Source organism: Centruroides vittatus, unplaced genomic scaffold (assembly GCF_030686945.1).
Source record: "Centruroides vittatus isolate TY-2023 unplaced genomic scaffold, ASM3068694v2 contig_738, whole genome shotgun sequence".
Classification (NCBI taxonomy): Eukaryota; Metazoa; Arthropoda; class Arachnida; order Scorpiones; family Buthidae; genus Centruroides; species Centruroides vittatus.
In genome coordinates this window covers 3,436,199-3,556,647 of record NW_027122474.1, presented here as the reverse complement: position 1 = coordinate 3,556,647, position 120,449 = coordinate 3,436,199, and the positions used below count along the sequence as shown (strand labels likewise).

Here is a 120,449-nt window from a genome sequence, read left to right as displayed (position 1 = left end):
GAAGTTATAAATAAAATATTAAATATTTAAATTATATTTTTATTTAAGATAAACAAATACTTTATTGGTAAAAATTCATTCTCATGAACGAATCTATTATCTTCTATTTTCTTTAATTTTCTAACCAAAAAAAAAATTAAGAAAATATCTTAGAAAATTAAATATTTGTTAATTTTCTTTAAAAGATAAGAAATTAATTTAAGATTTTTTGGGGGGGGTTATTTTTGAATATTTCTCAATTCATAGACAACAATAAAAGAGAGAAAAAGTTTTATACTTTAATTTTCTTAAAAGCATCTTTCAAGCGAAAGATAAAGATAAAAATTGAAGTTATCAAGCTTTAATTATTTTATGTTTGGACAGCTTTTGTATAAGTTAAATGATTAATATATTTAAATAAACTTATCTAAAACATAATTATTAAAAATTAATTTGATAATTTAAAAATTTAAAGGGTAATAAATGCATTTCTGAGCTTAAAATCGTTCTTAAGGTTTGTAAATTTTAATTAATGTAAAAAATAAATGTCAAATTATAATCTTATAAACTATTTAAGCTAATATATTTTTCTATATTTTGTAGACGGATAAAGTGTATTTATTGTTTCGTCAGTCGGGTTGTCCGATTGTTTCTGATCTAACGATCAGACAACCTGACTGAGAAAACAATAAATTAATTCTATACAATTAATAGAAATAAATATATTAATATTCATTAAAAACTCTTAATAAAATACGTATTTTATATTCAATTAAAAATATATATTTTAAAAATTGTTTTAATATAGTTGAATAATCAATTTGTGGGGTTATTTTTTAAAAAAATCACCCTCTTAACTTGGGCAAAAAGGCACTTGACCCCTAGGATCGAGTAAAAAATATCACAAATTATAATCATGAAAGTAATTGAGATACCTTTACACCCTCTACTATGAAACCCCCTTCTCTGTCTTTGTATTGATGTGATACTATATTCTATAATATTAATATTAATTATAATAATAATATTATAATAAAATTCAAAGGAAATCTTGTTATATACTTTATATACTGTATTATTAAATTTATTATTTTTAAAGATAAAGGTAAGCTTAAATTAACTTTTATTTATGGCAAGGAAACCAAATTTTTTTTAAATAATTAAAAATTTCTTTACTAATCTTGTATATAATAAATCTTAAATTTGTGATTTGTTTAAATTTTAGTAGTTAATCTGTTTCGATTTAATTCATTTAATGAATGTTAAGTTTAGTTTATTTTGAATTTTCAAGTTTCCCAAGAGATTTAAAATTTAGTCTTTCATTAAATAAATCCTCTAAACAGTCGAACTATATTCATTTATTTTAATTGAACTCTATATACAGACGGATTTCGTTTAGTTCTTTTTGGTTGTCTTTACGGATAGACAAGCAGACGTCCTTTTTATTTACATTACAGTAATGCATAAAATGAATTGAATTTTAAAAATAAATTGACATACGGAACTGTAATTAGAGTACAATAAAAAATAAACAAAAAGTTTACATAATACTGTACATCCTTTACAATATACAGTAATTCAAACTTTCATAGAGTAATGTATTAACACTGATTAATAGAATATTGAAATACAGATCATATGTACTGTACAGTTAATTTGAATGAATGAACCTTACTGCAAATAGCTTGCATTACAAGCAGTTTGCAGTAAGATTCATTCAAGTATTATACAGTACAATTGCTTATGAATCAATCTTTATGAAATGGTAGTAAAAGTTTTATTTAAATACTATATTTTAACAGGAGAATTCAGGGAAAAAATTATTAAATGAAAGTCAATAAATATACAGAAGTGTGTGTCAGAAAGATTGGCTTTCATATCAGGCTCATTCATATTCTGTGAGTGATGTAGGTGAGACCGGGGCTAAATGAAACAGGGATAAGTTGAGGTTTAAAAAATGGCGCTTGAGAGTGGTATTGGCAGAATTTGCAACTGTTACAATTCTTCCTGTTCCAGCAGCTTCGATGGTTTCGAGTAAACGAGGTATTTTTTATAAGATAAAAATTATTGTTCCGCATTAACGCATACTGCAGTTGGTAACTTGACGATGTGATAATAATACTACTGTGATGCTTTAAAAGTCTACAGTCACGTTCCTGAAAGAAATAACAGCACGGCATATAGTGCACGCTGTGTGGGGCACAATATCCATTATTTCATCTTGTCAGGATTTATTATTAAACTACAGAAGAGAAAAGAAGCAGGAGATACAAAACCACTGAATGCTGGCTATAAATCGCCTAGTCAAGTGTTTAATGATGAAGAAGAGCAGCTGAAAGTATACCCAAAACGTTGCAGTGAAACAATGTTTGTAAATAAATGTATTATAACAACAATTCTGTTGCAACGATGAAGCAAATTGCATATTTGAACTGCTCTGGTACTTTTAGATACAAAACATGAATAATGAATGTTCAGTTTAATAGTTTATATTCGCTTCTAGCTGAAAATAAAACTTGACTAGATTTGCTTTTCCGTCTGTATATTCAATATAAAATTAAAAAAAAATATATATATATATATATAGATACAGTATATTTTTGAAAAGTGTTGTAACTCTCCCTGATATTTCCTTTCATCGCTGTTATATTTTTTATAAAATACAATCAGATATATTTATATAATTGTCTTTCTTCTTAAAATGTTTTGGAGATAAATTTAATGTGTTAAGTGTAAGTGAAGATTTATTTTATTTGAACCTCATCTGTTAGAGGGATTCCAAAACTATAGTAACAAAGCCTTATTCTATTTAACAATACGTCGAGTTTAGGAATAGGAGGTTTTCCTGTTCTGTTTATCACTTAAACGGGGATAAATGTTATTTTAGAACACTCCTATCTTGATCACTTAAACGAAATGGCCACTTAAGTGATGTGGTCACAAATATAATATTTGATTTATATTAAAAATTACAGCTTTACAAGGAAATTTCGGGGGTGGACACGAAAGCCAAGTTTTACTTTAATTTAAAAATTTTAAAATTCTTTTAAATAACATAAAATTAAAATTTATAAATTTATTATTATTTTTTAATATAATAAAATTACATTTAAGCCATTTTATTCCCAAAAAAAACATTGGAAAGAAAGGAAATCAATTATTCTCTTTAATGTAAATTAATGGAAATTAAGTACTAAAGGAAAAAAACTATTTTTTTTTAACTTTTTGAGGAAATGCTATTAATTTTTTAATTTATTTTTGTAATTACAGTTAAATAAGTTAATCTAATTTAACATGTAAATATGGATTTATTTTTTCTTAGTATTTATAAATTAATTTTTCTTCGTTTATCTTCGATTAAAGTCGACATTATCAATATAACGATATATTTATTGAGCTGATACAGGATGCTAATGATGATATCGATGTGTGATTATTGATATTGAACTACCCGATGCTATAACGAAGCAATTGCTTCATAAATCAATGCTTAAGTTTAATTTAATAATTAAATATAGATACTGTTAATAATCAATTTTTATTGATAAAATCGCTGGAAATATTCTCATATATTATTGATAATATCATTCAAAATAATCATATATTCTCTTTAAAATATTCAAATTAATCGTAACGTAGTTTATATATTTACATTTATATAGGCCTAATTATATTATATTATACATATATAATTTATTTTCAATTAAATTTAATAAATCTATCTATCTAATGAAAAATTAATTATATTAATTTTTTATTAACTTAAAATTTTAATTTATCTACTCATCGATAACTAATTAATTTAATTTAATGTTTAAATTAATAAATTTCTTAAAAGTATGTAAATTATAATTAAGATTAATATTTATTACTCAATTTAATATTAATATTTTTTTAAATCTTGATTTTTTTTTTATTCTTTGTACAGAAATGAATATAAAGTAACTTGTGTATTATTATTATTATTACTATTTTTAAAAATTTTTCTCTTGCAACAAGCTTTAGATAATTTAGAAATTTTCACAAATATCAATTAGAAACATCCCTCCATAGTCATAATTCAAAGTTCTTTTATAAAGTTTGTGCAAAGTTAGTTTCAATGAACTTCATTTATCATAACATACGCGCAGTTTCGTTATTAAGAAGTAATATATAACAAACACTGAAGCGGAAAATTAGTTAAATAAAAGTAAATTTTCTCTCAACATTAACTAAATTTGAAAGAAAGAACTCCTTCTCTCAATATTTCATCTTCTTCCAAAGTGAAATTCTGAGAAGTTGATTAAAACAATAAACTACCAACCCTTCAACATACAAAGATATCAAAAGGGTAATTATAGTTTAATGTTGCCTTTATCTTATTCATATCTTTGTAGTTTGTGTATCAATATTGAAGACTTCTTTCTCACTCTCACTCTTTCTCTTTATATTTATATATATATATATATATATATATATATATATATATATATATATAAGTGCATACGTCTTCTTCTTTCTGTAACTTTGATATCGTTGAGAGGAAAGGAATATATTTTTTCCACAGGATTTACGAGACAGGTGATCGTTGATCGTACGTCATGTCTCATCTGTCCAATCTGTCTTAAGAAAAATCGATAAACTAGGCAATGGTTGTCTAACTTGTCCTCTATCTACCTTTATTCAGCATTAGTTGTAGGATTTTAGACTTTAAAATGTCACATTTGTTCCATTGCATCAAGTGTTTACATGAGTTGGATGTTAAATGCATCGTATTTCTTTACTTAATAGTTCTTTACATGTTTCGTGAAATGTCACTTAAATAACACTCGATATTATATTTTAATGCCGTTTTTCGGTACTGTCTAATATATTTTTTAATTATATGATGTAAAAATTAAGATAAGATGAATGATTTTAAATGGAATAAATTCGAGCTTTATAAGTTCCAAAAAATTTTTTTGGTAAAAAGGAAAAAAAAATATTAAAATTTCATTTCATATTTTTTAGAGTGTAATGTACTTGATAAATCATGCAAATGGAGGCATTTTTTCGTGAATAAATATTCAGTATTATCTTATATTCTATTTTAAAATCCAAGAACACGTATTCTATTCCAGAGAGAGCTTTTCATACATATTCATGCATACGAGATAATATTACACGCACATAGTAAGTCTTTTAACCTAGAAAAATACCTTCTTTTTATGATATTTTGAATATTTTTATAAGGAAAAACAATATTCTAGACAATTAAATTTCTTAAATTTAAAGCATTAAGTATAAAAACTTTATATATTACTTATTAATAGTTATAAAAATCAGGAACGTATAGAATGCATTACCGGTTTGAGAGAGAGAGAGAGAGAGAGAAAGAGGGGGAAGAAAACCTCATGAAGAACATAATGAGGCTCGAAGGTATGGCAGATCTACCAGTTCTCGTAAACCAGCAGAAATGAGATCGTAAAAAAAGTTAACTCCTAACAGCTGTCTCATCTACCCTTCTCATAACTACACCATGCAAGCACTTGCACTACAGCATCTTGTTTAGTTATTTGTTTCAGTCCATACAACGAGATACTTTCATCTCTTGGATGAGGTTCGATGGAAAAAGAGAGCATCAACTAAATATTACGATGGCATCGTGTATCTATTGTTATCTTAACTCCTTTCATTTATGAGTTCTCATCTGCCAATTTTTATTAGACAATAATTTATGTCACTGCTTGTATCTATATTTATCAACTTCTGTTATATAAAATTATTATAAAGAATATTTTAAATTATAAATCAAATTCAATACCCTGTAAACGTTTGAACGTGTTTTAAATGTATATAAATAAGAAATAAAATTTTCAAAGCACTGGAAGGGTATAATGATTGTTTAATGATTAAAATTTTATATGTAATTACATAAATCGGGTCTATTTTTATATTTTACAATATTTTTAATTATTCTGATATGATAATATTTTTATAATCATTAACTGTTTATATGTAACAAGCAATATATAAATTTCCTTATTTAATTTTGGAAACAATTAATTTTCTAATTATCTAATATAAACAACTAATGAATATAAATACACAAATTATATACATTATATATACACATAAACACACGCAGACCCAAGCCATATTTATATTTTACTATTTGATAAACATTAAATTCAACAATTTCACTAATTGTTAACATTAATAACATTAATATTCATTAGTAACCAAAAGCCCTTTGTTTATATAAAGCTTATTGTTTAACATTCAGTTAATTTCAATGCTAATTACATAACATAATGCTGGAAATCTCAACAATATGCTTCACGTCACATATAGGTCAATAAAACTCACCTCTCCTCTCTAATAAAATCAAGATTTTTATATATTATAAAAATCTTGTTAAACAATAATATTCTTTCTATCGATTATTTAAAAAATAAGTAGGGGGTATATTTTTTATTTATTATTATTAACAAGTATCAAACTTCATAGTGGGTTGTAAAATAAAGTGAAATATCGATTAACTAGGAATGCCATTGTGGCAAACGAACTGAATGGTAATTGCAAGGCTACGGTAAAAGAACGTATAAAAAATACCTATAGTGTGAGTTTATGGGTTTTGGGAGTCAGACTTAATACCTGTCCGTCAGAAGAAAGGATTGGGCTATAAAAGAATGAAAGCAAATAAAGTTTACTGTCGTTAGTTTTACTATTTTTATGACATCCGTTGTGTAAGTCTTTTAGCATTCTTGTGAACTAAGTTCTTAATCTAGTTCTATATATATATATTTCTCTTTGTCATACCAAAGCTACACATAATGACAAGAAAATGACAAGAGAGACACTTTATGTGACGTTTCGATGAAGCGCAAACAAAGCAATACTTAGATATCTAACCATTGGGTTTTATATATCAATAATAATAGCTGTACTTCTAAGAAATTTTCTATTTATTAGACAGGTGTACATATTTTTAAAATTTTGTTACTTTAAAAATTTGGACATTTTTTGGGATTTATTAAGTAAAAATGCAAACGTTTAATACTTTTCTTATTTTTTAAATACATTATTTGAGTTATATTCGAATATTTATTGTTCAATGTGGTTAAATGCCCATAACTGAAGGATTAGTACACAAATAAGTGTACTAATTTTTCAATATTTAAATCTTTAAAAGCAAAAAAAAATATTTATATTCTATATATCTATATAAAGGGGTGTATTTCTTATTAGACAGAAGAGATTATCATGTTATAATTTGTCTACCTTGAAAAATATATTGTTCAAGAAATTTTAAATGCTTAAACAGATGCTCATTTAGCAATTTTGTTCTGTACATCAGCAAGTATAACTGTACTTCTAAATTTATTATTTATATATTGTCCTATATTATTTAATTGACAATTCTTCAAAAATATATTAATTAGACATTTTTAGAAGAGCATACAAAGTAATACATGGATATCTTAACTATTGAATCTAATAAATCAACAATAGCAGCTGCACTTCTAAGAAATCTTCTATTTATGAGCAGGTGTGAATACTTGAAACTTATCTATTTTTAAGAAAAAAAAAATTATGTATATATAATTTTTTGACTCTTTTTTTTTCCATAAATCTATATTCATTACATTATATCATCGAGTGGCAAAAAGAGAAAAGAAGGAAGGACGAACGTCTTGTTAATCATCTCTAAGTATTGGACTTAATACCCATCAATTTAATAATGTGAGAAATTAATAATTATGATATATACGTTTCTTTTGCATATTATTATATTTTTATACATGGATATTTTTTAAAATGGATGAAGCTGTCAAGAGTAGTTGCCACTCGGAATCGATCTTTGATATCGTAAGCAAGGTAGTGTGGGGTAATTGTCTCCTTGGATAAGGAGCAGACACAATCAGTCATAGACGCTATCAAGTTAGTCTTGCAATATGATGGATGTCTTACACTCGGCCCAGTAGATTCGACTGTGGGAATTCCAAGATATCAGTAAACTGTCTGAAAGAATTATACATATTTTCTTTTATTAAGCTGGTTCTTTACTTATAATCAGCGAGTGGAACATTTTAATAGCTCTTTTATTTGTTTGTAAAAAATATTTTTTATTTTTTTTCTTCTAAAAAATCGTGTAATTAAGCAATAAAATCGATTTTTTTAAATCACGGAAAACCACGTGGTAAAAAACGAGCGTAATTAACAATTTAAAGTAATAATCATGCAATCGACAAATTTAAAAACTAATGACGTAACAACGAAAAAATTATGTAATAGACAATAAAATTGAAATTTAAAAAAATCAGTTAATAAAATATAATAAATTAAATTAATAAAATAAAGCATTAAAATAAATATTTAATAATTGTGCAATAAAAAAATTAAAGAAAATTTATGCTGAGTTTCATAATACATATTTAAAAAATTGTTTTTTTTTTAAATTATTTATAATTAATTCAACAGCTCATAAAAATAAATTTTAATTTATCTTTATAAGAAAATTAAATTTGGAAACAAATCGATTTTGTATAAAATTATATTTGCACTTTATCCCAAAAATAATATAAAATAAATTCACAAAGGAATGAAAACTTAAATGCTAATTTATGTTTAAAAATATGACTTGAAAATTTATAATATTTTAAGTGCATTTATCATAATAAAATTCAATTTTATAAATATAATTATTACTTCAGCATGTAAAATGAGTAAAATTTTTCAGTTTTAATAATGACAAAAAATAAAATTTATTAAGAATTAAAAGAGAGAGAGAGAGAAAAAAAAAATAAAATTTAAAATTATAAAGTTGCAATGCATTTAAATAACTTCATTATGGTACATTATGTAAAAAAAAATGTAGCGCATTCGACGATGGTGACCTTGGAAATGACGTCAGCTCGCATGGCGTGCCATATGATAGACTGTAAACAATTATATCAGACAGCCTCTGGCCATTTGGTTGGAGCAGCATAGCCTGTCTTGTGTGACAGATGGTTCACGGTAGTAATCACGTCCTTTATTTCCAGCTAGCACGGTATACGACAGTATCAGTTGACAGATACATGCTATCCATCCCCGTCAACGACGCTACGTCTGATTCTATGCTCAATATTTTTACTAGAAACAAATTATACTAAACATAAAGAAATGTACGATTTTATATATATATATACTCTGTTTAGCTACAATTTTAAATTGTTAAAAATCGTATAAAATATTTTATAAAATGAATTAATTCATGTCATGTTGGTTAAAACTTAACTAATTGATACTTATTATATTAACGTTGAAAAGTGGTTTTTAAACGTCTATATACGTTCTTAATTGACGGAACAACAAAGTAATTAAATCAAACCAATAGAACACAGCTGCCTGTTGCTAAAAAATCCCGACAAAGCTAACCATTAATTCACAGACATCTGCTTACAATAATAATAATATGATTAAAAAAAAGTAACACAAGGCATTCATTTGCTATAAACAGAAAAAAAAAATTACAGTTTATGTTCTTTTAACAGACAGCAAAAGAAACTAATTGATTTTCTAAAGTCGTCGAAAAGAATGGGAGGTGTTGATCCAACTTAGAAGCTATAATACTCATTGTGTAAGGGTTGCAAAGTAAGATTTTTTTTCTCGACTCGTTTCGTATATAAAAATGATTTCTAACCGTCTATAAGAATGTTATCCCATGCTGTTCCTCATCATTGTCTTTACGTGCTTTCTTCTCATCTGATTTTTCTCTCGACAAAAGTGGTGGTGGCAACTAGAACCGAGCATATAGCGTGCAACGAACAAACGCCATTTACCGAAGCACCTGACATAGCTCCAGGCACATCTATCTGCCACTGTACTGTAATGAGCTGACCACATTATAACGTGCAACTTAGGTTAGCACGACGTTCCCACATCTTGTTAGGGGACGGGATGGAACCTCTCAGGTTCTGTGAGGGGTCGGATCTCATCCAACAGTTTATGGTGCCATGTATGTCTTGCCATACCTACCTGTTTCCCACGCTGACGGTGAATAGAATATTTTAAAATTATATATAAATAAATAAAATTACGTGGAAAGAATAAATAAAAATATGACTTAAATAATTTTCTTTTTCTTTTTTTTTTTAAATTATTTTTATTTATTTTTCCTTTCGCATAACTGACACGTGATAAATAGTTTTATTATTTCTTAGCATCGTGCTGGTTTAATTTGCATAAGTAACTAATGGATCAATTAAAATTTTATGTTTAAATTAACGATAAAGCGACTATTATTATTTATTTCTAAAATTCAAGGCCATACGAAGCTAAGAATTTTTAAGTTTTAATTTATTATTAGCTTCCAGTATAGCACTATAAAAATTATGCTGAGGTTAATATAGTCGTGTTTGTTAATTATATAAAGTCTTTATTAATCTTCATAAATTCTTAGAAGTAGACTTAGCTAAGAGGATGATTTTGTAAATATTTATAACCAATTATTCTCTGTTTTTTTGCCCTTAAGACGAAAAATGTAGCAGATTAAAAAGATGTACTAGGCCAACTTGTTAAGTAGAAAGAATAAATTCTTTCTTTTTTTTTTATGTCAGAATTACTTCTTCAATGCATTGTATAGATTCTTCTGTAGATGCTGTTAAATTTTATTGATATTTATCTATAATAATTCTATACTAAATTACATTTTATTTCATATACAAAAAATATAATTATATAATTAATCTACTTTATTTATTATGCAATAAAAAAAATTAACTAAAACTTTTGCGATTTAAATACAATTAAATATTTAATTTGATCAGATTTAAGTGTCAGAATTATAATTGAATACACAGTTTAGTATTCATATATTTAAAAAAAAAATATATATATATATATACAGTATAACTTTATATAGCTTTAATAACCATAAAATGAGTACATAAAAGGTTATTAATATTTAATAAAAATAATTTTTAAATCTGGAAACATTCAAATGAATATCCAAGAGCATAAAGAGAGGTCGTTTGTTATCAGTTAAGATTCTTTCCACTCGGATTGACTCTACTAGTTAAAGTCATGAGATTGAATTTTATAGAGAGTGGGCTGTCTCGTTGAAGATCGTAAAGGAAGGATTTGGGTCGGAAAACGATGAAAATATTGGTCTTATACTGTTATCTGTCCTCTTTAATTACTTTGCTGAAGATAGCTTGGATCTACTGTAGCTTATGTAATGAGAATTTCTTTCTTTCCTTCCTCCTGATTAACATAGCGAGATAAACGGATAATTCTTTACACTAAAGACTATGATAGGAGAATAAAAATATTTTTTTAAAAATAAGTATGTATATATATTTGTAAATGCGTATAGAGTAATGGAAATATAGATTTTAATCCTGATCGTCTCACAAATGATTTTATGAGGGAGTAAAATACCTTGCTTTAATTTGATCTTTTCTAGAAGAAATTGTATTCTCTTGTCTTCTATACTAAAAATAATAATAAAAAAAAAGGTAGTGGGTAATAAATGTGAATGAAGAAACTAAAAAACTTAATAAAACATCAATTTAAAACATCATTATTTTTTAATTATTAAATTTTCTCGCATAAAATCTATGTAAGTTACTGAGATACGGGATGAAAAGCATTTTAAAAAATTTATATAATCAATTTTTTAACTTTTACCATTATAAATATAAAATTATATATATATATATTTTCTAATTTAAATTTTTATATTTCTTCAATTTAAATGCATCTAAATACAGAAAATGTGCGATTTTGTAGTTTTTAAATTAGTAAAAAAATCATTTATATAATCAGAACCCTCAAAATTTATTTAAAAATAATTAATTAATTAATAAACAACGTACAACGTTTACAATACTCGATGTATATATTTAAATAATTATATAAATTATTTAGTTTAAGAACAAATTAAGGCATGACTGGGGTAGCCATTTTCGTGTCTTGAAAGGGTTTTTTTTGTACATTTACTACACGAAAATCATCATGGTTGGCGACTTGGCTTATATATCAATACGTGACCAACATCATCCAAAAAATATCAGAATGAAAATACGTTTCTATTTAATCTCAGAAGTGTTTGAAAAACTTTAAATCAATACTCGTCCATCATAGGTAAAGATATTTCAGAAAAGGACAAGTTGTTGGCTCTGACTCAGGAACTGATCTAACTCATATATCTCTTTACATTGAAAGGACTTAGTATCATCAGGATTTCTATTATATTCCATCTGTCGTTTATTTTAATATGTCTTCCACATATAATAGCAATTGTTGACAAATATATGATGCATTATCATGTGTGAGTATGCTCTTAAAAATAAATTTTTAAGAGGAGAAAAATATATATTTTAATAGTCAAATTTTTAAAGTTAAATGCTTATGTAGCTACTTTAAGTAAATGTTATATATCATCAATGTTAGAACCTTTTCTTCTTTAGGCTTTTAACATTCTATCTGTTGATAACGAAAATTCTAAAGCGTTCAATGTGTTGAAAATGACAAATGATCCCCACTTACAAGAATAATTTTAAAAGCTCTTTGAAAACTTTTAAACTTTATGAATATAAATGGATAGTGATTTATGTAAGTATTCATTCATAAATATTCAATTATTTTCTATTAAACCAATGTTATTTTTATAATTTAATTTTATGTTCAAATAATAATATGATCTAATTTCATTTTTCGTACATAAATCCTTTACGTTTATGGCTTATGTTTATGCTAAATATTTTAAAAATTTATGTAAAATGTACGGGAAAAAAAGCTCGTAAAATGTTTAAAATATTTTCATTTCATTAATTAACTATAATTAATTTAGAAAATTCATTAATTTTAACACGTATAGAGTTAACTTTTGTGGTTATTAATAATGTTTTCTTCTTTGTTTTCCCAATAAAAAATAAAACAAAAATTATGTTTTATAATATAAATATACAGAACACAATTAAAATAACTACGCAACGTAACTAATTTTGAATAAATTTATGACTCCGAGCCATCATTACGTCTAATTATTTGCTCTAATTTTATTATTCTAGTTTATGTAAGTATCAGTAACGTTGCTGATCTGTTAAATTTTACAAACTACAATTATTAAGATGAGATAAGTATGACAAATCCTTTTAGAAAATCTTTCTTTATTTTTATATATTAATCTGATTAAATGTATTAACATTTATACAACTGATTATGTATATATTCAACGATATTGACTCAACAGACAATATTATGCTAAGCTGATAAATGTGATTCTGCTGTTACAGGCGAGGAAAATATTTAAAATAAAAATAAAAATAAAAAAAAAGTTAATTTTAAATATTGTTGACAGTTGGTAAATTGGCATAAATTTCATTAAATTTCTCCACTACTTAGTTTTAAAATTGTTCCTATCGATTAGTTACGAAGCATGCTAACTCGAGTAAAGTAATGGTAAATGTGTTACTTGTTACAGTTAATGAAGCAAAATATATTAAAAATAACTGCTAAATTTAATTAATAATTTATAAATTATACTTTAAAATGTCTAATAATTATATTTATTTTTTTATGACTCATATTATTTATGTAGAATAAGGAAAATGCTACTTAAGTTTTCATTATAGAAGAGAGAATTAATTTTTTTTATAAAATAAAAAAATTATAATTAAATTTTTTTATATAAAAGAAATTTTTTTATTTATTTAAAGCTTAATATTAATTAAAATTAAGCTGGAAAAGTTTTAAAATTAAATATTTTGATGTAATTTAGTTATAAGATAATTGAATGAAAAATACTAATTTTATCCTACTCCACTTCGTTTTTTACATTTTAAATTATATTTATAAAGTAAAAACTATAAAATTAAATAAGAAGTTAAAGTAAAGCATTACAGTTAATTTACAATTTTTTAAAGAATTTTTTTCGTATCTCTTTTCTTTCTTTTTGGATCATCTTCGATTGAAAAATTTATTTTAAAAAAATATTAAATTTCATTTTATATAATATATTAATATATTAACGTAAACAGAATATAATAGTAATATTTAAAGCATAAAAATAGTTTTTAAACCCAATAAGAAACACTTAATGTATGGTTAAAAATAGGTTGAAAAGTAATCTTTCGTTTTTCCATCGTATAAAAAGTCCCAATTATTTTTAAAAAGTGATTATAAACTTTAATAATTATATTTATTTTATAATATTTAAACATTAATTAAGTTAATTATATTTAATTTTATTATCATGAATGGTAAAATTAATTGAAAACAAAGCTAATTTACTTTCGTTTGATGCTCAAGTTTACAAGAGCAAATATTATAAAAATAAATAAAGGAAATAAAAATACGTGTAATTGAGGAATTAAATACATTATACACTTAACTTTATATTGTGTAAATAATGCATTTTCATTAGAGTTTGTTACTTTTCGATTTACTTACATTTTATAAGTTACGAAAACTCTTGGAACAGATTTTCAAATAAACTATCCCATTAACAGCTTGACTGAATTATTCTACTTAGTCCCACTAGTAATTAACTGCTCTTAATTACAGTATTTCTATTTAAATTACCACTTACGTTAACTCTAATAAAATACCATGTTAAAGATATTCCCTTGATAACCTATGCTATTTACGTCCAAATAAAAATACTTAATAGCTTTACACCATTTATTTTACCTTGATTTAAATTTCTTGAATAATATATAAACATATTTAAATAAATAAAAAGAGAATTTAATTTAATTTTTATTTTTAAATATCCCTATCAAATTTTCACTGTAAAAAATTGTTTTATTTGCCTTTTTTTTTAAATAGATTTATGAGGTTATATATTTTATAGAGTTGGATTTTTGATTTTTTAAAGGGGTTTATTGTTGGTGTTGTTGTTGTTGTTTCTGGTATAACAGATGTATGTGGCTCGTGTGGTATACGTTGTATCACTAGGAGAGGAATTTTTTTCTATATTTCTTAGAGATAAAGTGGATGTGTTAGCATTTTATTATAAGAAACTATTGTAAGTTGGTTAAATAGCCAAGTAAATCATATAAACTAGTATCTTCTATTGGAATTGCTTTATTTAGGAGAAATCCCGATGATATATTGTTATTATTCGCTTTAGGAAGTGGTTATTTATTGATAGCAATTCTTGTACTTTTATTCTTTATCGTACATTATCTTTTATTATTAAAAATAAATAAAAAATTCTAAACCTTTCTTTAAAAACTTCTTATTACTTAATATTAAATATATTTATTCATTTATTATTTTTCAACACTAAAATTTGTGTAAATCATGTCAATTAAGTGCAATTTTAAAATAATATTCGCGATTCGCAATTATTATTTTTACTTCTTTTTGTAAACATAAATTTTATTAAATATACAAATTAACTCTTAAAATTATTAAATTTTATTTATATTAAATATTTAAATAAGAGTAATTTAAAATTAAAATACAGTCCAACCTCTAATAACGGCCATTTTTTAGGGGTTCTTTTTAACAAAAATGAATACAAAATAACCTGCAAACAGCGGAAACCTCCGAATAACGGCCATTATTTATGTTCTCGTTATTGGCCGTTGTTCACAGGTTTGGCTGTACTTTTAAAATTATATTACGCTTTCTTTATCAATTAAAAGAAATTTCTAACGTAAAAATTATTATAAAATAGAAAAAAATCGTACACGTGGGAAATGAAATTGATCAATTTATCAATTTCATTTTACACGTGTGCAAAAATTAACTTCTCAATTAATTTCTTTTTTTTATAATAAAATAAATAAAAATTAAAAATAAAATATAAAAAATACTAAATTCATATCATTAATATGGTATTAATATTCATTTTACTGTTACAACTATTATAAATATTATAAAAATATTAAAAATTTCCAGTAAATGGTGACTTAATGATATTTAAATGTGATAAAAATTGTAATTTTACGTAATTTTTATATCATTAAAATACGATTTAATAATATTTAAATTGAAATTTTAAAATTATTAAATGTTAAGTATATGTTTATTAATTTTTTATATGAATAATTTAAAAATGCCATTAATTTTTTTTTGTCATTATAAAAATAAATGTTAAACTTAATAATATCAGCTTTTAATTACCTTAAAGTTAAGTAAAATCAATTAATTTTTTTAAATGCAGATTAAACTGCAAAATAAGCCAAAATACAACATTTTTGATACTCGTAATTGTAAATTATTAATGAAAAATTTAATGTATTTATAGTAATTTTGTTGAAAGATTTTAATTTTCTTATGTAAAAGAAAATTAAAATAACTTTTCTTTAAGCTTTACTCTAGGATTAATTAATTACATTAATTACCAGAAGGAAAAGTTTTAATTCTATGCAACTATCATCGGATTTCTCGAACATTCTAAAATTTTAAAAGCTTTCATTCGTAGTAAATTAAATAACAATCATGCAACTTAAACTCTAATCGAATTACCTAATCCAATATTAAGAGAAATAGTTTAAAGCTAGAGAAAAGTTTATTTACTAAAGCAAAATATTCTGATTACGTTTCATAATAGAAAACACATTATCAACTATTTAAAATCCAATTAAAATATTTATAACTCCTCAATTTTCCATTAATATATATGTATATAAATATAGATTACTTCTATGTATATATATATATAATGAAGGAAAGATCATTTTAATAAGAGAAACTCATTAAAATCGTGTGTGGAATCTGGTAGCAAAGGAACGAAGAAGAAGAAGAAGAAGAAGAAGAGATCAACATCTATCAGAATCCATCTGGTTCTTAGTAGCCCAGACAAAAATGCTATTTCTACAGTAATTAAAATCCAGTTAATTGCTTTCTTTATCCTTAACGAAAGTATACTTTATCGTTCGTCCTTCACCTTTAACCCACAGCAAATCGAACCCCAGAGGCAGGCACGGTTTTCTAGAACGTGGGTAATTGGCTACCTGTAGTACGCATTGGGTCGGCAATAGCTACACGTGCACAAGAAGAATTACCTTTACTACCATCATCTTGTCTCTGTTCACTGAAGAGGAACAGCTAGAACATGCGGCGGAAACGTCCCAACAATCTAATTTGTGTTGTTAAACTATACATATACATCAAGCTGACGTGATCACGTAAAACAAACTGTTTTGATCGTTCCTATGATTATAATTGATTGAAATGTTCGTGAATATTTCACTCAGTTTTAAGAGATCCGCTGTTGATAGAATGATTAAAATTCAATTTTTTTGTTCACATATACATATATATATATATATATATTCTAACGTTTAATGTATACTTGTATAATGTTTAATGAATCTCGTTTATGATATATTAATTTAAAAACTTTGTTAACTTTAATAATATATTAATGTTAAAGTTTTGTTCGCGTAATTTTTCAAGTTGTAAACAAAACTTTAAAGTGAAACCAGTGTAAACAGAATGAAAATAAAGGTTATAAAATTATAAATAAATAAATATATATATATATATATATATTTTTTATCAAGTTTTTTTCCTATATTTTTTATCGATTTTTTATATGTAATAGTAGTTTCTTTATCTATCTTCCTTCTGTAAGGATTTTCCTGTTAAAAATAACACAAATCAATTTTTACTATCGTTAATAATTTATTAATAATAAACAACTAATTACAATTTTTTAACTAATTTAAATTTAAATGAAAATTTTCATTAAAATTTAAGCTTTCATCTTTATTTTTTTTACACCATTTTTTTAATTTTTTAATTTTTCGGAACGTCAAACGAGTGAGAAAAAAAGCTATAGAAAAAAATTATTCATTGACAAATCGCAATGTTACTTTTCTAGATCATATAGGTTAGTCAATTCGTGAAGTCATTTCTTACACCTTATCAGCAAGATCAGCCAATGGTTCCCTAAAGAGATTTGCTTTCTCTAGACCTGGCAATTCCAAGACCAAAGAAAAATCTAAAAAAAAAAAAAAAAAAAAAGGGAAACTAAACTAATGGTTCCATCATTACAGCGTGTTTGGAACAATGTGTGCTTGAGGCAGACCCCGTCGTATTGGTTAAACAATTGATAGTTGTTGCTCCCGTGCTTACCTCATAAAGGTGTATTGATAGAAAGCAGATCCATGTTGAGTTCTGGATAGTATGACGTACAAATTATAACTGAGTAAGCTACTTGAAGATATATAGTATAGTAATTATGCAATTAAAAGCAATCAAGTGTTTTTTTTTGTTCTTGGATAAAATGATAGATGCGGCTAAGATTCTTGATTTACCTTTATGATTACTGTTGGAAAAATCACTCCGTTCGAACGTATATCGTCATCTAATCGTTTGATCTATTTTAATCGTTATTAGAACATCTGTGCCTGATCTCTGTCTCAGATTTATTTTATTTATAAAGGCTGCTCCATCTATATTTATCACTATAGTCGAGTGATTTAATAGGTTGTTATCTTAATGGAGTAGCAAGTACTTTATTATATGAAAATTAAAGTTGTAGGCTACCTTCTGGTATAATTTTTACACGAGCAGAATAATCTATAACTAATTTTCTACGTTTGTTTCATAGACAATTATGTAAATTGAGAATCTTCAGGGTGAGAAGAAAAAAAAGGAAAAAAAAGGTTTTTTTTTCGTTCTTAGATCTTTACATTTTTCAAATTTAGAAATGATTTCTATCAAAATTCTTACTCTTTATTAATTAATTAATTTAATTTCAAATATTTTAAACTGATATATATATATATATATATATATATATATATAATAAAATGTCTTTTTATGAATTCGTCTTAAGAGAAATGATATACGAAAGAAAAAAAAAGAAAAGAAAAAAGGGAAAGTAGTAAAGTTGTAGGTTGTTCGAAACAACCTGGACTGTCATGTTCAGGTGACGTACTATAAATGGGAAGTATAGTGTGTCAATTTCACAGACTCAGCAAGGACATTTGAAGCTTGCTTGCTATTACTAGAACTTGACACGAACCTGCATAGAGACTCAAGCGCGTAATTAAACTTTTCTCCTTTGTTCACCTCTTCGCCGGCTGTTTGCTAATTTACTTCCAGCTGCCGAGAGATAGGTTTTTAACTGGACAAAGGTTTCTATGCCATTCGTGTTCTAGTACTTTAAAGACTGCTTTTCTATAGAACGAGATAATAGATGCAGACCTGCCTCTCATAATGTATGACGTGACAAAAATTTCGACTCGGAAAATTAAGGAATATATCTCGAGGACTTCTCTGTAATGATGTTAGCCTCTTAATCAAGCACTTAGAAATTTTATTCTTCAATATTTAAGCTTGAAAACATAACATTTTGACATATATGAATTGAAAAATGCAGAAGTTATCGTCATTTTTCATATTGATTTATACGAATTCTTGCGTAAATTGTTTTGTTTTTGTTTGTCGGAGAATATCGAAATTTATCTTTTAAATTAAGAAAAATTATTATTAATGTTTTTTTAATTATAAATATCTTAAAACTCCAAGTAAATTTAGTATTCCTTAGAGATAGTGAATGTCATTAATGTATAAAAAGGTCAACACCTGAATCAGCTGAACAAATGGCTGTTTCTTATTAGATTCTTACTAGCTTTCAGTTGGAACTATGCCTTTCAAGAAAATCCAATTAGATCAGGGGAAAAAAAGGACTATTAGATAAAGAATTTATCTTTTAGTCCCTTTTCTGATCTTCTGTAATTGTTCTTGAACAGTAATAGCCCGTGTTTCTGAATAAACTTATAACAATGGAAGTCAAAATTCTTAGAAATTCTTCCATCCACAGTATTGTTATTATCAGATTAAGAAACAAAGAAAAGGTTATATTAAAGTTTACAAAATATTTTACGCTTTATTGTTTCGGAAGATGAGAAAATTCGTGTTCAATCCGCGAAAATTTCTTCACTTAAATTAGTATTTTTTAAACCACTTTTTGATGGTAAAATTGCTTTGTCAATCTATTTGTCTGTTAACACGGATTTCTCTTGAATTGAATGACAGAAGGAGCTTCGATTTTTCAAGTTATAGACTCGAAAATCATCAAATTTTTTTTCATTTCGTTTCAAAAAAGCTGACACTTTAAATCACAACGTCACAACAGCATAAATCCAAATATTTAAACAAACTTCGGGTCACGTGTACACTTCATCACGTTATTGAACTACAGTTTTGTCACGTCACAATTAAACTAAATAACAATTATTGTAAGATTTACAGTAGAATTAATTGTAATTAAAAATCTTATTTACTCATAATTATAATTCAACTTTTAAACTTATTGATAATTTAACAAAAACGTTAACAAATATATAATAATAATAAATTATGAAAAAATAACAATTTTTTCTTAATTTTAACACAATATTTCACAAGCTATTTTCAATACAATGCATTAAATGTGATATAATTAATTATTAAAAATTATCATACAATGCCATATCATTATAATCAACTTGTATACAATAGCTAAATCTATAATAATGAATGTTTAATGGTAAAAAAAAAGGAAGCAAATGAATGAAGATCAAGTAGTGAATTGTTAGAGATAAAAATAAAACGATAACATCTATCAATATCACATCAACAAATTAACGCAATTAAAAAAGGTGTGTAAGTAGCGCGAGAACATTTTTGATGTGGTATTATTTAAATAATTACATTGTAAAATTTCATAAAAATGCCATTTTTAACATTAAACATAAGTAATAAGTTATTAAGAAAGGGGAGGAAAATACTTAAAGGTCGATAGGTTATGTGAAGGAGATAAGGGTGTTTATCAATGTAGATCAGTTACACAAGTTATTGGTATAGGTTATACGTTAAAGTCTGCTACATTTTTCTTTGATGAAAAGGTAGAAGAGAGAATAGAAAACATGTGATGGAATGTTGCTTCGATATAATGGAACTGATAAGTACTTTATGTTTATTGGCTTTTCTGAATTTTTAAAGATAAATCATTCTTGATGAAGTATTGTTTCGAAGAAGAAGTTCGTATAAATTAGTTTTGTGATTAATTTTTTTATATATATATTTTTATTTTTTTATTTTTTTCTATTGCTTAACAATACGTTAATTTAAAGTCTTTTTTCTTCTTCATCTTCTTCATATAAATTTTAATAATATATTATTTGTCCACTTAAATATATTCTTTTTCGATTAATAGTGGCTTAAATACAAAAAAAAAAAAAAATATATAAGTCTAATTTAGTTTATAATTTTTTTTATTATTTATAATCAATGAATTTTAAATATTAATTAAATACAATTAAAGTTAATAGGGGTATCTTAATTAAAATATTATTTTTTTAAGAATAATTTTTAAATACCTGTATAAAATATATTTTATTTTTAATTAAAAGAATATATTTTAAATATATTCAAGAATTTTAAATAAAAGAATAAGGGGGGGAATAAATAATAGAAACTGTTTTTTTAATATAAATTTAAACTGTTTTCTTGCATTTTTTAATACTTAAAATATATTTATTCAAACGTACTGTACTTTAAATTTAAAAAATATATTTTACGGGTTTTCTAAATAAAAATTTATTAAATTTAATTAAAACTTAAAAGATTTGTTCAGAAAAATACATTTAAAAAAATCACACATTTATTTTTATTTATTTAAAGTAGAAATCTGAAATTAGGAAACTCAATTTAAATATATCGTAATTAATTTCCTTTACTTTTAATATTATTAAAATAAAGGTATTTAAATTTTATTTAACATTTATTTGTTTTTTTTTAGAATTTTAATACATCAATTTTGATTTAAATGAAAATTATATTAAACAATCTTACGGGCTTTTTTAAAAAATTATTTTTTTAATATAAAATATAATAATTTTGCTATTAAAAAATTAATTATAATTATAATTTCTTCGCTATTTACTTTAATTTATTTTTTTTAAAAAGAAAAACATTATTTTAACGACTAACATTTTATTTTTTATTATCTTTTTTACACTTTTCCTTCAATACTTTACTTCTTTCATAGGTTATATACTCCATTCTTTAATAAGTTTCAGGTGAATTTTAGCTTTAAAGTGATTCAGTCATTTTTTACAAGTTGAATAAAACTATCTGCTCTTACATTTTCTTTCTTCTTTTTTAAGATACTGCACCAAATCGATTTTCTCTTACGTTTTTCTCTCTATTCTACTTCATCTTGGCATGAACATATTTCAACTGTTGCGAGTATTGCATCGAAAATTTTTGAAACTCACTTTTAGATTTTCAAATGATTTCTTTTATACTCGTGTAATGACTTATTATAAACTACTTATATAGGTCCTATCAAGAAGAAGAAAAATCTCTCTCTCTCTCTCTCTCTCTCTCTCTCTCTCTCTCTCTCCTCCATTCCATCTTACATCATCTTCAATTTCTGATATTATCAGGATAATAAATTCTTATCTAAACAACTATTTCGATTCTGTATCTCATTTATAAAATATATATATTTTTACTCCTCTTCTAGAAAGGGATTTTCTTTTATAGATTTTTCTATTGTAGTTGATATATATTTAGATTTTTATATTGTATTATCACGTTATTTGATATTCGAAAAGTTGAAAATATGCTTCTCAAATGCTTTATTACTTTCTCTTTTTTTAAAAGTAAATTTACCATTTTTCTTCTAAAAATATAATATAATTTTAAAATATTATCCATCAAATCTCTAAATAATCGTAATAATATCCAAAATTGTCATCAAAATGAGCGATTAAAAAGGAAAAATGTACTTCGTATACTGTATACTTAAGTTATATAAAATGAAATCATAATTTTTTTGTGTGTGTGTGTGTTTTAAACTAAGAAAATAATATAAAAATCAATAATTTTGATCACGAATATAACAGTAAGTATAAAAATTTCTATTATAGCAATATTTTTTTCCTAAGAGATCAAATAGTTTGAAACTATTTGCCACTTATCACCATCTGTTGGTCAACAAATCTATAAAAACGAGGATCTAAAATGATATTGCTAAGAAAATAAATCTTTCTTTGTCATATATCATTTCTTTATCGTTTATTTTAAAAACTATTTAACTGAGAAAAACAAATATCAAGTGTATATAATATTCCCACTGCCATATTTTCATTAAGAAAGTAAACATGTACAGTACTTATTATTATTATTATTATTTTTTGTCATTTATTTAACTATTTTCATTAGTGTGAGTGGTTTAGTAATATACTGATAGGTGAAAGATCACCTTACTTCTTCTATTTATAAATTACTCTTCATTTTGTATCATTTATATGCTATATTATAGCTCATTTATATTCTAGATTAGTGTCATATGTAGGAGTGTTGCTAGTATCGTTACTCGTTTATGTTATTTATATCTCATATTAATGTTATTTATTGATCATTTCCAAATTCAAATATTAGTATATTGCCTGTTTGTTGTTGCACTGTTTATAATAATAAAATGCTTTCGCAATTTTTTAATAGCAAAAATGAGTATTTTAAGAGATTATTTTGATGAAATAAATTGATTAATGGCTTAACTCTGTTGCCCGTTATCACGTCTGTACGGAATTTTTATAAGAAATTGTCATTTATTTTCTATATAAATGATTCTTTCTCTGTTCAATAGCTGCAACTTATAAAGTAAGTTTCAAGTATTTTATTACTGTTCCATAATTTTAAATGGTTATTGTTTTAAACGTTTACTTTTTTAGAAACGATAAAAATTTGTATATATTTGATATTAAATTTTAAAGATAAACTTTATATTGTTACTACAAAACTTCTATTATAATAATATATTATCATTTTGTTTTTATTATAATAAAATTTCCGTTTTACTTTGACGAAACAAAATGTCAGTCGTTCATTTCCTATTACATTGATGTAAAATACAGCAATTTTTGAAAGGATTTTAAACAAAATTCTATTATATTCAAGCTACATGTCATAAGTGAAATATTATTTCAATTTATCCATAAAAATAATGGATACTCGTATTAATATAACTAAAAAGAAATAAAGTAAATAAAATAAAGAAAACTTTCACGTTCTTATTTACATTAACTTTAATATTGATCAACAATAAAACACGATTCTTCTCTGTATTCTACATTAAAAATTCATTTCTAAAACTTGTACTATTGATTAACCTTTATTATTTCTAATAATTTATAACACTTTTATCTAAAAATATAGTAAATTACCTTTTAAACGTCTATTATAATCATTTTGAAAAAATCTAGAGCAACATGCACAGTTTCATTACCGTAAGTAAACCAGTAATAAAGCATAAGTGAAGGATCATCATACCAACATCAATTGATAAATTACACATAACTTTGAAGTATATATATATATACTGCAAACTTATGTGTAATTTATCAATATATCTATATCAAGTATAAAATATTCATCTTAAAAATTACATACTTACATCATTAATCATCATAATATATATCATAAAAATTAACTCGATTAAAACTCCATACATATGTAAAAATAATTGTAATACATATTTAAATTCAATTAAAGAATTTAAATTTAAAAAATATAATTTACAAATAAAAAATAAAACGTTTAAAAGTAGTGAAAAAATATATAAAACACGTGCTTTTGAAATCGACATTTTTTCTAATTCACGTGCTTTTTGAAATAGATTTTTTTTGTCTATTCGCGTGTTTTTTTTTAAATGGATTATTTTTCTAACTCACGTGTTATTGAAATTGATCATTTTTTTTTAAATTCTTTAATTTAATTTTTAAAAAATACAAAATTAAATTTTTTTATTTTATTTTATTTTTATTTTCAAGAAGTTCAACAAGGTATTAAATAGAAAACTGGATGCTTTAGAAAATAAGAAAATAATAAAAAAATATTTATTTTTATTATTTTTTTTACTTTCTTCTAGTCATTCTTTAGACGATACATCTCTTGATTTTTAATTAAAAAAAAAAACTTTATTTTTCTTCAACCTTTTCCACATTCAACAACTTAACTGCCACCATTGTAATACAAATGTGACATTAAACTGTGCAATGAAGAATTTTTACGGATGGATACGCCAAATTTAAGAAGTTGAGCGTATGAAGTATGAATGTTATATTAAACTCTGCACATCAGATACTTTAAACTTCACTCGTTCTTATTTAACTTAAATGCACTTAATAACCGTATGATGAACGTAGCCATGTAGAAATTTTTTACTTTAATTTTATTTCAACAGATAGAGAATTCTGTAACATCATATTAGAATTTAAATTAAGTAAAATTATTATTATTATTATTATTAATTTTCAAAAATATTTTTATAATAAATAATTAAAGAATTATTATTTTAAATATAGGGGGTGAACATAAAGGAAGAAGAGACATCTGGTGTTAAAATGAGAAAATAAAAAATTAAATATTTATTAATAATAGTCTGTTAACGAAAATTATTTTATAATGTTTCAAATCTCTGTAAAATTTATATGTTTTATGATTTTTAAGTGTTTAAGGTCGTTTAAAGGTTTAAAAAATTGGAGTAGTTTTTTTTTTTTTTTTTAAAATTATCCTTAAAAATTTATATATTTTTGAATAAAATTTACAATTTACTGTCAAAAATTTTAAGTGAGAAAATGTATGATGATAGAAATTATAATTTTTTTTAATGTAGACAACTCAAAATTTCTGACTTAGTCTTCATGTTGTCTGCGTATTTCAAATCCATGCAACTTTTATTTTTATTTTCAATAGAAAAATTCAATTCTATATATTCTTTTAAATAAATAAATAAATAAATAATTTATAATTTAAAGGCAATTTATTTACATAAATTATTTTATTTATGTATAAACCACAAAAATCTTCCCAAAAAATAGGAGTTCAATGTCTTTTCGTTAAGATCATTAATTTCATTCGTCTAAAGGTCTGTTAATGATTTTTAATGTAAAAATTTAAATTATTTTAATATTTTGTTACGTTTTTTTACACGAATTGATAATATAACATGCGCATGGATTGTAAATTACGTAAAGATTTCATCGTCTACTACGTTAACGATATAAATAAAATTTATTTTATAGTTTATACTACAGAAATTTTTATGTATACATAATTATCTTTATGTACAGATAATAAAAAATTCATAAAATAATTATAAAAATTCTGAATTTTTAATTATTTCTCTAATGATAAATCGAAGATTCATATAAAAACAATACAAACAATTCATTATATTATTTATCACAAATTTTATAAAGAAAAGCTTAAAATAAATTGATTCTGTACACTTTTATAAAAAATCACACACAATTTAATGAGTAAAAAAATATATATTAAGAAGAAAAGGAGATACTTCAAGATAGATTTCTCTTATCTATCAGAATCACACTACAGATTAGTCAATCTATTTTTAAACGACGATATCAATAACAACGATGAGAAAATATAAAAAACTCTCCTCACGTTATGATCTTTCTGTATATGTATGTATGTATATAAGGTTAAACTTTCCAACGAATCTTATCGTGTATAAAATTTAACAGAAGCTACAGTAGCCCGTGACGTCACGTGATGGACAGGTAGTGCTAACGACTAAACGATGGCCATAATTACGATACCCAATGCTACTGCAGGGACATCATCATCAAGCCATCGACTGCTGTAGAAAACAGATTGCTCACCAATTACGTCATTAGATGCGACGTAATACCACCGATAACGATTACTAATGGCTGAAGAAGGTTTCATGCAAGAATTTCTACACCGATATAAGGCTATGTATATGTATAAGAAGAAGGGAAAAAATATATTAAAAAAAATACTTTATAATCCAGTGAATTGATCAATTTGAATTTAAAAATAATCTCTAAAACAGAAGCGCCGTTAAGGGGAAAGGAAAGGAAAAAAAAAAAAACGTTTAACAATATTTAATATTGTTAAGATAAGTGTGATAAGAATATTATTTAACGAGAAAGAAGATAAATTGGAAATGTTTGCCCGATTTAAGTGTTATGTATAACTCTAACTGTCAAGATAGCACCATAAAATGTAGACGTGTTAATCCTACAGTAGCGTGCTTCAAGTACAACAACCTCCATGTGAATTCGCAGTGCGATTGTTGAATATTAAGTAAATTCTTCTCAATTATGGTGTTTATCAATCTTTCTCTCCATTATATTATTAATCGAGAAAAAATTCTTTAATATCGATATCAATTATTAGAAAAAAAAATGCTCATAAGTATTTATCCTGATGTCAGAAACACTCCAGTTATGTACAGGGATGCTGGAGGGCTGGGGAAAAATTTATCAGGAATTTAGATGTATTTTATCACAAAAATATCGATATAGTTTATAAATTATCATTAAAATATATTCAAAAATTAAATATTTAATCAAACGAAAGTTCTCTTACGCATGAATTAATATTAATTCATTAGTTTATAACAAACTAAACTGACGTTCCTGACATTAGTATATATGAATTGTGTCCAATTTTCCTCATCCTAAAGGCCTTGTTAGAATACATTCTCACTGAATTTCCCGGTAAGGGTGGTTTCGATACACGCAATCCTATATGTCTCCAGTAGAACTGTAGGTTGTGTCGATTTGCCTCAGGTAAAAGTAGAAACTAAAAAGAATAAAAAAAAAGAAAAACAAAAAATAAAGAAAAGATCTGGGCAGACAGGTTCGTTATGGACATCTTGGTAATCGTTCTCCTTACACGTCTACTGGCATCTATCCAATTCCCTGAACATGCAGCTCACACTCATGGTGCACAGTCCATCATGGTCTCTATAGACAATAGCTTATTATTTCACTCCTTTATTGTTAACATTACATAACCGTAGGCGGGATTGCAGAATGTCGTCTTTCGCTCTTCTGTTCTTAACAAAAAGCACTTTTTTTCTATTTTTATTTTTATTTTCTTTCTGTTTGAAAGATACTTGGAATGAATCCATGTGGTAGTAGTCACTTATCTGAATAACTAACTATTAGTGTAGGCGGGTTGAGCAGATTGGGTTATCACGCATCAATTTTCTCGATAGCACGATGCATAATCGTTTTTCGTGCTCTAAATTTGTTTCAAACGATTCAATAGTGAATAAAACTATCTTCTCTACATTCATATCTATATAATTTAGTCATATATGAGTCGAAAATTTGTCATTTTATCACTAAAATATGCATTCAATATATTTTACTTAAATAATATTTCCTCTTCTTTATTTACGAGCGAACTAGATTTATAAACTTATATGAATTAGTTATAAAATATAATAAAAATTATAAAATGATTTTATATAAATTACATTCCCAATATTAATTAAATTAGTTTCAAAATTTAAGATAAATCGCTACTAATCGGATTTTATCGATACGTATTCGAGAAAGGAATTAATATTTATATAATATATAATTAAATAAACTTTTAAATATATTTTATAAGTAAAAAAATTTAATTAAAATTATTTTTTATTAAAAATTGAAAATATTTTATTAAATTGTTAACATTTTAAAATACATTAAATTTATTAAAATAGAAATAAATAAATTTAAAAAAAAATTATATTTATTAATAAATAAATTTGAATAATTTTAAATGACCGACTTTCCTTTAAAAATCTATGAAGTAAATTAAATTTATGTAATTTATTTTAATTTTTAATAATATAAATCACGTAAAATAACAAAAATCGAACATATAAATGATTTATTCTGCAATACATTTACTTTAATACAAAATTTATTCCTTTAAATAAAAGAAGAAAAAAAATTCTTATTAACGCTTTAAAATTTCTAATACGTCACAATAGAAACATTATTTATCCATTATGACGTAACAACGATAAAGAGAAACGCGAAACAAAATTCAAATTTTTAAACAATAGAATACTAATCAATTTCATTTTTATTATTTTGTCTATTTCGTTTTGAAAAGAAAACACGTGGTTACGACGTAATAATTGAAAATAAAACAAAATCGTTAAAGAATAGATTCAAACCATTTCTATTACATTAAAAAAATCATTTTAAATTTTAAAAAATATCTATTATTATTATTATTATTATTATTATTATTATATAGGCCACGTGAGATATTCTACATCATTATAACTTTACCTTTTTATTTCTCTTACAAAAGATCAAATAAAATTCGAATCACTTATGTTGCAAGCATTAACTACTTTATCTAGAATTTAATAAAAGAAAAAGACAAGAGGAAGTGAAATTATAGAATATTGTACTTTAAAAAAAAAAAAAAAAAAATTAAGTAGAATCCTCAAGAGAATTTACTATAGTGGGAAATGATCTTAGGTAGCTTATATGTTTTCGTGTAATCTGTGTGTCTGGCGAAACGTTTATCGATTTTTCTGCACTTGATTCCATTTGGATAGCTAGGATCAAAGCTGTAGTTACGAAGCTTATATTTCACCAGAGAAATGAAACAAAGAAAATATTGACAGGGGGTGAGATATCGTATAATCCACGTAGTGTAAAAAAATTTCAACAGTTAGGACCAGTATACGAAAGTTAAATTGTACAACGAACGTATATATATATATATATTTTATAACTAATTTATAAAAAGAAGATATCATTTTATGTCCCTATTGGGAATATTCCCTTCTCTTCTGTATCGAAAAACTTTAATTTTTTTTTCCTTCTCCCCTTTTTTAAAAATTTATTAAATTGAAAGAGTCGTTTTAGGAAGTTGTTATTTTCTTTTCTAGAAATATATATATATAAAATTTTAAATTATTATAATTTTCTTTTCTAAATTTTTTTATAAGCATGCATTAATAATGGAATCTTGCTTCTACTATAGCTTATCTTAATGCTCATGCTCTACACCAGGAAGAAAAGGGGTAGTATGAATGCTATGCGGAACTTAATGCTGTTATTATTATTTACACTATTACTTTTAACATAAGCTGTGTAATTTTAAGATATCACAATACTTTCTGAAGGTGTATTTTTAACTAAAATAATTATCAAAATTAATTTTTTAAAGCGCCTACGATTGATAAAATAAACGATTCTAACTGAGAATGACGTTTTCTAAACTCTGAATGTGTTTCGTATAAATTTTTTACTTTATAAAATTATTTTCCACGTGTTTTAGTCTAAAACTGAGTTTTTTTCTCCAGCTTTTTTACTTTGTTTCTATTGCGTGAACCCATTCTTATGCTTATCACATTCAGAAAAATAACATCGTATGCCTGTCGAATTAAACTTGGAAGAGAATTTAAAATATAAAAATACTTAGAAACAAATTAAATTTGATTTAAATGTCATCAAAGAAGAATTTTTTAAACTGATCTTCCTCATTGATTTTGTTCGAAAGATTAAAATTTGAACTTTACTTGGATCGCATTTACTTAATGGTATAAATAGAAAATTCAAGAAAACAATTAAACTTGTTCAATAAATCGAACAGAAGTTTAAAGAGTGGCAGATAATTCATTGTAGAATAGTTGATATAACAGTAAAGAGATGTATCTGACAGGCAAACAATTCCAGCTCTTAACGTTTAAGGCTCTGCTCTTCCCTTTCTAATCAGCAACCACAGTTAATTTAAACTCTCGGTTAATTATTTCTGTCCTCTCGAAACAACTGAAAGACCTTGTATAGAAAGTATCAGAACATCTTCACGTGTCACTCGGGTCGTCGGTCGTCTAGATTGATCACATCGGACACTTTGAAGTTCCACAACCACACGCAAAGACAACATGGAGAATCTATATCTAGATGGGTCAGAGGCCTCTCCACTTCTGTCATCGGGTTCTTTGTCCATCGTTTATAACTTTCCCAATTTTTACCTTGCTTCGACTACTTTCTGTTTCCTTTTTTTATATCGTTTATACTTTAGATAAACTCTTTTTATAAAGTAGAAAAAAAAATATCCTTCTTGATAGATGATATAAGAAACAAAACTTTCTTTATAATAAAGTGAGAAATAATATTTTCACCTCACAACCCTTGTATAACTCGGGAAAAAAATGATAATAAAAAAATTCCGTTCATAACCTACACGTTATATATATATATTTTTTTTAATCTTTCGTTTGTTCAATGCTTGATGGAGTGAATGTGTTTCTTAGAAAATGCCTACAAAACCTTCCCCTTTCTATATTGATTTATACATATATAAGTTATACAACGATGTCAACAGTACAGCTTTTTCACTCTGTATCAACTCGAGTGTTAATAGTTTTATTTCCGTAACACATTGATTAATTTTTCTAATTTTTTTCTCCTTCAACTCAGAAAATAATGACAAAACGTGAAAAACCCGATGAATAGTGAACAAAGAGTTGTCAGTTGAAAATATTAGTAAGGTTCACGTGTGTCCTGTTATTTCCTTCTCTTACTGACAGGGCCACGTTGCCTAATTATTAACGTCTATTGCTTATGTGAGTGTTATAAAGCTTCTCCATTTATCATACACTGTTTACATATTGGGTGACTGTTAGGTTGTAGCACCTCATGTCCCAAGGTTCAACCAAGAGAAGACATGATGAATGGTTGCAGTTTTTTCTTATCCTTTAACAATACGCGACGACATACTAGGAAAACAACAAATAGAAGTGAGTCACAAAAGACAAAGTACTTTTTATTTAGTGAGAAATGCGATAACTTCCTCCCGACAATGTACTGACATTGTGTCGAGATGTTTTGATATGAAAGGTGCGAGTTATTAATCTAAGAAATGAATGCCTCTTGTAATAAATGTGTATAAAATATAGTCTCTTAAACCGAGGTATGTCGCTAAATCGAAAAATATTTGAACACCTTTCTTTTCTTAAGAAATTACGTTGTGTTTTTTTTTTACTACCACCTTTCCATTTTTTGGAGTTAAAATATTGCCTGGAGTGTCATCTTATATGTATAATTTACATTCATTCAATAAACTGTACTTACGATGAATATTATCATATTGCATGATCCCTTATATGTTAGAAGATAGGGTATATGCGGCTATAACTGACGTTTTCTATTAGTATCTGAAGGCTATAAAAGCGTTAATCGTTACTTTCTCCTTATTCATTACTGTACATAAGAAAAGAATTAATTCTTGAAAGTCGTGGGCAATGGATATCTGAGTCTACGTAACGTGCTATTCAGATATTACACAGTAGCTGAACGTCTTATAATCAGCATACGGTAGGACTTTCATAACAGGCAGTGGCCGATAGCCCATTGACCCCCCAGGCATAAAACTAGGGAGAGATACACATGCACATGTTCATTATCCTTGACCTTCGTCCTCCTCTACATCATCTAACAGCCATTCCGTGTCTCACGCCTAGACTACCTGCAACTCGCCACTCAGCGGGACATATCACGACTGACCCGGGCCCACTAAGGGTCACTCGGAGGAAACATTGTGATCCCAACGTACATTATTGCCATATGTCTAACACGAGTTACGTGTATAATATATACGATGTTCCTTCGGTTATTTTTTAGTTGGATAGATTAAATGAGAGAGAGAAAAGTGGCCTCTTACACAGCACATAATTCAGTTGTGAAGAATTAATTCCGTGACGTTATGGTGTGTTGAAGCGTTTATCTTCTCCACAAGATGAAGGTGTGTTTTGATTTAAGAAAAAGAAAAATAAAAAAAAATTGAATAAGAAAAATATTTGCCGACTCCACTCGATTTATCAGGTGGAAAATTATTTAAATATTTATCTTCTTCCTGCTTTGCCACGGGATCAAAGTTTCTGACATGCATGACCTTCCTCTTTTTTTCCCCTCTCGCATTATAAATTTATCGTGTTTACTTTTAAATCCCGGTTTTTTAATATAAAATTTTTCTTTAAAAATTATATATATTTTAAAATTTATTTATTTATTTTTATCTAAAATTAATTACTAATAAATAATTTTACTTATACTTACAAAGAAGTAATTCTATATTCCATTCGACATTTTCACTTTCCTATTCTTAAAAACTGCTTGTAAATTTGTATACTTATTTAGACGCTTTCGAATTAATTTATGCACGTAAATTTATGCAAAAATTCCATAATTAGAATAAAATTGTTGTTAAATTTATGCAAAAATTATTTCGACTTTATCATAATATCAGAATCGTGCTTAGAAAAAGTATACTGTATAAAGGGCCCAAAAGTCGACTAAAAGATCAATTTCTTATGCCACCCTTATGCAAAAACCAGGAATAAACCCGACTTTCAAAATTAAAATAGCTTAAATAACTTTAAAACGTAACTTTAACAATCGTTATACATGATGATAATTTATGTTTTAGGTTTTAATTTAAATTTACAATGATTAACTGACTTTTCGATTACCCTATGTGATAAAAATTAAAATAAATCTATCTTTTAAAGTTAGAATAATTGAAAATTTATTCAATTTTATACTCTATTATATATATATTTTTAAAAAAAACATAAAAAATAGACCTATATTATACATTATTTAACTCACATAGGACAAACATTCGTAAAACACGTTGATAATTTATATTTTAAACACTTAAAAATTTATTTAAAAAAATAAATAAAGGTTTATTCAAATGTAAAATTGACTTAATTTACTTTCACATAATTTACTTGTACATAATTTATGAAAATTCATATAATTTTTACTCAAAAGAATTCTTAATTTATGTTGTAGATTTAAAAATAAGGTACATAAATTGGATATAAAAGGAATTTCAAGTTAAAAGTTCGAAAATAAAAATAAATATTTTTAAATTCTGAAAAATTTTAATTTCAAATTATTATATATAAAAACATATAAAATTTAAATTAGTTAAATAAAATAATGAATTTTTCTTATTTAGTTACAAGTTTTAACAGAATTTTAATTATTCTAGAGTAAATTATATATATATATTTTTTAAACTGTTATATTTATTTATATATATATATATATATTTATATATATATTAAAAAATCATCAAAGTAATCTTAACTTTACTCAATTCCAAGAAGAATTTTGGATCTTTGACCTCTGAATTCCAAGAGCTAGCAACTGAGAAAGTTAAAGATTATAGATAAGCAAAAGTGGATTATGACGTGCAATATTCATCACTTTTTAATGCAAAGTTTGTTTATTCTAAACTTTAAAATTCTCTAGATTTATTTTTAAAGGTTAAATATATATATAAAATATTAAAAATTTAAATTGAAAATAATAATTCATCTTCTAAGTCATTATTTTTCGAAGATAAATAAGAGCAACTACACGAGACATTTATAATTTTAAACATAAAAAAATATATATTAATTATAAGATAATTTATTAATAACTTTTTTATTATTTAAAATCTTTTTTGTTTATAGATTTAAAGTAATTTTAATTTTTTATTAGATGAAATTCGAGAGAAAATGAAAGATTAAATTACATTATCTCATTAAATTTTCTCATACGTTAATTACAATCAATTGAATAAATTTAAAAGATAATAATAATAATCCAGTTAAAATTCTTCATAAAATTATTAGTTTTAATTTTATTTCATTTATTTTATACTTATTATCATTTATTTTTTTTTAATTTATAAAATTATTTTTAATAGTTTATTTTAAAATTTATTATTATTATTATTAATTATAATTTTATTATAGAATTTAATAACGCAATTATCTATCAATAATTTTAAAATATATATTTTATAAATTTTAAAAATAATTATGTAAAAATTTTAATAGAATTCTTTAAAATTAAGTATTTAAACATAAGTTAGAATTAATTATTTAATTTTTAATTTTACATTTAATTAGTTTAAATAATTATTAATAAATGTAAAATAATAATCTTTAATAATAAAATTTGTCAAATTAAAAGTTAATTATAATTTAATTTTTTTAATTTATTAATTAACTTATTTATTAAAATAATTCTTGTTAATTTGTATGTTAATTAATTAAATTATATTAGAAAAATTCTTTAATAATTTAATTAAATAAAGTTTAGAATTTTATAAAGTTTTTAAAGATTAATATTAAATTATTTTATATTCTTTATTATTTAATAAATTAAATATTAAAGTTTAATTTAATCTTTAATAAATTCAATATTATCTTTTGAAGATTTTAGTGTACAATTTTATTAAATTTGATGAATTAATTCATTCCAAATTAATAAATATTTACTTTTATAAATAATTATAATTTAAATATATTAATAATTATATAAATAATATATTTAGTCATTAAAATCTTTTAGAAAATAGCATTTTTATATATTACTCCTGGAGTGTGGCTTATGTGTAACAGTCTTTCAACACGCAAAATATCTTTATCCTTGATTTTCATAAACAAAACTCGTGTAAATTTTGATGAAATTCATGTTTAATGTTTCCTTTAACACTAAGTTAACACTTTAAAATATTTTTCTTTATGAGCAGTTGTTATTTATTTTTATATCTTTATCTTTTCTCTGGCTGACAAGTACGTTACACCTTTAAAAAATTTTTGACAGCAGAAAATCTTGATTAAATGTTGCTTCTAAGATTTTACAGATAGTTACGGCTTTACTTAATACAAATTTTAAGGAGTATACAGCTGTAAAAAGCTACTAACTTTTATTTTCTTTTATTTTATTTAGTATAAATTCACTTTAGTATAAATATATCTTACAGCTTTCATTGTACAATAACTTGATAAAGTTTCCTTTATAGTAAACAACTGAAACGAATTTCATACGTTTTTAAATAATAAAAACCTTCAAACAAATGTTTCCACTTCTAAAAAAAGCAAGTTTTTTAATGAAGAAAAACGTAGAAAAACTCGTACAAATCTTTATTATTACGCTATTAAATAAAATTGCTTTAATTTAATTTGGTTTAACGTTAAAAAAAAAGAATAAAATTGCTTCAAAAATCAATATTAAGGAATCAAAATTACAGTTTTTTAATATTATTTTTTAATAATCCTAATTGTTTCGATAGGGATTTTCTTGATATAAACAAACAGATGAGAGAAACTCATTAATTTAACTCTTAAGTCACATAGAAAGTTTGTAATTTCTTAAGAATTTTTTGAAAATATTTAATTAATTCTTTGTTTAATTTTCTGAAAATTTGTGAAATTATAAATTTTCTACAATTATTATTAATTTATTATTTTTTATTTTTTTAAAATTAAGGAATAAATTTGAATACATCCCAGCCAATTCAATGTGTTACAGAAGCTAATAATTCCCTAGATGCAAAGGACTTTACTGTTATAATGACATTGGAGGGTTGGTTACAAACTAAGTTAAGTATACTGATAATAAATTGTACAATATTAATTTCAAGTTAGAGTGAAAGAGCAAATGAAGTACTCCAAATTCTTCATAAGTATCATTAAAGTTAATTAAGATTTGATATCATTATAAATAAAACTTTCAACCATTCCAATGTATCTAATTAAAGTTCTTTATGACTATTTTTTTAATTGATATTTTTATAATTTTGGTTTTAAATTCGGAGTTAAAAGTTAAAAAAATTGTAAAATTCTTAAAAAATAAGAAATTTAAGGTAATATTAATCAAATATAATTGATTTTTTAGGGTGTGAGTTACGATTAGAAGAGAATTTCTAAGCTTTTCGAGCAAACAAAGTTGCTACATTTAGACAGCGTGTGATAAATCGTCGATAGAATAACGTTAGAAAAAAATTATATATACATATAAGCCTATAGAATATCAAATATTGGAAAAAATCTTGGTATTCCACAAGCTTGTATATCCTAGACATTGTTTTTCCAGCTGTTTTCATAATGTTGAAACCATATTTTGTTCCAGCTTTGTGTGACTTTTTTTTTGATTTAAGAAGCTTCGACCACAAACTCTTAAGACCTATTATTAGAATTTTTATCCGTACCATCTGAAAAAAAAACATTAAAAAATCACTAAAAATTGATTTTATATTTTAATTTTCTTTATTTAAAAAAAAAAACTCATTTTACTAGGTGTTAAGTAGACTTTCTTCGAGAAAATCGATGTGAAAAGTCAGGATTTTTACAAAGCTTCTTAACTTCGAATAAAAAAAAATAATAATAATAAAAAGTAAAATAACAAACAAAATTTTATTTTATGAACGTAAAATTTAAATTTTTTTCATAAAAAAAGGATAAACTTTTTTTTATTATTATATTTTATGCAAATAATTTTTTTTTCTGTAAGTTATACTTTTTCTAACGTTTCTGAAACATTTAAAATTAAATTTGTGTGTAAAAATTCAACATTTTAAAGCTTAATTATAATATAAAAAAACGCATTATATACAGTAAAACCTGTCTAAAACGGAATCTGAATAAAAAAGGAAACCTACCTAAACGGAAAAAAATTCTTTGGAACGGAAATATTTTCTACATTAAAGAAGAACCCGTTCAAAACGGAAACCTGCCAAATTGGAAAAATATTCATTACCGTGCGATTCCGGCTTACACAAGTTTTACTATATTATTACAAGCTGGAAACCTGTTTAACGCGGAAACGAAAGACCTTTTTTGAGCACCAATTGCATAACATAACCTGAGTAAAACGGATTTTTCCGTTTTACTCAGGTTATAAACACTAAATTAAGATTAAATATATCATATTTCAAGAAAATTTTTTCTATTTTTAAACGCGACCCTGTATAAAACGGAAACCTGAAAAAACAAAAGATTCTGCCCGTTCCGTTTTAGACAGGTTTTAAGAAACGAATCCAGAATAATAAAAAAAATCCAACTCTATTGAATTATATTATATTTAATATCATAAAGATATTAACTAATTAATGCTATTTAATTAATATTAATTTTAGAAAAAGACACTAAGTAGGTTACACATGTGAATCACCTTTAATCTATAGAATATTGCACTATCTAAATAGGTCTATATCATGTTTAATATTTTTGATATTTAATTATTAATGATACTAATCGACATATATAATTAATTAATTAACTAAAAAATCTTTAAAAATTTCTTTCGACATTACTTAAATCTGTATTCAAAACAAATTTAAATTTATATATATATATATACATACATATATAATTACTTTAATAAAATTCCTAATTAAATTTAAAGCAAAATATTATAATTAACGTTAATTAAAATTACTAAATTCAATTTTCTTTTCCAAATTATTGCATTTATTTAATAATTTAACTTGGAAAACTTTAATAGAAAACAAGAATGTGTATAATTTAATAATAAAGAAAATTTGATTGATTAGCTTTAAAAAAAAAATAGAATTTAAAAAAATAACCTTTTTTTTCGGTTTTACAAATTAATTTTTATAAATTAAATAATATTTTAACAAGACTCATTTCTAACTTTAAATTGGTTTACATTAAAATTAAAATTAAGGAAATTATATTTTGTATTCTTGTGCTCTTGCTCTTCTTTTCCTTCTCCTAAATTTAATTAAACTACACTCATTTTATGATTATTATTATTATTATTTTTTTTTATACACTCTTCTATGTCTGTTTTTACACATTTATTGCTACTAAATGATATATTTTTATCAGTAGAGAGCGTTAATTGATCTCAACTTCTGAGTTATTCAGCTCCATCAGATGACAATGTCAGAGATGCAGTGGAGTGAGCCAGATGGTACTAGAAAAGGTCCTGATTAGCTATCAGTGATGATTTTTTGACAGGTGTGTTGGAGATATAGTTAGAAGGAAGAAAAAATGCCCAAGGCAAAGAAACTATTCCCTTATTACCTTCTTCGCATGGGCTTATTGACCTCTTCTTTATTTTGTTACTACAAAGATTACATTAAATTAAGTAAAATAAGTAAAAACTAAATCGAATTTTTTAAATATATTATAGAACAATAAAATTGCTATTTTATCGTGTACATAAACAGGATCTTACATCTATCAAAAGTATTTAAAAATTGGGTAAAGAGTACAGTGCCATGTTGGAGTCATGGAAGTAATCATCGATTTAATGTTTATTTTCCAATGATTTCGATTAATTTACTGCAAAAAATATACATTTGTCACCATCAGCAGACTCGCTATTATTATTATACAAACTGTATTTAAAATAAAATAACAGGCCAACTTATGATCATCAAGTGATAAATGGCACCGGACACCTCTTCCACTCTGCATAATAATAAGCCATCTTGTAGGCCATTTTGAACTTGTTGAAAATTAGAACTTAGGGGTTATATATCACGGGCAACACGAATTTTTCTAAACTTTGCCTCAAGGCCTTTTAATTGTATGAAAGATCGTTTCGAGGAATGCAAAATAAAACTTTAAAAAATGTTATATATATATATATATATATATATGTGTGTGTGTGTGTAATAAAAAACTACGTAAACTCGTTGTAATAAGTTTACAGAATATAAATGAAACAATTTAAAGACGATAAGAAAATTACTAGCAGGTATTCCATTTAGTTTTCATTAATTATGTTATAGAAATTGTTTGGTGTAGCTGATAGGAGCCACGTCAATCCATGAGAGTAGCAAGAGATTGCATGAGCATCACACGTAAGTCAGAAGCCAGATATATCTCCGATACCGGTGTAAATCTGTCCAGCACTTATCTCTGATTATGCCTTGAGCTCCTCACGTTTATCCTCAGGGATGAGGCCTGCAGTACGGTAGCCAGAACCAGGGTGGTAAATTATAGTTAAACTCCTTGATCGGATCACTAGGAGTTGGGGCGAGGCTCAAGGGAGAATATCCTGATAGGTCCACCTCAGTGGCAGAGAACGGGTGTGGCCCACGGTTTGAGAAAACCGAATTACTCGAAGGGTAATTTTCTTTCTACAGGCTAATTTTCTTCTTGACCTTATTCTCATAACTAAGGTCGCCATTTTTTATTTTTTTACTTCTCAACATTTTTTTTTCTTAGTTAAGAGACAACATTGTCCAATTACCTAAATGTTGTGAGTTAAATTAAATTGCTCATGATCTTCGCGGTTACAAAATGGTGATTTACTTAAATAACTTGTTTTAGCAATCATTTTATAATGTTTTCGAACATTACATATTGAAATTGTATTATTACAAGCCATCTTAAACTATCTTTGCGAAGATTTTCCATGGTGCAATATGAGGACCTTCAGGAGGAAGCTTGGAAATCTTAAATTAATGAGACTTTCGACTTAAAAATCCTAATAATTAGATGGTTTTCGTTAATTAAAGGTAGAATTTTATATAAAAAAAAGTCGGTAGATATGCAAGAGAAGCAACAGAAAACTGTCAGATCAATAAAAAGCTTTAGTAAAATGATTATTAGACATGGTTGATATCTTGAGGCAGAATTCCGACATCAGAGCTTATTGTCCTTACAAAACCTGACAAAACTTTAGTCAACTAATTAGTTTCAAAGACCATCGGATAATGATCAATCTTTCCCGTCAATATAAATATAATTAGCTGAATTAAAAAAGTAACCTTGATTAAACTAAATAATAACATCCAACAACCTGTAACACTAAAAGTCCCGATTATCTAGGTTACATGAATTATATTGTCTAATTAATCTCTGGTTTTCTTAATTATTTCCAATTAATAATTATAGAAAATTAAGGTAAATGTTTCAAAAAATATAATGTTTAATATATGAAAATGATTTAAACATTAAAAAGTTTTGAAAAACCATGTTTCAAGTTGAGAGAAATTGTGATTTTTGCATAGATAGATAGAAGATCATAAGATTTATTATGAAGAAAATTACATAGAAATGTATTAATTAATTAATTAACTTTAAAATTTATTTAATTTTAAGCAAATTTTATTAAAACATTGAAGAAATTTTATTGAATAAAAGGAAAAATTCCAGCTATGTATGCTTAACGAGATAATTGGAAATGAGCTTAAAATAGAATTTTTGTGGATTTAATTTATAATTAAAATTATTTGAAGCATTGAAAATGTCTTTGAACTACATCTTGATCTATAGATTCATAAAGGTGACAATCAACCGAGCAGGTGTTGGGCTACTGACTCGGTCGTCTTGTACATGCATAGAAAGCAACGTTATACAGTGTCAAGGTCAGAGAAATCATGACAAGACGGTCACGCTACCAGCAATGGAATTTTAACCGCAGACAAGCGATAGGGTAAGACAGAGGGCTAAAAAAGGGTGAACGATTAGGGTGTGGTCTGATATGGGCGTAGCAACATCGAACATGGATACCCGCACCACTTCTTAATCTAAGTATTCAACCAGTGGTCGGTACATCATGATCTCTTAAACATTGATTAATGAAGAAGCAGAGGTGCGTCTGTGTCTACTATTGGTTCAACGACCAAGTCGAATCTTTTGACAACCAATGGCGTTTAATGTTTGGTCATCACATCAGTTTGATTTAAACTCGACACATTGTCACGCCTGTTGTTTATGTGCAGCGATGTAAACGGTCATCACATGCTGAGAAAAGGGTCTTGAATGTCGTAAAATGTCTTTTAAATGGGGATATTACTTTAGTGAAGAACTACAACCAAAGACCCTCTAAAGCAGTTTAAATGCCACTACCTAATATGACTTGATTTGTGGCTCCTATTCTTTCCGAAAATTATGAGATAGAATTTTCTTAGATAAATGTTAGTTATATACAGATAATAAAATACAATTTTTAAAGCCTTATATATATATATATACATTTTTAAATTTTCTCCATTAAAATATTACAAATTTAAATCTTCATTTTAAAAAATTGCATTAAACAAACCTTTGTTTAATTAAATATAATTAATTTAATACAAGAGAAATTCATTAGAGTAACCACAACCTGCTCACCCGATAAATTTATGCAATATTTTTAAAAAGAAAAGCGAGAAAAGAAAAAAAATAAGTGTATATAAATATAAACTTATGTACATATTTTTTCTTTAAAAAAATAAATAAAAAAGTGATCATAAAAAGGTGTTGTTCTCCCATAAAACTTTTTAAGTTCATTATCATCATATCGTAATTAAGGCAATGTAAAAGTGACATATAAAAACTGGTTTGTTAGACATGCATAAAGTACTACTTAAACCCTTATGTCAAGTAAAACTCTTGCCACAAGTAATATAAAAATTCCAGAAGTGTTTCATATTGCTAACTCGGTTTAATCAAAATGTCTGACTTCAATTCAGCTGACAGGAATTAAGTTTTTCTCGGTATTTGTCCAAGACAAGATACTTTTCTGGATATCCCTTCCATAAGCGCTCTAAACAAGATGCTGTCAAGAATATGTAATTTTGTTTCCTTCATAATTTTATCCTGACAACTCGCATTTTTCAATTTGTCTGATTAACTATATGAATGATAAATAAAATTAATAATAAGAATTTTAATATTCTAAAGTTTTCTATTAAAAAAACTCGTATATTTATTTATTTTTTTTTTCCTTTACTTAATTTATATTATTTTACTTTTTGCTACACGTGAAAATGTAAGAGAATTTTCTTTCTGTCTTTTTGCTTCTTATCACAATTTTGTAAATGGTTATAAGATTTTTTAAAATAGTTTTAAATTACTTTTCTTTTTTTTAAAATAAATTCATTCGTATATTTGAACTTTTCTTTATTAAATCTTACTCTAAGCAACGTTCTGCACGCATACACGTGTTATTTATACACAGCATCTTCATTTATCTTCAGCATCAACGTGGATAAGATATAAGTAAAAATCATGTTTTATGCTAGCTTATGTGCTGTAGTTCCGATGATGATGAACTTATCATTATTGTAAAATCATCAGAGATTATACAATAAAAATAATTCTATTGTAATGATTTATACAGAATAATTTACGTGTGCAGTACATCACCATAGAGATATTATCCACATTCAAACGCCACATTCACTGTGTAAGGGTGTTTTCGTCGTACAGATCATCCACGAGGATTATCCTACAATCAATAAAAATTGTGTAATAAGAATCATTCCTTGATGATGATGACAGAATAATTTCTATGTAAATCATCATCACATCAGCTTCGTTTATCATCCACATTCGAAAGTCTAAAGATCTATAGAAAAATCACATAAAAATGGCTTTATGTAGAGCTTTAGGCCTTTGAATGTAGATGATGATTCCTCGGAATCACATCAGAGAATCATTTATCTATTAAAAAGATCATTTACACTTTAAAGAAAATATTAATTTTTGTATAATTTGGGATATTTCTTACATTACGGGACACGGAACAAGCATTAAAAAAAGGAGGAGATTTAACTTCTTACATTTACAACCTCATTTACAACCAATTAAATTTTTACAAGATCATACAACCTCTAACAACATGGCACATGCTTAACGTGGCACAATTATAAACTCAAATTTAACAATTTATATTTCAACAAAGATAATTCAAATTTCTTTACAAAAATTCCCCGAAAAATTAAAAATTTAAATTTAAAAAAATTTTTATTTTTATTTATGTGATAATTATTAAGAAAAATGCTTTGTAAGTAGAGGGAAAAAAATTGTGTCGAAACTTTGTATCCAGTTCACAAAAACACCTTTAATTATTGTTTAATTCCTGGATACTTCACTGGGAATTGCTCTTGTCACAATACTAGAGTAGATACTGTGTACACAGATGCAATTGTTCATAAAAATTAACAGCAATATAAACTATCCACATCCTTCTGATCCTTCCGTTCTTTGATGTCACCGACGAACAATACGGGTTCCTATTTAAATATATATATATTTTTTATAAAAGCTTATTTATAAATAAATTTTACTTCTATGATCTCTAGAATTAAAAAAAAAGCAATAATTTAACGGATAATTGTCGAATTTTTTTTTAAATAAAAAAAGTAATAATCCATAACGAATTCTTTAAACTTTAGCTAATTTAATCAATGCTTTACATTGTTTCCATCCTCTCAACATCTGAATTTATTATCTTAATAGAGAAAATAATAAATAATTTAAAGATTTTAGACAATTTTACGTAAGATAAACTATTTATTTATTGAAAAAGAAACTTTTATTTTATATATTTTAAGTAAATTTATTTGATATAAATAATTCAAAAGTTGCTGAAAAATTTTACTTTGTAACACATTTATAACCACTTTATCTTACTTACGGAGTATTTATTAATTTTTGGGTGTATTTTTGTATATAAATTATACAAAATCACGTAAATATATTTACAAATTTATTAATTTATTAAAGTATTATAAGATAAAGTAAGAATAAATAAAGAAAAAAATTGTTTATATTAAGGAAAGCTTGTCATATTTTTAAGTTAAGTATTTTAGACTTATATATATATTTATATAGAAGTTATTAATTAATAAAAGTCACTTAACTGAATAAAGTTTGTAGCGTAATTAATTATCTTAAATGATGTTATTTATTAATGATGTAAAAGTATCTTTTATGAATTGTAAAGTTTACTACAACATTTTAAACATAAATCTGGCAGAAATGCCAAGTGTTACGTCTGTTTAATTAATTTAAAGTTTAAAAAAAAGAAGAAGAAAAGTGAAAATTGCCTTTTGTTAATTAGTCTGCCATTTTGGTAATTTACTTTTCTTCTTTTTCTTCTTCTTTGTTGTTGTTAACTGATAAGATATTAAACTTATCCCTTTAAATAAATAAAATTATCTTATTTGTCTTCTCCAAAATTACTTTTAAAAAATTATTAATATTAAATTTAGTTTCCATTAAATATTCTCTGCTTTTCCAGCTTTCTTATATAGAACTTCTATTCTCCATACATGTTTACACGTTGTTCACACATAAATCTAAAGCTGTATAATCTTAAAAAACAATTGTTAAAACGTAAAATAATTTTTAACACTTGTAAATAACTAATTTAAAGTTAATTTATCATATAAAATCTAGCCTAAAATATGTATGGATACATACTTTTACATAGATCTACACTTGTAAAGTTATATGTTTAAAGCTCATACACGAACATAAGATGATTCTTCATAATTCCAAAGAAAAAAATAAATTGTATTGAATAGTTTTCCTGAATATTATATAATTATAAAAATATATTTTTAATCTAAACCTATATAAAGTAAGTATAACCTGTATTAGATCTATATAACTCTACAGATTTATACATTAACTTACTAATATCTATGAAGGCCTAGAACTATCTACTCTTTAAATTCAAACTAATTCGTTAATACTTTTATATAAATTACACAATTATTTATAGATTTTTTCCCACTTGAACTTACATAAATACAATAAATTATTAAAAAATGGAGTTTAAAGTATACCTTATCTTAAAATACTCATTAACAACTTACATGTAAAGAAACGTAGTTTATATATCTGTAAGTAGCTTCTAACTTTATACAGTTTTCCAATTTAAAAAATAAAAGAGTTATAATCAACAATATATCAATTATAACTTATGTCTTCCTTCCTAAGTAAGATATTTTTTACTCTAAAAAGAATTTATTTTAACAACATAAAAATAAATTAAGATACAGAATATATAGGTATAACATTTCTAATTAAATACATAAAAATTATTTGTAAAACATAAAAATTATATATCAACCATATATCTTTCCATTCGGAGATCTTAATCTCTTAGATCACATAGAGATACAAGTATCCTGAGGATAACAGATATCATTAATTCGAAAAAACTACATTTCCCTTTTAACTACACCTGTTAGCATTTACAATTCTAGAATAATGAAATGCAACGAAGGTAGTAAATAAAGCATGAAACCAGTATTCGTCTTCCTAAAACCAGTTCGGGCATAGATTGGATAGTTGGCCAACACAGAGGAGGTCCGTCGTGTAACAGTAGCGCAAAGGGGGAAGGAGTGGTTAAGACAATACAAAACGAGACAGGCATGGGACCGCACTACGGTGGCATACACTCTATCCCCCTACTCTTACCTAACTCTCTGCTAGCCGTTGTCAATTAAAATTCCTCAGATAAATATCGGCTCTTAAAAAGGGACAGGGAATCCCTTCGGGGTAGGTAGATGCCTACACCGATATATGAGTTCGTGACAAATCATGAAGACTGAAATAACAGTGAGATGCGGTTGCTGAATACCAAGTCTATGGTTGCTTCGGGCTATGCTTCTGAGGCCATGACTTCCAGTAGCAGGGAGGTGGAGCATCCTCGGGCTGACATACATCCATGCCTCGAGCTTACTTACTGCTCGTACTTAGCTTACTACTATCGAAAAGAAAAACCTACCTACTACCTACTTATAACTGTTTCAAAGTTCATTTTTAAGGGTGGTTTGTTATACATATCCTACATATCTTACGGATTGCCAATGGTAAATACAAATTGTCATTAAATCCATACTACGTGATGTTTGATGATGGGAAACAGATAAAAAAGTTCGTGTTCGTTAGTAGCTAGTCTATAAGGGTGGAGTTCACTGCATTCAAACTGGCATCTTATCTATAACGTCTTTTTGGTTGAAGAAATACAAATAGCTCTACGCAGTAACGATGAAAGAAGAAGAAAAAAAGAATGCCGACAAAAATGTATAAAGAAACAAATTTGTAATGAAAGCAACACGACTTTTTTGATTTTTTCTCATGGAATTGGTTAAGTGTTTCAATTATAAATGTGTTTTAACTAAATTTATAACTTTCTACTCGTTCGTGATAAGGTTTGCAACGGGGTACACTCATCGCAGTAAATCTTATTAGTACATTGCAAAACGTGAAAATTGCAACAATACGCGTGAAAACTTAAACATAAATCACGTTATAAGTTATATTTTCCGAATTTTCAGCCAAAATTTCTATATATAAATTTACTTTTCTGTATATAACATTGACCGTGAGAATATGAAGAATGTAGTATAAGAAAGGCCGACCTCTACACGTCACGGACTTATCGATAGTCATGAGACCTATGACATGTGCGTGATCAACTTGAACGTGAATTTAAGTTCGTGCTAGCTTGTCATTGAAACAGACGTGTCAATTCTACTTCAATACAGTTACGTCGCGTGACGTAAATATGTTCAACGCATGGATTACTAGAAACGAGTCTGACTGGTATATCTTCCATACTGAAATATTTTCTACCTTTCGTGTTATATAATGTGAGAATAAGCTGATTTCTGTTGGAAAATTGCTCATTGTTATCAATGCATGCCTCAGGCCAGTACTATTTAATAGTAAGGTATCATTCTGTAAACTCTCCAGATAAAATCTAATTAGTTTGAGTATAACTTTCGATAAATAAGTGGACTTTATCCAAATATCATGTAATTTTATGGTTCTTCTAAGGGTATAATATCTGTCGAGACATTGAAATTTTTTCTACTCAATTACTTCTATTAATTATTGAACTCTTCATTTAAATTACATAACATGTTAGCTATGAACTTAAACAATTTTTTCCTAAAAAATTATATAGAATAATTCTAAAAATAATAATTTTTTAGATATATCTACCATTTAATTACTCGTTTATTTTATTTTTCTAAAAAATTTCTAGTTAAGTTTAATCTAAACAATTAAGTATAAAGTAATAGGCTATAATTTCTACCAAATATTAATTTAATTTAATTTTTTTATATCGAAAAATATCATTTGTAAATATTTATTATTTTTTAAATATATTTTAATGCTATACTTATTCGTTTATTTTAAAGAAAGTCGTTGTTTATCTACAAATAAAATAGTCTTAAAAAAAAAATAAGAATAAAAATTTACATATTTTCCGATCATTATATTTTAAATTTTTTAACGAAAAAACACTCTAGATAATTTATTTTTCTACAAAAGATTTTAATATAGAAAGAAAAATAAAAGATAAGAAAGAGAAAGTGATGCTGGAGAAAGGATAAGAAAGAGGAAGGATGTTGGAATTTGTAAAAGATCATCTTAAGAAAGTGGAAGAATCTAATCGGAAAAAAAACTCCTTCATTTTTTAAGAATATCTCTAGAAATATTTTTAAAAAATTAAATAAATAAATTGAAATTTTATTTTATTTTGACTTTTTTTTTCAAAGAGTTAAAACGAAAATGAAACTTTTCAATTTTGAAAATTGACGCTTTTCTATTTTCTTGTCGTTAGTCTTTTTTCATGTTTTATATTCCTTTTGGCCCATTTGACAAATTGAAGATATAAATCTTTGCCACGTGTGTGCCACTTATTGCTGACTTTCTACCACCTGATCCCAAGAGAAGTCTTTTAATACTTCTATACCCTACACATTTTATATTTTATTATTATAACTATTTATATGTTAATAAAAAGGTTCGAATGTTTTATTTATAAATAAATAAATAAATATAGTGTAGCCCATAATAAAATATTAATAAGACAAATGCTTAACTTATTCTCTTCCCGGAATTCGACTACAATATCCTTATTTATGAGATTAAGTCACATAAATAAGGAAGGAAAGATTGTTAAGTCTTTATTTAAGTCTCTGATCTGATTCGGATGTTTAAGAATATTTATTTTTATATAGGAGAGGAGAAAATATTTAAGATTTTTTAAGTTTAAGGATAATGTTTAGATTCTATTTTCTCTAATTAATATTTTAAAAATGCATTTAGAGGCATGGAAAGTCTCATTAGTACAGTCTAACTCGACAAGTTTGAGTGGTTCAAAATTACATTACTGCTCTATAATTGTCAAATTTTACGATTTATAAATTATATTATCGTCTTGCAATTTATATTTTTGAAATATTTACATACTTATAATGTAAATTATCCTCAACACGTAAGTAATTTACCGGGATGAAGCGTGTTGTGTTTGCATCTTCCATTAAACTTTCTATAATTTAATTAAATATCTATACTCAATTATTAGTTAAATAAAAATATTTTAGCTCTTAATATAGGGTAATTATAACCTATTAAACTGCTTAACTTTTGCTATATAACAGAAATTTCATAACTAATTTACAAGCTTAGTTATTCATGTTATGGTAATGATTCTCTACTTCTTACACACCATTTGCTAAGAATTGTTAAGCATTTATACTGTTATCCGAATTTAAGGATCATTTTTAGGGTTACTATATTATTTTTCTTTAGTAAACGTTTATTACAATTAAAAGAAAACCCTTTATTCTAGAAGAAAGCCTCGAAAGAAAGAGAGGATTATTGCCAAAGATCTAACGGATAAACAGAGAAAAAGGATTGTTATTTTGGATTAATTTTAGGTTACAATTTTTCTCGTATAAGTAAACTCATTGATTTTGATATCAATAAATGTTTAGATATAGAAAAAATTCAGTAATTTGTTCAGAAAAGTTTTAGTTTTGCTATAGGCCTGCTTTACTTTCTGATCCTCGTGTACTGTACAGTACAAATCTTAATTCTTCTACAACTTCCCGAAACTTGTAATAGGCAAAAGCGATTGATTTTTAAAATAAAACTTTATTAATTTAATAAATAAATTTTAAAATTAAAATAATTTATACTTATATAGGAAGCGTCATTCTCGTATGTACATTAAAAACATTATCGTTCTATATAAATTTTCTCCTAAAAACATTTAAAAAATCGGTTTTCTTTGTAGAAAATACTAAAAATTATAACTTTATTTAGAAAAAGTGAAAAAAATGAACGAGCAGCATCATTTTATTACATTAAAACACAGTTTCGCATTAAAAAATTACATTTTCTTTTAAAAATTCCCACCAAAATTATGATTTTCATTGAAAAATCCATCAAAAATCATCATTTTCTTCGAAAAAATTTGCCATTTTTTAATAAAAAAAAACATAGTACAATTTTTATATTAAAAAACAAATTTTTTTATGAAAAATTACGACACTTAGAGCCTATACTTAACGTAAAGTCATTAAAAAATTCTATTGTCGAGCATTTTATCTTAATAAACATCAATGTAATTATTTAATTATTATTATATTTGATATAAGTTTTAAAATATTCATAATGATAGAATGGAGAGGAAAAAAGGGAATGTAATTATTTAAACGTGTCAAAATTTAGGTATAATCAATTTAGAAATGTTTGAAAAGAAGCAAAGAATAAAGAAAAAGTAGTTATTATCACAAACCGTGAATTCTGTATCCATTTACTTTTAGATTTTCACTTCAATCCATTAACACATTTGGCACTAATATTATGCATATCAGCGACTGCACTGTAATTATTGTCACATTCGTTTCAATTTGACGTCCATCAGTGCTTACACAGTTAATTTTATGGAATATATTCTTTAAGAATAATTATTATTTTTACGCTTCTAACGTTTACAACGTATTCAATACGAAAATTGTAACATTCGTACCAAAGCTCCAATTCTTGTTTTAATAAAATGCTAAGTTGAATTGATTACCTTCGTGTTCTTCAACAAGAATACTGTCCAAAATAATTTCCTAATTATTATTATTATTTTCTTTGAAAAAATACTGGAAAAATCGATGTTTTCTTTGGTAAAACAGCAAAAAAAGAAAATCGTTTTCGTCATGGAACACCGTAAAAATTAACGTTTTGCATCTTAAAAAAAAAAAAAGGAAAACGAATCTTCCTCTTCTCCAGAAAAATTAGTAAAATAGCAAATTTTCTTCGAAAAAATTCAGGGAAAAAAGGCAATACTTTATCCAGAAAACACCAGAAAAATCAAACCAGAAAGTTTCTTCAGAAAAATCATCACTTTCTTAAGAAAAAATAATATAAATCATCATCATCATCCTAATCAAATTTTCTTGGCAATAGAACAGTGAAAATTTTTTGGAGCTTATAAATAATAATAATATTAAAAAAATCACAGAAGACTTTCTGGAAATATTAATTTTTAGATTTTAAAAATCATTATTTTCTTCAAAAAATAAATAAATAAAAATAAATCAAGAAAATGTTTAAAAAGAAAAACAAATAATTAACATTCTAATCAAAGAAAACTTTAAAAAAATAACGTTTAATTCAAAGAAAAGCAAAAATTTAACTTTTCTTCAAAGAAAACCTTGAAAAAATCAACATTTTCTTCAAAGAAAACCAAAAATTATCATTTTCTTAAAAAAATAAAGTAAAAATCCAACATCTACTTTAAAAAAATCAGCAAAAAACAGTATAATTTCATTATTCAATATGAAAAAAAACAACGGTTAAAAACAGAATTTTAAAAAATAATTTTCAATAAAACTCTTAATAATTTATATATAATTATTAAGATTTTTAGAAGTTATTAAAAATGAATTTAAAAGAAGCATGAACCAGATTCATTGAGTATAAACATCATAAAAACTAGATCAATATCATATTTAGAAATTATGGATCATTATTATTACTTTTTTCCAACTTTAACATTATATAAACAGGGCTATTATTCATCGCCAGTGACACCTTAAATCTACGTGAAAAATTTTTCTTTCGCTTAATATATATTATAAATATATATAATTTTTGTTTTTTTTTTATTATAAAATATTCATAAATTAAATTGATGGTAAATTATTATTTAAATTACTATATTATATAAAGTCATAAATAATAATTTCATCCCACGTAAGCTTAGCCTTAGTAATCCTCCATGTAATTCCTACGAGAAATTTCAAAAGAAATTTCGAATTTTAGAAATTTTTAGAAGAAAAGTTAGGGAATTTTTGAAAATAAGTTTTTAGAATTTGAAAGCAGAATTTTTTAAAATTATTTTTCAGGAATTTATTATTATTTTAACAAAAATTGTATACAAAATAACCTTCAAACAACGGACACTTCCGAAGAACGACCATGTGAGTAATTAAAGGATTTTTATGTATTACAAAGTAAAAAGTGTGGAGATTTTTAAAGAAAAATTAGAATTTTATTACTTAAATTATATAATAAACCTTTAAAATTGATATCATTTAGATGATAATAATTTTAAAATTTAATATTAAAGAATTAAATCCAGAAAAAAAAAATTAATAAATCTAAAAAGATACGAGAGAAAGAAATTAAAACTCTTTAGTAATTCTTATTTAAAAATCTGAAAATAATATAATTTTCAAAACATATTCTCAAAAAAAGGAAGGAAAAAAAAATGAAAGAAACTAATTGAAATTTTAAAATATTCATCACAAATTTTATTAGTTTTTTTTTGGAAGATACAAAGGAGGATAAAAAAGAAAAAAGAAATATGAGAAACTTGAAAAGATAGAAAAGGAAAAGAGAATTAACTGAAGGATTCGTTTTTATTGAAATTTCAATTATGTGAAAAAAGGCGAAAAAAATCAATAGACTTATTCCACTTAATGCCATCATCATTACGCAGACTTGCACAATACAAAGAACAGGAAAATTTAATCGAACCTTAAGAAAACTCTTCTCCTTCTTACTGATCTTCCAAAGATATATTGAGGATAATTTGCATATATAATTAGTTATACTTGGCTTTTTGTACCGTATAAAGAATATTTCCAAATATATATATTGGTTACAAATGTATTCCATATACAAGAAAATCTACGTCTTTCAACTGATCCTCTGAAGATCTGTTCGTATATTTGAGAATTTTTGAATGATTTAAGGATGTGTATTTACTTTAATAATTTAATAAATATATTCTATGATTTATGGTGAATGAAATGGTGCTAAATATACACAGGAATATTTAATTAAATCCCATAGAAAATCCTACTTCTTAATCGTATATTCGCTTATATAATTATGAATTGTTGTGGCGATAAAAAGGAGATTTTTAAAATATATTCGCTCTAAAAATGCAATAAATATAGTCTATGATCTATGATGAATAAAATAATATCGAATAACTTACTCCATCTTTTCTGCAAAGTGATTTTTATAGCTTTGTTTTATGGCACCTATCAAAAAATATATTGATTCAATGAGTAAAATTGATGCTAAAACGAAGATTTAAATAATTAAAATTAACAATTTTAATGTCAATTAAGTGATACCTTTGTGTTTTTAAGTCGATTAATGGTGTATCTTCATTAAAAATTGGCGTTTTTAGAATGATGTAAGGTCATCTTAATCATTACTTTGTCTGCTTTTTTTTTGGTTGAAAGAAGACAAAGCACAGATAGGGGGTCGGGAATACTTAAAAAGAAAAAGTTTCTGTAGGGGAGAATCTGTAGGGAACCGTTTATTGTTTCGAGCAGAAGCGAGGGTACCTTAATGGGTGTGGCGACAACAGAAGCTCCCACGAATCATTACTAATCTCCCTGTAAAAGAGAGCCCTTTATAGACATGATGCATTAACACCGTAATGTTACTGCCAAAGGCAATGTGTAGAGGCCTCAATTTATTAGGGCACGGACGGATTAACACTAAGGTCAAGATGGCGTTACTGCTATTATATATGTCTAACTACGGCCCCTATTTTCTTAGGGGTTTCTTTTCATTGCCGACGGGATATCGTCCTCTTTTTATCTCTCCAAACCTTACCAGTTTGATGTGTAGGACCTGTAAAAAGTAGCATTGTGTGCGATTTCTAAGGGGTGCTCTCATTAGGGGATGGTCTCAACAGGGAAAAGATCCATAACCTTTGTTTAATTGGTTCATTTTTTTCTAGTTTATTCGAATATTTCGTGTGAAATTCACGCAGAAGGTAGTCTACATAAACATCTACATGTATTAAAACAAGAAAAGATAACATTGGGATGATTCACGCAATTTCATTAAATTACTATCTACCGATTCACCTTCGATTATAGCTGTAGCTTCCGAAAAGGTAGTTTATTATCGAACCGCAACCTCATTAGCCCAAGGGCAATTTCTGAAATTGGTGCTTAGTTGATGCGGTACATCCAGACATCCAGACAACACCCAAAGTTTAGAGTGGTAGGCACGTGATCTGCCAGACACCAATCATCTGTGTTTTAGACTGATTTGACGTCGTGGGTACGATCATAATACAAAGTCTCCATAGGTTAACCGAAGTAGGGTGTGTCACATCACGACTTTACCTCGCACCATTAATGTGTTTCAAAATCTGACAGACGATTCGACCAATTATGTGTGGCTGATTCTTCTTTTCTCTCTTCAGCTACGCTTAGAATTATTGCCTTCTAAGGAGACTGCCCTCAAAAACTATCCGGCCATTGTACAGTTTTGTAATGTGTAGCTATTACACTGATTTGAGGATCAAAGTCAACGTCACTTAATAGCCTTGTCTTCTATTCCACAATTCATAACTCTTTCCTACGTGATCTTATTTTGTTTTTATACATCCAACCCTATATAATTTACACTAAACTTAGTAAAATTTACAAAAAAAATTCCCTCTTCTCTAGGGATTAAAAAATGAATCTTTCCTAGAAAAACACTACTGTAAACACTCTAAAAACACGCAAACATCCTTAAATTAATTGAGTTTAAACGTACCTAATTTATAAATTACTGTTTAAAATTAATTAATATATATATATAATTGTAAATAGGTTAAATATTTTTATAATATTCTTTACTCAATGCCATAATTCTAAGCCATAATTGTCTCATGTTTATATTTATCTGGGTTAATTAATAGTATATAAATTTTATACTCCCTATAGATTAATAATTTATAAAACTATAAAGATAAATTATGCTTAAAAATATATAAATTTTAATAACATTTCGTGTTACCTAAACAATTTATTCCTGTATAAAAACATTTTTAAAAAATTCACCTCGAACCTCGATGATGCTACTCGAGTGTTTAACACTAAAGTTGAGCATTATAATTTAATTTTCTAAATAAAATTTCATAAAAATTAAATAATTAAATAGTATTCAATTGAGTTTATATTATAGTACTTGACCTTTATAAAAATTTATGCGGGAAATTGTGCATGAAAACTTTACAGAACAATTATAGCATCTTGGGTATCCAAAATCGTGCGTGCTACAATTAATCGAACATCAAAAGTGCATTAGCGGTCTACCAACACATATACAACTAAGTTGGATAGAACATTCACTTCACATATCTAACATCCGATTGTATGATGACTTTCTAACAGCAATTTTTGTACTGTATGAATGATCGTGCACTTAACCATTAAAGATGCTTTCTCTTTTGATGTCTACCTCACGAAATTTTGCAATCAACCACATTTCATCCCTAACTAAAATATTAATTCCGCTTCATTTGCTTCCCTTATTCGATCCATACATTATTGTTTCCCAACCATCATTTACTCCTTCGTAATGTTTGATTTACTACAACTGATGTGTATATAATCATTTGTTTATTTATTTAATACATTTGGAGTGATGTTAAGTGCGTGTTTTGATGGTGTCTAGTTAAAAATTTTTTTTTAATATAAATTTAATTAATGCGTATACTTTATATAGAATTTTAATGGATAAAAAATATTAAGCATCTTTAGTCTATTATATTTTGCATAAAGAATGGAATAACCTGCAAGAATTTTAAAATTATGTTTAAAAAATCTCATATAATTTAATAAAAATATATTTTCCTCACGATTTAACTCAGTTTACATTTAATTATTACTGATATCTCGAGGCTACTCAGACTATATTTATGAAAAATTTGGGGTTTTTTTAAGTTAAAAAATTTACAAAAACTTAATATAATAATTATAGATACGTACAAAATATGAAAATAAACAACATCGGGGTAGTTAGAATGCTTACGATATGAGAATAATAGAATATTTTAACTCTAAAAGCAATTAATCATTCAGTTCAGTTGCCGTGTGTATTGTTTTTAAGCATGATTTTTTGTTGCTTGAGGTGTTGTATAAAGAAAAATACGAATGTAAAATATTTAGAAAGAATGCAAATATGATAATTATTCAAAAATGATTCAATTTTGATCATAGGCTATAACAAAATACATTCGAGTTTATTTAATTTAATGTATGCTCGCTGTCAAACTGTTAAGTAAGCTTTACAGTATACAATAGATAACGATTTACAATGGTAATTCTACGTTAGGAGTGCCACAATGAGTACCAACCGATAAGATATCAGTTCCCACAGTTTTATGATCTGAATAGTTATAGAGGTTGTGTAGTATAGACGTGATTTAGCAGTATCAGTAAATCTACACTGTCTATACACACATATATACACACACAGTAAAACGAGCGAAGGAGAACAGACAAACAGGAATAAAAAAAAAAATAATATTCTTTCAGAGATGACTAATATGATTTATGCACCTCTACAATACATTCGCAGCTAGTTATTGTTAAGGGGGGTGATTCGTTGATTATAGTGTTTGCATCTTCCACACTCATCTTCCATTCTGCAATGTTATCCCTCTTATGGGATATTGGTGATGTTTAACTACATCGTTTCTGTGGGAGAAATCTAATAATCGGGTTGTCCTATCAGCAACCCAAAACAGGCGGTGCGTAAGACAAGTGGCTAAGCTTGCTTGACTGCTCAAACTTTGCCTGATAAACACTTATCACTGGCGCCGTTCTTTGCCTTGTCTCATTGATGCTACGTAACAGTATATTTACGTTATCCTCAACGATAAATAATTTTTATGTATCGAACTTTAATCTGACGTAGTAAAAAAATAAATACCATGAAGTAATCTTTTCCTCCACCCAAATGTATTTAAGTGTATACAATACGTTGATTTGGGCGTGATGTTGGTGATAAATATAAGCGGTGTGTTTTCAAGTTGGATCAGAACTTCTCAAGGACATATCCTAAATTGGAGCAACCGGAGAATAAGGCTAAGAAAAAATAAGAAATGATCGTCTCTTGTGTTGTGATTGAGTAGGACTGTCAGATGATGGCTAGTGGTGATTATATGTTGATGTGAAATCTGCAATTCATCATTACATATAAGTCTATATGTAATGCCACAGATAAATCTAAGCTTAGTTACAGAACTTGGTGATGAATAATTCTTTTATGAAGAAAAGTATTAACGAAAAAAAATTCTCTATAAAGCTATTTTTATACGAATGTTATACGAGATTCATACTTTTCTACACATTTTTTAAAAAATGTCTAAGGTGAAGTTAGTTAAAATATATTTATTTTTAAGAATTTTAAATGCTATTTTATTATTTAATTTAAATAATTTTCATTTTAAATTATTTAGATTTGTAAAAAAGAAGTTCTTGTGTAATACTTCTAATCATTATAAAAAGCCTGTTTACAGCTTTTTTTTTTTAAATTAGTAATTATAAAAATAAATAAATGCAAAGAGATAATCTTTAATTAGATATTTTGTTTCGAATGTTATCAATTACATAATTATTATTAATTAATTAGTCACTTACAAATTACAATGCTAATTTCTAGCATAGGCTTAGTACATTTATAAGGTAAACTCCAGTTTTTAAATGTGCAAATCTTCTTCTAATATCTAAAATTTAATTAAATTTTACAGTATAAATAAGACAAGAATGCATTAAAAATATATCTACTTAGTTATTTTAAAAGAGAAATTATAGCCTATAATCAAGGAAGAAAGTAAAAAACTTATACATTTTGTAGATGCTTACCTTATAAAATTGGCAGAAAATAAAATTTTTTGGTTCATATTTTATAAAAAATTTCATATTTAATAATATATTTATAAACTACACGCTTGATAAAAATAAAAATTTAAATTAAAAACACCAAAGAATCCAACAAAATTCTTTCACAGCAAGTGGAAGATCATCTCACAACAAATCGAATAGTTAAATTACTTAAGACATAAGATATTAATACTTAGACGCTAATTTAACTTAAAATGAATATGATGATAGTTAAAGAGTACTTTGGTGATCAGCAGACAAATTTACTTCAATTTAAACAAATATAAAAGTACATATAAAAGCGAAGATAAAAGCAAATCTGAATAAAGCAGTGTGTATCGATCGAGCAGTCGTGCATTATTGATAAAACTGTTTCATCCCCCCACATCTGCAACAGTACTAGAGATACACCGAGTTTAGTGAATGAGAATTGTATTCCAGTTTGATATTTAAATAAATCTAGAAGAGTTAATTAAGAAATTCTAGATTTATGTACCATGTAAATTTTTCAAGAATGCGTACAGAAATCTTGTTTATAAGTAAATAAAGGCTGTAATAAACAAAGAAATTGTTAAAGTAAATAAAAATTTGAGAGTTTTTTTACCCAATTTACTGTAGAAAAGTGAATTTTTAAATTAAATTTTAGTAGAAAATCAACTGTTTTCTGTGTAACAAACCTACAACGTGCATTAGAAAATACTGGAGAGAAATATGTCATTTATATAATTTTCCTGCATTTGACACTTATCAGAGAAATTAACGAAACGTGATTTCGATTAAACAGAATAATTAAAATCAAAATTGTAGAAATAATTGCTTTAAATTGAAATTATTTGATGAATTTATCAGAAAAATTTCAAAGATTTTTATAACCTGAGGATAAATAAAATTGTTTTTTTTTTGGTTTCTTCTTTTCCTTTTTGCAATTTTTTAAAGTAAAAATTTGAAAAAATTATTAAAAATTCTTATCAATTCTTTCAATTATTACACATTTTAAAAGGTTTTTCTAATGATAGAGTGATTTTTTAAGAAGAAAATAATAAAAATTTAGATTTATTTCTGTATTTATTTTAAGGTATTAAAATGGCTTAAAATGATCGGAATTCTTTCAAGATTGTAAGATTTTCTTTTAAAATTTGATAATAAAATAATTTTTGAAACATATGCCTCTTAAGTTTCATATACAGAAACGTTTATAATGACTAGTGCATCATTGCATCATTTAACCTTTAAAATGATTAGAAATTAATCTTTATATAAGAAATTTAATATTATAAATACTTACTTTCACGAAGAACATTAAGATAAACAAAAAGCATTAAAATTGCTTTAAAATTATCAAAGATATAAACATTAAGTATAAGCTTCCCAACCTTAAAACAATTTCCATTAATCTTTAATGTAAAAGTAGATCGCGATTCACGAATTGGAAAGCTACAGATACATACCTTAAAATAATTCTGATAAAAATACAATTTTTACACAAACGATTTACTTCTTTTAATTAAAAACACAAAATTTCCTATTTAAAACATTATAAAAATTAATTATAAACACTTCTCTTAAATAATAATAATAATAATTATTATAAAAATTCATTTAACATATTTAATTGCACATATATAAACTAATACAAATGAATATAAATACTACTTACTAAGTAGATCTGTTCATGTTTTAAATGCATTCTACAGAATATATAATTAGATAAAATCACATTAAAACAATTTAAACAATGAAAATGTATTTAATTAATGAGCATTTACGTAAAAATGTATTGTGGAAGAGAGTTAAAATGATGAAGAGGAGCAAAGAAAAGACAAAATTTGTAGCGATGAAATCGTCAGTGACGTTTCGTGACCGGATTAATGAGATTTCTATTTGTCACGTGTACTAATTTTCACGATTGCTATTATTAATGAGGTGGGAAGATCGCCATATGCCTTGCATCTAATTTAAGAGAGCGACGAAAGGATATTAACACCTCTCATAAATTAAACACAAATTTAAACTACATACGATACAGATGATTACTTTACTAAATTCTAAAAATTATCCTCAATTTACAACTTAAAAAATAAATAAATAACTTATTAAATTATCGAAATTAAAGTAGATATTTATTCCCCCTTCCTCTTTTTTTCCTCTCTCTCTCTCTCTTGTTTAGTTGTAACAATAACTCACCACACCTTAAAACTGTGTATATCAGGTCATAAATCTTTGACAATATGTCATAACTTGATAACATTATGATAATTAGTATCATGTTTGTTTTAATGCCATACAAAGCTGTTATATATGTCATAAATTGGTCATAGTATTATAATTAATTTTTAAATACGTTTAAGTAAGTGCTTTACGTAAAAGATTGGCCTGTGTTTTAAAGAAGTGAGTGTTATTTAATAATAATATATAATTTTATTATAAATTTCTTTGCTCATTTTTTTTTCAATGAATTAACTGTAATTTATTGTGTCACCATCCAATAAATGGAGGAAACTTTAGACGTTAATAAGAAGTGAATTTTTAAAAGTACGTTTAGATTTTTTTTTTTTTTTTAAAGGTTAGTTTTAGGTTTTATTGGGTGAAATTTTAGATAAATTTTTAAGTATTTTTTTAGTTATATTTGTAAAGGAAAGTTTTACATATTTTTCGTTCAATTTTAGGTATTTTTTGAGATATTTTAAGCTTTTTTAAAGATAATTTTTAGACATTTTCAGATAAAATTTCAGATATACTTGGATAAAATCTTAGATAAAGTTTGTAAAAGTATTTTTAGAAAATTTAAACTTTTCTAGAGGTAAATTTCAGCATTTTTTGATAAAAGTTTAGATTTTTTAAGAAAAATTTTATGTTCTTTAAGGCTCTTAAGGTAACTTTTAGATACTTTTTGATAACATTTCAGATAAATCTTCAAGTGTTTTTAGAGAAATGTTAGTTAATTTCTATACACTATTTACCCAAGATTTAGATAATTTATATAACAAAAGTTTTTACATGAATTATTAATAATATTTAATTAAAAAACAAATTAAAAGTGTCTTTAAATAAAAAATTACTTTGTTTCATTAACAATACTAGAATAATGTTTTTTTTTTGTTTATAAATTATTCAATTTCTCTTGTTTACAAGTGAAAAAAACAAAAAATTTAAAATGCATTGAGTATTGTTGAAACAGAACAATTTATATGTATTATTGAAATTGAACCTTTTTTTTTTCTCGAATAAACATAAAATTTATTTCATTTTTTGCTTAGTTCGTTCGTATGTCTATCTGTAAACACAAATCTCAAACTACTGAATAACTAAATTTAACTTTTCAGGAAATGTACTAATTTTTTCCTCTCTCGTAATTAAGATCTTCATTATCTAATTATAAAATAAATTAATAATTAAAAATAATATATATTTATTAAAATCATTTTACTTTTAAGCAAATAATAATGCTTAATAACATACAAAATTACTGAAAATATCAGCGGTTTTTATGCTATAATTATTTATAAGACAAGCCTATGTTAATATTTTGGGAGTGGTAAGGGTGCATACGATTAGATTAGGGCATGATAATATTTTTTTAATTAAAAAACATATATATATATTGGGTGTGATCAGAATATTCAGAAGAAATTTTTATATAGAAGTTTTAATATTAAAAAAAATTTATAGGAAAAAAAAATAATAAGTTTAAATCTAAACTTAATAAGAAAAAGAAGGAAATTGTAACAGAGATTACTCTGATAAAAGTTTTTGATGAGACTTTACAAGAGTTAGAACATACAAACAGAATTCTAGAAACACAATTTAAGCCTGTATCGAATAGTACAAAATGGAATGGTTTCCATTAAACTTTTCTTTTTATTTAGTATTAAACTACAATTCGATAAAGTGTTTATCAGATTGAATTTTTTCTCTTCTAGATAATAATTTTCTATATATATATATATATATAGGGAGAAAGAGATAAGGGAATGAAGAGAGAAGAGAGAAGAAGAGAAAGAAGAAACAAAAGAATGCAGTTGATTATAAGTGATGATAGAATATACAGGGATATACAACGATTGAATAAAACATATTTTTGAAAATGTTACATGAAATTTAATCAGTAAAAAGTTGAAAAAAAAATGCAAAGTAATCATAAAGAAATAGGATGCAAATATCCTATCTTTTCATAATAATGATGAAGTAATGCCATCATGAAAATGTAGTTAAAAGACTAGAAAGAGAAGAGAAGGATTTAGAGGAAACCAAAGAAGATAGAAACTTAAAAACGTTAAAGTAAATATTTTATTTTATTTTATTTTTTTTCTATAATAAATTCCAAAGAAATAATAATATTTTGTATTATAGTATTAAATGAAATAAAATAATTTAATATTTACATTTATATAAATTAAAATATAATAATAGATTTAAATTTTAAATGCGTACACGCAGAGATAAATAAAAATATCTCATAATTAAATGCATAAAAATAATAAAAATGCTGTATTGTAGAGTATATATATATATATATATATTTTTTTTTTTTTTAAATTTTATAAAATATTTTTTTAATGTTTAAAATTTTATTAAACTTCATAATTAAAATAAGATGTATAATAAAATTACATTTAAATAAACGAGAGAATATAAGTTATAGTTCAGGAACTGAAACAACACGCAATGGCACTATTATTGTCATTTATTATTATTATTTTTTTAATTAAAGATTCTAGAACATATAAATTTTATTAATATTCAGATTAAGGATAAAAGAATTTAGTAATAAAAATCGAAAGTAAAAAAAAAACTTGTTGTTTGTTGAATTAAATCAGATTTTTCTTTACAGGTGATTTAATAAATTTTCTCTATAATTTATGTGTAATGATAAACTACTATAAAGTGTAGATGTTTTCAAATCCAGTCGGGTGGGTCACTCGCCTCTATTTGACGTGCCTATTATCTCAGATGGTGTTTCAAGTCCTCAGGGCTTTATGTCTCTCGACTTCTTTTTTTACTTTTCTCTATCAAAGTTTTGTCTTTTTAAAAATTGTTATTTTTTTTCCTTAGCAAGAATATAAGAGTAAACGAAGCGGTGTGACCAGGTGCGTGAGGTTTGTTAATGTATCTCGTGTCTACAGTTCATCCAGACCATGTGACTTATCCAGTTTCTGGATTGTATCTTCGACTTGCTTCGGGACAGGAAGGACACTCCTTTACCACTTCCTGTCGTACGTTCTTTGTTAATCAAAGGGCATGTGTCGGATATCACTCTCCCCTTTTTTGTAATTCACTTGTTGAGTTTTTTAAAATCATTAATTGAATAAAAGTAGAAAGAATGTATTGTTAATTACGTAAATTTTAACGTTTACGATCAGAAAAACTGAGTAATTTTGTTAAATTTCTTTAAAATTTTGAGTTTTTTTCTTTTTAACAGTTAACAGCTGTCTTCTTCTTCTTTTTTCTTTATAGAAATTTAGAAAAATAATGAAAATATCTGTGATGAAAATCTCATGTTTATCAGTACATTATTAAAGCATTTAAAAAAAGGATACAAAATAACAGCTGTTTATCCGATTTCAAAGTGGATTTTTTTTTCATAAAAGACATAAAGAAAATGCCTTTGGTATTTATGCTAATATCTATTGATCTTATTAAATGGATAATAGAAAAATTTTAAAAATCACATTCAGATATTGTTCATTCTTTGATATTTTTTTTGTATTTTTTATGGGGTTTTTTTAGAATTTTCTTTCGGTAATTACTCCAATCTGTCTTTTTTACTCTATTTTTTTCGTTAGACCGTTAAATTCACTGCTTACAATTCATTATTCCGTCATATGGCAAAGATGAAACGAAAGTTAAACAACACGGAAAAAGTTGATTCACTCATTTATATATCATTTTTTTATGTATTTTATTTTGACAAAAAAATATTTATAGTATTTATATATATATAATCAGATACAAAAGTACGGCACGCTTTTATTTTATACACAAGGCACTTTTTTTTTATAAAAAAAACCTGACTAGAGATGTGAGCTTAATGCACACCCCTCTGTTGGTTATGCATGACAACTTAAAACATTTATAATTATTTTTATAATTAATTCTAGCACATAAAATAATTACAGAATAAAAGATAAAGTGTGAAATTTTTAATTATTTAACACCATTTTCTTGTGTACTTCGGAAAAAAATTAATTAAAAAAATTATGTTCTTCTATGCAACCTCTTAAGTTTCTACAAATCATTAACAATAATAAATTTTATTATTGCTCGTACTATTTAATTTAAACAGTTATAAAATCAGATTTTAAGGCATTTAAAAGCCTTTAGAAGTTTACTTATATAGATTTAAACAGCATTTTATTATCACAATTAAAAAATTTAATAAGTTAAGATGTAATATTGCTTGTTTATGTAAATTGTTTTTAATTAATTGATGAGGTTAAAGTTGTTTTAAGCTGAATCATTTATATATAAATTCATTTTTTACACATCCATCACAATCACGCGACATTAAATTTATGGACAACACCTTTCTAGAGGGAGAGAGTAGAAAAAATTATTAATATTTTTAAACATTTTATAACAAAATTAATAAGAAATATATATATATATATAATAGACTAAACCCGCACTCCATGAACATTCGTATCAAAATTTATGTACAAAGTTTAACGTCTATAAAAACTACATTAAATTCCCCAAATACGTGGACCACAATACAGAAAAGATATTTACATTAAAAAAAAATAATAATAATAATAATAAAATGGTTAAAATTATGACCATTGTCTAACTTTATATTGTATATTTTTCCTTAATTCACTTATTGTTTCGTAGATTTAACAATGCTAACTCTATCTAAATTATATACACGGTAGTTCAAAAGTTATTTTGGAGCTACCCTGTATTTATTTATTTATTAACGTTTTAAAATATTTTGAATATATTTTTTTTTAATATTAAAATCCTTAAAATGAATTTTTTAATTTTTTATGAACCATTTTTATATTGTATGATAGCAAATCTAGTTATGATGTATTAATATATTATAAATATGTAATTAAAAAAACAGTTTGGTCTATAATTTAGTCTTAATTTTTCTTTAGGAATGTGTAAAAATGCGCTTCTAGCACTATATAAAACTATGTAAACTTTATACGTTTACATTCATTAAAAAAAAAAAAAGAAACCAAACTTATGCCTCTATTAATTCAAGGCACATGAGTATTCACCTTTATAATATTAAAATGAGTACATTTATATACACATACATAAAAGTTTTCTTTGAGTTATACATAGAAAAATTAATGTTAAAGTCGAATTAAAACGACGAAAGACTAATTAAAAATTGTTAGTAATTTAAAAAATACAGATGATGATCCCTTACTTATAATACAATTTGGCTTTTATTTATTTATTTTATTATTATATAAAACGTGGCACTGTTGAAAAAATTGTTCTCCTACATAAAATTAATGCACTTTTTTCGTGTCCTTAAGGCACTCTGGTCTTCAATCTTCAAAGTGTTTCGTCATCAGTTTTTTTTTCTTTCTTCTTCTTCTTCTTTTCTTGTGTTAAAAACACTCGAAATCACGTTCCTTGCGATAGTACAGGCGGTCCATAAAGAAACGTCATTGCTGATAATGAATTGTTGGACGATATTGTTCCTGTATGTCTATAACGTAGCATTACTTGATCCAACACTCCTAATAGTTGAACTGGATTATCTGAAGGTAACTTCGTAGTACCTATTGGTGACGAACGTAGAGGGGATGTTGACTGTGTTTTGCCTTCTATGTTGTCGTCTGTGCGTTTTGTTAGCGCTATACCGTTACTGTTCTGATAACACGGTTGACAATAACCGTGATTGAGCATACGAGCCGATACAGGGAAGGATTTTCCACACTGTGTGCATCTCTCCTGTGCTTCATCTATCATAAAGAAAGAGAGATACTTAAAATTAATCATTAAAACAGTAAAAAAAAATATATAAAATTATAGACACAAAAATAAATTTTAATTATTAGAACTATCTCAAGAATAAATATAATTTTTAAAAATAAAAAATATATATATATATACTGTATATATATATATATATAAAAAAATAAAAAAGAGAAATTACAAAATCTTGTAAGGCTTAAAATTGTGTGATTTTTATATAGTATTAGAAGGTAGTTTTAAGGATTTAAAAGTCTATCTCTCGAGGGAATATCGTGAAGTTTGTCAATTCAATCAGAGAAAGAGAGAATGAGATACGTTTCTGGACATTGTAGTAATCTCTTTTCAAACTAGATTGGTATCATATATGATTTGTAAGCTCAAAGTTTTGAATTCGAATCCCATAGGATACTTGATTTCGATAGCTGTTGAATTTTACAGAAATGGCTTAGTTCAGATAATATTTAAAAAAAAAAAAAAAAAAAAAAAAACAGAAGAAGAAATGTCAAATATACTCGACAAACTGTAAACTAGCAAATAGGATAAAATATCAACAAAATCTTATTTTATATTCTACTATTTAATGTTGATAAAATATTGTTCTATATTTTATAAAAATTTTCTAGAATTGTGTTTTTATTTTAATACACTTTATATAAATTAATTTATATATAAACAATTATTTTTCTACTCGAAATTATATATAAATTCTAGTAGAAAAATAATTGTTTCTTTTATTAGTTACGTTTGACCTTTCTTTAAAAATCAATCTCTTTGTTATCTGACAATTTCTTTTCTTTTACGAAATTAACAATCCTTTCCCCCCTCCTTCTCCTTCAATTTTTTTAACGAAATTGACATTTCGTTTTTATGAAATGGACATTTTTGAATTTTTTTAAAGTTAAAATTTTCAATTTTAGCCTATGAAATTGATCAGTTTTTATTTTTGGAATTTGAATTTTTATTTTTTTATTTTTTTGTTGAAAATCGATGAATTTTTTTTGTTAAATTTGGCAAACTTTTTAAATTTTTATTGACTTTTAAAAAAATAAATAACAGACATTTGTCAATTAGATTGTCTCCTGGTAAAATTTTTATCCAAATAAATTAATTAATTTCCAATTAATTTCTCTCTTAGTAAAATTCTAATTCAGAGGATTTTAATTTTAATTCTTAAATGTTTAAGAAAATTCAGCAATTACAATATTTCAATAATTACAAAAGTAAATGAAATAGTAGGAAAAAAAAATAAATGTAATTAATTAAATAATAAATTTAATAGAAATTTATAATTTTAAAAAAAGAAAATTAACGTAAAACTGATGGCATTTCAATTATCTCAATTTTGTTAGACTTTTCTATTCTAGAGTTATTTTAAATATATATATATATTTCCTTTAAGGATCTTTTTAGATTTATCTAGTGTATGAGGTCTGTAACCTAAATTTTATTCGAAAAAACAAATGTTAAATTCATCACTTAAATTAGCACAGGGGCCCTTTCCAGAAATCCGGTTACATTTCCTGATAAGACTATGGATTTTTATAAAATTTATTACATGTTGTAGCTTTCACAAAACTTTTAATTATTATTCCCATTAAATTTATTTAAAATTTCGAAACTTTTTTCATATAAAATAAAATATTAAATATAATAGTTCAAGGCATTAAAACTGACCAGTTTAATATACAAGTCGAGTATTAAATATAGTTAATGGCTAATTTCGAGTATGTGAAACTTAAAAAGGGGAGTTTTAGAAAACTCACGCGATCTTTTATGATTTTCTATATTTGTTAGCCTATTATATTTATTTTTTTATTTTTTAAATTCTTACTAAACATAAAATTTAATTCGATATTTTCGTGCAGAATTAACTGGACATTTCTTCATAATCAAGTCACGAAATGTTCCCTTAAGGGATTGGATTTATATATATAATATATATATATATATATATACGTACATATACGTATATATGTATAGATCTATTGTAAAGAAAAATTTAACTTTTGAGTACTTAAAATTTTATTACAAAAAAAAAAAATAAAGCGATTTTACAACATTTAAAGACCATTTTATTAATTATAAATTTTTCTTTTTTATATATTGTTTACATAAAAGGTATTTTTTTTAATATTAAAAATAGAATTTTTACTAAAGATTTTCTCAACAGGAAGGTCTTATAAAGACGGAAACTGTCCCACTTTCAGGAGCCATTTATGTGTCAGTTGAATATGGGGCTAAAGAGCAATTAATGTTTTTCTTTGTTTGCAAAAGGGAACGGTTTTCATACATATTAGCGGTAAACCTGTCACTAACGGCCTTCAGGGATGACAGTCGAAGCAGGTGAGCTTACTCCTCCCATTTTAATTGCTCCAATGTGAACACGATGGTGCAATGTTCCACGAGCATTTTTTCTTTTTTTTTTTAATATAAATCAAGCAAATAAAAAATATTGAAGCATTGTTCATAGCTTAATAAACCTGATTCTATAAACGGTTAATAAAGACATTATATTTTCAGGGAGTAGTACGTGAATATTCTATTGATTTTTTTTTTTCTTTCGTAATTTTAAATAATTAAACTTAATTTTTTTAAAAATATATATAGAAATTAAATTTAGTAAAATGCCCAGAAGTGATTGTCATAAAGCTTTTATTATATTTTTTATTAGTTCTTTATATATATATATTTTTTTTAAAAAAAATCACTTTTTTATTAATTAATATTTCAAAAATTATTTTCTTGACGTCTAAACTTTAAATTTATCTTCTATAATAATTATTTCTGGTTGATTCTACGAGTTAAAAATAATTGTAATCTAATATTTTCTTATTGTTAACTTCATTAGTGAAGTTTGTTATCGAAAAAAAGGCAAAAAAATTAATTAAAACTTTAATAAAATTACGATAATATGCAATTAGATATATCTAATAAAAATCTTAATTATTTTTTTTCTAATTTAGTATCGTAAATTTAAACCGAAATAATTGTTAAAAAGCAATAAAATTATATTAAGATAAAAAAATATATACTTTTTTTCGGTTAAAAAAAAAAGAAAAATGCATTATTTATTATCAAATTTAAAGAGAAAAATAAATTTGATGGTTGAACAATGTATTTATTTTTCTAAATAATAAAAATATTCTACATAAAATTAAATTATAAACGAAAATACGAAAAAAGTTCGCAAACTTTCATCAACTTTCATTTTTAAAAAAATATATGTATATAAAAAGCAATAAGAAAAATTCTATCTCGAGATAATTATGATATTAAACAATAAAAAAAGGGGAAAATATTATAATAATAAAAATAAAAATTGAATATCTTAAAAGAATATATTAAATCTATTAAGGTAAGTTAATCGATGGATTCTTACTTTCGTGAGTTTTTCGATGAGCACGTAAATTACACGCAAGAGCGAACCTCTTCTGACAGTAATCACAGGCATGGGGTTTGTCACCTGTAAAGACAAAATGAACACTTTTATATAAAATGACAGGCAAGACTCGATAAAAATATCCGTCAGCTTAGCTAAAATATTTATTATTCAATTGCTTTATGCAATGAACTATTAATCAACAGTGCAGACCATTTATTTGAAAACATTTCCCTTCGATCGAATTGAGTTGAATAATGCAATGAGCGATGATGATGTCAATTTAAATATTTAAGAGAAACACCAATTTCTGACGACATGATACAAGATAAACCTTCCATCTTATGATTAATTTATTATTTTATTTTTATTATTATTTCTTTTCTTTTCCTCTGGTGGAGAGTTGAGTGATGATGTTTAAAATAATAATAATAAAAAAATATATTTAAAAAAAATTAAGTTAGGAAATTACATACCTTAAAACATTTATTTAAAATGAAAATTTATTATGTGAAAATAAACATTTTTAAATTTGTTTTTCTCCCTTTTTAAAAGTAAATAATTATAATAATTTAAAAATCTTTATTAATTGTTTTAATATTGAAATCGATTATTTTAGCAATGAAATTGATAAATTTTTTAACAATGGAATTGATTGTTTTACCTAAGAAATTGATGACTTTTTAAACAATGGAACAGGTTTCGAAATGAAATTGATTATTTTTAAAAATCAATTTCATTTTTTAATTGTTTTTGAATCTGGTGTTTAGAAATAAAACTGATTGTTTAAAACTAATCAATTTCATTTTTTTAAAATTTAAAAATAATGAAATTGACGATTTTCTTTTCTTTTTTTTTTTGAAAATTGATTATTAGGATAAAACCGACTTAAAAAATTAAGAAATAAATAAATAACGAACAGATTTTAAAAGTAAAAAATGGTGATTTAAACATAATAAAGTTAATTATTATAATAAGAAAAATTAACGATTATTTAAATAGTTTATTTTTATAAAGTTCATGTGTAATGTGCGGAACGTGATGGCATTTTTTAATGGTCGCTTTGGAAAAAGTAGTAAAAACAGATCTGTAAACTTTAAAAACGTTTATAAAACGGAATTTATTTTCAGTTAGCATTCTTTTATTATCGAATGTATGATTAAACAAAAGAGGATAAATCTCTTCACTTCATTTAAAATAAAATTGTGCAAAAACTTTCGACCGTTTATTTTATAAAGTGGCAGTTTAGTTTCTCTAGATCTAATTTGTTTGCATGAAAAACTCGTAAGACCGTACGGTCGTTTGATTCCAAACGGTCCTTCGGGATCAAATTAACTTTATTCTATTCAGTACAGGAGCAATAATAAACTTATTTTCTACTAAACAATCATACTTAAAAACAATCAGGAAAAAATAAAAATACAGGCAAAAATCTTACAATTTTTGATGTGGCCTAAAGCTATAAAACAATTTTTTAATACATATTCTTACTATGCAAATTTTCTAAGTAGAAATTCGATTCTGTTATTATCAAAAGTGGCTATTTGATACAATCAATTAAATATTATCACGGCTGATTTGCATGAGACGATAAAAACCATCCATTATTTTGAATGACGATAGCTATAATGAAAAATAAAGTAGTTTAATGTACGCCTCTACCTTCCAATACATAAAAAAATACATGTAAAAAAAAGAAATTGATGGAGTAGAAGCAGTAACTAGTTATCTTTCACTGTTTCCAATAGACTTACTTTGCCTGTTATTTGCCTAAAATTGACATTGGCGTTAATACTAACAGACTCTAGTTATTTGTCACAAGTAGCTGCAAAGAGTTAATAGGGCGTTACGTATATACGTGACACTTGCGTGCATGTCACAAAAGTTATCGAAGCGTTTGTGTGACTGGCATGTGATGTGCAAAGACACTTCAGACGAATCGTAGAACATGGCACTAATAGGATAAGATGTCTGTAGGCGAGAGGTGTGGTCCTAAGTCACAGAGAGAAAGACACATACCGGTAAGACGACGAGACAACGGCCCTCTTACGTCTGGTATGTCGCATGTACTTTTTAAAAAAAGTACAATTTTCTTTCCTTAACCGGCACAGATCATCTTTTGTTTTGTCGTGTTTAGTATAGCATACACGTCATAGGCCTTATGATGTTTATGGATGAAGAAGATCAAAGCTCGAGATACAACTTTACATTAATTAGTCGAGGGAAATTTTCAAGAAAAAACACGCTTTTAAACGATGTAGGACGCTTCTTAATTATGTTTTAAAATAATTACATTCGAATACTTTATTATAATTAAGATTTATTCAAAAGGTTAGAAATTTTGTGAAAAAATTCGGATATCGAAACGACGTTTCTTACATAATTTCACGATGTTAAATTAACCTTAAGAACATAAGAGAGGCATTAATTTACGACAGAAAGTATTCAAATAAACGAATAAATATTAAAGTAATTTATTTATTAGTTAAGAAAAATTTATAGACAAACGTGAACATCGAATAACTTACAGAAATCTGTTAATCATTTCCTCTGTACAAAACAGAATGACAGTTGAATGTAACATCGTGAAAAGTAAATTGAAGAAAGGAATTCGTGCCATTAGTATGTATTAGCGTCATTTATATAGATCAACATTATTGATGCTGATTTCTTCTATTGTGAGCGACTAAATAGCTATAGCATATCAGAATCTTGATGAATTAGTAAGGTTAGTGTGGTATGCACCTGAAAAATTGATCAGTTTAGTTCTTTTTTTATACGGGGTAGAGACTGATGAGGAAACTTTGGACAATAATTTAAACACTCTGCAGATCATTTACGACGTTTAGATGTTGTTACTAAGCCTGTTTAAATGGATTTATGCTTCCAGACGGTGGCCTCACTAATAACAGGTAAAGGCTACCGTTGCTCTTCAACAAAACTATATTTATAACAATAATTTTTTTTTTTTGTAAAGAAGTTAGTAAAATTGAGCCAAAACTTTTTAAAATTTATAATATGTTACATAAACATCAATTTATTAAAATGATAATCTTAAAGATAAATTCTTAAAGGGAAGGAACAAGAAGGGAAGAAAAAAAAAAGGTAGAAATTCTTTAAGGAATTTTAACACTTTCCTTGCTTATTTTTATAAAAGTTTATGAATTTTTATAGATTATTAAACTATTAAATATTTAAAATTATGCGTCGAAATATATTTTTGAAAGATTTTTAAAATGTAAATCGAATTCAAATTTTTATACGGAGTTAGAATTTTGAATAACTAAAACAAGAATTTGGGTATTTTATCTAAGCTTTATTTATTATTGGGATAAAGTAGATTCAATAGAAATAAGGAGAAAAAAAAGGGGGGAATAGAAAACGTCGTTTATACTTCACACAATTAAATTCAGTGAAAGAAAATAAATAAATAAATCGATTCGAAGTATATAAATTGCCATATTAGATCCTGTTTCTTGACACTTTTCGATACTTTTCAATAGTTCTAAAACTAAATTATGTACTTAAATTGGATAAGGGGACAATAATTTAATTGTTTATGAATGAAAAGAGATAAATTATAAGTGGTTAAGAGACAATTATTCGGCGTGAGGATTCTACAAACATTGCTTAATACAAACAAACAGGAACGCAATGGCTCGGATGTGCATGACCCCTATGTAACGCCTCCGCCATGCCCGACACCTGCTGACCCGAAAGGTCGCGGGAACGCAGCGGGATGCGCGCACCTGCACAATATTGTCCGCCCTCGGAGTGATGTTGGCGATCCCACTCCCCTTTTGGCACATTTACATAAGGTAGTAAGCAATGAACTTATGAACGACACTCGTCACTCCTCCAACAGAAATAGAACATTTATTCTAGAAAAAAAAAAGTCCCAAAAAGTAGAATTTAAAACAAAATCGCGGGTGTTTTAGCCGATAGGAAAGCTATTTTAGTAGAATTGGGAAAACGCGAGGCGATGCGGCGCGTAATAAGAAGTTGCACTCAATAATCGCGTATTAATGAAGTTTTATCACTGTATACGGCTTTAAAATTTCAGTATAAAAAGCGTTTTATTTAATTATTGTATAAAGAAAAACTGAAGTCTTTCAGATTAGTGTGTTGAAGTGTATAATGCTTCACTTTTAAGATGGCGCTTCGCGTCGCGTAAGTACGCCGCGCAAACTGTATATTTATTAATAGCGCTCGCTCGTTACTCTTCTTATGACATATTTACATTAAGTAATAAATATAAGAATGACACGCATCACTCCTAAAACAGAATTAGATCATTTCATAGGCGTAATATAATTATATAGCCTCATTGATGTTCTTATGACATATCGTAAGATAGTAAGAAACGACATACTTTATTCGTGAAACACATCCCAAAATTTAACTAAAGATCTTTTAAAAAATATTTCTAATAGTTAATTACAGTATATAAAAGATTATATTCCAATTCAGTATAGATAGTAAAATAATTAGATTTATTTAAAATGTGCCGCGTCGCGTCGCGCAACGCAGCGCGCAGCTCTATGACATTTTTATTAATAACACTCGCCCATGGTCTAATATTGAGAATTTTACAGTGCAAACAAGATTACACGCGTTATAATTTTCTGCACATGATAAATATATATAAATTATTCTTTCTTTTTTTTTATTTTAGTTATCTAGAAAGTTTAACATGCAGAACATTTCCGGTCGCGAATATCTCGCGGCGCTTCCGCTGATGAAAATCTAATTTTTTTTTCTTCTTCTTCTTTATATTTAATTTTATTTTTATATTTTACTTTCAAGATTATTTATTAACTGAATAAATAAAACCTTAAAATGCAGTTATATCACTTATTATTTTAATAACGTATCAGAATCGTAGCAATTTATTAATTTCCTGTGCAAGAACAAGATTCATTTCCTGTGATTTATGTTGAAGATATTCAAATTATTTAATAAATTTTTATAAAATTAAATCTTAGATAATTATTTTAAATCTTTTTTAAACTTACTAAGCGAATTATTAAGCTTAAAGCAAGAAAATTAACAGTTTTCTTATCAGTAACGACGAAAATAGAGAAGCGTATAGAGAAGAATATCCGAAGGAAAAAAAAACCATTTAATATTTTTTGATTATCTTCTAAAAATATTTAAAAAATAAAATAATAATTTACTAGTCAAATGAATTTCCTAATCTCTTAACAAATATTTAGTTGATGGGGTAGAAATAGCTTACGTAAGAGCTTAACCTAGTGAGTCTAATGATGTAGAAAAGAAAGCTGTAAGCTGACAATTTATGAGAGTACTTTAACATATTGCAAATAAGCTGGGATTAAGAGAATTTAGACAAAGTTTTATAAATGAGTATAACAATCCGAGCAAACTGCCAATGATAAAGATTACATACAAAATCACTGTTAAACAGAGACACTCCCTTTAGTAGTTTTCTGCTCGATTATCAAGAAATCATTTGGAAATTATGTATCTTAAAACGATTTTAACGTTCGAAATCTTCATGAATTTAAAATCTCTAGAGTATATTTTGATATTCTTTACTATAAAATTTGTAATTATTTGTAAGAAAAATCCATAATTTTCGTGTATTAGTATCGACTTATGAAGTTTACAAGCCACGTGGGAGATTTATTTTGTAAGCTTTTATAATCGATTAAACCTAGAGAATATCATTGATAAATGGCAATTTAAAGAACAGATTTGAATACTTAATACTTAAAAATTATTCATATGTTAATTATAGACTACATTAAAAACAGTAAAACTTGTTATTACAACAGACGAGTGTCGTGTGGCTTTTGATAGAATAGAATGTCACAGATGGAAGGGTGGATAGTGTCATTACTAGGAGTAAGAGTAAATTAGAACTACCACCCAAATTCCATAACGCCCTAGAATAAGGTCAGACATTAAGCATAATGTACCGAAACATCTGTAGTTCCTTCATTTTAATAACATGAATATGTCTTACAGAATTTATAATTATGCAAGATGCAATTATAGACATCACGTTTTTCTGATTGTTTTTCGTTTTTTGAGATTTCTAGTTGAGTAAAACACGAGAAAAATTCAAGAAAAAAGAATGAGTTGAATAATCTCAGAGATTTTTTAACATTTAATACAATTTTACACGTCTTGAGTACTGAAATATGAAGGTTTTAAACACCTCTACACCCTTAAAAAGTTAAAATGGAGCCATGTTATAGCTTACTTAACATAAAATTTAATCAAAAATTATTTAAATTATGTAGTAAAATACAAATTTCTACACAGTTTTAGTCATTTAAAACATTTACTCCACTATGAAAAGTTAACGTGGTTTCATTTTAACTCCCTAAAAAAATCATTGACTGTATATAAAGGTTACAAAATACAATTTCGATGAACAAGAGATGAACTTCATCCATACATCATGCTAAATAAACTTTAATCGGTTGGCGGAATTTAATTTTATAGGTTTAGGATTTATCTTTACAGCACAGCACTACTCGAAAGTATCATTTGGAAATCCAGTAATTTTTATTTTATTTTATTGAAAGAGCAATACCATTAAAATTGGAATGAAAAACAATAATATATATAGTAGAAGAAGTTATTGGTGAATCAAACATAAAAAAATGTGTGTTTTCTTTTGTTTGGGGGCTCCTACTAGTGGAATTTTTATTAAAGAAAAACCCCATTTGAAGTACTTATTGATCATTTTTACTTTAGTAGTTTCTATGTCAGACAAAGAGATTAGGAACTGTATACTACTAGATTTAACTTAGCTGTGCCTAGTGATTTTACAACATCGAACATGAATGTTCTCAACACCACAATTTATTGCCAGAACGAAATGGCTATAATTACTATTTCCTATTGGGCTTACTTTTCGCTCTTTTCATTGTTCTGAATGATACTAGAGGAATCGTAACACCTATAATAGTTTCTTTTATAGTCCAAAATTACTATTCTCCTTGGTTTGGTTTAGTGAGACGTAACCTCAATACATTGCCAATAACTAAAATTTACTCATGAGTTTAGTAATAGTAGAATGAACAAGTAAAAATAATAAATGAAGTAATAAAAATTAAACAAGACTTAATCCCTCCTACTTGGATTTTGTTAACTAGATTCTAATTCGTTCGTTTGTAAAATAAATAATTATAATTAATGATTTAAAATTAAATTATATTATAGGCCTTTATGTATATTTTTAATTATTAAGAATGAATTTTAAAGATAATTATTAGTTAAAATAAAAATTAAGGAAATTGATTGACTCGTCAGTAAAGATGATTATCTTAATTTATTTTTATAAAATTCAATCAGTAGAGATTAATACAAATTAATTTTCTTGAATCTTTATCATCTAAACACATAATTCTTCTACTTAATTAAGTTTTAATTAAGTTATTTTTTAAAGTATACGTTAAAAATCTACGTTTCCAGCTGATTCGGTCATTAAAGAATAGCAAAAAGAAGAGAGAGACATTGAGGGTTTTCAGTGGCATTTTCGGCAGATCTACCACTTAAAATGTGCCCCTGCAATCTTTCCCTAGAGGGGAGAGAAACTCGTGATTTATTACAGTAGTTTCCTGACAACAACAGGGCACACCTGTCTGATTAGGGGCGAGCTACTGGCGGTACCTAATGAAGTTCCACAGTTCTCCGTCTATCACCCATCCCCCAAAAAACACGTCACAACAGTCCAGACCGATTGCTAGAACTGATAACGACAGGTTATACAGGCAACAATCCGAAAAAGTGAAGAGGGTGCACTAGAATCAAGCAAGTTGTCGCAATAACCTTGTAGTGGCAAAACAGCTGCGGGCGTTATTTGGTTCTTAATGCCTTTTTTTACGTTTGTAAGTGTAGTGAGTTGAATACAAAAATTGATGATTTGTTAGTAGTTTCGTCGTTAAATTAAAATTTACCGCCGTGTGATGGAAATGTGGCTTTATAAGCATGATTGCTCCCGTGTTGATGTGACAGGTTAATGCTTTTATCCATTGCTTTTTCTTAACGTTTGCTGACTTTTAATCTTATTAAAATGTAGAAAATAAATAGTTTAATATGTGAAAATGTGAAAATTAATCTGTTTATTTATTTATTTTTTTATACACATTAACTGGGATCTGAGTTATAAACCACTCTCTTAGCCTTTAATATATTCAACCACGTGTTAAGGTCATCATTTTCTAAATATATTTTAATTAATTTATACACATTTTTCACTATAAATTCGAATTTAAATAAATTCTTCTGCTTGTTTTCTTGACGTATATTTTATATCTTTTACCTCCTACTTTAAATTAATTAACACATTTATTTAAAAAAATAATTAATTATACATAATAAAAATAAATTAACTATTAAACAGTCAAAACAACTAAATTAGAGAGATAATAAAATATAAAATTGCATAAAATTTAGCTTAGAAAACAATTTTAAAAATCAGTTTTTACTCGAAATTAACTAAATTTTTATAAAATCGAAAATAATTTATTTAAAAATAATTGAAAAAATTATTAAATAAAAATCGATAATTAAGTTGAGTTTTAATTATATAAAAATTATTTATAATTTAAATTTATATTATATTAAATAATTTAGCGCAAAATATAAGCAAACTTCTCCTCTTACTGTTTACATTTTGTAACTTAATTAAAGTTACATTTTTTTACCAAAAAAAGGAGGTAAAAAAACTGGTATAATGGCATCTATTTGTCGACAAGATGGGATTTTCTCAGTCGTAGGGTGTTGTTAAGAGTCGAGAATTTTCCACCCAAAAACAACCCGTTACCCACCTGTACCCCGGGGTGAAGCATGCTGTAGGAGGTAGGAGGATTATGTTACACCCAATTTCCTCACCACTCCTAACATATAACGGCTCCTATCACTTAATATAACAGGAGATGGGCATACTTGAAGAAATGTTCTGTATTGCAAGAAAAACCGTTTTAAAGGATTAAAAAAAATAGTAATTTAATATAATTTAGAATCGTAGTGGATCGGAAACAAAGGGGAATTGTTTAAAGTGGGTGGAAGAACTTATAGAATCACACTCTAACGAAATTAAATGCATCGAAAATAAGTTAATTAAACTTTAATTATCAAGTTTAATTCTCATTAAAAAAAAAGATAATAAAAAAATACAGAATATGATACGATACCCCCAACAATTGTAATTTCTTATCATGCGTAACACATTAGAACATGATAAACTACAAAAGCGAAAACATTATCTACTGTAAGCTTTAAAAATTCCGCTTCAACTGCCTCTAATTATACGGATTACTTAGAAGAAAGTAGAAACTCGTTGCTACTGGCATTACGCAAGAGAGTTGCAAAAATGTGTTATCGACCTGTACTATTCTATCAGAAACATCCCGTGCTGTTCCATTAAACGAGACGAGATACCCACCCAACCTATTGGTGTATAAATCTAGTAGCTGAAAAGTGTCTGGCTACCGAAATGAAGGACCGCCCTAGAAGAACGTGATGAGGTCAACAGTGCTAATGGAGGAGGATTCTATCTCGAAATATGTAGGAAACAAAGGGAGGTGTGCAGTAACAAATGGGGAAGTCGAGGTGGTCCTATACTTATGGGGGTGTGTTACTTATATATATATTATAATATATATATATTTTTTCTGAAGAACGGATGTTACAAAATATGTTATTACTATCGATATAATAAAAAAAAAATTGAAGGAAGTAGCAAGAGGGGGGGAAGTTTATCGAAGTGTATTTTAGTTGTAATATTATTAAAAGAATTATGTGTTATAGATTTTTTATCGTATTTTTTTAAGCTAGAATTTTGTATGGGTGAGGTTTAAAATGTCGTAATTACTAAAAGAATGCGCGCATTGTTTAATTATTTAACAAAGTTTGTGTTGTATAAAAGTTTGTTTGGCCGTCTGCCCTTGAGAGGTTCTATTAAGTTGAGGGGTGGTATCGCTACCGTCCCTTGTGCACGGTAAAGAAATTGCACCTGTGCCCCGACTAGTCCCTCAATAATAGGTCCAGTTCTTTACTGAAAGTCAATTAGTAGACTTTACCAGAAGCATTGTCTTTCCTTTCACTGATTACCACTTAGTGTAATCACATACTCTTTTCCTAGATGCACGCTTTACTTTGACATCGATGACCATTTGTAAAAGTCACTCAGATTATTGTAAATGGAATATCATCATGTAAAGAATCATTCAAGTCATTTACTCTCATTCACTTCTGTTTTCTTAAGTGATTATGGGCGTGATTGGAATATTTAATTTAAAACATCGAATTTTTTTAACTTCTAACTAATTAAAACTTTTATTTTTTAAGAAAATTAATTAATATATTTATATATTATTAAAATAGTCCTTAAACGACGTTTTAATCGGCATATTTTTCTATTTAAAAAAAGAAAAAAAAGTATATAGGCATTTATCTGATGAAGTGAGGTTGGAAAAATATGACGTCGAGGAGATTTTTTTTGAATATTTTAACATTTTTATATCTAGCGATAAGATTTCTATAATTGGAAGAGAAGCGTACCGACAAACGTCCCTCCTAAAATGTAGCACCTTGTGTGTATATCAAGCAATCACCCTTCAAGGACGTTCAGGAGTAATAGCGAACTTGTCTTTACGACTCCTGTGTGACACGACTCGAAGATTTTGGTGATGTAGTCACTGCGTACATAAAAACAGAAGGACATTCTTTCACAGAAATCACACAGGTGTCCACGAAACGATGCCCGATAACGGTATATCAGATTGAAAAATATTTTATTAACTTATTCCTAGATGACAACCGATGGGCTGTAATAAATACCAGGCTGATGATGTATAATTTTTTTCCCTCTTTATTTATTTATTTTTTTAAAATAAGAAGTTAAGGAAAAATCCGATTAGATAGTAAGAAAAAAATATTTTAGTATAGGCCTACGAGATGATAAGGAGTTAGAAGAAGAGGGGGAAAGGGAAAAAATAAATAAATTGGACAAAAAGGGGAGGAATAATAATAATAGAAGAAAGACAAGGTTCGGTGGTATGATGTAGTTCGAGTAAGATTTGTTAGAAGTGAAGTAGTAAAGTATTGAATGGGAAGGTCTGTTAGATAATCGAAGAAACGACATCACTTTCCCTTCTAGTTAAGAGGATGGTCAAAGAAACTAGTAAAAGGAGAAGAAGAAGACGAAGAAGAAGAAGAAGAGGAGGAGGAGATGGAGACGAAAGAATAGAAATAAAAAAAGATACAAAGTTACTTCTGTTTAAAGGTTTAAAGTTGGATATTCTAATTCCGATTTCTTGTTTCTTTTCAGTTTTTATTAGAAAAATTCGTGTATTTTTTAAAGTTATTTTCGACTTCTCAGTTATAAAATGTGTAGTTTTTTACGCTCCTTTTTATTATTATTATTATTTTTTTCTGATAAAAAATTATAAAATTAAAGCTTCTTATGTCGATATTTATTATAAAACTTGTATTTTCTAAGCTCATTTTCTTGTTTTTTGAAATAAAAAATAGCTTTTTATGTTTATCTTTACATTATTATTTTTTTTATAAAGATAAATTCTATTTTATTATCAAAATATGTTTGTTGTTAAAAAAATTAAATTTTTAATATTTACTTTTAAATAAATAAAAAGAAAAATTTAAAAATATATAAATATTTGTTACAAAAATAATTAATTTTAAATATATTAAATATACCGGTTAATAAAATATTATTTTAATGCATAAAATTATATTTAAAAAAAAATTGTTTTTAATTAATTCGAAAGCGAAGCTGATGCAATTTATAAAAAAAAGAGAAGAAAAGAATTATTATTATAGCAAAATAGGGCAGACGTGACGATACATAATAATTAAAATAGGATTCGTAATAAATATCAGACACGTGCTGAAAGTCCTTCCCGCACGCGCCACTTACAGTAGAAATCCTTCATCGACTATATACCTTGTTGCATTGTCGTCCTTGTTATTCTACTTAAGCACAATCGTAACTAATAAAGGACATCTACTTTATAGAATATAGAGAACTACCGATATATAGTGTGATAAGTAACATTAATTAACATATAAATTTCGTTGGAGCAATTGAATTTTTTAAGGACATTTGACATTGTTAATAATGATTAATTTATAATTATTAATAGAAACAAATGTATGTAAAGGGGTGAGGAATATCTACCTTAATACACACACCTTAACTGCGTATATATAGTTGTGTGCTAAGAAATGTGGAAAGGCCTTGCAAAACTAGAGTAAGACATGAATGATAATAATACAAATTAATACAAAATTTCTTCGATTTATTAAGTGTGTTGTGGGTGGAGTTGATAGAAAAAAGATAAAACTTAATTACTTTGTATAGTTTATGTTTGATTAATTGTCAAAGTATGGGGAAATCTGTATTGTTTACTCATAGAAAAGTTGTATCGTGTTACCATATTTGTTATATACGTGTCTAATGGGGTGATATTAAATTACTTTTACATTTACTTATGATTAATGTTAAATTATGAATTATTGAAGATATAAACAGAGATTTTTACAAGATATTTCGGTTAGAAAATATTATAATTTAATACAAATTAAGGTTTTATAAGGGAGGAACTGAGTAGTGAAGTTACTCGGCTCCTCCCTTCTTCTCTATCTATTTCAATTCTGTGGAAGAATCTAAGAATGAATAAAGAAAATAATGCATTAATAGTAATTAAGAGAGTGTTATAATTTAGTAGGAATTAAGTTTTTATAAGGGAGGAACTGAATCTTTCGCTATTCAGTTCCTCCCTTCCTTCTCTACTCATTCGTTTTCTTCTTTAGATTCTTCCACAGAATCCAGCTGGGAAGAAGATAAATCATAAAGAAATTAATGCAGTATATTAAGAATTACTTTAATATAAGTATAATTTTTATTGTTGGAAAGCAATAGGAACGATAAATATTTTTGGGCGTGGTATTAGACTGTAGTTAGTTAACGATAAATAAGACGGATTTTAACGAAACAAGAAAACAATTTGCAGAAAAGATTATTGTAGAAGAAAGCAATGCATTAATACGATAAACAGTAAATGAACAGGAACAATCAATTCTGTAGAGAGCAATTACAGTAAAGCTGTTAATTAATAGAAAGCAAAGGAATGGTAGTTACAGAAACCTACATTAAAACCTGCAGATTATAAGAGAAAATTTACAATTTCAATTAAGAGAATTGTTAACAATTAAATAATTTGTAATAAAAATACGTTATAGCATAAAAATTTAAGTTTTTTTCTCCATAGAAATCAAGTAATTAGTTGTTAATTCCAATGTTAAACATTCGAAATTTTTCATTTAACTTAGATTTAAATTATTTAATTATATTTAAAACTAATGACAGACTCAAACAGTAAGGAACTTCTATAAATTCCTCTGCGTACAATGAGTTTAAACATAATTAAAAAATTATATTTTATTATTATTTAAAAATTAATTGAAATTAAAAATGAATTTATTGATTTATCTTTAACTTTATTTTATAGTTAAAGATTTTATATTAAAATATATAAACTACGATTTTAATTGCATTTTTATATTATAATATTTATCAAAATAATTATTTAAATTAATATCTTCGCAATATTTTAAAAATTTTACATGAAATTATGCTTAAAAATTAACATTTTAACTATTTTTTTTTATTTAAATAATTATGATATATTTTCAAGAGATTATTCATTAAAATTTTTTAGAATAATTTATAAAAATTATAGATTTAAATTTACTGTAAATATTTACAATATAAGTTCTTGTAAACACAAAATATTTTATTATTTTAATGGATAAATTATAGTTTGCCAGTGGTTATTTTCATTCTAAGTACATGTTGTTATTATTATTATTATTATTATTATTGTTGTTGTTGTTGTTGTTGTTGTTGTAATTTCTTTAAAAATAAAACTTTCTGAATCATTATCAAAACAAGAATAATGAAAATTACTTGTAGATCCCTTAAGGCACAACGTTCATCATCATCCAAAAACAATCCATCAACGATATTTAATACACGTCTCTTTAAAAATTAAGTTAATAAATTTACTCTTACTTGTAAAATTTATCATTTTTAAAAATATTCTGACGACGTTTTATTATAAATTTTTAATATTTTAGTAGTAAAACATTTTAAAATTTTGTTTTATAAATTGTGTATCTCTTTATCTTTAAACTTGGAAGCTCAAGAGCTGTGTGATTGTAAGAGGCAGACAATTTTTTAAAGACTTTTTTAAAAATTTCTCTACATCACTTTTGTATTAAAAAAGTTTAAAAAATAATATTTTAATAGAATTTCTGTTAAGATAAATAATTTTATATCTTTTCTGACAGTTTTTAAGGCGTAGAACATTCTTATAAAGAATGAAATATAAACTTTATAAATCTAAAACATATATATATATATATATATATATATATATAATTTATGCTTAAAACTGCTTTATAAGATAATATATAATATTAAACTATAAATAATTAATTAAATTTTAGATAAATTTAAATTTTATTTCAAAATTTTGTATTTTTGAAATTATAACCGTTAAAAACTTTTCGACGATTTAGATTAACTATCGACATACTTTAAATAAATTTTATAATTTTTCTTTTAATAAATAGGTCAACATAATTAAATTAACAACCTATAAAATTAACAAATTAATCTCATTTATTGAGTTTTTTTTCACCTAAATATCATTGATTTAATTACAATTAAGCTCAGAAAAATGATTTAAGTTTACGAATAAAAATTTTACAATTAATTTTTTTTAAAACAAATTAATTAAATTAAAACATCTTTTAATTGTAATTAGATTTTTTTTTCTTTTTTGAAGATTGATATTTTATAATTAGTCTATAACCCGCAGTTAATTATGATAAAATAGAATAGTTTTTTTTCCCCTAAAAGCCTTACTGTAAAAGCTAATTTTTTTAAAAATATAATTATTAAAAATTTTAAATTTAAATGATTTTTATGCTCTTATTTAATAATTAAAAAAAACATACCTGTATGAAGGAACAAGTGATTTTTGAGATTTGTCTGTTTACTGAATCCTCGATTGCAAATATGACATTTGTAAGGCCAAGAACCATTGTGAACATACATATGACTTTTAAGATCTCCTGGAGTAGGAAATGATTTAGAGCACAGACTGCACTTGTGAGGTTTTTCCTATAGGAAATTATTTAAAAAAATAAATAAATAAACGTATTTAATTATAATTTTTATAAAAAATAACTTATATATTAATACAGTTTGAAATTATTTGTAAAATATGCTCGTAATCGGCGTATAACGCGCACTTAAAGTAAGAGCGTTTTACGAAGTAAAATATGCATTATAAATAAAATAATATAACAATTTATGGTGTAAAAAATTTTTTTTTTATTTATGCAAAATATGAAAAATTGAAAAGATTTCACGCGAGAACGTCTAAAAAAATTTCGATTCAACCCATCAGAATTGGATAATAATCTTTAGAATCGACAATATATTCATAAAGATGTAAAGTCGCTTTTTTTACATTCAACAAAATATTCATTTATGCTAATATATTCTTCAATATTATACAGTTCCTAGTTATTTAAGAAAATTTTCTCTAAATGATTCTATTATAACTTATAATAGCTTTCTAATAACCTTAAAGTGTCTTTGATCCTAGCAATTTACTTTATCTAAACGCGTATACGCCTATTGAAGCATCAAAATGATACAAAGGATTCTTCAATATCTCCATTTTTTTTTAATAAAATAAATGATTAATTATAAAATAGCAATCTTCTCTGATAAATGATGAAGAAGTGAGGTAAGAAAAACAAATAAGTAAACGACTAAAGTGCATAAAATTGATTTTTTTTCCTACTTAATTAACCGTGTTAATAAAGTAATAAAATTTGAAAAAAAAATTTATTAGTTTTTGTTACAAAACTCGACAGGAATTTGGGATGTATATGATAAGTAGAATACTGTATGAGGACATAAAAATTTCACAAAGGCCTCCTCCCATCTCATCTCTAGATTATGCAAATTATATACGAAGACACAGAAGACAAGACCATTGCTATCTTGGCTTCAGGCTCTACTATTTCTAGAAAATATTTACATTTTTCTTTGGGTGCTTATCTTTGAGCTTCCGCAAGGTATGACAGTTATATATAAGTGTTATACATAAAAAAAAAAGGATGGTAGCCGAATAGAAATGTGGCGAAAGTGCATAATTACTATCCATTGCTAGAGAAACATCTCTACCTCGTTTTTTAAATATATATATACATATATATATATATTTCTTTTTTTTTCTTCTCATTTCCTATCAGTAGAAAGAAGAAAGCCTGCGGCTCAGTAAGGAACAATGAGTTGTACTTTGACAGGCGGAGACTCGGTCGTTTTGACTGTTACCTTACGTTTCATACGAAATTACTAGTCTCAACACTGCGAAAATAACGTGTTCTTGCATCATAGTCTCTGGTAGAAAGTATGAGAATCAAACTTACCCCGTAGTGAGATGGCTAATATCAGGTCTAGAGTCACGAACGATGTCTCATATTTTGTACATTTTAAGCAGATCAGTTTAGCACGCAAACTTACATTTATCGCAAGCATTTTCATTATACACTTCGGAAAATTACGTATAAAGGTTTTTGTTCTATAGTTATGGTACATTTCTAGCAACATTACTAACCACTGACTTATCATTAACATAATTTCTCAACCATTACCCCATGTTATTGCTTGCCTACTGTTTTGTTAATGTAAGTGATTATTGTGGAAAAATTCGAAACATATTGTCTTTTAATGGTTACTAACATTTAATGAAAGGTTCCTGTAAAAATTTTCTCTTGAAGAAATTAAATCTGATCGGTATCTACAGCTTCCTAGAAACGTATCGCGTCACCTTATCGATTCGTTACGCTTTAAAATCGAATTTCTGTTACGGCGGTAACAGATTTTTAACCCATTCGATTAAAAAAAAATTACGTCACACCTTAAGTATTATTGCGTAAGTGAAAGTAGAAAGTTATTATTGTTATTGTATAGATTTCACTATCGTTTGATTGTCCAACCGTTTCTTAGAATTGTTACTTTAATAGCCAAGGTTGAGTTAGTAAAAACGTGGTCAGATATAGCACAAAGTTGTTCTATGTCATGGCAATTAGGCAAGAAGGTCAGGTGCAAGTACCAGTAAGTCACGGAACAATTTAGCGTGTGAAAGAAGTCAAACAATACAAAATAGATGATATCATGTACTATGTTAAGTTAATAACACGGTTATTTAATAATATTACTAACGTTGTTAAACGTCTTAAATTTTTCTTTTATACTAATTAATGGATTATTATTAAGTGGTATATACGCTTTATCTTATAATTATAAATTTATGTATTGCATAATTGCATTTTTACGTCGTTAACGTGAATAAAAACTTCATTTTTTAAAATTAAACACTAAAAGCTTCACATGTATGCTCTGCAGGCGAAAATATTAAGTAAACTAATTAAGTTTTTACAGTATAAAACTTATATTTTTATGTTACGAGCTATATTATTTATGAATTTCATTAAAAAATGCTTTTATATAACGCAAATTGTGTACAGTAATTGCGCTTTACTGAATATACATTATGTATAAAAATGCAATTTTACTGTAGTATATAGAGTTGAAGAACGTTTAAACTTGTAATTTGAAGGTTTTATAACGTATAGAAATAGATTCTTGGGGTGTAATAGCATAGTTTCAAGCATACTTTCAAGCATAAGTTTCATATCTTTATATATAAATCAATATATTAATAATAAAAATAATGTATAAGTAGTATTATAGTATTTTAAAGGTTATTAAAAGATAATGTTACTTATAAATATCACTCTTTGATAGGAATATATTATTATAACATTACTTAACAACAGGGAGAAAACAAAAATAAAAATAATTCGGAAAAAAGTATTATATTGTTATATTCTAACATATACACAGTATACTTCGAAATATTTTTAGAAGTATCGAGTGAATTTCAAGTAGGAATTAAATAGACGGTTCCGAATTTTATTATTCTTTATATTTATATATTATGGACATATTTTGTTCGTGCTGAATTTGTGAATGTGTTATGTAGAGAAAAGAAGCAATACTTTTCTAGAAAAATATTTTACATAAGGACAAACTGGAAAGAAAGCTTTCTATAAATAAAAATAGAAGAGTATACGATCTGTAAGAACTGAAATTGGGTTTCGTCCTTCGTATAACATCATCTCCTTTTTTTAAATAATCACAGAAGAAATACACTCAACATATGGCATTTTTAAAATGATATACATCCTCCTATATCTTTCTAAATAAAAATAAATTATGTTTAAAGGTTTATTCTAATCGTTAATTATGCATATAAGCAGAAACATTTCTTCGTTGAACACAACGAAATAACTTCATCCCTCGAACTAAATGTCTTTTAATTACTTTGTAAATGTATTAATAACCTAATAATACAAACGATTTTACAGATTTATAACGTTTAAAATGTATTATTTACTTTAAATTTATTAATTATTTTGAGCCTTATATGCTTTATAATCGAATTGAAGTTCTTCTATTCTAACATTCGTATATACTTACGTCTATGAATAATTCTAAAAGTTATAATTTTATCTATGTTTTATTACAATTTTTAGCATTATTACAACATTTTTTAAAGCGTAGAGATGGAAAAAAATGTCTAAAATGTTACCACAACATAGTTGTGGCCACATTTTTAAGGTTGTTTCCTCCACAACATGGTTGCATAAACGGTTATGATAGAACATTCTCCACCAGAAAATTCTTATGATAAGAAAATATTTCCCGAATAAAATAAAATAAATTGATAAAAAACTTGATCTTTATTATATTTATTTTTATTTTTATATAAGTTTATCAACTTTGAACTTCTCTAAATATTAACAATTTCATGTAATTTCTAGGTCTATAGCCTATAGTCTACCTGAGATCCTTCAATATCTACACATATTTTAATATTAATAATTTAAATATTTTTATGAATAAATACGTTATAAATTCTTTTTTTTTCTATTTTAAATTAATTATCTATATTTAATTTTATAATTAATATTACATTTTAATGAATTATTTAGTAGCGAAACTAAAGATCAGTTCCAGTTATCAATGCATTAAAACAAAGAACGAAGGAGAGGATCGTTAAATAATACATAAAATCTGTAATTTTGGATAAATTACAATTAATTTTATCTTTTATTTTAATTATAAAACAATTAAAATTATTGTAAAATTAAATTTAACACATAATTATCTCGTATAGGAGCAGAGAAATTAGCATTAATTTTATTAAGAAAAAGGGCGATTTACTTAAATCTTTAGGCAGAATTTTTACGATACTTCACTTGCAAAACCATGAAACTTTATAGTTTATAGGGCACGATACAAAAATTCCACCAGTTTATATAGAATTTTTGTTTTTGTGCCAAATATTACAGTCCTGATTATAGAAAAAAGGGTGTTGGTACGATGCACCTGTGGGAAGCTAACACATGGAGTCAAATTGCGTAACAGGTGAACTCCTTCAGACGCCAGGTGGTCTAAGGCGAGAGTGTAACACGCCCTGTAAAACAGTAGAAAGTCTGTGTACTCCCCAGTGACGTGTCAACCTTATAAGGTCTGATGTGTCACTATTCTTCTTAACAGAATAATAAAGTCGTACAGATCTGATTCGGAAATTTTTCTTTCTTATTTTTTTTCTTCTTTATTTTCCTCAATTCTTCCGTGAGAAAACAGGTGTGTCTTTTAATATATTCATTTTACTTTAACCATAATAAATTCCCTGTTTCGAATTTCTTTATATGTAGGCCTGTCACTTATAACCTTACATAACCTTACTTAGAAGGCTTATATATGGAGAATGAAGTAAAAATAATTAAAAATTTTTAATTTGTGTGTTATAAATATTTTAAAAAATAGAGAAAAATTATTTAGTTTTTAATACGTATTTTTGAAACGTTCTGATGAAGTTGGGATCAGGATGGAAGATAAAATGATGAAGTTGGAATCAGGATGGAAGATAAAATGATGAAGATGGGATCAAGATAGAAGAAGATAATTTAAATATACACCTTTATTATTTAATTAAAAGTAAAATTTTAGTTTTTTTTAATACACTTTTATAGATTTTTATACGGTATAATTGCCCTATGTTTTGTTTATTTTATTCTTTTACCAGGAATGTAAAGAGTATCAGTTCTTAGCTGGCAGGTATATATGTTAGAAGTAAAGGTCTTTTCCTATTTTCTCAGTATGGACGTTGTGTATTGTGTTACGTCGTAAAGATCAGTTTGTGAGATAACTTTCAGCATGACTGATTTTGTCAAACAGTATTCTGTATCACTTTCTCACCCTTAATGCAAGAGGAAAAAAAAAAACGTATAACTTAAACTACTAAAAAATATACATTTAAAAAATCCCAATTAAATTTATATAAATTTAATTTTTTTTCTAAGATTTTAAGTGTTTTCTTAAGAAAAATTCATTATCTTTAAGTGGGGGATTTCTTTTTTAAACTTGCGACTCGATTTATTTATTTAATGATTTTTTTTTAAATATTTGCTTATAATTTTCATATAATGTTATATATCATTAGAAAGAGCACATTATGTAGTTTTAAAATATACTTCACTCCTTACTTTGCTATGGGTCATTCGATGATAATACAGGTTAGAACTTGCTGTAAATCTTTTTCCACATACATGACATTGATGTGGTTTTTCTCCTGAGTGAATCCTTCTGTGAGTATTGAGCGAGCTTGAAGTACTGAAACCTTTACCACAAACATCACAAACATGTGGTTTTTCACCTGGAATAAGTATATAATAATTAAATTTACGAGAACAATTATGAGAAAACTAAACTCTAGACGTTCTACTTCATATATATTCAGTTTAAAAAAAAGAGAGGGGGAAAAAATTAATAATAAACTATTAACTTCGGTCGAATATTAGAAAACAATAGATAATGCTGTGTTTTTTTTTTTTTGACGTTATGTTTAAGTTCACACATCATGTCGTCCTAATTTTTGCGCTTTGTAATCTTTAAAGGGTATCATCTCTGTACGGGTTATAGAGAACATAAAAGACAATCGAGAAAAGAAGAAAAAAGAAAGCGAAAACAAACAAGAAACGTCATTGCCAGAAGCGTAATGGTTATGCCCTATACCCCCACCTTTTCGTCACACACGGTATAGCTATTGTTACGTGGAACACCCCAGGCTCTACTGATGATAACAATTATATAGCCAGGGGGTAGAATATAACACGACCTAGAAGATCCATCGTGAGGTGACGGAGGCCTCACGATTGTCGTGATTTTTGCACGCTTGGCTTGAATTGTTGTGGTTAAATTCAGTAGCTTCTACTCTTATAACGGTCATACCCTGTCAACACTTGTTCTCTACCTATTTCTTAAGAAGAAAATTACCTATTGAATGTTTCGTTTGTTAGTATACTGTTTCTGCACTATCTAAATTAATTATCCTTATTTTTACCACCTCGACGTAAGTAAAAATTACAAAATTTATACTGTAAAGTTGTATAAAATGCATTAAAAAAAGGTATGTTCTTACCTGTATGTGTTCTCATATGTCGACGAAGTAGAGAGGGTCTATCGAATGCTTTACCACACACTTCACACGGTAACAAATGTCTTTCTCTCCCTTTCTTAGCCTAACCAACCTAGTATCTATTAATGACTGTATAAGAAAATTTAATTTAAATTAATTAAACAGTAGACTATATAAATTTTAAAATAACTCACATTCAATTATATTTTATTACTATTACAAGCACATTAAGATATACAAAATAGCACGGAATTAATGTTACATATTAAAATTCTCGACTGGTTACGTACAGAAAACAAAATGGACTCGATTTCCCATTATTAAATTGAAGGAAACAAACAAAATATTTAATTAAATATCAAATTATTCACCTCTTGTTTTGTTTATTTACAAACGTTAACCATTAAAGTCACATTTGTATTCAGAGAAGACGTTTATTGTTCGTACACAAAGTAACTTATTGCAGCATTGTTTTATTTCCTTTGTTCTTTTTTTAAAGAGACGTCACAATATAATAAATTATAATTAATATATATATATATATATACTAAATTTATAGTTTTTATAAGTACTAAAATTTTGGTATAATAACCTCTCACAAGTGAGAAAAAAATGGCACGTGAGGCAGGTGAGAAATATGTCACCTGTCTTCTCCTTATTGCTAAGAGAAGAGGTGTTTGCCAGGTTACCCACCTCATCGTTAGGAGACAGACTGTCGCCTGAGTAGGAACGACGTTCGTCACTTTCAGAAGGAGGTGTCATCAGAAGTCGACTAGGTAACGTCTTGCCATCGTCTACTGTCAATTGAGTCGTTCCTGATATTCGATGAGTGAACAATGATTTCGATAGATCCAAAGGCGTTTCTGTCGATTATAAAATAATACGTTATTTTTTTTTTAAATTAAGATTGTTTTAAACACATAAATATTATAAGGCAATTATTTAATTTGTTTATTGTTACGTTAATTATGTCATTACTTTCTCACTGTTGACTAAACGTGTCAAGTAGCGGATCTAATCGAGCTGATGATGATGTCTTATGCTTCATTTCTGATAAAATTTAGCCTTTAGGTTATTAGTAAATTGCAGATTATGTGAATATCTTCCTTTAATTTACTTATTTAACATAAAGATTCTATTATATATACTGTATAATTTTTTATTTCCTTAGAGCACTCTCATTTTTTATGTAAATGTCCCTATCGCCGGAGCACTGATAATTCTTACAAACTATAAATTTTTATATGTGAAACACATCCCTTAGAGACTACATTTTTATGTATTTGTAGCCTATCAGATCCTTTATGTAAATGTTTGTGTCTAGACAATTTACATCGCGTATGAACTATGAATTACCATATACATTGGACATTCACAACCTTTATAAACTATGAATTTTATATATATAAAGCGCCTGTATCCTTATGTAAATGTTCATGTATGTAAGAACATTTGCATCCCTTAAGAGCTATGTATTTCCATACACATAAAACGCTCACATCCCTTATAAACTATGGATTTTCGTGCACCCAGATCTCTGATATCCGTTTAATTTTGATATAATTAGTACACATATCATATATTTTTATAAATTGTCGTGCATTTGAGTACTCAAATTGTCAATTAAATATCCTACAGCTGACTTGAGATTTCCGTGTTTGATAATAAGTATTATATCATTGACAATATACTTTATATATAAAGAAAAAAAATATATATATATATTATTATTATTTTTTCTAATGAAGCAAGCTAATTACATTGCCTAGAGTAAGCGAGTCTGGAAACTTATAAAAGGAAGCAAGCAATTTAAATCAATTTTGAAATAGCCAGGATGAAGAATATAGGCGATAATTCTTCAGTCAAAGCCGAAGGCTTATTCTCATTGTAGAAGGGTCGAGGAGTGATTCAATGCTACTTACAATATATAGTTACTGATATTACTGTCATCTTTTACTTCAAGTTTAAGAGAAGATTTCGGGGATTGGGGGTCACTCAACTAAGAAGTTCGAGGAAACGCCTTTGCCTTAAGCAAAACTTGCCCTAGAAGTAACGTGTCTAGTACAGCTTAGGGCAATGTCAGTCTGTTAAAAAAAATGGAGGATGAAAAAACAAGAGAAAGAGAGAGAGAGAGAGAGATCCTTTGTGGATGACACAAAAGATTCATAAGGTAAAATTGATTCCGAATTGTCATAAGAATTACACGATAATTAAGAAGTACGTCTTTAATGTTTAAAGTATTCAATTATGTATTATTTTTCTATCTTTTTAATTTAATAATTTATTTATTCTTATGATGACTAATTAATTTAAGGATTGTTTGTTGTTATCTGGATGTGAGGAGTGAGCGTACGATGGTATACTCTTCATTTTATTGCACGATATTTCTACAATAAAATTAATTATTTATAAAATACATTTATTAAAAATTAAACTATTTTTCATGTAGAAAAAAATATATAAATTGTTAGAACAATACATTTCTAGAATTAACTCGAGTTTTTTACTTACAAATCTCACGATTTTGCAATTCTAGTTTATAATAAACTAAGAATCTCTAAGAAGTAAAGCATAAGAGGAGTTTTTTTAATAGAATTTTAAGAAATTTATTAAAATAATAGGATAAATTAACCTTCAAGGATCATTCCCATGGCTTGTTTATATTGAGTGGCAATTAAGTCAACTGGGTTTTTATAATCTTCTTCGGTGTCTTCGTAATAAACCACCAACTCTGTGTGTGGTGCAACAGTCCTGATGGTTTCATAAACTGGTTCTCCTTTCACTAAAGAACCCAAAAGATTGACTTCTCCACTGAATGTTGGAGAAAATCGTAAGAACCTCACCCAGTTACATTGACGAATTTTATGAGATGCGATGTCTTGAATTTCATCGTAGCAACCAAATCGATGCCTCAACTAGGGGAAAAAAAGAATTTATATTGTTAAAATTACTTAAATATAAATATAATAAATTATATTAAATTATTGACTAGTAAATTAGAACAATAATTGAACTCGTCCTTAGTTATAAATGCCTAAAGTTGAAGTTGTAACTCGTAAACGTATTGCCACTAAGAATATATATATACCTGAGGCTGTTGTGGGAACTTTCATTCTCCACAGAGACATTAATCAGTATTAATAAGGTTCTAAATGCCATTGACTGTATCAACAAAAGAAATATAAGAATGGAATCCATGATCATTAAATTAACTAAGGATAAATGATGCGGATGATTAAGGATGCGGTAACGTGTTGCAGAATATTTAAATATTATGCTTAATTTTATAAAAATTAATTGAAATATTTATTTATTTATTTATTATTCTATTCGATGAATATTCTGTTTATTTAAAAAAATTAATTTATAAATTTACAATTTTCTAATTTTTTTCCTGTATTGAAAGATATATTTTACTTACTGAAATATCAAAAAATATAGTATAAAACTTTAAAATTATTTTTATAAGATTATAAATGATTAAAAAATTATTCTATTATAAAAATTTTTAGTTCCATTTTGCCAATTAATACAAAAAATTTCGTGGTATTTTTTTTAATGTAACTAATTAGGAAGATAAAATATTAAAGCATCACAGGTTATTAGTAAACACTATTAAATCCTTCCTACACGGTTATATATGCATTTGACAACTAAAAATTACGAACTAAAATTACAGAAAACACATCTGCATAATATAAAAGTCTCATTAGTCACCTTCAGGGGTGGACTCGTTACTAAAAGTTTACTTCTAAAAGATGACCTTTGTGTGATTTACAGGCTGTCGCTTCTGACTCTAATGGTAATGTTGTGTTATACAAATTTTCTTTTGTAAGATCATGATTGAGAATCTCATTTTGTAGTCTGCACCGTTCTTGTCAGTATTTATAACAAATGTGATGCTTTCGAAGCACAGGATGCATTATCTTCATTGAAAATAATGATTCGAAGACGACTGTCGTGTATATGCAAAGGTGTTTTTGAATATATTGCCTTATTTTCTCTACCCTATGATGTAGTCTGACTACTAACTGGTGATAAAGGGTTGATTTATATCTATACCCTTAAGCCCACTATTTAATCTGTTAATTGACATTTTCCTTGTTAACATATGTGTTTTATTCTACACTTTTTATTATTATTTTTTAAAAAAATTATCATAAAAATGTAGATTAATGATATTATTATTGTTGTTATATATTTTTTCCCCTTTTAAATTATCCCCTATTCAGATTTTAGTTTAATTGGATATATGATAATAAAATATCAGGACAATGTTATCGAATGTTAATCTTTCTCTTTCTCTTCTTTGTATACGAGTTATGTAAATTTATATCCTAATTTATTTTAATAAGAAGCTATTCTATTATATATATGAAGACATTTAAAGTTTCTTGAATTATTTTCAGTATTAAGAAGATTAAATGGCGGCACTTGTTGTGGCTCTAAGGTAACATATTAGAGCTCTCTATCCGATAACAATCAATTTAAAATTGGGAAGCCTTAAACTATATCCTTTATTGTGAGGCCCTAAGCTGTAATGTGTAGGTCCTACGTTTAATTCATGAAGAACGTATCGATTGGTATTGATTGAATGGAATGTATCTAGATTTATACATCAATAAAACGAGTTAATACAGAGAAATTTTGAATTAATAATCTTTAAAAAAGTCAAAATTTGAATATAATACTTAACATTTTCGCATTAAAACGAAGAAAATTGTAATTTTGAAGCATCGATGAAGACGATGAAGCATTCTCGAACACCCCGAAATTAATTTTTTTTAAAATTATTTATATTGACATAACTCATATTTTTTAATAAATATTTAACAAAATTAATTTTTAAAAATTTCAGAATAAATTTTCAAGCAACATCCTACGTAAAATTTCTCAATTTTAAATTATTTATACCAATATTATCCCATAAAAGATTGATAAAACATCAATAAACATATTAAATTTCAACCCATTATATAGTATAAATATGCTTAGAATTATAAAACAAACTTCAATTCTTAAATTTCATTTATCAAATTAATGTACCATTGTTCATATCCATTACATAATATTGGAATTATTTATATGTGACCTTTGACATCCGTATCTAAACAATTATTATTAGTTTATAAGCTGCCAATCATAATGTCAACATATATGCAAATTATTGTATTAAATTATTCAAAGGTGTAATTGTCACTAAGTAAAGAAAGATTAAAGAAGAAGAAGAAGAAGGGGGGAAGAGCATCGAGATAAGAATCTTTGTATAACAATTTACCAAAGATTCTCACGTAACACTCTGAATGTAATCAAATAATTGATAAGCAAGTAAGATTTCAATATCGATCTGACTATTTTAATCTCAATTATATGTTTTCCAATATCATAATATCGCTTATCATCCCTCTTTATCAAAATAACTCGTGTGAAAGAAAAGAAGATAATTTATTTCTAATTTTATTATTATTATTATTCAATAATATTTTAAATATAATATTATATTATCAATCTACAGACTTATATTCTATTTATTTATTTATTCTTTCAGCTTACTGAATTAAATTATATAAAAGAAAATATTTTTTTTATCATCTTTAGATAGGGAGGGAGGACTTTTTTCTTATCTTGAAAACATCAAAATGTTATTTTTGTAATCTATTTTTATGTAGTTTGTATGGTAAACAATAAAGTGTGTTTCTTTTCTTTTCTTTTTCTGATAAAATTATTATTATCTATATATATATTTCTATAATATTTTTACAATATTTTATTGATTCTTCTTGTATAGAATAAACCTGTAAAGTCACACCAGTTATACGTCTATTATTGCTTTATTATATATTTAGAGCTTACTTTTATGAGATTTTATGCGGACTTTAATGTATTTTTTATCTAAAAAATCAATTCAGAAATTTTTTTAATGTAAAATTATATCAGAATTTGATCTTATTGTTGGCTTCCTCTTCGAATTAATGTATTTCTAGAGGTATGTTAAAGTTGAAAATTGATTATATAGGAATGGAAACGATTCGATCAGCAAAGATACTCGTTCGTGATGTACATGTTAATTAAACTTTAGCTTGATATTATTACTTTACAACGATAATGAACCTGAGAGGACGGATATCGGAATTTCACCCTGAAGACATTCATCTTGTACTTCACATTGTTTACGAATTGCCGAAAGCTATAGAAAACTATCACTTTGTCAGACAGACAGAGAAGCAAAGTAGAAGGTTATTATAAAACCATTGAATTACAATATTAAAATATGGAAAAATTTACTATATTTTCCAAATAATTTAACTAAGATTTCTTGTATCAGATACTCCGTATCACATAATTCTTCCATCACACTCTAAGCTACTAAAATGGCTTTATTTCTTATAAAAATATACAAATTCCTTCTTGATCCTACATTTTAATTAATTTACTAGATCTTTAATTAATATTCGCTAAATTTTTTACTATATATATTAATTTGGCAAGGCAAAAAGAACGTATTATAAGAATAACAACTCTCCCTAATTTTACGTGTATTTTAAAATTAGTAAACTATACTAAACAATTTATTTGTATATTTTAAATAGTAAATATTGTACTTTAATGCTCCATTCTTACTTAAAGCAAGCGTCTGTTTGTCTATTCGTTTGAGATGCTTTAAACTAAAAAAGATTTTAATATTTTACGGGGTTGTTAAATTTTTATATACAATATTATCTTATCAGAAATAAAATTTTAAAATAAAATGTGTTCATGTTGTAAAAGATAATGGAGAATATCTGGTAAGTGAATACAAAAGAGATATTAAAAAAAATCTGTGCATATTGTCACTATAATAATGCATTATATTGCTTAAAAATTATAGAAATAAAATTTTAAAAAATTTTACTAAATATAATTAATTTCATGCTTACAAAATACATTTTTAATTATATAAATAATAAAAAATAATTAGTAAAAATATATAAATTTATTAGCAAAAAGTTTAGAAAAATAATAAACTTTCAATTTTTTAGAAAAAAAAATTAATATTAAGAAAGTATGATTAATTTATTTACATTCTTTTAACAGGAAAAAAAATTAAATAAATAATTAAAGGTAAGGCTATCGAGTTGTGTGAAAAAATTAACACTTGCTCCCCTTCCATACAGAATGAGGCGAAGTTAAGTGTCGTACCTTCACCACGACAATAAATAACGATCTGCAAGAGGACGTGGGTGGAGTCTATTGAGAGAAGTTGTAATTGGGAGGTGGGCGTTGGATACCACGGTGAGAATATCAATCACATATGCTACTCCACGAGACCTACACTTGACCCATTTCGTCTTCCCGGGCCACAGTTTAGTGGTCATCACGCATCACGACAAAACGATCGAACGTGACTCACACTCTGGCATGAGTAGCATCTTAGATTCGTGATGTGTGCGCTACTGATCTATCCTTAACTGATAATACTTCTCTTTTTTTTCCGGATTTTAAAGGAGCTTTACCCTATATTAATGTAGAAATTTAGTAATTATAGTGTTTTAAAGTTTAAAAAAAATATATGTGTGTGTGTGTATATATATATATATATATATATATTTTGCTTCGTGTCTAAAGATTAAAATTCTAAACGAGTCAGTTTTAATCGATTTATAAAGTGTATTTTAAAAATTTTTTCTGTATTTTTTGGAAGTAACATTTTTTTTTCCTTTATTACTTTGAAAGTGATACTTTGATTCTTATCATTTTCGTCTCTCTGAAATCGAAATTTTGATTATTATCATTTTCCATTTACTAAAATTGACATTTTTGATTGTTGTCATTTTGCAATTTTTCGAAATTGACATTTTTGATTGTTGTCATTTTGCGATTTTTCGAAATTGACATTTTGATTGTTGTCATTTTGCGATTTTTTTTTTCGAAATTGACATTTTTGATTATTGTCATTTTGCGATTTTTCGGCATTAACATTTTTGATTGTTGTTATTTTGTAATTTTTTAAAATTGATATTTTTTAAAACCTTCATCATTTTCTGTTAGTTTAAAACAGAAATTTTTGAGTTCTTTTCTAATTTTTTTAGAAAGAAGACGAAAAAATGATTTTTTAAAAATCTTTCTTTTTTCTCAACTACTACAGCAAAGATTTATTTGTTAAACATTTTATAAATTCTTTAAATCTAAGACAGTATATTAACCATAGTTAACTCTTTTTTGTGATGAGAGCAGATGCTAATTTTCGCGTCAACTTAATACAATTGATTACCTTGATTAATCAGTATTACTCTTAAGACCTACAATTAATTAATTAGTTTTCTGCTTTACTATATTGAAACTTGTAGAGAGCATTTCATAATCGATTTGATAAACTTGTATCTGAAGTGAAAGATCATAAAGAGAAGTGGAGATTAGGGGTTAAAACAGAAAAAAAGTAGATTAAAAGCAGAGTAAGGAAATTAATAAAGAGGTTAGCTTGTTAAATTTTGAATATAACTAGAGATGTCGGTGGGTGATTGTTAGCAAGACACAAGCATGAAAAAGATTTATCGTAGAAAATAATACAGTTACTTGATAGGTGTGCTATATGTTGTCAAGGCCAAAGAGGCGAGGTTGTGGCTTTGGGCAACTTTCCAGCTCAGTACCTTCCTACAGACATCAGTCAGCAAGTAGTTAAGGTACAATAATACTGTAAGGATAAGGGGGACGAGACATGAAGGTGAAATGAAGAGTATGGAGTATCTGTCAAGGAATTCGTGTCCCTGATGCTAGAGATATGATGGTCAAAATTGGCGAAGGTGAATACAACACCTGCTGTGTGTATCTTAGAAAACAACTTTTTCATACGTTCGTCTTTGAAATGACACGTTAATTTTCCATGTTCAGTATCAATTCTTAGCATGATTAATGATGTTACCAGTACTTCCTTGTTAGAAGAATCTAAAATAAACTTTACTTTTTTGGAGATATCATCAATTCCTATATATTTACATATATGAAATTCTTGTTTTTTCAATTCATGAATATAGAAACGAGAATCGAAGATATTCTTGAAACGAAAGCATAACACACTCCGGAAATATATACAAATTTATTAATTCTTGTAAAGGATCATGTTCTTAATATAAATGGTATTTTCGGCATGAGTTAACTTTATCTTTCAAGGGTATCTAGAAAGTTAAAATTAGCAAATATTTCTATTATGTAAATTAATGCATACGAGTTTTGAACAATGCGTGAAGTTCAATTATGGATACCAAACATTTTAAAATGGTAATTATTATTTGATGATGCTGCAAGGTTACAGCATATAAAGTTTATATAAATTATAGAGTTTTCTGCGTATAAAAAATCCTTAAAAATTGAGAAAAACGGTGCTCTTTATCTTCACAACGCTTCATCATGTACCAATTTTCACCCCTCTCATCTTATTCACGAAACGAGTTTAATTTATAAAATTTAAAAAAAAATAAAAAACAATTCCTATATAACTTTAAGAAGGACAAACATATCTACAAAACTGTCCTCAAATAAAGGTGACAATATTCAAATCGACCTTGAATAAATCTATTGTTTCCTTTGCATATTTGATCGTTCGTATAGTTGATATCACGCCAAATTAATTCGATATTATTATAATAAATGCGCTTATAAATTTTATATAGATGAGTTATGCTTTAAAAATAGATAAATTCTATTAAAGAATAAAAATAATTACAAGAATCAGGGGGGTAGAGAAGCAGTACGGAAGCAGCTTTTAAAATTTCTACTACTCAATGTAAGCTAGTTTCTGTATCCAACAATTTCCTTTCAAGTCCATGATGATAAATATTAATGTCGAGGTTGGGTGTGGCAGAAGGTACTGACGAACGAATGGGATCCTCACGGTCACAGTTGACGTGACCGAGGACATTGCCAAATTGCTCTTTTTTTCCTTCCAAACATTCTCTTCTATCGTAAATATATCTTTCTAACAGCTAAAACGTACTGTTGATCCGCGATTGAATCGGGGTTACACGTGTTTAAAATTAATAAATTTTTTAAAAAAAAATCATTTTTTTATATAGAAAACTTTCGAAAGAAACAAACTATAAACAAATTAGAACAAATTAATAAGTATTAATAACGTATTCTTATCACGCTTAACGTCTTAATTATTATTGCACTTCGATTTCCTGATGGATAATTGAAGCAATAAAAAATTAATAATAATAAATACTTATTTTTATTGTCATTGCTGATTTTAAAGACGATAAGCTTATAGATATTTCTACATAATTCTTTTAAATATCTATTCATTCGGTGAATGTAGAGGTGGCGAACAACACTAACTTACCTGAGGCATTTTATATATATACACACACATACACACACAAGTTTTTTATACATCCTTTGTAAAATAAAAATTACACAACACGTTCGACATGTGCCTGAAGTAGAATTTATTATGTATGAATGGGTGGTGTATTAGGCCATCGTGGGGCCCAGTTTTATAGTTTAGTTATAGTTTAAAAAATCCTCCCAAAATCAATAACAAACTAGGTGTATATGTATATATATAATATTAAAAATAATCCATTTTCTTAACATATTTTATTAATTCTCTTAACCGCTGCATACATTTTAGAATATATAATTATGACACACCCAATTTGAGAACAATGAAGTGAATCTATTTTAGTAAATACCTAGTTTAATACGTAAAAATATTTTAAGAATTAAGACGATTTTTAAAAGACAAGAGAGAGAGCATCTTCCATAAGTGATGCGGGGGAAGATTAATTAATTAGATAAAAGTTGATGATGATGATGATACTAATGAGGAGAGGGTTAAATTAAGGAAGGGAAAGTATAGAAAAATAAGTAATGTTTTAAATATTTAAGTAGGGGAATATTTTAACTCATCATTATTCTGTGCAGCGAACTTCAAAAGGCCAAGTTGGCCTTCGAGGCGGAGGACAAACTTGGAGGTCGGTACTAGAAAATGAAGCCGTTCAGGGCGGTGGTTCTTCGACGATAGACACTAGGAAACTGGTTCCGTCACTATAGATTGACCCTGGATCTGTAAAATGACTGCAATCCTTTCACGAATGCCTGGACATCGGACTCCAAGGTTAACTAGAGCAAGAGCATTATGATGAGTGATCAAGAAAACGTCACCATCTTCGAATAGTGATGAATCTAGCGGAAATGTTGCATTTTTGTTGTCAGATGGTACATTAACTTTTTCATATTTGCTCCTAATATCGATTTATGACTCGATCTTCTATCTTATGTTGGTATATTACACGTCGTAATATCAATCACTATCTTTGTGTGTTATGTTGGGTGTAAATTTTTACATTTCGAGGTATTCTTAGAGGATATTCAAGATAAATTTCGTGTAAATTCGCTTCCGGAATTTAACTTTTTATATATAGTTTCTCAATTTAAAAATATTGTAAATATATTTTATTTTTATATTTAAAAATTCAATTTGTTTTTAGTGGTAAAAATAAATCACTTCGAATATTTACCTATAAGAAATAAACATAAATAAAACTGGAATTTTAATTTAAAAATTCCGTAAAGTAGTAAAGTAATATAAAAAGTAAATAAATGAAATCATAATTTTAAAAGAAATTTTACTAAAAATCTAAGAAAACCCCGTTGTAAGAAGCATCATGTTCGTTCAAACTATGCAAATTTAAAGCATGTATAAGTGCTTTAAATCACTTTAAAATAAGCAATAATCAACAAAACATTATAAAGATTCATAGCATAAAACCAGGATGTGAAAAATAAACAATTTACATCCAGAAAATTCTTCTTCCATCTCAGAATTTTAAGTAGAAATTTATCATTAAATGGGAGGAAGATTTGAAAAAAATAAGACATTTAATTTTGAAATTTATAACGTGAACAAATGAGAACACTGTTAGCTCTCTTCCCTCGTACTTTATAACCTTCGTTTTAAAACTAGGTTTATGGGATACATCGAATATTTAACTGATTGACAACAACGAATCTAGGCGTTCACTTGAGTCCCCATAACGAAGGGCGTGATACAATGTAGCAAACATATTATGAGGATAGGGGTAAAGTTTATTATCCCCCACTTCTTCCCTCTGTTCAGACAATAGAGTATACACATTGCACCAGTTCTTCGTAAGTACAGACGCCTACCTGTCACCGTCCGATATACCATGTTGGCCTTGGTTTTTCAAAGAGGTTTGCTTATCTTAAATCAGGCTTGATGTCCTCATAGGTAGGAAGTGGAATAAGAAACCGATGAAGAATAGATGATGTGGTAAAGCAGATGATAGGCGTGGATGGAATGTAAACAACAAGCAGCTGCAGGAACTGTAGCTCAAAAATGCTGAATTGAGCTTGCTTTCGTGTGGATTAGTGAAATGATTAAGAGCTGATATGACTTTTTTATTTTCTCCGTTGTCTATCTTACTTTATAATGAGTTTGCAAGTAAGATACCCGCTCCAGATGATTTATTTTTTAAGTTTTCTTAATAAGTAGTTATCTGATTGATAGAGTAGCAGTTGTAATTAAAAATATTCAGTAGTAGAGAGATGATCGCCTGGTAAAGAATTTTGTTACAGCTGGATGAAGATGAGCATCAATTCAGTAAAGTCATTATTCAATGCTAGGTAAGGGAGATCTTGCATAGAGATTCATCCGAGAATCGGGTATTGAATGAGTACTAAGTTAGTAAAATATTTATTTAATGCAAGATAAGAAATATCTACATTAACGATTCATTCAATAATGAGTATTGAATAAGCATCATTTTAATAAAATCATTATTTAAAATAACATTTTTATTTGCCTTTGAATGGAACTTGGATGATGTGAGGAGATTCATCCAGGATTGAGTCCTCTTATGTAAGAGGTTTTTTATTATTACAGATACAAAATTTCTCTCTTAAAAATATATAAAATTCATAATTAAATAAGCAAAATCCACCCTTAATGAGTGACAGATGTACCGTATCTCTGATTCATCTAGCATCAACATTGAAGCAGGTACTATGGTTTTAAAAAAGCAGAAAATTCGATTCTAGGAAAAGAAAATTTGTTATAACAAATATGAAACTTTGTATCAAAATTATTCCAAAAAGGAAATTTAATAATTAAATACGATACGCACCTATCGAAGAAATTGCAAACAACTAATGAATACAAAATACAGGAATTCGAATTAATAAAACAGAAAAAATAAAACTAGGTTAAATTTTATAAATCCTTCACATAAAATAATATTATTTAGTTTAATTGAAATTTTAGTTTATTACTACATTAAATAAAATAAAAATCAGCTTTAAGGCAGATGTTGAATCGTGAATGGAATAGAAGAACTTGACCTCAATGTTATTTGCATGATATCGAGTTTCTGGGAAAACAAAAGGCTGTAAACTACATGAAAGTATTTTTACAATACCTTATAATTAAAAATTAATCACGAATTTAGTAATTTATTAAAGTTATATCAACGTAAATCACTACTTAAATCTAAATAATGTGTTCTAGTTAGGAAGATTTCCAGAGAAGTAGAGAGAGAGAGAATTTTAAGTATATTTTTATCAATGATTTTATATAATTTCTGACATTTTGAATAGGAAATTTTGCATAAATATCATTCCAGAATGCATATTAGAAAATAATAAAAACTGTTCTAACGTTCTTCTTAAACAATTCATGATGTTGACCTTCCTCATTGCTTAATGATGTAGATCGTGCTGAGCAATTGCATAATTTTAACGATCACATCAGCGTAAAAAATAAAGAAAAATCTTTAAATTATATACAGTAGAATCTTGTAGATAATATATTCATATAATAAGAAGAAAATTATTTTATATACTTGTTCTAGAAATAATTATTTATGCGTTCATGATCTCGAAATTTTGCCCCTTTGTTCTGATAGATTCGCTAAATGGAGAAATGAGGTAATTTTCGTAATTACTTTAGCTAATTACGACTAGAAATATTTCTCTATTTAACTCTAAGTCTATTATTTAATTCCTAGACTCTGACTTAATAATTTTTTTTCTCTTTTCTTTTTTTTATTTTCTCTGACTTCATCAAAGCTACATTTAAAAAGTTTGACATCAGAAAATTCATTTTCTCCTTACAAAAAAAGGGAAAAAAAATGCAAGAAATAATAGTAAAAACAATCTTTATATACTTTTATATTTGTTAGTGTTTTATTTGCAATTAAAAAAGTTTAATTAAGTAGAAATTTCTGTATTAATTAATGAGGATTCTGTAACAGATTTAAGTATATAAGTGTATTTTTTACGTTGAGTTTTATGCTTTTTCTGTATGAAAAATTGTATTTTTTAAAGAATTTTTAAAATTTATATATATATATATATTATATATATTGTTATTACGAAAGAGGAAAGTGATTTTATTCGAGGAGAAAAATACTCTCACTGATAATGGATAGCCTCATTTATAAATAGGTTAAAGTTATCAGTATAATTATAACTTACTTTTTTCGCTTTTAACCTTACTTTAAGCTGAAATTAAACTTAAGATGTATAAAAATCGGTTTAAAAGTTAATTTACATTCGTTTTTTTTTTTCGTAAAATAAGCAAGAAAAAGGCTATATAAATCTCCCTAAACTCAGCCTACCTTCAACGTAAATTGTACGGAAATTATGGCTTTAATTTTAAAAATAAGTTTATTTAAATATATTTTGAGCTATCTAATACAGATTTACAGCATAGAGAATAATATTAGAAAAAAAAAACAATAAAAAATATATAAAAATAAGTAGTAAAATTGATTAAAAATAAATAATTTATTATTCTTAAAAGTCTTTAAGCTTCTTAGAATAAATTTTTTCGTTAAAAATAAGCTTAAAAACCTTCGAGAAGTTGAAGAATGTTACGCCAAAAAACCCCAGAAAATCAAATAAATAACCGGTTTTACTTATTAACTAACAGTTGTAGTTTATAATAGTTGATGCAAAGTTACGATACAACAAGTGGAGACACGAGAAAACACCTTGATAAATAGCTGACGGTGAGTTAGATGTGACTCCCAACTCTTTAACACAACGAAAACATCCTCACTTTGTAACAAGAATCTTCTACATGATCTTAAAAAAAAAAAAAAAAAAAAGTCAAGAGCGGTGTTACGTTGAAATGAAACGTTACAAATGTCACTCTAACAAAAAAGGTAGGAGTAGATGGATGAATGAGATAATTGTTCTTAAAGTGTATAGCAATATTTAATAGAATCCATGTCAATCAACTGAATAATATACGAGTTTCTTAGATGTCTGATTAGATTTAATGAAACTCGTAAATTAATTTGGTTATCGATAAAAAAAACTAAAATTATTCATTAATCTTTCAGACAGGAAACAGGTTGTATAATTCACCTTTATAGTCATATAGCAGGCGATAAGGTTAAAGTTCGAAAATTTCAAAAAATTTAAACCTATAAAACACTTGGACATGCTGATTTTTTAAAAACATTTTAAAGTTTTCTTATTATATAAATATACAGGCGAAGTATGCTTACATATTTTGTATAGATTTCTCATATATCAGGCCGTCTGTATGTGAATTCACACGTAATTTTTCTATACAGAAAAATCTGTTATATAGAACTATAGTTTCTATAACTCCTAATATACAGGATATATAGAAGATATATTTAAAATATAAATATAGAGCTATATAATTCTATAATTATATAGTTATTCTATATAGAAAACTGTTTGAAAATGTACTTGTAGGAGGCCTTTCAGTAAATACACGTATAGAACTATACATAATATATAAACATACTTTATCTAGAGATTTGTATAATTCAAGAGCTCGAAAATTAAAAGATTCTTGACTTATATAAATGTAAAGTATGTTTATATATCATGTATATACTTAAAAGTCTTCTATATATAGAAAAATCCATATAGTCTGTGTACAAAGTTATAGGTTACATAAATATAAAGTTGTATACTAGACTTTCGGATATATTTCATAGTTATACAGGTATAAATTTATACAGTTTTCTACTTATAAACAATCGATAAAAAATGTAATTAATTGAAGAATTAAGTATGTAAAAATGTATTTCCATTAGTTGTAAAGTTAAATTAGAAACAAAAAAGCATACTCATTACAAGATACTTCAAAAGTAAAATCAAATAAACTGCTATATTTATTTTTATTTTTTTCTGATATCGAAATTAAGTTTAAAAAGAAACAACATTCAATTTCCTGAGTGCATTTGGTAGATTGCCTACAGAGATAAGAAGAGAAAGAAAGAGCTATTTCCTACTTTTAAATTTAAACATTCTATTGATGCAGACTATTCTTATTGTAGTATATGTATAGTGAAATCAGTATGCAACTGAGAAAATAATGGTATCCAATCTAAAGTCCTTGCAGGTTTTTTCAACGTTCGTCTCTTTTTCTCTCTCTCTCAATCTCTACCTAACCTGACCAGAAAGGAGCAGACATATATTTATCACCGAGATAATTCTCCTAATCCATGAAGATAGACATCAGTATGGGACAGAAGAGATACGAATGTGTCCCCTCTGTGACCTAGACTGGTGACAACTTTTCTACTGACATCTTGCTTGCTATCCCGCTGTGAGAATGACAGAATAGTTGGGTTTCATAGTGGTGAACTTGTCACCAATAGTCCAGAAAAGAGAGAAAACCCGCAGAGACGAACAAGTATCCAGCAGTATAACATATATAGCTACTATATAAAAATATCCAAGCCATTTATTTCTGCTACTTAACCTTTATAAAATAAAGTGCCCTTTTTTTCCTTTCTTTCTTAAATTTTATCATATCATAGCTATTAAATTATACACATACATATATATACGACCTATTATTCTATAAGTTATATATTCGTATTGTCAACTGTAGATTATCATCAATGTCCTGTATATATTAAATTACATAGGACTTTTGTTATAGCAGCGTGTACACATTTTTTTTAAAACGTCTACTTTAAATTTATTAATAAAATAAATCAAGATAATTAATGATTTATGTGAAAATTATCAAAAAATTCACACTTATATAACATTGTAATATTTAAATATACACACGTTCTATATAATTTTTTAACCCCCTTCTTCTAACACTAAACACGAGTTAAGCAATCTCTTCCTCAGAATTCCAAATTGTTTTCGTTAACGAGAAAAAAAAAATAATAAATATATATTGAGCAATTATAAATTGTCCTAGATTTATAAACTATGAATCTATAACATATATAAAACATTTTAACACATTGTTATGAGTTATTTTCTACTTTCCTACTCGTTTAACTCGTTATAAAGTAAGTCGATTATTGTCTTGCCTTTCATATTATATTCAATTCACACAAATTTTTAAGAAATTTACTTCCCACGCATATTAAAAACATTAGAAACTAGAACTAGAGAAAGCAGGAAATCCTGCAGGTATATATATATATATATATATAGCTATATATATAGCTATATATATATATCTAATGCTTCACTTGCTTAAGGTGAGGACAAGGTGTGGTCTCTAGTTCAAAATGTTACTTTATAACTGTACAAAGGATCATTTTACAATGACTACACTACTTTCTGGATTGTCAATTGTCTCCATTTTTCTTCCATCATCCTCCATAAAAAATATATAAATATGTATAACTTATATCATAATTATGCAACTTGAATATTAAGGATAACATAGAAATGATCACAGAAAGGTTTAAATCATTTTTATTAATATAAATCTATATAAATTTTTATATTATAAAATGAACGTTATAATGTTATACGATTATTATTATTTTTTATAAATATATATAAAGCAATAAAGTATATTTTTAGAGATTTTTTTATATATAAAATAACATAAATAAATTATATCAATAATAAAAAAAATTATTTTATATACATACTTACATACACATAGATTAATTAAATTATTAAATTTATAAAGAAAATATCTATTTTATTTGTAAAATGATTAAGTTGTTATATATATTTTTTCGATATTCAAATATTCAAATGGACCGTATAAAAAATCATTTGGATAAAGAAGAAAGAGTAAAAAAAAAAAAAAAAATCGATAGAAATGAAATAAAAGCAATGAAATAATATAAATATATATATATTTTTCCTTTGTAATTTGACTCTACAAAATATTTTATACATAAAATATACGTAAAAAAAACACTTTTACATATAGAAAAAACACCAAAGTCCATCTGCCATTGTATATAATATAATAAGAAACAAGTTTGTGTGAAACGTGTGAAGAGTTTGGATTCCAAAAAAAAATTAAAATAAATAAAAAATTACACTTTACATCAAAACATACTGTTTTATTTTATTTTATTTTATTTATTAATTTATTTTTTTTGTATTTTTATAAACTAAAAAATCAAAAAAAAAATCACATTTTTCCCCACGGTTTAACACGCAATTTCTGATTTTTCGTTTTATATTCAAATCAGTTTTCTGTTTAGGAAACTTCATATATATATATATATATATATATATTTTTCTTTTATGTAGAAAAATATTTAAAAAATTTGTTTTTATAATTTTAATTAATTTTTTTTATACATACACACACACATATATATATTTTTTAAAAGTTTTAACGCTGTAAATTTGTTGCTGTTTGATGCCGAAAATAATCGATGCTGATACAATATTAGTAATGGCTTTAGAATAGATCTTAATTGCTGATAATGGAGAGAAAATCATTTACAATTTTGAATTGATAGTTTATTCGTGATAAGTCTTGCGCGACAAATATTGCTTAATGATGTTCGCACCACATTATATTATTTTGTTAGTCAATAAGGTTGATAAGAAGGATCATAGGAGGATTATTTGATTTTTTTAAATTTTTTTTCGTCTTCTAAACAACTTCAATAAGTGATTTATTTATTTAAAATGTAGACAGGGACGTGTTGGAATAAGTTATTTCTAATTTTGATTTGTAAATGTTGGATTTTTCGCTTTATAACTTCACATAGATGCGTGCTTGAGACGTAGAAATTTTTGCTTCTAAATCAATATTTTTGAGAATTTTTAAAGTTCTACTTAAAGAAAGTATTTAAAAGAGGTTATCGAAAGAGAAAATACTTTTATTTGTTTATTTTTTTATTTAAATAGAAGGCCTTAAAAAGTAGTTTTTGAGTAGAAGAAGGTTTTGAAGGGGGGAAAAAAACGTTTTTTTTTTATCTGAGTAGAAAGTATTGCTTTTGAGGGTTAAAAAGTAGTTTTTGAGAAGAAAGTAAAACTTTCAAGACTGGAAAAAAAGGTTTTTTAAGCGGAAATATAGCATTTCTTAAGCAGAAAAGCACTACTTTTTAAGCAGAAAAGTATTTATTTAAACAGAAAATAATGCTTTTGAATGGAAGACACAGAACAGAACCGAAAGAATCTCACCCAAATCAAAATAAAAACTTAGTTTAAACCAGTTTATAATACAAATTTTTTTTAAAAAAAATCTATATTTTAGTCCGAATTCACGGTTTTAAAAGCAGAAAATTAATAAATTAAACATTATAAAAGATCAGAAAGTGTAACTTTAATCACACACTCTAAGCAAGAAGCATCCCATTAACCGCTTCCAACATGAAGCAAAATCTATAAAATGCACACTACTTTAAGCTCTTAAAACAGGAAAGAAAATAATAATAATAATAATAATAATACAATATTTTTATATTTAAATTTCCAAAATCCCTATAATTTCGAAAAAAAAATAATAAGATAAAGTAGGTCGAGATCTTTCGGTCAGTACACATTCGTAATTATTTTATAATCTGAGAATGTTGTCCCAACTGACAAATTGCTATTCACTTATCAATAAGACTTATAATAACGAGTATAATCCGTGTCATGGACAAAATATATAGCGAGTTAATAGATTAAAAAATAAATTTAAACATAAAAAAAATATATGGGGGAAGGAAGAGGAGGAAGAGAAGAAAGAGAAAAGAGAAATTCTCAAGATGCTCTGTCCTCGGATGTCGTCAGATAAATCACAAGATTTTGAAACTACTCTCAATGAAACTCTGTATTAAATATAAAGGGATTAGTATTCACTTGACACGAACATACATTCCAATAGAAAATAGAAGAAAAGAATAAGATTAATTTGCATTTTTTAAAAAGGTTTTGTATTCAATCTTTGTCCTAAAATAACAATAATATAAAGAAAAGTAAAGTAAATATATATACATCCTGATTTATATATATATTTTAAAATAAAAATCAAGATTAGTCAGTGCTTCTGTGTATAACTTTTAAATGTAATAAATAAATAAAAAATATGCTAATTAGTTGATTTTTAAATGAATTAATTATGTTAATAAGTCGATTAGATATTATAATTATAATATCTTTTAAAATAAACAATTAATAATAATTAAATTTTATTGTTTTACCACTGCATAAATAGAAAATAATTAATGTTTCTCTATTGAGTTTTTACGCTTATAAATGATTAAAATTAGTTTTAATTATTAAAATATTTATATTAAAACGTTTAAGCTTTAAAAATGTGTGTTTTTTTGTTAAAAAAACCTTAATTATATTTAAATTTTGATTGTTTTATCGTTGTTTAAATGAGAAAAACTAAAATGCGCGCTTTTCTATTGATTTTTTTAAAATGTATATAAATGATTTAAAATTCAATTTAAATACTAAAATATTTATTTTTAACATTTAAAAAATGTTTATAAATAAAATTTAAGTTTTTAAAATATTTAAAAAATGTATATTTTGGTATAAATTTGAATTTATTTTAAAGCTAATCGTGGACACAAAATATTGCCATTTTTAGAATTATTTCTTGAATAATTCACTTAAAAATTATAAATATTATTTAAGAATATCAATTAATAATTAATGATTTTTTAAATTCTCGATTTTTTATATTATAAATTCAAGTTTTATCCATAAATCATAACAAATGTATGGTTTGATTTGGTATGTTGCAACTCCTAGACAAACATGTTTTTATCAATATTACATAACGATACTTATGAAGAATCTATTAATGTATCAATCATAAGAAAACTTAAAGAAAATTTAAGTATATTTATGTATTTATTTACTTTTTATATTTTAAGAAAGTTAAATTAGTATTTTTCTAATTAAATGTAGCTTATTTAAGCTATACTAGAAGCGGATCTTAGACAGATTTAAGTTATAAAATTTCTATAAAAATTTAATTATTTCTATAAATTAAAATATTTTAAAGTATTTTTAAAGTATAAAAATATATTTCTAGACGTAAAACATGTAAAATATTTTTAATTTTTTATACAAATTATTCAGTTAGAAAGCGATAAATCGATACGTTTTGTAGCTGTAATTTAGATTATTGAACTGATTATAAGAGTGAAAAAAAAATCATTTTAAATTATAAAAGCGCATTTATTAACTTAATTTATATCAAAATTTTAATTATAATTAAATTTTAAACCGTTATAAACAGCGGAAATTGATACAGATTGGATGATTGGGAAGTTAAGTTTTAACTCGTCAGTTGGATGAGATAGTTTAGAACTTGCGAAAAGTAATAAATAACATTAAAATTTACTTCTTCTAACACAAATATGATAGATTAAAACGGAAAGATGTTGTTTATGATGCAAAAAAACCGACATAAGGAAGCATAGAGGGTTAAATTTACGCCGAATTCCGGTCAAAAGGTTGTCATCACCGTACCATGATGCTAACATGTATATGCATTAAGCACTTAGAATACTCTGTATATATATAAATGAATTGATAATCAGCTATCATTATACAGTCTGAATGGTGCATTAAATTAATTTATTTTCACTGCTCCTAATTTGTTTTTTGACTACGCTTCTCCTTATTAGAAGGAATCTCAGATGTTAGATGAACCGCATCATCATCTCAAACATCATTCTTAACCACGAAATATTTATCTTTTAAAATAAATTTTACCCTTAATTTAATTTCTGCATTGTGTTTAATGAATATTTTAATTATTAATTAGGCTTTAAACTTATATTTTTTCGTTTTTATCGGCATTTAAAATCGTGTAATTTATAAACAAATGTCGACTAAACATGGACTACGTTGATATATTTATATACATATTTAAATTATTTAATGTGTTACAAAATATTTTTAGCGGTTACTTTTTAAGTGTTAATACTAAAAATTCGACCTTGGTTAACAGTCTCTATCAGTTTCATTTAGTATTTTCACATGTTTATGAATGGAAAATTCGTGCCCTTGTTTATTCTAGAAATAATAGCGCATTGTATACAATGTTTACACTTATATACTTGGCGTAACGACCAGTTGTAAAACAGGTATTTTCATATTTTGATTGTTGTAATATTATTTATTAAATACTATATAAAATCACGTATGCTTAAACATAATTGCTTATTTAGTAACTTGATAATTGTGCAGCAATTCACATAGTTTTCATACAAGAAGTACGCTGAAGAAATGAGATGGAAGCGCTCTTCATTACTTGATTATAAATTAAATTAAGCTAAAAATACTTAAATTGAATTCTTTTATAGACGAAAATTTACTATTTTATACAAAAATATAATTAAATTTTATATAAAATTGATTTAGTTAGCCAGTACTTTCGTCTTGAACAAGGGGGATGTTTACGTTTGAACCCACTCTTAGGCCTTAGTTAAATGGTAATGTAAAGCTTTACTGCTGCGTAACGCTGCGTAACATCGTCACCTCGCGTCGTAACTCTATAAAATACCGCTTAAAGTATTAAAAAAAAGGCGTTAGAACTATATAGAATTTTAATGATGATTAAGAAAAGGGGGACAAAGTTACAAAAATGTAACAATATCTAATACAAAATATTATATTATTTAGGTTGAATTAACAAACAATTTAAACATTAAAATAATTTTTATACAATTTAATTCTATTTATGATCGTGTTTATGACTTTAAAAATTCTTTTGCCTCACGGCTTAGATAGACCTAGTTAAAGGAGTGTAATTCGATCCTTTTCTCTCCCTCTACATTTTGTAAAACAGACCTGAATAATAACAACAACAATAATAAAAATCCTACAGCCTTAAAATATATATATATTAGAAAAATAATTAATACACTTAGCCTATAAGCAGGAAGCATATAATTAATTAGAAATTTAAAGTTTTTGAATCTTAAAGTTGTAAAGATTTATAAATGTGAAGTAGTAAGCTTTTAACATTAACTTTCTCCTAATTTTTATTTTTATTTTATAATTATTTTCCCTTCTTCAAGGATTAATTTTTATTTATCAAATTGATCAAGATTACAGGAAAGATTACTTTCTTAAGAAAACAAAAATATATCTCAGAGCGATTTCAAGATTTATGAAGAGAAAACTGGGTCGTTTATAAGCTAGACAAATGATAACAGATAGGAATAAAGCGTATGTAGGTCTGCCCGCATTTTTATTAAGGTTGTATTTCATCTCTTTGCATCCAAGGACGATGTTAAGATGATTCGATTCATCAAAATTCTCTTCTGATAATTTAATATATAAAAAAAAAATAATATAATCTCTCTACTGATGAATTTTGATGGGAATTTTATAGATTTATATAATCACAATATGAATTTTCCTGTTTAGAGTATCGATCCCTAACCTAAGATATATTACTACTTTCTGTATTATCGAGGTGTGCAGAGTTATCCTCATTAATATATATATAGAATGACCCCAAGTTTTAACTTGTATATAATTAGAATTTGGGGTGATTCTGTATATAAATAAGTTCAATTTTTATTTATTTTTTTAAATATTTGCAACTTTATAGACAAATTTTATGTCTCTTGAATATTCAGAACTTCACTCGATGTTTATGAAATTTTCCTCATTTTTACCTCAAATTAAAGAGAGAATGCACGTTTCCTCAGACAAATTAATGAGGGAAAGATGTTTTGAAGCATTCTAGTTAAAGTTTTGGCATTAAAAATGCTGAGATACGAATTTCCTTGATGCATTTCAATTATTTACCAACAAAGCTGAAGTTAATTAGTTACGTTACCTTTTTTTTTCTTCTTTTTAAGTAGTTCAATGTCATTTTATATTTTTAAAAATAATTTTTCTTAATTGATAACGTTGAAGTTAATATAATTAACTTGCAAATTAACTTAAATTTAATTTAGTAAATGCGTTAGAAAATTTATAAAAAATAAGATTTTAAGTAAATAATTATTTTAACTTACATCGTTACTTGATAAGTAACCATAAATTTCTAAATTTCCAAGACGTACGGTGCCTTGAAATGGTAAAAATCGTGTTCCTCGAGGTATACGTTGGTTTGTCCATACACAAACGCACGTGTCTTTTAATTTCGATGCATTTCTTTCGTTGTTGGTGACAACAAGACTCAATTCACCTGGTATGAGTACGCAGGTCTCCATAATGACTATTGAAAGGTATGGTGTAGCTATTCATAGGTATGGCACAACGGAGAAGCTTTTGGATACTTCTGTCCTCTGTCTCATCGCGAGGGCAATGATGGGGTCGGACATGCCGGCCTCAACAGGTATGCTGTCTTACCTGGCCACCAGGTGGAGCCCGAGTCCGGTGGGATTGTCGTCTCGGATGGGCGTGACCATGACCTTGTTTGACTGCTCCAGTTGGCCTGGCGACCGCAAATGGTTGAATAGTGTGTGCAAACACTGCTAAACTTGACTGGAGACGGATTGCTGACCACGTGATCTTAACGTCTTACACTTTGAAAGGTATCCATTATGTCAAGAAGGTAGTTCGCTGCTGTTGGAACGTCCTGTCGGTTGGCTGGTTTTTCGAGGGTTGTTACTAATTAGGTGTTCTTCAACCTCTCCCGTTTATAAACCACCAAATGGTACAGTGTTGTTCTTTTGTTCGATCCTTACTTCTACTGAAGATCGTATAATAAAATAAGTTCTATGTATAATTAAATATCTATCAATTATACAAACTTTATACCATAATAAAAGCTTAGTTTCTTAAAGTCACTCGTGTAACATTTGTCTTATAGTTTATACATTGGCTACGAACTTATGCTTAAAATTAAAGCTTTTTTATGATAAAATACTTGTCTATTCCATAAAAAACAATTATAAAATTAATAAAATAAATTATTTTCACGTGTGAAACGCATTAAAAAGCGTAACAATCAAGCTCTTGTTGCATGCCCTCGAAGACATCTTTAAGTAGTCCAGGTAGGATGTTAAAATTAATGGGGGGAAGAGGGTGGAGTCATCTTCACAAAAACCCGCCTGTCTTGTCAAAATGATGTCGGGCGGAGTTCGCATAATCATGTGACATATGTCAGAAAGACAAGACACTATATTAACCCCTAGGCCAAATTCCATTAATTCATTGTAAACTATTGGAAGATTTTTTGAAGACCTCGAGGAGAAAGGCGTTAGTTCTATAATATCGCGATTCTATTTTAAATTATTTTTGCATGTAGTTATTATTATTCTGTACTCTTTTTATTTTACTTTTTATTTTTAAGATTGCTCTCTTCACCTTAATGTCTTATCTTACACTTTAACTCGTAGCAAACGTCGTACTTTCAAGGCTGACAAAATTGCTTTCCTTTCGACCTCTTCACATCTTTTGCCATCCTGTCATCTTTGAAATACAAAACTCAGCATGACGTCTATCGTAGTTTATGTGTATAGCTAATACGATATTGTTGATTGTTACCTTTTTCAGATTGCTTTCACACCACCTGCTTCCATCTCTTTTCTACTCCTCTTGCTCTTTTTGCATTAAGAAAGGGTCTTTCTTCTTCTTTTTCTTCTTCTTTAAAATTGAATTTTTAAAGATTTTTTAATCTTTAAAATTAAATTGAGCATTTCTTAACTGTTTAAAAAACAATTCGTGTTTCCACTTTGTCTGTCCGTCTGTCCACTTGTTTTCTACAAATATCTCAAAAACAATTTGAGATAAACGTATGAAATTTTTAGGAGGTCTTTAAGAATCTATCATCAACTTTTATGCCAAATTTGATAAGGATTGGACCATTTAATGTTGAATAAATTCAGTGTAAATGTTAGAATTCCCTTATAAGACAGGGTTAACTTGAAGAGAGTCATGAACATCTATACAAATTGTTTTTTTTCCCCTTTAAATTAAGAGAATATTAAGTATGAAAATCATTAAATAACTAATCATTTAGCACTATTTTTATTAACAATATTTTTATTTTTTACATCCAAAAACTGGATTCGTGGTTGTTGATTCCTAAAAATAAACCACTGACAGTGGTTTTATTTTCGTTTTTTCTAGAATTTTTTCAATTTTTAAATATAAAATCTTCTTTATTTTGTCCTTACTTTCTTAATCTATAAGCTTAAGTATTTTTCTGTGATTATTTAAACTCAATTATCCATTTTTTTTACGTGATTCATAAGACTATCACGCTTTATTATCATTAAAATATACTGTACATCATTTATTACCTAATTTCATAACAGAATTTATTATAAAACAAATATATATATACAAGATTTTCTATATTTTACAATTAAATTTATACACGTTATACTTTAAAATTACAATTTGAAAATCTCATTTTCAACTCGAGTAACGTCTTTAGATTCACTTTCTTATAAAAGATGTACAACTCGAGATTCGATTTTATTATATTTACAACGTTTACTCGCTTACATTGGCTCATTTCCTTTACGTATAAATCTCATTTATATTGACGTAACCCAAACTTATACAAAGATCTATAAGTTTAATTAACTTCTTTAACAACTCTAACCGACCAGCATCAGTCTATAAATAAAGATAATTGCGTTTTAATAGTTATTTATAGCTCTTAAACCGAAGAAAAAAAGCTCTAATTTTATCTAAATTTCATTAAATTTTCTCATTTAACATGTAAAAACTATAAAAAAAATAATAATAATATTATATAGTTAAAAATAAATACATTTAAGCTGTAGGGATGATTAAAAAATGGGTCAGAATGGATGGAAATTCGATCAAATTTAATAAAATTTAAGTTATCTTTTCACTTATAACCTATTTTTTTGTGTGGTTGAGAAGATCTTAAGAATGTATAGACGATAATTTATCGCATCATTAATATCAAAATTGAGTTATAAGAGAAAAATGTGTTAGATATATTTATTCTCCTTAAGTAGCAGAATAAATCTAAGATGCTGATAGATAGTGGAGAACTAAACATGACGTTTTCCTTTCTGCTTCTCCGCACGCATCCACAGAATGACATAATCAATAAGCCATGACTTGGAAAGTGTGAGAAACCTTTACCATTTATATTCACTAAATCGATTCAGACATAGAATTCCTTCGATATAAATGTCTCTTTGTGTTAAACACATTTGCTGAATTGGTAAAACTGTCTTTAGATATATACAAATTGATCAAAGTTTAGTTAATTTGTATTGATACGTAGAAGGACTGAGAAGATTGTAACTAAAAATATAAGAGAGAAAAAATATTTAAATGTGATGTAAACAAAATAGAGACGTATGAAATAATGCAGAAGAGTCAAAATATACAAATGATATTATTTTTAAAAAAATAGAAATGTGTGGTAACGTTACGAAGAAATAAACTGGAGAAGTAAGTAGGAATTTCTAGAGTTGTGAAAAGATAACTGAGTTTTGTGATTACGTAAAGGAGATATGGCTGAATTTGCATAAGAAAATTTAGTTAAGTAAGAAAATTTATTTGAAATCACACAAGAAATTGTAGGAAAATAGAAGGTATTTAATTAGGAATGTGTAGAAAAGTAAAATATACATAAAATCGTACGATAAAACAGATAAATAAAGTCATGTATAAGACAATAGAATAGTGTAAAAATACTTAATTAGGATGATGTAAAAGATGATGGAAAACTAACAGAATGTAAAATTCAATTTGAATTTTACAGAAAAGCAAGGAAAAAGCAGCAAAGTGTAATTAAAATCACACATAAAGCATTAGAACGGTGCTGAAAACATAAATAAAATAATGGTAAAAAGACAAAAAAAAGCCAGAAAATCGATTAAAAAAATAATAGGAAAACAATAAAAACGCAATTAAAACACAGAAGAAACAATGCGTAAGCAACAAAATACAATTCGAATCACACAATAAGCAATAAAACAGAAGAAAAACACAATTAAAATCACAGCACAAATGAGAGAAAAACAAGCAAAAACTCAATTAAATCATACAAAAATTGCGACAAGGGGAAAAAAGGGGGAGGGAGGGAAGAATTAATTATACAATTCATAAATAAAAACGAATTTATATATATTTAAATAATAAACCACTTCCAAATCAATTGGGAATCGTAAACGTTTCTACTTATTTTAATGAAATTAAATAAAATGTGAGATAGTTTCCAGATGTTACATTCAATCTTTCTTAAAATGAAATGCTAGGAATTATTAAAAGTCGACTCTTTGATATTAAAAGGATAAATTCTTAATATTAAATCTGTAAATTGAAGTTAATTGAAAATCAAACAACATAAAAATGATTGGAACAAACGTTTCCAAATGCTTACTTTTAATGACTGTATATTTGTCAATAAATTTGCTGTCTTCTAAATTAATTTATAAAGAATTTTGACATTTAATAGGAAATTTCTTGTATTTAATATATATATTTTTTTTTTCCTAGAAAATCCTTCAATTAAAAATAATTCAACATCCATCAAATTTTGCCATTCTATTGTTCCTTTTATCGAGATTTAAAGGGAGTTGTGAAGTACTTTATAAAAAGTAAATTAATCATGTTTATCAAGGGTAAAAAAACTGAATTGTTTTCAAGGATATCGTGATTAAAAAATAGTCCAGAATTTACAGGAAAAGGTAAATACATTATCGATACGTTAGTTGAATTATTAAGTGTTTAGGGGGTGACGAGTTTTATGAGCTTAGTTTTTGGATCGTTAAAAAAATTCCTTGTTTATATACGTTTTTTAGGTCGAAAATTTAATAATTCTAGATAATTTTCTTCGTAATTTCACAGTGTTTATGTGGAATAAATTTGTAGAATCGTCTCTTAAAGTCGACTCCATGTGTGTAAGGAAGTAGCTTTTCAATGTTTAAAATACGAAAAAAATAAAAAAAATGTGTTCATGTAACAAATATTAACAATTTTTACAACAAGAATACATACACACACGAAAAAAACTTAATAAAATTAATTAAAAATAAAATTTTTTTAGGTATTTACAATACGTTTATGGACACGAGAAATATTTTCGTTGTTAGACAAATCCAAGCCAAAGAAGTGTCACCGAGTTGTCAAATATGGAAAAAATTTTAAAAAGCTCGAAAATTAATTAAATTATAAGCTCTATATTATAAACAAATTTATTAAAATAATAAGATTTATACGTTTTAACATCTCTAACTCGATGTAGGAGGGGGGGAAAAAAAGAGGAAAGCTTAGACTGTTTGAGTTTACATAACTTCCATCGAGTAAATTTAAATTTAGTGTGATAATTAATAAATATGATTTTGAAAAATATTAAGGAAACAAGTTCGAAAATAAACACTTTTAAAAGACAGACGTAAAGAAACAGAAAAGAGAATTATGACATGATGTCGCCTGAGGGATACGACTAGAGTGTTTATCTCAATACTTGACATCAGAAAACATTGCAGAAGCAAAGAGAAAGGAGAAGACAAAACAGACGAAGCCAATTACTATGATAAGAAGAAGAGAAACTGTACTTTTTTTCACCCTACAAAAGAAAATCACTTATATCATGATTTTATTCATATTTTATAAACATCCAAGAAATCAAAATACAATTTTTTTTTAATTTTAAAAAATAATTACCGTTTTAAAATTAAATTCAAATCGTGAATTAAAAACCAGTTTTATAATAATAATAATTATTTTTTTTTTAAAAAGCGCGCCAATGTTAATTAAACGTGTCAATTTCACTTTTGAAATTTTAAATTCTCAATACTCGTTCGTGGCGCCATCTGTTACTAATTTTATTGACTATTTAATGAATTTATTAATCACGTATCGATTTTCGATTTTCAAACTTAATTCGAAAAAAGTTTTATTAAGTCGTAAATGCCAAAAAATATATTCTTTAAAACTTAAATTTTCTCTTGGCCATTGAAAAAAATATTTTTTTTTTCCATATTTTTAGTGCCATATAACGATAATTTCTTTATACATTTTAACATTGTTACTGTGTTATTAAGTGTAATTTATGTCATGATGCTGATACTTTATGCTGCTTAGTATATATTTTTTATATTACTAAATCACTTTTATAACACTTTCTCATCATTTATTCCTTTATT

At 25.9% G+C, this 120,449-nt stretch overlaps 1 protein-coding gene and 1 long non-coding RNA gene across 2 annotated transcripts; one reads left to right on the top strand and one right to left on the bottom strand.

Annotated features, from left to right (window-relative positions):
* Nucleotides 1–61,379: 61,379 nt before the first annotated feature.
* Nucleotides 61,380–62,547, top strand: LOC136980925 (uncharacterized). The gene is made up of 2 exons (XR_010881628.1): nt 61,380–61,500; nt 62,275–62,547. It is a non-coding gene; the product is annotated as an uncharacterized lncRNA (long non-coding RNA).
* Nucleotides 62,548–64,777: 2,230 nt separating this feature from the next.
* LOC136981011 (uncharacterized) lies at nt 64,778–114,716 on the bottom strand. Its single transcript, XM_067277261.1, is given in 8 exon segments — nt 64,778–65,147; nt 68,540–68,623; nt 83,567–83,732; nt 89,246–89,415; nt 90,181–90,306; nt 90,867–91,040; nt 92,810–93,092; nt 114,375–114,716. Coding segments are annotated over 8 exon segments (1,542 nt in total). The 5' UTR covers nt 114,573–114,716; the 3' UTR covers nt 64,778–64,806.
* Nucleotides 114,717–120,449: the final 5,733 nt, after the last annotated feature.